Source organism: Pseudophryne corroboree, chromosome 2 (genome assembly GCF_028390025.1).
Source record: "Pseudophryne corroboree isolate aPseCor3 chromosome 2, aPseCor3.hap2, whole genome shotgun sequence".
NCBI classification, from domain to species: Eukaryota; Metazoa; Chordata; class Amphibia; order Anura; family Myobatrachidae; genus Pseudophryne; species Pseudophryne corroboree.
Genome location: NC_086445.1, coordinates 714,643,987 through 714,788,165, shown reverse-complemented (window position 1 = coordinate 714,788,165; position 144,179 = coordinate 714,643,987). Strand labels below are relative to the sequence as shown.

Here is a 144,179-nt window from a genome sequence, read left to right as displayed (position 1 = left end):
TATCAAAGTTCTCACTTCAAAATGTTACATATGTTGTATCTACTATTTGTCATGTCTGTTACTGATGCTCTGTGCTTCAATAAAAAAAATTATAAAAAAATAAAATAAAAAATGGATGAGGCTACCTCTCCGGAATGTAGGCACAGCATACACTTGAGCAGGACACATCTCTATTCTCTGTGTGGAACCACAAGTGTCTCATCAGTGAATCTTGACTATCTGGATACAAATGTAGCTTGACTCTGGATCTCACACTCAGCTTGTCTCCATGTTTATGCTTGTATTTCTCTTTTTGATTTGCCGTTTTTATCTCTACAGGTGCTGACAAATGTTTTCTTTCCGGAAACCCCCTCTCTCCCACAAGCCAAACATTAGCTACAGTATGTGCAGTATTGGCTGGAGCCTGCAGCTACATTGTCACTCTGCACTGTACCATCCATTTACTCTGCATATTTCCTTTTATCATCATGCCCATTACACCATCCCCTGAGCAGCTCCAGCAGCGGGCACTCTCTCTCTGTTCGCGTGTTTCGAAAGTCTCCTTATGTGCATGCTAGGGATGACCATCGACCCTCAATGATTCCAAATCATCGATGGTCTATGTCTGATGTTGAATACTTTAGCCATCGATGATGGAAAACAAGATGCTTTCCTTCCATCGATGGTAAAGACCAACCAGATATTTTATTTTACCCCCTCTACATTGTGTCAGGACACTGAGCATAGCTCTGCCCCTGTCGCCTGCAAAGCCTCACCCCTAGTCACTGATTGGCCGGCAGCCCACTCCATAGTAAAGAATGGATGACCATCAGTGGGTGAAACCATCGATGGTTCCCTAGCAGATGGTTTTATACCATCAATGTTACCATTTATAGTGACCATCGACCGATAACCCACCGATCGCCATCCCTAGTGCATGCGCTCAGCTCACTCCTCTATCCCTGAAGGTCATGTAGTTAGTAGTTTCAGATGGGTCTCTTTTTCAATGTCCTAGACTGCACAGGGAAGTGACACCTCGTAAACAAGTACTCTACTGTAAGTACCTTAAGCAATCAAAATCACCTTCAAACTGGTCTCTCTTCATTACATGGCCAACATAGATAGGTGCCAGAAGGAGTCATCACCTTCAAAGTAAGAAATGGAGATAAAAGTTTGTGAAAAAGCATCAATGGGAAGGCCTAGCCATCCAGAATGATACATGGGAGCCATGGCTTATGTACAGAGGCTCTGCTGTATGTGTGTACAGATTGATGCTTCTGGTCATACCCACAAAGATTTCATTACAGTTTAAGCAACAAATCCTTTTAAAGCTAGTCTTCCACCTCTCACAGGTGGCTTTACAGACACTTTTTAAGGTAGATTTTTTTCTTTATCCTGGATATACAGTTTAAAAAGTAAGTACAATATCCGGTTATTTTTCTTTTTTTTATTATGTTGAGCTATATCGTAAAACAGATTAGTCAATTTTCACCCCTTTTTTCTTTTGTATTTTACTTTTTTGCTTAATAAAATGTAAAAAATAAAAAAAGCAAGACACAAAAGTGCCTCATGTAATGAAGAGCGTCCCAATACCATCAGACAGTTTCATCAATAATAAAACGTACCTCCCTACATTTACAAATTAGGAATGAGGACAGTTGCGTGCCCATGGGTCACTGGAAGAAGGGGGTGTCTGCATTATAGTGGGCAATACCTCCCCTGCAAATAGGGACAAATGTCCTGATAGTGGTTCCCCTCTAATAAGAGCTGCTCTGTCAAAATCAAGATGGGAAGGAGACCTAAATAAAGCTGGACATACACAAGACCAACTTTCATCCAACAATCCAACTAGTTGGTTACTTGGAATTACAATCTGGTAATGTATGGGAGCAAATGACAATCAGCAATTTGTTCCCAAAAATGGGAAACAGACAAAAAATGTTGTTCAGAAGTTGGTTACATTTGTTAAATACTTTAAAATTTTTTACTTTTGTTAAAAAGGTCGGCACTAAAGGGGTAAGAGGCTGGATTTTGATATGACATTTATACTTTGCACAGTGCATCTCCTAAACACATTCTTACCTATTTGTGCATCAAAGGCTGCTTTGGAGATCTACCTCTTAGAATGTGCATGTCACAAGCAATATGTTGGTAGAACAACCCGACCATTGAAGACACGCATTAGTGAGCACATAAGGAACACTAAAAGAAGCTACAAGGATCATAACCTATCCAAACATTACAAAGAGAAACACAATAGTGACCCAAGATCGCTGCAATTTTTAGGTATACAGGAGGTACAGGCAAACTGGAAGGTTGGAGACTTCACACGTCAAATAAACACAACAGAACTTAGATGGATATATGAACTCAAAACCCTGGCCCTATACTGGCTGAATCTAGACAACGGAGTAAAAGCAATCACCTGTAGAAAGTGAAATCCAGTGACTGCCAACATTGCACACATCCACCCAAGATATTGATCAAAATCATGCTATATAGAGCACTGATCAATAGGAACATAAACAAACCAGTTACCTAGAAAAATTAACCACAAGTAGCAGACAGTCAGACCAGATACACATGGCATGGACTCATTACTCATACAGTACTCATCATTAGGAACATAAACAAATTAGTTACCTATATTAAAAAAAAATTATATATATATATATATATATATATATATATATATATATATATATATATATATAGCATACATACGGCGGCACTCCAATAAATCACGCTGACACTGGCAAGTGTTTCAACGTTTCGAGGGTTTATTCCCTCGTCATCGGGATAAAAGACAGTGTACAAACTTACTTTTTAAATCCCCTCACCACACCGCGTGCAAGGCGCCCGGATCCGGAAGCTGGTAGGCGTCGCCCTCATGTGACGTCATCCTCCACTTCCCGTCTCCATGGCAACCGCAATACAATAACAAACATACTGTGAAATAAAAGCATCATAAGGTCACAGAATAGAAGACTACTTGCATCATATGTATACATAATAATCATATGAGATTTAAAGAAGCATTCAATCCACATTTTCTGCAGGTATTAAACTGTTTAGAAACCCCATACAAGACATCATAATCATCCCGTAGGTATCACAAAAAGCAATGTAAGCCCAAGTTTTCATTGAGGCCTCTTGGTGATAGAGTGCCCAGCCTATGAATCCACCTTGATTCACAGCGAAGGAGGGCTAAAGATTTGTCTCCTCCCCTAAGCCTAGGGGGAATGTGATCTATAATCCTGTATCTAAGGGCAGATAAATTATGCCCTGCACTCATAAAATGCCTAGAGACTGGCTGATCACTATAGCCCTTTTCAATAGCATTTCTAATTGATAATCTATGTGTGGCCATACGTTCCCGCAACGTTCTATCAGTTTTGCCCACATAGCTTAATCCACAAGGGCATGTGATCATGTATACTATGTAATTAGTCGTACATGTCACCCGATGTCTAATTAAATACTTTTTGCCACTATGTGGATGCATAAAGGAGTCGCCAGCAACCATCGAGCGACAGGTGGTGCAGTTCAAACATTTATAGCATCCATTCTTTCTAGCTAAAAAACGGTGTTGGTCACTATCATTCTTAACCGTCGTAATGTCTGTTTTCACCACCCAATCGCGTATGTTTTTGCCGCGGGTATAACAGGGCAACAGAGTCCGATCTTCCAAGTTTAAACTCTTATCACTACTTACAATGGGCCATAAATTTTTAGCAATTTTGTTGATATCACTGCTCCTAGCATTATAATGGTTGACCCAGGGGATACGTGTTGATTCCACCCTTCTATTTTTTGGTGTAAGGAGTTGATCACGTGGTATAGCCAATGCCCTATTTTTTGATTCTGTCAATTTGTGTAAGTCATACCCCCGCTGCACAAATTTTTCAATCATGTGATCAATATTTGAGAGAGCTGTATCATGATCGCTACATATGCGTCTTGCACGCAAGAATTGGGAATATGGCAGACCATATTTTAATGGTTTTGGATGAAAGCTGGCAGCATGGAGCAAGGTATTGCGGTCAGTGGGTTTACTATACAATTTTGTGCAAATATGACCTCCCTCCAATTCTACTAACACATCCAAAAAATGTACTGACCTGCTATCTATAGAAAATGTAAATTTAAGGGGGCTATCCGAGCTGTTATGTGTACAAATAAAACTATTGAATTCCTCCTCTGAACCTGTCCATATTAAGAACAGGTCATCAATGTACCTGGCATAAAATTTAATTTTTTCACATATCTCAGGTCTATTGAAGAAAATATCTTCTTCCGCCTGGAACATGTACGCATTGGCGTACGATGGGGCCACATTGGACCCCATCGCACAGCCAGATGTTTGGAGATAGAACTGGCCATCATGCAAAAAATAGTTTTTTGTTAAGATCATTTCTAAAAGCTCAGTGATCAAATCACTACTTGGTCCTGTATAGTATGGATTGGACTGTATTAAATCACTAACAGCCCGTAAACCTTCATTATTGGGGATCACAGTATACAAATTGTATACATCTATGCTGCATAAGAAACTATTGGTTGGTATATTTTCTACAGCATACAATTTTTTCAAAAAAGAGGTAGTATCCTGTGTGTACATTGGATGGTTCATAATACATGGTTGTAAAAGGCAATCAAGATATGTTGAAATCGGTTGGAACAGTGACCCCCTGGCCGAGATGATAGGTCTGCCAGGTGGGTCACTGTACCCCTTGTCTATCTTAGGGAGTGTATACAGTAAAGGGACCACTGGTTTTTTACATAATAATGTTGTACCTAATTCCAATGAAATCTCCCCATTCACTACTGCCCTATCCAAACATTTCTCCAACCCACTACTAAAGCTCTCAGTGGGATCCTGCGATAATAACCTGTAAACCTCCTCATTAGCCAGTTGACGTTCAATCTCACGTTTGTATGCATCAATCCCTTGTATAACTATAGCCCCGCCTTTATCAGCGGGGCGTATAGTTATATCTGAATATGAAGCCAAATCCTTTAAAGCCTTAAATTCACCTTTAGACATAATTGCTATATGCATTATTATTTGACTTAAAGGCAATCATACCCTCCACATCCTGACTCAACATCCTAGAAAATGTTTTAATAGAATTACTGTTAGTCTGAGGATCAAATGTGGATCTTTTTTGGAAACGGCGTACTGCCTGTGGTATATCAACAACATTTCTCACAGGTGTTTGTGGCTTATTGCCCTGAAAATGTTCATGAAGTCTCAATTGTCTATTCAGACGATATTTCTCTACTTCCCAATTGAAGCTATCAAAGCCCCTGTTTGGTACAAATGATAAACCACGGTTCAGTACCTTCAATTCAAGTTCAGATAGTACACGGGTAGATAGATTAATTACAGTTTCCTGCGGTACGATTTTGGTGGTCGCCCCGGTCTTCGTCCTCCTGTTTTGGCTCCCTCTCCTCGTAAACTTCCTCAGCCGACTGGTCGTGTGTCCCCACTCCTAAAGGGATCAGGGGACGTCTCGGGGCAAAGTCCGAGTCACTTGTATTTCCCCGCCCCTGAGAGGAATCAGTCGGCATGAAAGTCCCGGGTCGGTTTCTGCGGTCGTCGATTATTTTCTCTAGAACCACTGCCGACCCAATGATATACTTGGTTATGTTCATAATCCGCAATCACTTTTGATAACTTCATTTTTTTAAATTGGATCAAGTTTTGTTTGTAGGTAATCAGTTGTTTATCCAATTTGTCTAACCAATTGGTGTTGGTGTCAGAAATCAATGTAGAGCGATTGGCGGTCTCAAACTCTTTAATGGAATCCCTAGTCACAGTGAGCTCACGTCCCGCCTCCTCTATAACGAGGAGCATTAAATCATAACTACATTTATTTAGGACTGCTATCCATAGTTTACAAAAGGGCACACTGTGTCGCCCGATGGTCGGGCAGTTCTTAACGCGGAAACCGCGTGGGATCCTTTTATCCTTATAATAGTCACTTAAGGTTACAGCGTGGTAATAATAGTCTAATTCACGCTGTTTGAGTCTGTACCATTCACAATATAAATGCTCGTTTGTCTTAAATTCAGGTTCTAGGTGCATACTGTCTTTACATAGCATTTGTTCAGCCTCAGATTCCGAAAACGATAGGGCTGTCCCCTGCGTGATTTTGGCTAAATTCAAAGCTTCATATGCTATTTCGTCAGACATGCTGTGACCCTCAGCCATCTTTAAAACAATAGGAGTCTGGCACTCCAAAATGCAGCCTGATGCACGTGGCAAATAAGGGTTAATTCAGTCCGGGTGCTCTATGTCTAAGGCAGGTCAGTGTCCGGTCACCATACCTCTGTGACCTTATGATGCTTTTATTTCACAGTATGTTTGTTATTGTATTGCGGTTGCCATGGAGACGGGAAGTGGAGGATGACGTCACATGAGGGCGACGCCTACCAGCTTCCGGATCCGGGCGCCTTGCACGCGGTGTGGTGAGGGGATTTAAAAAGTAAGTTTGTACACTGTCTTTTATCCCGATGACGAGGGCATAAACCCTCGAAACGTTGAAACACTTGCCGGTGTCAGCGTGATTTATTGGAGTGCCGCCGTATGTATGCTATTGTTGGAGTTCCCTGCACAGGACCCTAACGAAAGGCACCATTTGTATGTATTTGCTGGGAGTGCTGTCTATTTGGATATTTATGCTGGGAGGTATGGTGACCGGACACTGACCTGCCTTAGACATAGAGCACCCGGACTGAGAGCTTTAGTAGTGGGTTGGAGAAATGTTTGGATAGGGCAGTAGTGAATGGGGAGATTTCATTGGAATTAGGTACAACATTATTATGTAAAAAACCAGTGGTCCCTTTACTGTATACACTCCCTAAGATACACAAGGGGTACAGTGACCCACCTGGCAGACCTATCATCTCGGCCAGGGGGTCACTGTTCCAACCGATTTCAACATATCTTGATTGCCTTTTACAACCATGTATTATGAACCATCCAATGTACACACAGGATACTACCTCTTTTTTGAAAAAATTGTATGCTGTAGAAAATATACCAACCAATAGTTTCTTATGCAGCATAGATGTATACAATTTGTATACTGTGATCCCCAATAATGAAGGTTTACGGGCTGTTAGTGATTTAATACAGTCCAATCCATACTATACAGGACCAAGTAGTGATTTGATCACCGAGCTTTTAGAAATCTTAACAAAAAACTATTTTTTGCATGATGGCCAGTTCTATCTCCAAACGTCTGGCTGTGCGATGGGGTCCAATGTGGCCCCATCGTACGCCAATGCGTACATGTTCCGGGCGGAACAAGATATTTTCTTCAATAGACCTGAGATATGTGAAAAAATTAAATTTTATGCCAGGTACATTGATGACCTGTTCTTAATATGGACAGGTTCAGAGGAGGAATTCAATAGTTTTATTTGTACACATAACAGCTCGGATAGCCCCCTTAAATTTACATTTTCTATAGATAGCAGGTCAGTACATTTTTTGGATGTGTTAGTAGAATTGGAGGGAGGTCATATTTGCACAAAATTGTATAGTAAACCCACTGACCGCAATACCTTGCTCCATGCTGCCAGCTTTCATCCAAAACCATTAAAATATGGTCTGCCATATTCCCAATTCTTGCGTGCAAGACGCATATGTAGCGATCATGATACAGCTCTCTCAAATATTGATCACATGATTGAAAAATTTGTGCAGCGGGGGTATGACTTACACAAATTGACAGAATCAAAAAACAGGGCATTGGCTATACCACGTGATCAACTCCTTACACCAAAAAATAGAAGGGTGGAATCAACACGTATCCCCTGGGTCAACCATTATAATGCTAGGAGCAGTGATATCAACAAAATTGCTAAAAATTTATGGCCCATTGTAAGTAGTGATAAGAGTTTAAACTTGAAAGATCGGACTCTGATGCCCTGTTATACCCGCGGCAAAAACATACGCGATTGGGTGGTGGAAACAGACATTACGACGGTTAAGAATGATAGTGACCAACACCGTTTTTTAGCTAGAAAGAATGGATGCTATAAATGTTTGAACTGCACCACCTGTCGCTCGATGGTTGCTGGCGACTCCTTTATGCATCCACATAGTGGCAAAAAGTATTTAATTAGACATCGGGTGACATGTATGACTAATTACATAGTATACATGATCACATGCCCTTGTGGATTAAGCTATGTGGGCAAAACTGATAGAACGTTGCGGGAACGTATGGCCACACATAGATTATCAATTAGAAATGCTATTGAAAAGGGCTATAGTGATCAGCCAGTCTCTAGGCATTTTATGAGTGCTGGGCATAATTTATCTGCCCTTAGATACAGGATTATAGATCACATTCCCCCTAGGTTTAGGGGAGGAGACAGATCTTTAGCCCTCCTTCGCTGTGAATCAAGGTGGATTCATAGGCTGGGCACTCTATCACCAAGAGGCCTCAATGAAAACTTGGGCTTACATTGCTTTTTGTAATACCTACGGGATGATTATGATGTCTTGTATGGGGCTTCTAAACAGTTTAATACCTGCAGAAAATGTGGATTGAATGCTTCTTTAAATCTCATATGATTATTATGTATACATATGATGTAAGTAGTCTTCTATTCTGTGACCTTATGATGCTTTTATTTCACAGTATGTTTGTTATTGTATTGCGGTTGCCATGGAGACGGGAAGTGGAGGATGACGTCACATGAGGGCGACGCCTACCAGCTTCCGGATCCGGGCGCTCCTGTACCCCCTGCAGTGCCCCTGTTTGTGCCGCGGAATCGGGGAACGGTACCTGCTGTTCCCGCGGATTGCGGCCTTCAGGGCTTCCACAAGCCGGGGCCTCAATTTACTTCGCGGCCCGGCGGCGCTTCCAGAGACCTCCGGATCCGGCCGCGACTATCACCCAGACCAACAACACTCCCGCTGCCACTAGCTGCGGCTAGAAGATGCGCCCCGCTGCCCTCTGATAGCCTCTGCTGCCTGGAGACGCTGGAGCCTGTTGCATCTGGACGGGGCCGCGGGACACCCGGCGGCCATCTTTGAGGCGCACTTCTGGCTCCCTTCTGCCTCTGACCTGCTGGGCCCCAGAGTGAGTACAACTATTGGATCTGTGGTACACGGGGCTCCAGGGGGGGCAGGTGCTGAGCTGTTCTGGAGGTGGTGTTCCCAGAGCTGCCTGTATGTTGTTATATGACCGGCTGCAATGTTCACCTGACTCTGCCAGGTCTCTACTCTTGCCGGAGCTGCGATAACACTATCACCCACCACTGCTATTCAAAGCCAATTTGACCCCTCTGGTCGGGGGGAGACTCAGAACTCCAGGGGCTGTGTAACAACCGCACTTTTACTGGCGCACAGTGCCTCATAATTACATCCCGACTGGACCGTGCCCTGCAGCCGTGCTGCTAAGGTCGACAGCGCAGTCCCCAAGCTATGTGTCTGCCTGCCTGATGTCACCCTAAGGCCACGGAGGGGGCTACTGCACGGCGACGGCCCACGTGTTTGTATATTGCCGAGGTCATATGAAAGTGTAACACCGCTCCGCCTTACTTACAGACCGATCTCATGGTGAGAAGCACCAAGAAAAAGAAGGCCAAGACCAAGCCAGACGCAACTCCGTCTCCTGCGGCCCGCCATTCGTCCGATCTCCGTCAGTTCTTAACTCCGCCTACCGTTGACCCAGCTGCTACCTTTGCCGTTCCGGCCTCTCCGATTTTACATTCTCTGATGGACGGCATGTCGTCCCCCAGGGACACGCAGCCCCCAATGGCCTCCTCTTCGTCTGCAGAGATTAGCGAGATTCTGTCTCATGTCAGATCACTTCCCACGAAACAAGATTTTTCGGCTTTGGAGACTCGCTTACTTTCCACCATCAAGCAGGAAGTGACAGCGATTCGACAAGATATGTCTCAAATCGCGTCCCGTGTAGACGTGTTGGAGCAACACGAGTCATCTAGCGTCGATACCCTTACCAAATTTCGGGAGGTGCTTTCGCTTCAGAGGAGTGATATCTCCTTTTTCAAATCACGTATTGAGGATATGGATAATCGCGGCCGGCGAAATAATATCTGGGTCAGAGGTCTCCCCGAGTGCATCCAACAGGCTGATCTGACGAATGCTTTAACCGCGATATTTGGAGAACTTATTGACCTAGACTCAAACAAGGACATTGTATTTGACAGGGCGCACCGTGCTCTCTGTCCCCGTGGCATACCATCTGACAGGCCGCGAGATGTGATTTGCAGGCTTCACTATTATGTTCAAAAAGAAGAGATAATGAGAAAGGCCCACCAACTGGATGGTATTGACATTCAAGGCAACAGGATTCAGTTATTTCCGGATCTTGCATGGTGGACCCTACAACAGCGTCGGGCCTTAAAACCCCTCACCGATTCCCTGTGGAAACTTGAACTGAAATACAGATGGGGCTTCCCTTTTTCTCTTCAGGTTTCCCATAATGGCAAGGTTGCTACTCTCTCCAGACCCTCGGATCTACAGGCCTTCTCCTCAACTCTAGGTTTGCCTCCAGTGCTATTACCTGACTGGGAAGCTTTTCACTACCAGCCTGATTTGCCTGTCGTGATCCCTCCAGATGATATGTGGCAACAAGTACGATCCCCTCGGTCACGGGGGAATCATCCTGCCAGCTCACGATCTTTTGAGCCTCCATGATTAAGTGGCTTTGTCTTGTTTTGATGTGAATTCTCCTGTTAATGCTGTTGCATACTTGGTTTTTCTCCTTAATGTTGCAATATGTTGCTCACATGTGAGATCGGTTTTGTAATGGTTTCATAGTTTAGTAATAGGTTATCGTTGGAATGTATTTTTGATTATGTTCAAGCTGCATCTATATTTCCGTGATAATATCCCTTTATATAATTTTAAAGTTTTCAAGAAGATTTGCAGAAAGGTTTAAAGAAAATATTTTTTCTATATGTTTCATATTGTGCACATCTGCACTCCTTGGTTATTCTTTATATTTAATTGACTTCCATACTGTGGGTGGCCGCAGTCATTGGCCCCCCGTAGGACCCCCATTATGCTGCATCCCCTGTTTCTTTGGGTTGGGAGTCGGCAGGACTCCGCTCCTGCCCCTTTTGCAGCTGTTCTTTTTCTAATATTGCTATTAGCATTGTTAGTTATTGATGTACTTTGCAGTACTCTCCACTCTGCACTTTCCTGCTGTTCTTTGCTTTCCTTCTCGCTCTATCTCTCTCCTTTGCTGATCTTTCCTTCCCCCCCTTCTTTAGCTGTTGTAGAGGTGACTGTTGCAATTCTCTTTAGACTGCTATGAAAATGGGGCTGAATGATTTACACGTCACTACCCTTAATGTAAAGGGTTTAAATGTTCCTGAGAAGAGGTGTAAACTCCTCAAATGGCTTAGAGATGAGAAAGTTGATGTTGCTTTTAATCAGGAAACCCATTTTAAGATGGGACATGTGCCGTCTCTGAAATGTCAGTATTATCCTCACGTTTTCATGTCTAATAATCCCTCCGGCAAGATATTATGTGTGGCTGTCTTATTGGCTCGCCACCTGCCTATCCTTAATGTTACTTCCCATAGACTAGCTGAAGGTAGGGGGTTGCTGGTTAAATGCGATATATACGGCCAACGCTTTTCCTTTTTGAATGTTTACGCTCCCAATGCTAGGCAAGCCTTCCTTTCTGACCTCGGTTTTGGAAACTGCTGAGCCTCTCCTTGAAGGAGTAGTAGTGATGGGAGGTGACTTAAACTGAACCCTTGATCCCCTCCACGACACCTCTAAAAAGATTTCCTATAGACCGGAGAAGGAGTATAGGAGGGTGAGGCGTACCTTGCTCGACCACCAGCTGGTTGATACATGGAGATTGACACACCCTGCTGTAGATTATTCCTTTTTTTCGCACCCACATCAGACATACTCCAGAATTGATTACCTATTTTTGAGCTACCGACACCTACATCTTCTTACCGAGGCCTCTATAGGACAAATTGTATGGTCAGACCATGTTCCTGTTAACCTTACAATACGCCTGCCGTCATGTACACTTCGCCAATGGTCTTGGCGTTTTAACAACACTTTTTTACAAGACACGGAATGCCGATCTCGAATTGACTCCGCCTTAGACTCTTATATCTGTACTAATGACTTAGATGATATTTCTACGGTTTCGGTCTGGGAAGCACATAAATGCTTCATAAGGGGGTCTGTGTCCAGATAGGCTCTTTTCGTAAAAAACAGAGGGAAAAACTTAGAGACGATTTATTATCTAAGATAAAAACCCTCAAACTTTACATAAGAAATCCCAAACCCCACAACATTACTCTGATCTTGAGGGTGCTAGGGCTGATTTGAATAAACTACTCTCTGATAGAGTTACATTTTCATATCGGAAGTGCCATAGCAGATATTATCAATGGGGCAACAAACCCGGGAAACTGTTGGCCAAAGCTCTCAGAGAACAACGTGCACTCACTTTTATCCATTCAATTAAGGATGGTCACGGTCAGCCCCAACACGAGACACTTCAAATTGCTAAGGCCTTTCGGGCATTTTATTCCACATTATACAACCTTTCTGGTCCATCTGGAAGGGCAGATAAGCTATCCCACCGTGCGGCTATATCTGACTACTTAAAGTCCCTAGACTTCCCTAGATCGTCCACAACAGAGGCGGAAGGTCTGGACGCCCCCTTCTCTACTGAGGAGGTTATGAAAGTTATTGATTCCTCTCCCAATGGCAAAAGTCCGGGCCCTGATGGATATACAATTGCCTATTATAAAGCTTTCAAGGAGAAAGTAACCCCTCTTCTTACGAGAGCCTTTAACACTATATCAGAAAACTCACACTTCTCCCCACAATCCCAATGTTATGATTCCAGCACTCTGGTCAGAGGAGATCTTATGGCAAGGACCGGAGCACTGGAACGGAATGCTGGGAAAGGCAGCAGGACAGGAAATTAGCCCCTGGCGCCCTAACTCTGTTGTCTCACCCGTGTTGTCAGAAATCCCCTGCGAGACTATGGTTTCTTGAGCCCTTGGCAGCCGCGTTTGAATTATGTCTGCCCAACTCCGATGCCCCCCGGTCTTAATGAGAGACAAAGGGAAATCCGAGACAGGGTGATAACAAGAGGCCCTCTAACTAAACAACCAGGCCAGGGGCTAAGCTAACTCAAAACTATAATATGTGCGGAGAAACCGCCAGTGAAAAGGACAACCAAAATATCCACTTGTCCAATTCTCCTACCCAGCACCGCCGAGTACCAGAGAGGACTTGTGGAAGCGGAACCCTCCGCAAATGCTCCAAACACAAAATATAAAAGGCAAAGCGGCTGAGCCGCAACACACGGCAGAGCCGCAACTCACGAACACCACTGGATATAAAACGGTGATCAGTCAGGACTCCTGGGAACCAAACGACCTCCTGGGATTAGATGACAACTCCCGAATACCGGACTTCTGAGGACTGGAATGACCGGATACAGCAGGACTGGAAACAGACTCTCAGCAAACAAAGGCAGCATGCAGGAAGCTATTACCGGCGTCTGTGAGAAGCCCTGGGAGTGTATTTAACAAGGAGTCCTCCAATCAGCTGCTTAAAGGCTGATTAGAATAAATGCAGTGCAGCTGCCTTGCTGCACGGCCAGAGAGCAGGTGAATATCTTAATTTCCTAAAGCCTAGCAACGGGGAACGCGGTCCGCCAGTGGCGTCCCCGTTGCAAGGGTCCGTGCGGCTCAGCGCGCCCGGCGTCTAGCGTTGCTAGGGAGCCGGCGGCTGTACGCGCACGGCGTCTCTAGTTGCTAGGCGCCGGGCCGCGCAGACAAGCGGACCCCGGCGCCTAACACCCTTGAAGCCCATATTACAGTTATACCTAAGGAGGGCAATGACCCCAGTCTCTGCTCTAGCTACCGGCCAATCTCGCTATTAAACATAGATATAAATTTTTTGCCAAACTGATTGCAAATCGCCTTAAACTATTATTGCCCGGTTTGATTCATGGAGACCAGGCCAGATTTGTTTTAGGCCGAGAAGCCAGGGATAACACCTCTAAAGCGCTTAATATGATTCACTATGCTGGCCAGGTTAAGTCCCCCTCAATCATGTTGTTGACCGATGCTGAAAAAGCGTTCGACAGAGTGGACTGGGACTTCTTGTCTGGCATCCTGAAACATCTAGGGCTTGGCAATGCCTGTCTCCATAGAATCTTATCTCTTTATACTTCCCCGTCCGCCAAAATTAGAATTAATGGCTCCCTTTCTGATTCCTTTTCAATATCCAACGGCACAAGACAGGGATGCCCACTATCCCCATTACTCTTTGTTTTATGCATGGAAGCTTTGGCCTGAGGCATCAGGGCTAATCCAAATATTTCTGGTTTGGTGTTGAAGGGGACCGAATACAAACTGGCTTTATATGCCGACGACTTACTCGCTCTAATCTCAAACCCGGTCACCTCGCTACCAAATCTGATGGTAGAATTCGATAGGTTCGGAACCCTCTCTAATTTTAAGATAAATTACTCTAAATCTATCGCAATGAACCTGACTACTTCTCCTGCTGTGGTAGAAGGTTTGAAATGCTCCTTCCCCTTTGCTTGGCACTACCACAAATTAAAATATTTGGGGATACTACTCTCCAACGATTTATCCAAACTATTCTCCTTGAACTTTAGCCCCTTATTGACGAGACTCCGCCTGGACTTCCAGAGGTGGAAGAAACTGTGATTATCATGGTTTGGCAGAACCAATGTAGTCAAAATTAATGCCCTCCCTAGGATATTATTCTTTCTCCAAACCCTCCCTATACACCAGTGGCGTGCGGTGAGGTCAGTGGCTGGTGAGGCACTGCAGCCATAATGTCGGGGCGCATCAGGGACACACAGGGGGCAGTCGGGGCGCATCAGGGACACACAGGGGGCAGTCGGGGCGCATCAGGCACACACAGGGGGCAGTCGGGGCGTATCAGGGACACAGATGGAGCAGTCGGGGTGTATCAGGCACACATAGGGGGCAGTCAGGGTGCATCAGGGACACATAGGGGGCAATCGGGGCGCATCAGGCACACATAGGGGGCAATCGAGTGCATCAGGGACACATAGGGGGCAGTTGGGGCACATCAGGGACACACAGGGGGCAGTTGGGGCGTATCAGGGACACACGGGGGCAGTCAGGGCGCATCAGGGACAAACAGGGAGCAGTCGGGGCATATCAGGGACACACAGGGAGCAGTCGGGGCGTATCAGGGACACACAGGGAGCAGTCGGGGCGTATCAGGGACACATAGGGAGCAGTCGGGGTGTATCAGGGCAATAGGGAGCCGTCAGATGTGTAGCATAATGTAGGGCATGGGGCTGTACTAGAGAAGCTGCTCTGGGTGTACTGTACATCAGGCAAGTAGAGACAGTGACAATGACTTACCTGAAGTAGTAGCAGCAGCAGTGCCAGTCTCGGTGCCCCCGGCCTCCTGTGTCCTTTGATGGGGCTCCTGGAATGTTCACTCCCCGTGGCTGATCCTGTGAAGGGCGGAATCACTGACTTCCGCATCAACCGGATGATAGGTGTCTGAGCCGGAGGAGCTTTTGTAGAGAGGCGGCGACTTGTCCCTGGGAAGGGGTCAGCGAGCCACCTGCAAGTACATGGTAAGCTTAGCTGGCCCCAGCGATGTGCTCTGGTGCCGGCTTATAGGAAGTCAATGGCACCCTGAGCCGTCATCCTCAAAGTAAAGTTCTGCCTCTGGCTCCTGCTGGCGGGTCCCAGGCTGCATGATAAGTAATATACTAAACGCCACCGGCACCCGGCCTCCTCCTCGGGCTCCAGCAGCTCCGTCACCGTGTCCTGCTTACACGGTTTGTGGTCCCAGAGGGGGGCGGGGGAGTGAGCGAGCAACGTTGGAGGTGCTGGTGGGAACAACCCCGGATATGTGGCTCTAACGGCAGATCTGACACCGGGTGAGCAGGGAATGGGTCCCCCTCTCGGCGAGCGCACTGCACAGTCAACAGTCACTTCCTTCATTTTTTTGTTCCACTCAGCGCCGCCCTTCAAGTGCTGGTGCCCATAGGCAGCTGCCTAAAGCTGACTAATGGTAGCACCCAGTGGCGGAAGTCCAGGAGGCAGTGGAGTCGGCTGCCGCCGGGCTCCAGCACTGAAGGGCGTACCTTCTCCATTGCCTCTGGTGACAGTGCGGCTGTCCAGCATGACACCCCTGTTACCCAGCTCCCGCAAAACACCCTGTGTGCCCGGCTCCCACATGACACACCTGGCTGCCCAACTCCCGCCAGCCACCCCCGGCTGCCTGGCACCCGCATGATACGCCCGGGCTCCTGCATATCACCATCGGCTGCCCAGCTCCCGCATAACAACCCCGGCTGCCTGGCACCCGCATGATACGCCCGGCACCTGTATATCACCCTCGGCTGCCCAGCTCCCGCATAACACCCCCGGCTGCCTGGCACCCGCATGATACGCCCGGGCTCCTGTATATCACCCTCGGCTGCCCAGCTCCCGCATGACACGGCCGGCTCCCGCATAACACCCCCGGCTGCCTGGCTCCCTCCCCCTACAGAGCAGTAGCCCAGTTCCCGCTTCTGGACCATGGCTGGCCGGCTCCCACCAAACAGAGCAGCTGCCCAGCTCCAGCTCCCACATGCTGACACCACGGCTGCCCGGCAACAGGAGAGAAGAGGGAACTGATGGCGGAGAGTGTCAGGGTGGGGGCAGTGTGTGTGTGTGTGTGTGTGTGTGTGTGTGTAAATATTGCTGTGTTTGTGTAATGTGGCTGTGTGTGTGTATCTGTGGCTGTGAGTATGTAGATATGCAGCTTGGTGTGTATCGGTGGTATCGTGTGTGTGTGTGTGTGTGTGTGTGTGTTTGTGTATATATGGCTGTGGGTATATGTGGCTGGGTGTGTATTTGTATATATGTAAGTGTGTGTGTTTGCGTGTGTATATGTGGCTGGCTGTGCATGTATAACTGAACTGGGCCAATGGGGGGGGGGAGCAATATAATGTTTTACCACCTCCGGGCGTCTGCTATTAAGTTACGCCTCTGGTAGCACCGGCGCTGTGTGCGTAGATGAAAATAAAAAGTAAATCCCACAAAACATCACTACCCTCCCCCCCACACACACAAAATTATATATATATATATATATATATATATATAAACACCCTTCCCCCACAGATCCTTACCTTTGACTGTGGTAGCAGGTTGCAGTCTCTGTATATTCCCTTCCTGGTTCATCCCACGGAACTGGCTGGGGAGAAATCATATCTCCCCAAATAGATCGATAAAGGGGCGTGGCCTACGACGTGAGGGGGCGGAGCCTCAGGAGGGGAGGATGAATGTGAGTATTGCTGCAGTACAGATTGGTGGCTGGTGCAGGGGGAGGGAGTGGCCATGCAAAGAGGGTAGGGGGGGAGCTGTCATCGGGTACTGCTGCTGCTGCAGACATGTCAGACTGTGACATGTCTGCATTCTCGGCCAGGCAGCAGCTGAAAGGGGTGGGGGCGTGCTTTCATATGAGCTGAAAGCACGCCCCACTCTAAAGCGGCACTTCTGTAAGGTGCCGCTTCTGCTGTGTTTTTTTAACGGGCTTTTACTGCCCAGTGCATGGCCCCGCCCCCCTCTCCCTGCTCTCTCACAGTGACAGCCGGAGGCACCGATAGCGGTGCCTCTGAAACACATTTAACACAGGGTTTTTACAAGGAAAAAATTATTAAAATAACATCAGCGCTAAAGCAGATTCTTATGACACAGAATATGTGTCATAAGTATCTCTTTGTATTATTGTATTCATTGATGACAGGGGAGGCACTGCCTCCCCTGACTGCACGTCCCTGCTATACACATCCCTCTACTTTGGTTCCGAGATGTCCAGAATCTTATCCGTGCATTTGTCTGGGGTTGCAACACACCTAGATTTAAACATGACATCCTATTTAGGAGAAAGCACCAAGGTGGACAACAGATCCCACATATTACTAGCTATTACCATGCGGTTCATTTGAATAGGATTTTGGAATCGTCACGGGCCAAAGATTGCAAACAGTGGGTTTTGCTTGAGGAGGGATGTCTCCCACATTATATCGAAATTGTGCCATGGCTACCTATTCTTCCAAGGTTACTCGCCCCATGGTCTCCCCCATGCTTAAATTGTGGTCCAAGCTGAGGTCTAGGAGCTATATATCCTCCAAATGGTCCTCCTTAACTTCCTTTCTTCATAATCCCGAATTTGTTCCAGGTCTCCATGAGACGGCCTTTGCTCCGTGGGCGGAAGCTGGGTTTTTCAGGGTCGGTCAGCTACTGAGTTCAGGCAAGGTGCGATCATTTTCAGATATTCAATCTCTTTGGAATATATCCAGTTCTGATTTTTGGAAGTTCCTTCAGGTTCATCATTTCATAACATCTTCTAGGAACCTCTCTGATATAACTAGAGCTCTCACCACTTTCGAAAAATTGTGTGTCTCTCCTAGATCTCCTACACATACTATCTCTCAAATTTATGCGCTTATTATTGAAGACCTGTTTCCGCAACCCCCTGCCTTTGTCTTCCTGGGAGAGAGAATTGCCAGGGCTAGTTACGCAGGCCAATTGGGAATCCATATTTCGTAACACCCAGGCAAGCTCCTTATGTCTATCGACAATGGAGACTCTTTACAAGCTCATTTATAGGTGGTATAGGACTCCCCTTGTCCTTAATGTTTCCCTCTCTCTCTTGAACCTTTGCTGGAGATGTAAAAGCGCCCCAGGGAGCTTTGTGCACATATGGTGGGAATGCCCTCTCATAACTCCATTTTGGATAGAAGTATTTAAATGCTCTGAGTTGATAGTGGGGGACGTAGTCCCTAAAGGCCCAGAATTTTGGCTTCTCAACTACACCCCTGCGGGTGTACATTCCTACAAATGCTCCCTATTGAGACATCTTAGCAACGCTGCTAAGGCGGATATCCCGACTCTTTGGTAATCCGCATGACTGCCCTCGATTAAGCTGTGGTTTAAAAAGATTGATTACTTTTTGGAAATGGAAGACCTTATCTCCTTCTCAACAGGAAAAACCATTAATTTTACGGCCATCTGGTTCCCCTGGTTCGAGTTCAAGGAGTCACCTGTATACCGGTCTTTTGTAACTACTTAGTTTTTCTCCCGTTATCTATTCTGGTATCTCATTAACATGTTTTAGATCTCTAATTGAAAAAACTCCCTCTTCTCTCCAACAAGACTTATCCTCTCTATGCAGATACTCTCACCTTCCCCTACGTCTTACAGCTTCTCCTTCTCTTTTCTTTTCTTCCTTTCCTTTCCTCTCTTTCTCTTCTTTCCTATATTTTCCTCAGCTGTTTTGTTATGAGGTTTTCTTTTTATATGTTTTGATGTTGAAAAAATTGGCAGACTACTTTTTTCCATGCTCTAGGTGCTTAAAATGTATTGTATTGTCCTACATGTTATGCGATGATTTTGTCTCCTATTCTTGGAAATGTACTGTTCTAATGATTTGTCTGCTGCCTTAATAAAAACAGTTTAAATAAAAAAAAGAAGGAACTACTCAGGATTGATTGATGGATATAGGAACAAATCACACCTAGGATCGTCTACATAAGGAGGAGATGAGCTATATTGACCAATAAAATTACAGAGTATGAGACCAATCACAAGTGAGCTCTCCCTACAAAAAACGTAGAACAGGTTGAGACATTTACACACAATTCGCAGAAGAAGGCCCCAAGAGGGTTGAAACGCATTGGAAGCACTTAATATCATCACAGAATATCACCTGCAGTCAGCAAGCACAAAGCAATAACAGCTCGGACCTGGCAGCGGTCACGTGACATGCTGCACCCAGAAGCAAGCAGCCACGACTAAGACGGGCGAGGGAGGAGAAGGTAAGCCGGTGTGACACCGAGCATGCAGCAAGGGAGGAAGGTGAGTCTCTGTCCACGGCGAGGGACACACGGTGTACGGTTCAGGCAAGCCCAAACCAGCGAGTCTCCACCATAGACCGGATCCACCCCAAGCAGTGATCAGCTCTCGGTGCTGTTACTGTAAACTGACAGGCACTTGAGGGCTGACAACAACAAGGGAAGGATCAGTCCGGAGCTCCCACTTCACCTAACCCACCCAGTACTCATTAGTGTCCAGACCCTGGGGCAACACCACGATCACCCACCAAGCTAATTCCTAGAGCACTAATAACACCATACAGAGGAGCGGGACACCGCACACTGTACCGTAAAGACTTTATACCTACAAGCTGACTCGCTGTGAAAACATCTAGACCACTGATTTACAGCACAAAGGAATTTATCCCAAGCTGGTTTACAGCTGACGGTATTGAACTTAATACACTCCCCCATAGGGAGCACCTTGCCGAATACTAACTTTGGTCCGTATATTTGTTTTTTTACTTTGTTTTTGTTCTGTACTGTCATTTTTTGCATTTTCAATAAACTTTTATGCATAATTCACTGTCTGTTTGGAAATCCAGTATTGGTGTTTCAAATCGGTGATTACAGCTTTCATCAGTTTGCAGTGCAGTTGCAGATGTCTTATTTATATGTTATGATTATACAGTGCACTGTTTGATGTTCTCTTGCTATTGTAACTTTGAATCGATTTATCATGTGGGCTTAGTAAAAACCATATTGATACTATTCATGTTGTCCAGCACATCTTTCCAAATATACGATTGATAATTGATAACCAAATGAGTGAGCACACAACACTTTATAGGTTGAGCGCTGCATCATCCCATTCTAATTTGTACTAAAAAAAGCTGGTCACCTTAGCTGCAGCAGCTTGCCAAACCACTAAACACTTAGGGGCTAATTCAGACCTGATCGCTGCTATCAGGTCTGATCTGCGCGTGCGCTGGCGCATGCCAGACAGCCAACAGCAGTGATCAGGTCTGAACTGCGTGTGTGCCGGCGCATGTCAAACAGCCGACAAATGTCTTCGCCCGCAATCGCCTCTGCCTGATTGACAGGCAGACGCTAGGCGGGAGAGGGCGGGGTGGCGGCGTTTGGCCGCCGTTTAGTGGGCGTGGTCCAGGCAACGCAGGCGTGTCCAGTCTGTTGGGGGGGCAGGCCGTGGCAGCTGCGTGATGTCACACACAGCCGCTACGACCCGGGCAACACCAAGTAGATTCCTGCCAGCGCGCAGGATCTGCTCTGGCTGGGTACTACTCTACGCATCGCAGCTTTTATACTTTTGCAGGGGGGGGGGCTGGGCCTAACATGCGGGGCGGACTAGCCCCGTGCTGGGCGTCCCCCCGCATGTCTAAAGACTGATCGTAGATGTGCTAAATTTAACAGGTCTGAATTAGGCCCTTAGTGCGCAGATACAACATACTTCTACCTATATGTACCTCCATGTGCGCTGGGCAGATATTTTGCAATGCACCTCGGTTTTGTTATTTAAATGACTTAGTGGGGCAATTATCATAGATCACATATTGCATGCGATCTGAACTGGATCTTACCGCCCAGGATCGCATTGCATTATGCGATCCTATTGGCGGGATTTATCATCCAGCAGATGGCTGCCAGGGGGTCTGCACATGGGTGGGCAGTCAGACAGCACAAGCACAGAGGCCACTTCCAGAGGAACCCTCTACCGGCTACTAATGTGATCTGTAGCCCATAGGCTACAATGGGATACCGCCATCTTCAGATTTACCAATATCCACAATACATTGCATTCCTGATATTGGTCCCCGCAGTTACCACCATCTGAATATGGCGGTAGCTGTGGGGACCAATATCGGGAATGCATCACATTCTGGACGTTGGTAAATCGAGCAGCATCGCATCCCCCATAGAAACCTATGGGGGATGCGGCTGTGGGCAGCAATGTTCAAGAGATACCTAATTGTTGCAGCTAACCCCTGAAAAAGGGTGTTTTCGGGGATATAGCAGCAAATAATAAGAATTTACTTACCGATAATTCTATTTCTCGGAGTCCGTAGTGGATGCTGGGGTTCCTGAAAGGACCATGGGGAATAGCGGCTCCGCAGGAGACAGGGCACAAAAAAGTAAAGCTTTACTAGGTCAGGTGGTGTGCACTGGCTCCTCCCCCTATGACCCTCCTCCAGACTCCAGTTAGGTACTGTGCCCGGACGAGCATACACAATAAGGGAGGCATTTTGAATCCCGGGTAAGACTCATACCAGCCACACCAATCACACCGTACAACTTGTGATCTAAACCCAGTTAACAGTATGACAACAGAAAGGGCCTCTTAAAGATGGCTCCTTAACAATAACCCGAATTAGTTAACAATAACTATGTACAAGTATTGCAGATAATCCGCACTTGGGATGGGCGCCCAGCATCCACTACGGACTCCGAGAAATAGAATTATCGGTAAGTAAATTCTTATTTTCTCTATCGTCCTAAGTGGATGCTGGGGTTCCTGAAAGGACCATGGGGATTATACCAAAGCTCCCAAACGGGCGGGAGAGTGCGGATGACTCTGCAGCACCGAATGAGAGAACTCCAGGTCCTCCTTTGCCAGGGTATCAAATTTGTAAAAATTTACAAACGTGTTCTCCCCCGACCACGTAGCTGCTCGGCAGAGTTGTAATGCCGAGACCCCTCGGGCAGCCGCCCAAGATGAGCCCACCTTCCTTGTGTAGTGGGCTTTTACAGTTTTAGGCTGTGGCAGGCCTGCCACAGAATGTGCAAGTTGAATTGTGTTACAAATCCAACGAGCAATCGACTGCTTAGAAGCAGGTGCGCCCAACTTGTTGGGTGCATACAATATAAACAGCGAGTCAGATTTTCTGACTCCAGCCGTCCTTGCAATGTATATTTTTAAGGCTCTGACAACGTCCAACAACTTGGAGTCCTCCAAGTCGCTAGTGGCCGCAGGCACCACAATAGGTTGGTTCAGATGAAATGCTGATACCACTTTAGGGAGAAAATGCGGACGAGTCCGCAGTTCTGCCCTATCCGAATGGAAGATTAGATAAGGACTTTTATAAGATAAAGCCGCCAATTCAGATACTCTCCTGGCAGAGGCCAGGGCTAGTAACATAGTCACTTTCAATGTGAGATATTTCAAATCCACCTTTTTCAATGGTTCAAACCAATGGGATTTGAGGAAATCTAAAACTACATTTAGATCCCACGGTGCCACCGGAGGCACCACAGGAGGCTGTATATGCAGTACTCCCTTGACAAAAGTCTGGACCTCAGGGACAGAGGCCAATTCTTTTTGGAAGAATATTGACAGGGCCGAAATTTGAACCTTAATGGATCCCAATTTGAGACCCATAGATAATCCTGATTGCAGGAAATGTAGGAAACGACCCAGTTGGAATTCCTCCGTCGGAACCCTCCGATCCTCGCACCACGCTACATATTTTCGCCAAATGCGGTGATAATGTTTCACGGTGACTTCCTTCCGTGCCTTAATCAAGGTAGGAATGACTTCTTCTGGAATGCCTTTCCCTTTTAGGATCTGGCGTTCAACCGCCATGCCGTCAAACGCAGCCGCGGTAAGTCTTGAAAAAGACAGGGACCCTGCTGTAGCAGGTCCCTTCTCAGAGGTAGAGGCCACGGTTCGTCCGTGAGCATCTCTTGAAGTTCCGGATACCAAGTCCTTCTCGGCCAATCCGGAACCACTAGTATTGTTCTTACTCTTCTTTGCCGTATGATCTTCAATACCTTTGGTATGAGCGGCAGAGGAGGAAACACATACACTGACTGGTACACCCAAGGAGTTACCAGTGCGTCCACAGCTATTGCCTGTGGATCTCTTGACCTGGCGCAATATTTGTCCAGTTTCTTGTTGAGGCGAGACGCCATCATGTCTACAATTGGTCTTTCCCAACGGTCTATTAACATGTTGAAGACTTCTGGATGTAGACCCCACTCTCCCGGATGAAGATCGTGTCTGCTGAGGAAGTCTGCTTCCCAGTTGTCCACGCCCGGGATGAACACTGCTGACAGTGCTATCACGTGATTCTCCGCCCAGCGAAGAATCTTGGCAGCTTCTGCCATTGCACTCCTGCTTCTTGTGCCGCCCTGCCTGTTTACATGGGCGACCGCCGTGATGTTGTCCGACTGAATCAACACCGGCTTTCCTTGCAGGAGAAGTTCCGCCTGGCTTAGAGCATTGTAGATTGCTCTTAGTTCCAGAATGTTTATGTGAAGAGACTTTTCCAGACTCGTCCATACTCCCTGGAAGTTTCTTCCTTGTGTGACTGCTCCCCAGCCTCTCAGGCTGGCGTCCGTGGTCACCAGGATCCAATCCTGAATGCCGAATCTGCGGCCTTCTAATAGGTGAGCCTTCTGCAACCACCACAGAAGTGACACCCTTGTCTTTGGTGACAGGGTTATTCGCAGGTGCATCTGCAGATGCGACCCTGACCATTTGTCCAACAGATCCCTTTGGAATATTCTTGCATGGAATCTGCCGAATGGAATTGCTTCGTAAGAAGCCACCATTTTTCCCAGGACTCTTGTGCATTGATGTACTGACACTTTTCCTGGTTTTAGGAGGTTCCTGACCAGATCGGATAACTCCTTGGCTTTTTCCTCTGGAAGGAAAACCTTTTTCTGAACCGTGTCCAGAATCATTCCTAGGAACAGCAGACGAGTTGTCGGGATTAAATGGGATTTTGGAATATTCAGAATCCACCCGTGTTGTCTTAGCACCTCTTGAGATAGTGCTAAAGCTGTCTCCAGCTGTTCTCTGGACCTTGCCCTTATTAGGAGATCGTCCAAGTATGGGATAACTAATACGCCTTTTCTTCGAAGAAGAATCATCATCTCGGCCATTACCTTGGTAAAGACCCGAGGCGCCGTGGACAATCCGAACGGCAGCGTCTGAAACTGATAGTGACAGTTTTGAACAATGAACCTGAGGTACCCCTGGTGTGCGGGGTAAATCGGAACGTGTAGATACGCATCCTTGATGTCCAAGGATACCATAAAGTCCCCTTCTTCCAGGTTCGCTATCACTGCTCTGAGTGACTCCATCTTGAACTTGAACTTTTTTATGTAGAGGTTCAAGGACTTCAGATTTAGAATAGGCCTTACCGAGCCATCCGGCTTCGGTACCACAAATAGAGTGGAATAATACCCCTTTCCTTGTTGTAATAGGGGTACTTTGACTATCACCTGCTGAGCGTACAGCTTGTGAATGGCTTCCAACACCCTCTCCCTTTCGGAAGAGACGGTTGGTAAGGCAGACTTCAGGAAACGATGAGGAGGATCCGTCTCTAATTCCAACCTGTACCCCTGAGATATTATCTGCAGGATCCAGGGGTCTACCTGCGAGTGAGCCCACTGCGCGCTGTAATTTTTGAGACGGCCCCCCACTGTCCCCGAGTCCGCTTGAGAGGCCCCAGCGTCATGCTGAGGTTTTTGCAGGAGCCGGGGAGGGCTTCTGTTCCTGGGAAGGAGCTGCCTGTTGGTGTCTCTTCCCTCTTCCTCTGCCTCGTGGCAGGTACGACAAGCCCTTTGCTCTCTTATTTTTGTAGGAGCGAAAAGGCTGTGGTTGAAAGGTCGGTGCCTTTCTCTGTTGGGGAGTGACTTGAGGTAAAAAAGTGGATTTCCCGGCAGTAGCCGTGGCCACCAAGTCTGATAGACCAACTCCAAATAACTCCTCCCCTTTATACGGCAAAACCTCCATGTGACGTTTTGAATCCGCATCGCCTGTCCACTGTCGTGTCCATAAGGCTCTTCTGGCTGAAATGGACATAGCACTCACCCGAGATGCCAGTGTGCAAATATCCCTCTGTGCATCACGCATATAGATAAATGCATCCTTTATTTGTTCTAACGACAGTAAAACATTGTCCCTATCTAGGGTATCAATATTTTCAATCAGGGATTCTGACCAAACTACTCCAGCACTGCACATCCAGGCAGTTGCTATAGCTGGTCGTAGTATAACACCTGCATGTGTGTATATATTCTTTTGAATAACTTCCATCTTTCTATCTGATGGATCCTTAAGTGCGGCCGTCTCAGGAGAGGGTAACGCCACTTGTTTGGATAAGCGTGTGAGCGCCTTGTCCACCTTAGGGGGTGTTTCCCAGCGCGCCCTAACCTCTGGCGGGAAAGGGTATAATGCCAATAACTTTTTTGAAATTATCAACTTTTTATCAGGAGCAACCCACGCTTCATCACACACGTCATTTAATTCTTCTGATTCAGGAAAAACTGTTTGTAGTTTTTTCACACCATACATAATACCCTGTTTTACGGTATCTGTAGTATCAGCTAAATGTAACGTCTCCTTCATTGCCAAAATCATATAACGTGTGGCCCTACTGGAAAATACGTTTGAATTTCTACCGTCGTCACTGGAATCAGTGCCCGTGTCTGGGTCTGTGTCGACCGACTGAGGCAAAGGGCGTTTTACAGCCCCTGACGGTGTTTGAGGCGCCTGGACAGGCATTAATTGATTGTCCGGCCGCCTCATGTCCTCAACTGACTGTTTAAGGGAAGATAAACCATCACGTAATTCCACAAATAAAGGCATCCATTCTGGTGTCGACCCCCTGGGGGGTGACATCTGCATATTTGGCAATTGCTCCGCCTCCACACCAATATCGTCCTCATACATGTCGACACCACGTACCGACACACACCGCAAACTCACAGGGAATGCTCTAATGAAGACAGGACCCACTAGCCCTTTTGGGGAGACAGAGGGAGAGTCTGCCAGCACACACCACAAAGCGCTATATATACAAGGGATATCCTTATATTAAGTGCTCCCTTATAGCTGCTTTAATATATATATATATAGCCATTAATGTGCCCCCCCTCTCTGTTTTACCCTGTTTCTGTAGTGCAGTGCAGGGGAGAGACCTGGGAGCCGTTCTGACCAGCGGAGCTGTGACAGAAAATGGCGCCGTGTGCTGAGGAGATAGGCCCCGCCCCTTTTTCGGCGGGTTCTTCTCCCGCTATTTTTCCAGTCAGGCAGGGGTTAAATATCTCCATATAGCCCCTATGGGCTATATGTGAGGTATTTTTAGCCTTGTATAAGGTTTATATTTGCCTCTCAGAGCGCCCCCCCCCAGCGCTCTGCACCCTCAGTGACTGCCCAGTGAAGTGTGCTGAGAGGAAAATGGCGCACAGCTGCAGTGCTGTGCGCTACCTTATGAAGACTGAGGAGTCTTCAGCCGCCGGTTTCCGGACCTCTTCACGCTTCAGCATCTGCAAGGGGGTCGGCGGCGCGGCTCCGGGACCGGACTCCACGGCTGGGCCTGTGTTCGATCCCTCTGGAGCTAATGGTGTCCAGTAGCCAAGCAGCAAATCCACTCTGCATGCAGGTGAGTTTACTACTTTCCCCCTAAGTCCCACGTTGCAGTGATCCTGTTGCCAGCAGGACTCACTGTAAAGAAAAAAACCTAAACTAAACTTTCTCTAAGCAGCTCTTTAGGAGAGCCACCTAGATTGCACCCTTCTCGTTCGGGCACAAAATCTAACTGGAGTCTGGAGGAGGGTCATAGGGGGAGGAGCCAGTGCACACCACCTGACCTAGTAAAGCTTTACTTTTTTGTGCCCTGTCTCCTGCGGAGCCGCTATTCCCCATGGTCCTTTCAGGAACCCCAGCATCCACTTAGGACGATAGAGAAATAGAATTAGAAATGGGTCCCTTAGTCTCTGTTAACCAGATGAATAGGACAGTATTAGCATATTATAACCATTCATTTTGCTCTTAATTTGCCAGTATATTTAGGCTTAATAGGAATAACAAAATGCTTTTATCCAGATGAACATTTTTCATAACTGATTTTTTTTAATCACAAGTGTCTCTAATTTAATGTAACATAGTAACATAGGGGTATATTTATGATCCTTCTTTATGGGCTAATGCGCTATCTGCACACGTGATGTGATGCAAATAGCGCATCCCCTGATGTATGAACCTGGAGAAGCGCTATTGAAGGCTGGGGTGGCATGCTGCCGCTGCCTTTTCGGCACCTCTATCTGTTAGATCAGCTCCCTAACTTATGAATGTTCACTGTGCCCGAATGTTAGTCACTCCTACCCTGTTCCTCTTCGCCTTACAGAACCAGTGCTGCGGGTCTCCAAGCAGTTCCTCTTTTTTTTTTTGTCTTTAAATAAACTTTATTGTTATAAAGTATAACATACAAGGGCTCCAGCGTCCAGCAAAACAAACCGCGCATGTGCCAGCATTACTCCCGCAAGGTACACAGGGAGTGAATGTACAATGCAGGCGTGGAAATGACAACTGCGGCCGAGGGAGATGGATGTTATGGGAGGACGCGTATCGCCAGAAGGGTGAGAGAACGCACTTCCATAACGAAGACAGTAGGCTTAGCAAATGCATTGGAAAAGAGGACCCACTTCACCACGATAATGTGGTAAAGCGGGTCCATGTATATAACGACTGAAAATGGCATTTTAATAAATCTACCGCATAGTTTCTGAGGTTAAAAAATGACAATTTGTCCATCGAGTTCAACCTATTTGTAGTCTCCTACGCTATATTATTTTTAGGACTAATTTTGTCTGTTGCTAATGTCGGCCGTTGTGTTTATTCCTCATTATTTTTTTCTCTGACGTCCTAGTGGATGCTGGGGACTCCGTCAGGACCATGGGGATATAGCGGCTCCGCAGGAGACAGGGCACAATAATAAAAGCTTTAGGATCAGGTGGTGTGCACTGGCTCCTCCCCCTATGACCCTCCTCCAAGCCTCAGTTAGATTTTTGTGCCCGACGAGAAGGGTGCAATCTAGGTGGCTCTCCTGAGCTGCTTAGAATAAAAGTTTAAGTTAGGTTTTTTATTTTCAGTGAGTCCTGCTGGCAACAGGCTCACTGCTACGAGGGACTTAGGGGAGAGAAGTAAACTCACCTGCGTGCAGGATGGATTTGCTTCTTAGGCTACTGGACACCATTAGCTCCAGAGGGATCGAACACAGGCCCAGCCATGGAGTCCGGTCCCGGAGCCGTGCCGCCGACCCCCCTTGCAGATGCCGAAGTTGAAGAGGTCCAGAGGTCCAGAAACAGGCGGCAGAAGACTTTCAGTCTTCATAAGGTAGCGCACAGCACTGCAGCTGTGCGCCATTGTTGTCAGCACACTTCACCAACAGTCACCAACTGTCACTGAGGGTGCAGGGCGCTGGGGGGGGCGCCCTGGGCAGCAATGTATAATACCTTTTTTATGGCTAAAATACATCACATATAGCCCTTGAGGCTATATGGATGTATTTAACCCCTGCCAGATCTCACAAACTCCGGGAGAAGAGCCCGCCGAAAAGGGGGCGGGGCCTATTCTCCTCAGCACACGGCGCCATTTTCCTGCTCAGCTCTGCTGTGAGGAAGGCTCCCAGGCTCTCCCCTGCACTGCACTACAGAAACAGGGTTAAAACAGAGAGGGGGGGCACTTATTTGGCGATATGATTACATATATAAAAATGCTATAAGGGAAAACACTTGTATAAGGGGTTGTCCCTGTATAATTATAGCGTTTTTGGTGTGTGCTGGCAAACTCTCCCTCTGTCTCCCCAAAGGGCTAGTGGGGTCCTGTCCTCTGTCAGAGCATTCCCTGTGTGTGTGCTGTGTGTCGGTACGTGTGTGTCGACATGTAGGAGGACGATGTTGGTGAGGAGGCGGAGAAAATTGCCTGTATTGGTGATGTCACTCTCTAGGGAGTCGACACTGGAATGGATGGCTTATTTAGGAATTACGTGATAATGTCAACACGCTGCAAGGTCGGTTGACGACATGAGACGGCCGGCAAACAAATTAGTACCTGTCCAGGCGTCTCAGACACCGTCAGGGGCTTGTAAAAACGCCCATTTACCTCAGTCGGTCGACACAGACACGGACACTGACTCCAGTGTCGACGGTGAAGAAACAAACGTATTTTCCTTTAGGGCCACACGTTTCATGTTAAGGGCAATGAAGGAGGTGTTACATATTTCTGATACTACAAGTACCACAAATAAGGGTATTATGTAGGGTGTGAATAAACTACTTGTAGTTTTTCCTGAATCAGATAAATTAAATGAAGTGTGTGATGATACGTGGGTTTCCTCCGATAGAAAATTATTGGCGGTATACCCTTTCCCGCCAGAAGTTAGGGCGAGTTGGGAAACACACCTTAGGGTGAATAAGGCGCTCACACGCTTATAAAAACAAGTGGCGTTACCGTCTCCAGATACGGCAGCCCTCAAGGAGCCAGCTGATAGGAAGCTGAAAAATATCCTAAAAGTATATACACATATACTGGTGTTATACTACGACCAGCAATCGCCTCAGCCTGGATGTGCAGCGCTGAGGGGGCTTGGTCGGATTTCCTGACTGAAAATATTGATACCCTTGACAGGGACAAGATTTTATTGACTATAGAGCATTTTAAGGATGCATTTCTATATATGCGAGATGCGCAGAGGGATATTTGCATTCTGGCATCAAGAGTAAATGTGATGTCCATATCTGCCAGACGACAGTGGTCAGGTGATGCAGATTCCAGACGGCACATGGAAGTATTGCCGTATAAAGGGGCGGTCCATCGGACCTGGTGGCCATGGCAACAGCTGAAAAATCCACCTTTTGTTACCCCAAGTCACATCTCAGCAGAAAAGGACACAGTCTTTTCAGTCTCAGTCCTTTCGTCCCCATAAGGGCAGGCGGGCAAAAGGGCCAGTCATATCTGCCCAGGGGTAGAGGAAAGGGAAGAAGACTGCAGCAGGCAGCCCATTCCCAGGAACAGAAGCCCTCCACAGCTTCTGCCAAGTCCGCAGCATGACGCTGGGGCCGTACAAGCGGACTCAGGTGCGGTAGGGGGTCATCTCAAGAGTTTCAGCACGCAGTGGGCTCACTCACAAGTGGACTCCTGGATCCTACACGTAGTATCCCAGGTGTACATTGGAAATTCGAGACGTCTCCCCCTCACAAGTTCCTGAAGTCTGCTTTACCAACGTCTCCCTCCGACAGGGAGGCAGTATTGGGAACAATTCACAGGCTGTATTCCCAGCAGGTGATAATCAAAGTACCCCTTCTACAACAAGGGAAGGGGTATTATTCCACACTATATTGTGGTACTGAAGCCAGACGGCTAGGTGAGATCTGAAATATTTGAACACTTACATACAAGCGTTCAAATCAAGATGGAGTCACTCAGAGCAGTGATAGCGAACCAGGAAGAAGGGGACGATATGGTGTCACTGGATATCAGGGACGCTTACCTACATGTCCAAATTTGCCCTTCTCACCAAGGGTACCTCAGGTTCGTGGTACAGAACTGTCACTATCAGTTCAGACGCTGCCGTTTGGATTGTCCACGGCACCCCGGGTCTTTACCAAGGTAATGGCCGAAATGATGATTCTTCTTAAAAGAAATATGGACGCTTTCCTGATAAGGGCAAGGTCCAGAGAACAGTTGGAGGTCGGAGTAGCACTATCTTAAGTAGTTCTACGACAGCACGAGTGGATTCTAAATATTCCAAAATCGCAGTTTTTTCCGACGACACGTCTACTGTTCCTAGGGATGATTCTGGACACAGTCCAGAAAAGGATGTTTTCTCCCGGAGAAGAAAGCCAGGGAGTTATCCGAGCTAGTCAGGAACCTCCTAAAACCAGGAAAAGTATCAGTGCATCATTGCACAAGGATCCTGTGAAAAATGGTGGTTTCTTACAAAGCGATCCCATTCGGTAGATTTCACGCAAGAACCTTTACGTGGGATCTGCTGGAAAAATGGTCCGGATCGCATCTTCAGATGCATCAGCGGATAACCCTGTCTCCAAGGACAAGGGTGTTTCTTCTGCGGTGGCTGCAGAGTGCTCATCTATGAAAGGGCCGCAGATTCGGCATTCAGGACTGGGTCCTGGTGACCACGGATGCCAGCCTGAGTGGCTGGGGAGCAGTCACACAAGGAAAAAATTTCCAGAGAATGTGATCGAGTCTGGAGACTTCTCTCCACATAAATATACTGGAGCTAAGGGCAATTTACAATGCTCTAAGCTTAGCAAGACCTCTGCTTCAAGGTCAGCCGGTATTGATCCAGTGGGACAACATCACGGCAGTCGCCCACGTAAACAGACAGGGAGGCACAGGAAGCAGGAGGGAAATGGCAGAAACTGCAAGGATTCTTCGCTGGGCGAAAAATCATGTGATAACACTCTCAGCAGTGTTCATTCCGGGAGTGGAAAACTGGGAAGCAGACTTCCTCAGCAGGCATGACCTCCACCCGGGAGAGTGGGGACTTCATCGGGAAGTCTTCCACATGATTGTAAACCGTTGTGAAAAACCAAAGGTGGACATGATGGCGTCCCGCCTGAACAAAAAACTAGATATTGCGCCAGGTCAAGGGACCCTCAGGCAATAGCGGTGGACGCTCTGGTAACACTGTGGATGTACCAGTCAGAGTATGTGTTCCCTCCTATGCCTCTCATACAAAAAGTACTGAAAATCATAAGAGGGAGATGAGTAAGAATGATACTCGTGGTTCCGGATTGGCCAAGAAGGACTTGGTACCCGAAACTTCAAGAGATGTTCACGGAAGACCCGTGGCCTCTACCTTTAAGAAAGGACCTGCTCCAGCAGGGGCCTTGTCTGTTCCAAGACTTACCGCGGCCGCGTTTGACGGCATGGCGGTTGAACGCCGGATCCTGAAAGGGCATTCCAGATGAAGTCATCCCTACCCTGGTCGAAGACAGGAAGGATGTAACCGCAAAACATTTTCACCGCATTTGGCGAAGATATGTTGCGTGGTGTGAGGCCAAGAAGGCCCCTACAGAGGAATTCCAACTGGGTCGTTTCCTACATTTCCTGAAAACAGGACTGTCTATGGGCCTAAAATTAGGGTCCATTAAGGTTCAAATTAAGGCCCTGTCGAATTTCTTCCAGAAAGAACTGGCTTTAGTGCCTGACGTTCAGATGTTTGTAAAAGGGGTACTGCATATACAGCCTCCTTTTGTGCCCCAGTGGCACCTTGGGATCTCAATGTTGTTTTGAGTTTCCTAAAGTCACATTGGTTTGAACCACTCACCACTGTGGACTTAAAATATCTCACATGGAAGGTGACGATGCTATTAGCCCTGGCTTCAGCCAGGCGTGTGTCAGAATTGGCGGCTTTATCATATATAAAGCCCTTACTTAATTTTTCATTCTGACAGGGCAGAATTGAGGACTCGTCCTCAATTTCTCCTTAAGGTGTTTTCTGTTTTTCACATGAACCAACCTATTGTGGTACCTGCGGGTACTAGGGACTTGGAGGACTCCAAGTTACTTGACGTTGTCAGGGCCCTGAAAAATATGTTTCCAGGAAGGCTGGAGTCAGAAAATCTGACTCGCTGTTTAGCCTGTATGCACCCAACAAGATGGGTGCTCCTGCTTCTAAGCAGACGATTGCTCGCTGGATTTGTAATACAATTCAGTTTACACATTCTGTGGCAGGCCTGCCACAGCCAAAATCGGTAAAAGCCCATTCCAAAAGGAAGGGGGCTCATCTTGGGCGACTGCCCGAGGGGTCTCGGCTTTACAACTTTGCCGAGCAGTTACTTGGTCAGGGGCAAACACGTTTGCTAAATTCTACAAATTTGATACCCTGGCTGAGGAGGACATGGAGTTCTCTCATTCGGTGCTGCAGGGTCATCCGCACTCTCCCGCCCGTTTGGGAGCTTTGGTATAATCCCCATGGTCCTGACGGAGTCCCCAGCATCCACTAGGACGTCAGAGAAAATAAGATTTTACTTACCGATAAATCTATTTCTCGTAGTCCGTAGTGGATGCTGGGCGCCCATCCCAAGTGCGGATTGTCTGCAATACTTGTACATAGTTATTGTTACAAAAATCGGGTTATTCTTGTTGTGAGCCATCTTTTCAGAGGCTCCTTCGTTGTTATCATACTGTTAACTGGGTTCAGATCACAGGTTGTACGGTGTGATTGGTGTGGCTGGTATGAGTCTTACCCGGGATTCAATATCCTTCCTTATTATGCACGCTCGTCCGGGCACAGTATCCTAACTGAGGCTTGGAGGAGGGTCATAGGGGGAGGAGCCAGTGCACACCACCTGATCCTAAAGCTTTTATTATTGTGCCCTGTCTCCTGCGGAGCCGCTATATCCCCATGGTCCTGACGGAGTCCCCAGCATCCACTACGGACTACGAGAAATAGATTTATCGGTAAGTAAAATCTTATTATAACTATAGTGCATGACTACGTACCATAACCCTGTATATTCTTATCCATTAGGTATTTATCTAGCCCTTTCTTAAAAGTGTTGACCAAGTCCGCCGTTACTACTCTCTCAGGAAGGTAATTCCAAACACGTATTGACCTTACTGTGAAAAAACCTTTTCGTCTCTGTGAGTGAAATATCCTCTCCTCTAACCTAAGCTGATGTCCACGTGTCCTCTGTGTTGATCTTAAAAACAGATCCCCCGAAAGCTCTGTGTATTAGCCCCTTAATATATTTGTAAATGTTGATCATGTCCCATCTTAGTCTCCTCTTTTCCAGTGTAAACATGCATAGCCTTGCAAGCCTTTCCTCGTATTCTAGTGTCTCCATCACCTTAATTAGTTTGGTCGCCTGCCTCTGAACCTTTTCTAGTTCCAAGATATCTTTTTTGTAGTATGGTGCCCAAAATTGTGCACAGTATTCAAGATGTGGCCTCACTAGTGATTTATATAATGGGAGTATAACCCTTGCATCAATTCCCTGCTTTATGCATGCTAATACCTTGTTAGCCTTCTTTGCTGCAATCCTACTTTGGGTACTGCTGCTTAGTTTGCTACCTATGTGAACACCTAAGTCTTTTTCCAGTACAGAATCCCCTAATTTTACCTCATTTAGTATGTAGGTGTTATTTTTGTTCTTGCTACCAAAGTGCATTATCTTACACTTGCCTGTATTGAAGCTCATTCTCCATTTTGCTGCCCATGCTTCCAGTTTAACTAAGTCGTTCTGAAGAGACTCAGCATCCCCCTCCGTATTTATAACCTTACACAATTTGGTATCGTCTGCAAAAATTGACACTATGGGGGTAATTCCAAGTTGATCGCAGCAGGAATTTTGTTAGCAGTTGGGCAAAACCATGTGTACTGCAGGGGAGGCAGATATAACATGTGCAGAAAGAGTTATATTTGGGTGGGTTCTTTTATTTCTGTGCAGGGTAAATACTGGCTGCTTTATTTTTATACTGCAAATTAGATTGCAGATTGAACACACCCCACCCAAATCTAACTCTCTCTGCACATGTTAAATCTGCCTCCCCTGCAGTGCATATGGTTTTGCCCAAGGGTGGATCCAGAAGAAAATGATAGGGAGGGCACCATGGAAGGGGAAGTACATTTGCGTGCGGCTTCGGTGCATGTGAGGTGGCGCTTCTTATACAATGCCCACAGTTGTAGCGCTCATTATGCAATGTCCACTGTACTGGTAGTGCCCCTTATATAGACCCCATAGTAGTGGTGCCCCTTATGCAATGCCCGTATTGCCCCCAGTAGTAATGTTGCCTGTAGTAATGCCCGCAGTCATTTAGTGAGTGTGGCCAATTAAAATGAGACGTGATACACAGACATATGCCCCCAATAGTGCAGTGCCAAATCCACAATTGCACCCACAGCGCAAGATCCACAATTGCCCCCACAGTGCCAGATCCACAATTGCCCCCACAGTGCCAGATCCACAATTGCCCCCACAGTGCCAGATCCACAAATGCCCCCACAGTGCCAGATCCAAAAATGCCCCTACAGTGCCAGATCCAAAAATGCCCCTACAGTGCCAGATCCAAAAATGCCCCCACAGTGTCAGGTGTACAAATGCCCCCACAGTGCCAGGTAAACAATTGCCCTCACAGTGCCAGGTAAACAATTGCCCCCACAGTGCCAGGTATACAATTGCCCTCACAGTGCCAGGCATACAATTGCCCTCACAGTGCCAGGTATACAAATGCCCCCACAGCAGGTATACTATACTAATGCCCCCACAGCAGTTCTGCAGCTGCTTACCGCTGCTGCTGCTGCTGTTGCTTCTCTGCCGGCTCTGAGGGTGTCAGGAGGAGAGCGCGGCTATGTCTGGCGGCGTGTAGGACTTCAAACTAGCCGCCAATTCGTGAGCCAATCAGAGCTCGTGGACCGGCGGCTCCTGATTGGTTGCCGGTCCGCGAGCTCTGATTGGCTCACGAACCGGCGGTTGGTTTGAAGTCTGCAACACGCCGCCAGATAGCCGCGCTCTCCTCCTGACAGCTGAGACACTCTGCCGCTGGACTGAGCGGCAGCGTGTCTCAGTGACACAAGCGGAGGGGGGGGACGGATGGGGCCACAAATGACAGGGGGGCACGGGCCCGAGTGCCCCCCCCCCCCTGAATCCGCCACTGGTTTTGCCCAACTGCTAACAAAATTCCTGCTGCGATCAACTTGGAATTACCCCCTATGCTCTCTAGATCTACTGCTATATTGTTAAAATGTTGAACAATCGTGGTCCAATACAGACCCTTGTGGCACACCACTTAGTACTTCAGTACAATTTAATAAAGTTCCATTTACCACAATGCGCTGTTAAAAGTAACCACCAGGCAATGTACAAATAATAAACTACACTGGTCTTCAGACCAGTATTACATCACTTCTGCATGTCCCTCAAAGGCCCCAAAAGTCCAGCAATATTATCCTCTCTGTTTTTTTTCCAAGCAGACAGCTATGTTGTTAAAATCCCTCGGATCTTCTCACTCACATAAATGGGGGAAATTCTTTGAGGACAGGTAAAGTAACATTGTTTATCATTAATTGTATTGAGGTACAAATTGAGCAAGACAACAATCTGGTGAGTCTGAATCATACATGACTACCCCCTCGCAGAAATGTTGGGGAGACTCCCTTAGCCTATAGAGTTGTAGACTTCATAAAAAGTAGACCTCACTGCCAGATCATGCCCACATCACAGTGGGGGTTCCATTATATAGTTTGCAGTATGGGCTGAATACAGTGATACAGACTAAGGGGTGTATTCAATTGGTGTCGGATATCCCGACTTCAAGTCAAGTGACGTTTTTCCGACAAGTCAGGAATTCCGACTTGTCGGAAAACACATGGATCGGCGGATTAGCCGCGGATCCACATATTTTGACAGATTTGGGGGCATTTTTGACAGGTTTTTGGCCCATTTTCCGACAATGTCGATCCATCTTTCAAAAAAGTCGGATCAGCATTGTCGAAAACGGGCTAAACCTGTCAAAAATGCCCTGAAATTGAATAGTGCAGTGACACCAATTGAATACACCCTTAAAAGGTGCATATACACGGTGCAATTCTGGCTAAATGCTGATTTTGACTCTGCGCTTTCCCTTGAACTCCCTGGAGCCCAGAACCACCGATATTGACTATACACACAGTGCAATTTTGGCTATGTACAATTTTGACTAAATACGATTTTGACTATACTACACATAGTCAAATTGCCGTGCCTGCACAGTTTCTTTTTTCTTGCGATACCGGCCCAGCGGGAGCGTGAATTGGTATTGCAAGCTGTATACACACAGTGTGATATGTGCTAACTTTACTTACGATTTTGACTATATAGGCAAAATCATAAGCACACATCGCACCGTGTGTATGCACCTTTAAAACTAAATTTACTAATAAACAGGGAAGAACAAAAACACCACCCTTTATTTGCAGGTATATAACACTAAAAGTATTGATTAGGCTGTGGTGGATAATGTGGAACATTTCTGAAATTAGAACTATTAGCTGTAATACAAATATTGACTAGCAAGATAGATTTTAGGTGCTCAAATTCAGATCTTCTCAGGACTCCTTCCATGAATACATGAAATGCTGCTTAAGCTATATATCTGAATAATTTGTGCATAGGCTAGTCCCAGCCAATTTGTGACAATGTCCATAGATTATATATTGTATATCCCTTTCTGACTTTGTCCTTTTCGATTGTTCCGTTTTGTCTTGGAAGATCAAAGGTCACTCCTTCTTATTGAGAGCATCCACATTGTAATTCTTTAGGACAAGGTATTCTAATAATTCGGGGGCCCAGTCTCTCAGTAGCATGGGGATCTTGGTGGCTTGGTACTGGTAGTATACCTCCCTCTGTCGTAAAGCTCCTCCCTTAATGATTTCAAGTGCACATTCTTCCTTTGGAGCAGCAGGCTGCTGGATCACATGCGACACCGTATTTAAAGCAGAGTCTGTAATATTAGAGTTGTAAATGTTAATAACAGACTTCACATTTTCAGCAACTTACACTATTCTTACCAATGTTTCTTGTAATATATTCAGCTAATTCATGCATTTTGTTTTCCATTACAAAATTCATGAAGAATCTGCTGCAACCTCCTATTTGCATTAGAGCTGTGCACCGGAAATTTTTTGTGTTTTAGTTTTGGATTCAGTTCCGCGGCCGTGTTTTGGAATCGGACGCGTTTTGGCAAAACCTCCCTGAAAATTTTTTGTCGGATTTGGGTGTTTAAAAAAAAACAAAAAACCTCAAAAACAGCTTAAATCATAGAATTTGGGGGTCATTTTGATCCCATAGTATTATTAACCTCAATAACCATAATTTACACTAATTTCCAGTCTATTCTGAACACCTCACACCTCACAATATTATTTTTAGTCCTAAAATTTGCACCGAGGTTGCTGGATGACTAAGCTAAGCGACCCAAGTGGGCGGCACAAACACCTGGCCCATCTAGGAGTGGCACTGCAGTGTCAGGCAGGATGGCACTTAAAAAAATTAGCCCCAAACATCACATGATGCGGAGATAAATAAAAAAATTTAAAAAAGGAGGTGCAAGATGGAATTGTCCTTGGGCCCTCCCACCCACCCTTATGTTGTATAAACAGGACATGCACACTTTAACAAACCCATAATTTCAGCCACAGGGTCTGCCACACGACTGTGGCTGAAATGACTGGTTGGTTTGGGCCCCCACCAAAAAAGAAGCAATCAATCTCTCCTTGCACAAACTGGCTCTACAGAGGCAAGATGTCGACCTCCTCCTCATCTTCCGATTCATCACCCCTTTCACTGTGTACATCCCCCTCCTCACAGAGTATTAATTCGTCCCCACTGGAATCCACCGTCTCAGGTCCCTGTGTACTTTCTGGAGGCAATTGCTGGTGAATGTCTCCACGGAGGAATTGATTATAATTCATTTTGATGAACATCATCTTCTCCACATTTTGTGGAAGTAACCTCGTACGCCGATTCCTGACAAGGTGACCGGCTGCACTAAACACTCTTTCAGAGTACACATTGGAGGGGGGGCAACTTTGGTAAAATAAAGCAAGTTTGTGCAAGGGCCTCCAAATTGCCGCTTTTTCCTGCCAGTATACGTATGGACTGTCTGACGTGCCTACTTGGATGCGGTCACTCATATAATCCTCCACCATTCTTTCAATGGGGACAGAATCATATGCAGTGACATTAGACGACATGTCAGTAATCGTTGGCAGGTCCTTCAGTCCGGACCAGATGTCAACACTCGCTCCAGACTGCCCTGCATCACCGCCAGCGGGTGGGCTCGGAATTCTTAGCCTTTTCCTCGACGCCCCAGTTGCGGGAGAATGTGAAGGAGGAGCTGTTGACGGGTCACGTTCCGCTTGACTTGACAAGTGTCTCACCAGCAGGTCTTTGAACATGTGCAGACTTGTGTCTGCCGGAAAGAGAGATACAACGTAGGCTTTAAACCTAAGATCGAGCACGGTGGCCAAAATGTAGTGCTCTGATTTCAACAGATTGACCACCCGTGAATCCTGGTTAAGCGAATTAAGGGCTCCATCCACAAGTCCCACATGCCTAGCGGAATCGCTCCATTTTAGCTCCTCCTTCAATCTCTCCAGCTGCTTCTGCAAAAGCCTGATGAGGGGAATAACCTGACTCAGGCTGGCAGTGTCTGAACTGACTTCACGTGTGGCAAGTTCAAAGGGTTGTAGAACCTTGCACAACGTTGAAATCATTCTCCACTGCGCTTGAGTCAGGTGCATTCCCCCTCCTTTGCCTATATCATAGGAAGATGTATAGGCATGAATGGCCTTTTGCTGCTCCTCCATCCTCTGAAGCATATAGAGGGTTGAATTCCACCTCGTTACCACCTCTTGCTTCAGGTGATGGCGGGGCAGGTTCAGGAGTGTTTGCTGGTGCTCCCGGTCTTCGGCACGCGGTGGGTGAATGCCGAAAGTGGCCCACAATTCTTCGGGCCACCGACAGCATCTTTTGCACGCCCCTGTCGTTTTTTAAAAAGTTCTGCACCGCCAAATTCAATGTATGTGCAAAACATGTTACATGCTGGAATTTGCCCACATGTAATGCATGCACAATATTGGTGGCGTTGTCCGATGTCACAAATCCCCAGGAGAGTCCAATTGGGGTAAGCCATTCTGTGATGATGTTCCTCAGTTTCTGTAAGAGGTTGTCAGCTGTGTGCCTCTTATGGAAAGCGGTGATACAAAGCGTAGCCTGCCTAGGAACGAGTTGGCGTTTGCGAGATGCTGCTACTGGTGCGGCTGCTGCTGTTCTTGCTGCGGGAGGCAATACATCTACCCAGTGGGCTGTCACAGTCATATAGTCCTGAGTCTGCCCTGCTCCACTTGTCCACATGTCCGTGGTTAAGTGGACATTGGGTACAACTGCATTTTTTAGGACACTGGTGACTCTTTTTCTGACGTCTGTGTACATTCTCAGTATCGCCTGCCTAGAGAAGTGGAACCTAGATGGTATTTGGTACCGGGGACACAGTACCTCAAGCAATTCTCTAATTCCCTGTGAATTAACGGTGGATACCGGACACACGTTTAACACCAACACAGATGCCAAGACCTGAGTAATCCGCTTTGCAGCAGGATGACTGCTGTGATATTTTATCTTCCTCGCAAAGGACTGTTGGACAGTCAATTGCTTACTGGAAGTAATACAAGTGGTCTTCCGACTTCCCCTCTGGGATGACGATCGACTCCCAGCTGCAACAACAGCAGCGCCAGCAGCACTAGGCGTTACACTCAAGGATCCATCGGAGGAATCCCAGGCAGGAGAGGACTCGTCAGACTTGCCAGTGACATGGCCTGCAGGACTATTGGCTTTCCTGTCTAAGGAGGAAATTGACACTGAGGGAGTTGGTGGTGTGGTTTGCAGGAGCTTGGTTACAATAGGAAGGGATTTAATTGTCACTGGACTGCTTCCGCTGTCACCCAAAGTTTTTGAACTTGTCAATAACTTCTGATGAATGCGCTCCAGGTGACTTATTAGGGAGGATGTTCCTAGGTGGTTAACGTCCTTACCCCTACTTATTACAGCTTGACAAAGGCAACACACGGCTTGACACCTGTTGTCCGCATTTCTGTTAAAATAATTCCACACCGAAGAGGTGATTTTTTTTGGTAATTTGACCAGGCATGTCAATGGCCATATTCGTCCCACGGACAACAGGTGTCTCCTCGAGTGCCTGACTTAAACAAACCACCTCACCATCAGAATCCTCCTTGTCAATTTCCTCCACAGCACCAGCAACACCCATATCCTCATCCTGGTGTACTACAACAGTGACATCTTCAATTTGACTATCAGGAACTGGACTGCGGGTGCTCCTTCCAGCACTTGCAGGGGGCGTGCAAATGGTGGAAGGCGCCACCTCTTCCCGTCCAGTGTTGGGAAGGTCAGGCATCGCAACCGACACAATTGGACTCTCCTTGGGGATTTGTGATTTAGAAGAACGCACAGTTCTTTGCTGTGGTTTTGCCAGCTTAAGTCTTTTCATTTTTCTAGCGAGAGGATGTGCTTCCATCCTCATGTGAATCTGAACCACTAGCCATGAACATAGGCCAGGGCCTCAGCCGTTCCTTGCCACTCCGTGTCGTAAATGGCATATTGGCAAGTTTACGCTTCTCATCAGACGCTTTTAATTTTGATTTTTGTGTCATTTTACTGAACTTTTGTTTTTTGGATTTTACATGCTCTCTACTATGACATTGGGCATCGGCCTTGGCAGTCGACGTTGATGGCATTTCATCGTCTCGGCCATGACTAGTGGCAGCAGCTTCAGCACGAGGTGGAAGTGGATCTTGATCTTTCCCTATTTTACCCTCCACATTTTTGTTTTCCATTTTTTAATGTGTGGAATTATATGCCAGTAATATATCAATAGCAATGGCCTACTGTACCGTACTGCTATATATTATATACTGGTGGTCAGCAAAATTATGCACTGTCCTCCTACTATATATACTGCGCACAACTAAAATGCACCACAGGTATGGATGGATAGTATACTTGATGACACAGAGGTAGGTAGAGCAGTGGACTACTGTACCGTACTGCTATATATTATATACTGGTGGTCAGCACAATTATGCACTGCCCTCCTACTATATATACTGCGCACAACTAAAATGCACCACAGGCATGGATGCATAGTATACTTGACGACACAGAGGTAGAGCAGTGGACTACTGTACCGTACTGCTATATATATACTGGTGGTCACAGCAAAATTCTGCACTGTCCTCCTACTATATACTACAATGCAGCACAGATATCGAGCGTTTTTCAGGCATAAAACGTATAATACTGGTGGTCACTGGTCAGAAAAACTCTGCACTGTCCTCCTACTATATAATACTGGTGGTCCCCAGTCCCCACAATAAAGCACACTGAGCACAGATATTTGCAGCACACCGAGCACAGATATGGAGCGTTTTTCAGGCGAGAACGTAGATATTTTCAGCACACTGAACACAGGTATTTGCAAGCACACTGAACACAGATATTTGCAGCACACTGAGCACATATATTTGCAGCACACTGAACACAACTGAGAGAACGCTGCACGTCCTCTCTCTATCATCTCCAATGCACGAGTGAAAATGGCGGCGACGTGCAGCTCCTTATATAGAATACGAATCTCGCGAGAATCTGACAGCAGGATGATGACGTTTGGGCGCGCTCGGGTTAACCGAGCAAGGCGGGAGGATCCGAGTCTGCCTCGGAACCGTGTAAAATGGGTGAAGTTCGGATTCAGAGGAACCGAACCCGCTCATCACTATTAGTAACTAATCCATATAGGACACTCTAGCAAGGTGCAGTAGCTTATACACATGGGGCTTGAGCCAGAGTTGTATGCAATGTTGATGTACGTTGTAGAATGATTTTTTACCACTGCGCTTGTGTCAAAGTTGCACTGCGTGTGTGCCGCAATGGTCTCACGATGGTAGCCATAGACAGGACTTACTCCATACGCAGTTACAATGGCTACAGCATTTTGCGGCCATGCCGTGTGACTATACAGCTACTCAGAAATTCTATAATCGACTTATGCTGCCATTTTGTACACAGATGCTGTGATTTGCAAAACCACCAGTGGGTGGGTATCTCAATACAAATCCAAGCTTATGTAACATTTGCATATTTTTGCACAGCTGCTGTGTACACATTCCCAGAGACGGCCCTAACCAATATGATGCCCTAGGCAAGATTTTGGCTGGTGCCCCCTAGCACCACCGCTAGTTCTGCAGGAGATGCCTGGCATGAGTCAGCTGGCAGCTCTGCTAACGTCGGGCGCCTTTTGTTTATGAAAATGCATCTTATTTGCATTACTATGTGGCTAGGATGCACAAGCAGCTTCTGCTGATTAAAATGATATGCAGCATGCCTATATTCTGTGTGCGACTGTGGCTGTATCTGCATACGAAATGCTACATTACAGTAATTTCCAGGAATACACGCAACATAGCATTTCGTATGCAGATACAGCCGCAGTCACACACAGAATATAGGCATGCCACATATCATTTTAATCAGCAGAAGCTGCTGGTGCCCCTAAGCATACCAAATGCCCTAGGCATTTGCCTAGTTTGCCTATGCCTAAGGCCGGCTCTGCACATTCCCACCTGCCACGGCATTAGTGTACAACTCTGAATAAGGCCCATACTGTGGCCACACAATTCAATGATTCTCCATGCATCATATGTTGGTGAGGTGCAAACGTTAATTTCTTTTGATCATAATACTATCTACATTTTCTAATTTCATGGATGAATGCACTACTTATTAAAACCCATAAACATTGTTGCTTTAAATAAGAACATCTGCAAAAAAACCTGATTAAAGACACATGATCTTAGTCAGATGTTTTTTATAACCCTTTTCCACCAAAAACCCAGGTCCGACCTGGGTAATTGAACACAGGTGGTCATTCCGAGTTGATCGCTCGTTATTTTTTTTTTCGCAACGGAGCGATTAGTCGCTAATGCGCATGCGCAATGTCCGCAGTGCGACTGCGGCAAGTAAATTTGCTATTAAGTTAGGTATTTTACTCACGGCATTACGAGGTTTTTTCTTCGTTCTGGTGATCGTAATGTGATTGACAGGAAGTGGGTGTTTCTGGGCGGAAACTGGCCGTTTTATGGGTGTGTGCGAAAAAACGCTGCCGTTTCTGGGAAAAACGCGGGAGTGGCTGGAGAAACGGGGGAGTGTCTGGGTGAACGCTGGGTGTGTTTGTGACGTCAAACCAGGAACGAAACTGACTGATCGCAGTGGCAGAGTAAGTCTCGAGCTACTCAGAAACTGCTAAGAACTGTCTATTCGCAAATCTGCTAATCTTTCGTTCGCAAATCTACTATGCTAAGATTCACTCCCAGTAGGCGGCGGCTTAGCGTGTGCAAAGCTGCTAAAAGCAGCTTGCGAGCGAACAACTCGGAATGAGGGCCACAGTTTCAAGCTATGTTACAGCACCTTGAAACCCTGTTCACACCGCAAGCTGGATCCATATTATTGTTGGGTCTTCTCTCTGCAGACGCTTGGTGAGGATATAATTTCTAAGCACCAGTGATTCAGCTCTATGTATGCTCTTAGCATGACCTGGTTCTGAAGGCCCGGGTCACACCGTTCATACAGCAGACTACCCGGGTCAGTGCCGGGTTTGACCCTGGTAACTACCAATCGACGCATTCTTGGGTAACGTAACCTGGGTCATTTTGATCTAACCCTTTCCCACAAAACCTCGACACGGGTTCCCCAACAATAACCCAGGTTACAAATTTGGTGGAGAAGGGGTATTAGTGATGCCGTTTTCTAAAGTGACTCATTTTTATTTACCTATTGCATTTCATCTCTCACCTGTATCAATATAGCTGATAACACACAATGTAATAGAGACATTCACTTTCTGGGCATAGAACTCCATTCGCAGAGAGCTGAAGAAGCCATCCAGGGCAAACTTGGTGGTGGAATATGGAACAGTCAAAGGTAACCCAATTTTACCTGGATGCAGAAATAAAAACAGTTAATGGCTGGAAAACCTCACTTCTTTTGTGTTTCTCAGCAGATTTGTACCAGATGTGACAATTAAATACTAAAAAATCTATTTACGCAAAAAAAGGGGAATAATTCAGTATAAATGTTGCATAAACAGGACTGGGGCACCCGCCAAAAAAATTGTGAACTTGGGCAAGGTTTATATTCTTGTTCATTAAATAGCAGATTATGCTTATTATTTATGTATAGATGAATCCCCAAATGTAACAACCACATGTTAGACTAGGTCAATGTATGCTTCATCTGAATTCATATTATCAATATAGTTTGTTGTGTACTCTTCGCAAATAATATCCAATGAATATCACTGATTCATATAGTTTCCAATTTTGGTGAACTCAACTGTGGTGCTTCCCTTTACTATAGAATCAATACTGTATGTGTCAGTGCCGTAACTAGGTGTGTGCCGATGGTGCCATGTGTAAAAAGGGGACGCTGCCTGCTGTAAAGTGTAAAAAGGGGACTGTCTGCCGTAATGTGTAAAAAGGGGACGCTGCCTGCTGTAATGTGTAAAAAGGGGGACTGTCTGCCGTAATGTGTAAAAAGGGGGACGCTGTCTGCCGTAATGTGTAAAAAGGGGGACGCTGTCTGCCGTAATGTGTAAAAAGGGGGACGCTGTCTGCCGTAATGTGTAAAAAGGGGGACGCTGTCTGTCGTAATGTGTAAAAAGGGGGACACTGTCTGCCGTAATGTGTAAAAAGGGGGACGCTCTCTGCCGTAATGTGTAAAAAAGGGGACGCCGTCTGCCGTAATGTGTAAAAAAAAGGGGTTGCTGTCTGCCGTAATGTGTAATAAGGGGGACACTGTCTGCTGTAATGTGTAAAAAGAGGGACGCTGTCTGCTGTAATGTGTAAAAAGGGGGACTGGCTGCCGTAAAGTGTAAAACGGGCTCTACTGGTGTAGTGGCGCTACTGTGCAGCGTAATTTGAATAATGGAGTGCACCGTAGTATGAATTGGTATTATTTTGTGGCCACGCCCCTTCCCCCATGAAGCCACACCCCTATATATTTTTTGCGCGGGCGCGCAGTGCCCCTGTCTTGCATAGGGGAGAGCCAATCACGTTTCTTGCACACAGCACTAACATGCCTAGTTACGGCAGTGGTATGTGTCTGGAAATAAGCATCAGTTCAACCTCAATTTGCTGTTAGTCATTGTAGCTTTCATACCCTGCTAATGTGCGTTTTATGTACTCAATACACGTTCCAGTGAGTCAGGTCTTCAAATCATTACTGATTTAATAATATGATCCAAAGAATTCATTATCCACAGTAGGAAATTAATTAAGTTTTGCCGTACAAATTAAGAAGTCTATTCAAAAGGGGATGTAGTTATGTGACCTTAAAAGACCGACAGTCGACACCCATAGAGTGGTAAATACAACCTGTGGCGAGCCACCGAGCCCGCGCAGCGAGCCCGCAAGGGGCCTTGTTGCGCTCGCCCCCACCCCAGCAATCTAAAGCTTGGGATTCTGGCATCGGTATGGTGACCAGTGGGATCCCAAATGCTAGTCACACGAACCCAACCCTTCAAAAGTGTTATAGAATAACTATATGCCCCATGTGGCACTGTACCAATGTACTGTAAATCGTTTGATGTTGGTTAGGTAGAGATGTATCAAGCCTTCTTAAGAGCAGAGGAGTAGATAAGTGAATAAATTGCCCATAGAAAACAGCTTCTATCATGTTATAGAATGTATTTGATGTTACCTTGTAGCTGATTGATTGCTATTGCCTACTTCTCCACTGGTTGTCCACTATTTTACAAAGCTTGATACAGATCTCCCTTAATAAGGTACTTAAAGCTACTTCTTAATAATATCACCTGGGACCATGGTGTCTGATTGACTTATGAGTTCCCAACTTCTTAAGAATGTTACCCAATATCATGGTATGACAGCCTCTCCAACAATGAGAATGTCCCACTGTACATGGCCTCCAAGTCAGCCCCACGTCATCCGCAAAGCAGATTTTCTTGTCAATTACAGATGATGTTTTACAGTGCATGGAATGTGTTTGGCAAAACATGTTCCCAAGTACAAGAATAATTAAAACCATATAGACCTGCAAATGAAGAGACCACCACTACATTGCCACCGCTTGCTTTTAGCATCGGAAGAGCCTCTACTGTCATGGTTGCATAACTCAGAAAATTTATTTCCAGGAGCTTCCTTATGTGATCCACATCCCCATCAAAGAAATTAAAGTATGTGTAACCAATATGGTTCAGGATGAGCATGTCCAGGCCGCCTGTTAGAAAAGAAAAATGAACACACAATATTTTCAAAAGTCGTTCACGGAGATAGGGTAAGGTAGGTTTTTATCTGGTGTTCTCTTCATTTATTTAATCTCTAATTACTACATACTGTGGCAATATGAATCATTTGAAATTAAGGCAATTTACCAAAGGTGTCTTACACAGTCTCTAAAGTGATCAAAAAAGCAGCTAAATAATGTAGCCGATAGGCTATGGTGGGCTGATGCCCCTTAAAGATGGCATTCACTAATGGGGCCAAGCTCTGGAAAGCTACTTTTTCCTGAACTTGGTAAATGGGCATTTTTCGCAGTACCCATAGAAACCGTTTTCTTAGGATTTACTACATATGCACGATAATATCTTTATTATCCATATCGTCCACTTAGATCGTCTAGTGTGTATGCCCCTTTAGACTATTTTCTACTCCATACTCCCTACAATGGCACCTAGCCCTCGGTTTCTACCACCCTGATAATTATTTCAGTGTCCTGTCCCCTGATGCAATAATGTTTCTCTTACGTCCTAGATGATGCTGGGGTTCCACTTAGTACCCTAGGGTATAGACGGGTCCACTAGGAGCCATGGGTACTTTAAGAGTTTAATAGTGTGGGCGGGCTCCTCCCTCTATGCCCCTCCTACCAGACTCAGTTTAGAAAATATGCCCGGAGGAGCCGGTCACAGCTAGGGGAGCTCCTAGGAGTTTTCTTAGTTTTATTGTTTTCTAGAGTTTGTTATTTTACAGGGAGGCTGCTGGCAACAGTCTCCCTGCTTTGTGGGACTTGGGGGGGGGGGGGGGGGGAGTAGGAACCAACTTAATAGAGAGTTAATGGTTCTCTACTCCACTGACAGGACACTGAGCCCCTGAGGGTACTGATCGCAAGCCCATGAGGTGACCGCTCACTCCCACAGCATGGCCACCCCCCCCCCCCCCTAACAGAGACAGAATGTAGAAGAGTGGTGAGTACAGCGCAGGCATCCCGGTTAGCGGTTCGCGGCTGGTATGGCGGCACAAAGGTTGGAGCGCAGTTCTGACAGGCTGCGCTCCTGGAAAGCTCAGCAACATGCACATGTAGGTACTTGAGGGGCGTCCTGAGCCAGCGCATTAACCCTACACTGGTCACATAGTTAACAGGGGCTAATCCCACTGTTAACACACAAAATCCTCAGGCCAATATAAAGAATAAGTGCGGGAAGCCGCGCGCCATTACAGGGGGCGGGGCTTCCTCTCAGAGCGGATCCAGCACTCACTGCAGATCATAGAACAAGGACGCTGACGGAGCGCTGCCCTCCACTTAACTCCAATGCTACCTCTGCGGTACCAGGGTGTTATAGTTAGGGGGGGGGGGGGTGTTAAATGTACTAGCTACCCTATTAAGGTTAACTAGTTAGCGCCGGGCTTTTATCATAATAACAGCCTACAGAGGCGCAGTGTGGCTGGCTCCTTATACTCTGTGACTCTCTGAAGGTACTCTGGGGGAAACTGTGTCCTACATTTTACGGTGTTTGTGTGTGTGTGTGTGTGTGTGTGTGTGTGTGTGTGTGTGTGTGTGTGTGTGTGTGTAAAAGTGTGCAAATCCCACATTACCATGTCTAAGGAATCTGTGTCCTGTGCTGCAGAGTGTTTATCTTCTCCTGAGGAGTCTATTCCATGTACTCAGGACTGCAGTATACTTTCTCAGCCTTCTGAATCCGAACCCGCATGGGTGGATTCTTTAAGGGGAATGATATCCCAGATTTCAACAAGGATGCCACATACTGAGAAAGAGACGCAGTTTTTGAAAAATCTATGGAGGATATGATGTATTCAGCCCTCACCACTTCGTCTAAAAACCCACCTACATACCCACAAAAACGTACACTTGCCCAGATAATGCAAGCTGACACTGATACCGACTCTGATACAGGGAACGGTGATGGGGATATGCAGGGGGGGATGCATCCCTTGCTAAATGGGTGCAACTAATGATTGTAGCCATTAGGGATGTTTTGCATATTTCAGAGAAAGTGCCTGAGCAGGAAGCGGAAACTTATTTTACCGTAAATAAGAAATCCTTGCTTACCTTCCCTGCTTCTAAGGAGTTAAACTCTTTGATTGAAAAATCCCGGGAAACCCCAGAGAAAAAATTCCAGATCACTAAAAGAATTCTCATTGCTTCCCCTTTCCCTGAAGAGGACAGGAAGAAGTGGGAAAACCCACCTATAGTAGATGATTCTGTATCTAGGTTTTACCTGTCCCTGGTTCAACCACCTTAAAGAAGCCGGCTGACCGCAAGATTGAGACTACGCTCAAATCACTATACACTGCTACAGGCGTGGCTTTAAGGCCCACTATTGCTTGTGCGTTGATTTCTAAAGCCATAGTAAAGTGGCCAGGCACATTATTGGAGGAATTAGATACTATGGATAGGAGTGACATTGACTTGTTTTTACGTCACATACAGGATTCTGCAGGTTTCATGGTGGAGGCCATGAAGGACTGTGGAGAACCTACCCTTCACAGGTCAGGCCCTGTTTGGGGACGCATTGGATGCGTGGGTTTCCATTGCGACTGCGAGTAAGTCGACCTTTCTTCCCTCCGCAGCAGCAGCGGCTAGGAAATCTTATCCTATGCCTACACTGCAGTCCTTTCAGACTGCAAAATTTAAAAAATCCAAACCCCCTCCCACCTTCTTCAGTGGAGGTCGGAGAAAGTCCAGAAAACCTGCACCAACAGGTTCCCAGGAACAGAAACCAGGTTCTGCTTCCTCTAAATCTTCAGCATGATGGTGGACCTCCCAGCCTGGAGATCGGACAAGTAGGGGCGACACTAAAAAATTTCAGTCACGTCTGGGAATCTTCATGCCTAGACCCTTGGGTAAAAGATAATGTTGCCCAGGGCTACAGACTGGAATTTCAAGAACTCCCACCTCACGGGATTCTTCAAATCGGGCTTACCAGCTTCACTGACAGAAAGTGCTATCCTACAGGAAGCCATTCAAAAATTGGTACAAACAAATGTCATTGTTCCAGTTCCACCTCACCTAAAACACAGGGGTTATTACTCAAACCTGTTTGTGGTACCGAAACCGGACGGTTCAGTAAGACAAATAGTAAACCTAAAGTCGTTGAGCCCCTACTTGAGGGTATTCAAATTGAAGATGGAGTCTCCGAGAGCGGTGATCTCAGGTCTGAAGGAGGGGGAATTCCTAGTATCCCTGGATATCAAGGATGCGTACCTTCACATTCTGATCTGGCCGCCTCACCAGGCTTATCTAAAATTTGCGCTGCAGGACTGTCACTATCAGTTCCAGACAATGCCATTTGGCCTCTCCACAGCACCAAGGGTGTTTACCAAGGTCATGTCAGAGATGATGCTCCTCCTCCGCATGCAGGGAGTAAACATAATTCCATATCTGGATGATCTCCTGATAAAAGCATCTTCCAGGGAGAGGCTGTTGCAGAGTATTGCTCTCTCAACTCAACTACTACAGGATCATGGGTGGATCCTGAACCTTCCAAAGTAACATTTGGAGCCGACAAGGAGACTGCCCTTCCTGGGGATGATACTCGACACGGAAGTGCAGAGGGTGTTTCTACCGGTGGAGAAAGCATTGGTGATCCAATCCATGGTCCGGGATGTCCTGAAGCCAGCCCAGGTATCGGTTCATCAGTGCATTCACCTTCTGGGAAACATGGTAGCCTCCTATGAAGCTCTGTAGTTTGGAAGATTCCATGCAAGGTTCTTCCAGCTGGATCTCCTGGACAAGTGGTCCGGATCACATCTTCACATGCACCAGCGGATATGCCTGTCGCCGAAAGTCAGAATTTCACTCCTTTGATGGTTGCAGACTTCTCACCTACTCGAGGGCCGCAGGTTCGGGATTCAGAATTGGATCATTCTAACCACGGATGCAAGTCTCAGAGGTTGGGGAGCAGTCACCCAAAGGGAAAACTTCCAAGGAAGGTGGTCAAGTCTGGAATCTATCCTACCAATAAACGTTCTGGAACCAAGGGGCATATACAACGGCCTTCTACAAGCGGCACATCTTCTGCGAGATCAAGACATTCAGGTTCAGTCGGACAATGTGACAGCAGTGCCCTACATAAACAGGCAGGCCGGAACGAAAAGCAGAGCTGCAGTGTCAGAGGTAACAAGAATCCTCCTCTGGGCAGAAAGACACGCGGTGGCGCTGTCGGCGATCTTCATTCAGGGAGTAGACAACTGCGAAGCGGACTACATCAGCAGACACTATCTCCATCCAGGAGAATGGGGCCTCCACCCGGAGGTATTTGCAGACTTAACAAGCCGATGGGGTGTACCTCAGATAGACATGATGGCTTCTCGCCTCAACAAGAAGCTTCGGAGGTACTGTTCCAGGTCAAGGGATCCACAAGCAGTGGCGGTGGACGCCCTGGTAACTCCGTGGGTGTCCCAGTTAGTGTATGTCTTCCCTCCACTTCCACTCATCCCAAGGATTCTCCGGACTGGCCAAGAAGGGCTTGGCATGCGGATCTTCTGGAATTACTGCTGGAGGATCCGAGGCCTCTTACTTTCTCTGAAAATGTTATATCTGCCCCCCCTGCAGTGCACATGGTTTTGCCCAACTGCTAAGAAATTTCCTGCTGCGTTCAACTTGGAATTACCCCCCATGGGGGTAATTCTGAGTTGATCGCAGCAGCAAGTTTGTTAGCAATTGGGCAAAACCATGTGCACTGCAGATGTGACAGATATAACATTTGCAGAGAGAGTTACATTTGGGTGGGTTATTTTGTTTCTGTGCAGGTTAAATACTGGCTGCTTTATTTTTACACTGCAATTTAGATTGTAGATTGAACACACCACACCCAAATCTAACTCTCTCTGCACATGTTATATCTGCCTCCCCTGCAGGGCACATGGTTTTGCCCATCTGCTAAAAAAAAATTCCTGCTGCGATCAACTTGGAATTACCCCCCATGTGTATGCATTGTTTTCTTGTTTTGATCATTTGGTTATGTACTTTGGGACTAATTCAGACCTGATCGCAGCTCAAAATTGTTCTCTAAGGGGCAAAACCATGTGCACTGCAGTAGGGTGGGCAGATGTAACGTGCAGAGAGATTTAGATTTAGGTGGGTTATATTGTTTCTGTGCAGGGTAAATACTGGCTGTTTTATTTTTACACTGCAATTTATATTTCAGCATGAACACACCACACCCAAATCTAACTCTGTTTGCACATGTTATATCTGCCCCACCTGCACTGCACATGGTTTTGCCCATTAGAGAACAATTTTGCTGCTGCGATCAGGTCTGAATTAGGCCCTTTGTTAGGTGCTGTGGAACCCTTGTGGCACCATATAAATAAATAAATAAATAAATAACAACAACAACCACCACCACAACAACTGGTGAAATGCTTTGTGCCAGTGGAAAGATTTTTCAGTTCTTACCAAATAAACGTTCAGCTTCATGCACTACATTTTTGGCGAATGTCATATCGTCCATGCTTCCGGGGATGTAATAAGCAGAAGCTGCACCAAGCTTTGTACATTTTTCAACCACCTAAAAAATAATAAACATATGTTGCAACCATTACTGGATATGTGTTCCATGTCTGTATATTGCTATTTATAGACTCATTTTACTTTTAGATAGTTCTTAGATTCCATTATGTTAAATATACTTAAAACTGAAAGATCATTGATGTTATTTGATACCTTCCCAGGCGTGCATGATCTACCCCAACACTTAAGCATCTTGGCCCTCATTCCGAGTTGTTCGCTTGCTAGCTGCTTTTAGCAGCCATACAAACGCTAAGCTGCCGCCCTCTGGGAGTGTATCTTAGCAGAAGTGCGAAACGAAAGGATCGCAGCGCTGCTACAGAAAAAGATTGTGCAGTTTCTGAGCAGCTCGAGACCTACTCCTAGCTTGCGATCACTTCAGACTGTTTAGTTCCTGTTTTGATGTCACGAACACGCCCAGCGTACGGCCAGCCACGCCTGCGTTTCCCCAGGCACACCCGCATTTGTATCTGACACGCCTGCGTTTTTACACACACTCCCCTCAAACGGTCAGCTACCACCCAGAAACACCCACTTCCTGTCAATCACTCTGCGGCCAGCAGTGCGATTGAAAAGCGTTGCTAGACCTTGTGTGAAACTGCATCGGTTGTTGTGAAAGTACGCATGCGCAGAAGTGCCGCTTTTTTACCTAATCGCAGCGCTGCGACCGAAAACCTAGCGAACAACTCGGAATGACCCCCCTTGTACAAGGGGCGGTAGAAGTGAAAGTACTTTTATTCACATTTGGGGAGCTGCACTATTGGGAGGTACTAATGAGATATACATGAACGAATATGAAGCATCAGTGAACTAACTTTACCAGATAGCCTTTTGTTTTGTCTGTGCCCTATGTAGCCTGATTGGACTCTCAGCCCCTGATTCAGGAGCAGTTGATTTGGTTAAATGTTAGTATACATGCCAGCCACCAAAAGATCACTCTTCCAAGTAATATGTTGCTACATAGATACAATAAAGCCACAGATCAAGTCTGCTCTTCATCCATCAAAGTATAGCTTCAAAATTGTCCTTTCTTCTGCCACAGCCCCATTATCTGGTCACCAATATTATGCCACCCACATTCCATGTTCTGATGCAATGCTACGTGATGTTCATGTAGCTGAACAATTTCTGTGCAATTCTGCATTTACAAAAGTGTCTCGGGCATGTAATGCAAGCGGCTGCATTCCAAAAGGCACAGCTGTAGGCAAAGGAGGTCATGGTCAGACTGAGAAACTGCACATGCCATAGACAAAGACAAAATAACCACCTGCGCGCCTTGCTAGTAAACAGGCTGCTGGAACAGAAAGTGACTGCACCAATCACAAGAATCCAATACAAGCAAAAGAAAAGTTCCTGCGCACTTGAGAGATTATATGACACTATGGGGGTAATTCCAAGTTGATCGCAGCAGGAATTTTGATAGCAGTTGGGCAAAACCATGTGCACTGCAGAGGAGGCAGATTTAACATGTGCAGAGAGAGTTAGATTTGGGTGTGGTGTGTTCAATCTGAAATCTAATTTGCAGTGTAAAAATAAAGCAGCCAGTATTTACCCTGCACAGAAATAAAATAACCCACCCAAATCTAACTCTTTCTGCACGTTATATCTGCCTCCCCTGCAGTGCACATGGTTTGCCCAACTGGTAACAAAATTCCTGCTGTGATCAACTTGGAATTACCCCCTATGTTAGGTGTCTGTGGATGTATAGCCAATCCTTCTAATACCTCTTATATGAATAGATGAGGATAGTAGTCAATTTCAAATAAGTTCATAAAAACACTTTTTTCAAAACTGAGATCTCTCAATCATAGAAAAATAAATATTAATAATGTTCCAATAAAGTCAAAGTAGTCAAAAAAAGGGTCAAGAGCTTAATAAATCCCTTATCTGGTCTCCTCCTGAATCCTCCAACCACTGGAAATGGTAGATGATAATAAAACTTGTAGTCAGTCGTCCCCACCGTTTTCAATTCTCTGTCAATGTCCTCAATTAAGGTACCTGTATATCTTTAAGAACAAAAAAACAAACAAACAAACAAACAAACAGAAAAAGGATTCCAGTGGTTACAGCTGTCTGCACATGTGTCCAGGTTGGTGGCTGTGCTTCATCTGCTAAATAATCATTGTGTCATCTGTGCTGCTGCTGTGCAATGAACAGTTGCCCCAGTCTGAGGTCAAGAGTGCTCTGTAGCAGGTTTTCATCCAGGATGTCTCTGTATATTGCTGCATTCATCTTTCCCTCTATCCTGACTAGTTTCCCAGTTCCTGCCGCTGAAAAACATTCCCACAGCATGATGCTGCCACCACCATGTTTCACTGTAGGGATGGCATTGGCACGGTGATGAGCGGTGCCCGGTTTCCTCCAAACAGGATGCCTGGCATTCAATCTTTATCTCATCAGACCAGAGAATTTTGTTTCTCATGGTTTGAGAGTCCTTCAAGTGCATTTTGGCAAACTCCAGGCGGGCTGCCATGTGCTTTTTACTAAGGAGTGGCTTCCGTCTGGCCACTCTACCATACAGGCCTGATTGATGGATTGCTGCAGAGATGGTTGTCCTTCTGGAAGGTTCTCCTCTCTCCACAGAGGAATGCTGTAGCTCTGACAGAGTGACCATCGGGTTCTTCGTCACTCTGTCAGGTCACCTCCCTAACTAGGGCCCTTCTCCCCCAATCGCTCAGTTTAGACGGCCAGCCAGCTCTAGGAAGAGTCCTGGCGGTTCCGAACTTCTTCCATTTACGGATGATGGAGGCCACTGTGCTCATTGGGACCTTCAAAGCAGCAGATATTTTTCTGTACCCTTCCCCATATTTGTGCCTCCAAACAATCCTGTCTCGAAGGTCTACAGACAATTCCTTTTACTTTGTTTGTGCTCAGACATGCACTGTCAAGTGTGGGACCTTATATAGACAGGTATGTGCCTTTCCAAATCATGTCCTATCAACTGAATTTACCACAGGTGGACTCCAATTAAGCTGTAGGAACATCTCAAGGATGATCAGTGGAAACAGGGTTCACCTGAGCTCAATTTTGAGCTTCATGGCAAAGGCTGTGAATACTTATGTACATGTGATTTCTTACTTTTTCATTTTTAATAAATTTGCAAAAATCTCAAAAAAATTTTTTTCACATTGTCATTATGGGGTATTGTGTGTAGAATTTTGTGGGAAATAATGAATTTATTACATTTTGGAATAAGGCTGTAACATAACAAAACGTGGAAAAAGTGAAGCGCTGTGAATACTTTCTGGGTGCACTGTATTATCTGGTTGAAAGTCTGTTGCAGGATCATGAAATATTATTCCTACACAACAGGTTACTTCTGTACTACATGATCTCTTATATGTATACTGAATACAGTATACGTACAGATAAGAAATGATTCTCAAGCACACGGGATACATAAGGGTTGCAGTATATATGGGATCAGTGTGATTTACCGGCGACCGGGATGCCGTCCGTCAGTATGCCGGCAAAACGGCATCCTGGCCGACAGTATGTTGGCAGCGAGGTGAGCGTAAAGAGCCCCCTTGCAGGCTCATGGCTTTGTGCACTCATCACATATTCTATTCCCACTCTATTGAGGACATCCACGAGTGGGAATAGCCCCTGTACGCTGGGATTCCGGCTGTACACATTGTTGGCTGTTGGGATTGCGGTGTCGGTATCCTGACCCAGCCGGCAAATTAACTGCATCCTATTATATAAATAAAAGGAGGGATCACGCAAGTGACAAAAACTTGTTTGAAGGGACCTCAACAAAAGAAAAAAAAAGCTCAGAGGGGAAATTCCTTTATCTCTTGCATTGATGATGCCAATACAATTGGTTTTCATTATTGCTCAGCTTTCAGATAAAGCAAAGGTCCTAATTCAGACCTGATCGCAGCAGCAAATTTGTTAGCTAATGGGCAATACCATGTGTACTGCAGGTGGGACAGATATAACATGTAAAGTGAGAGTTAGATTTGGGTGGGTTATTTTGTTTCTGTGCAGGGTAAATACTGGCTGCTTTATTTTTACACTGCCATTTAGATTTCAGTTTGAACACACCCCACCCAAATCGTACTCTCTCTGCACATGTTATATCTGCCTCCTGCAGTGCACATGGTTTTGCCCATTAGCTAACAAATTTGCTGCTGCGATCAGATCTGAATTAGGCCCAAAGGGCAGGTTATTTGTAGAAGTTCCCACTACAAAATGATGCAGTTTTTAGGAAAAATCAGTTCAGTCGTCTTTGTGCCAACGTGGAACAAACCAACAGACACAACGTTCTCATAATAGAATAGATAGTATATTTGTACTGTTATTGTATTACTGTTGGGTAGGTTTGTACTTTCACCTCCATCAACAAAGCAATAAGATAAAATCATAATTTTACCCATAGTTTTGTCATCTACAGTCATTTGTAACTACCTAAACAAGATACACGAACTGCCTTTCAGCTACAAAATATCTGCTATGAGATCTTCTTAAAATGACAATAAAATATGAGCTTTTATTTATTGTACCCATAATAGGAATTAGATTTTTCCAGTAAATTTTGAGATTTGGGTAAAGATGACACAGCATAATGATATTACCTTTTTGAGTCTTTCTTCGGTACGTGCAGTTATCAACACATGAGACCCCATCTTTGCCAGGTGATATGCCATCTGCTCGCCAATACCCGAGCTGGCTCCAGTGACAATCACTCTTTTTCCCTTTAGCATGGCTATAGAAAGACATACACACATACATACACATTAGTGTCTATTCCACAGGCGTTTTAATAATACTTTCATATAACCTATTCAAGGAACAGAGTGATGGTTAATTAAAGGGAAAAGTAGAAATGGATAAAGCATTATTAAGTCTGCTAAATTTTATAACCAAATCAGGGCTTCACAATTCCATCATGTGCATTTTTTTTCTTATTGATATGTAGCAAATTGGTTTTCGGATTGTACTACAGAACAGTGACCGCACGTTCACCGTACGTCCCTGCTACAAAACATTGCCTTACTAGAATATAGTATGTCAGCTATGTGTCATATAATGCAGAGCTTTTCATACTGTACCATTGTTCATTTTAGGCAGGTTATGTCTAATGCTGGCATATTGTACATTGTTCAGTTATTGGCCCGATCAGCCAATAATCAGCTGTTTGGACAGATAACTGAATAGTATAGTGCCACGACCCAGCAGTAATTATCAGTCTGTTGGACTAAAATTGTCCAGCATGTCTGAAAGATCTAATAATTGTTTGGCCAAATCTAGCAGTGTATGGCCACATTATCTGCCTCCCTCCACTGTAAAGGAACAATAGACATGTCAGACGGTCATACACTACCAGATTTGGCTCCTAAATCATTTTCCAAACACAGCCTGTAATATATAGCAGCTGTTTGGCGGGTTCTTTCTCTCTCTCCACTTATCAATCTCCAACGCTTCGCACATCTCCCCAACTATGCTCACAGTGTATATCTCACAGTGTATGCCCACTATGGGCCTAATTCAGACCTGATTGCAACAGCAATTTTTTCTCTAATGGGCAAAACCATGTGCACTGCAGGGGGGAGGGGGGGGGGCAGATATAACATGTGCAGAGAGAATTAGATTTTGGTGGGGTGTGTTCAAACTGAAATCCAAATTGCAGTGTAACAATAAAGGAGCCAGTATTTACCCTGCACAGAAACAATATAGCCCACCCAAATCTGACTCTCTCTGCACGTTATATCTGCCCCACCTGCAGTGCACATGGTTGTGCCCATTAGATAGAAAGTTTGCTGTTGCGATCAGGTCTGAATAAGGCCCTATGGGACTATTTGCCTAATTCAGGTTGGATCGCAAATCACGTTGAAGCAGAAATTGAGAGGTGATCGTAATTTCTGCTTCATCAAGGGGGTGAGGCGCTGGTCAGCATGCTAGCAAAAGGATTTGCAATCCTTACTGAATTAGGCCCTATATCTGTTAGGTTAAGCATGTCAGATAAAATGTTTGACAGATATTTTATCTCTACCCATGTTGTTATTACTGATCTTTATTTAATTTGCTCATATACGCATGAATTATTACTGTGATGATCGATTTGAGGATTCTGTTGCACTTACCTGTGTTACAGCATGAGAATATTCTGCTACTAGATTGATCTAATTACTGAACTGTATCTATCTGCTTGAAATATAATGTAAACACACCTACAGTATATGTGTTGTTAGATTAGTGAGCTTTATATTAGCTCAGATATTCAAGCAATATTACTGTGGTGATCGATTTGAGGATTTATCGCATTTACCGATGTTACAACATGTGAATATTCTGCTACTGGTATTGATTTCATTACTGAATTGTAGCTATCGGCTTTAAAATAAACATACTGGGTGCAGAGCAAAAATTACCCATTTGATCCCTCCTCCCCTTTTACTTGGGTGTGGAGTTTGTATGTGCTTTGGGTGTGGGCCATCAGTGCAAGATCGTTCATATGATTGCTTATCTTCCACTGTTGCAGGAGCCAAGATTTAGCAAACATGTTACCTACCAGAAAGCTTGTTTTTTATTGTATTCAGCATATAACAGACAGGACATCTTTTTCAATTGTATTACTTTAAGGTTACATTTGCTAACTTACACCACTTTTCTCTAACGTCCTAGTGGATGCTGGGGACTCCGTAAGGACCATGGGGAATAGACGGGCTCCGCAGGAGACATGGGCACTTTAAGAAAGAATTTAGATTCTGGTGTGCTCTGGCTCCTCCCTCTATGTCCCTCCTCCAGACCTCAGTTTGAATCTGTGCCCGGCCAGAGCTGGGTGCTGTTCAGTGAGCTCTCCTGAGCTTGCTGTAAGAAAGTATTTTGTTAGGTTTTTTATTTTCAGGGAGCTCTGCTGGCAACAGACTCCCTGCATCGTGGGACAGAGGGGAGAGAAGCAGCCCTACTCTTTGAAGCTAGGTCCTGCTTCTTAGGCTACTGGACACCATTAGCTCCAGAGGGATCGTACACAGGATCTCACCCTCGTCGTCCGATCCCAGAGCCGCGCCGCCGTCCCCCTCGCAGAGCCGGAAGACAGAAGCCGGGTGAGTATGAGAAGCAAGAAGACTTCGAAATCGGCGGCAGAAGACTCCGTTCTTCACATGAGGTAACGCACAGCACTGCAGCTGTGCGCCATTGCTCCCACACACCTCACATACTCCGGTCACTGTAAGGGTGCAGGGCGCAGGGGGGGGGCGCCCTGGGCAGCATATGGACCTCTTTTAGCAAAAGTACACATATATACAGTTGGGCACTGTATATATGTATGAGCCCCCGCCAAGAAAATGTATATTTAAGCGGGACAGAAGCCCGCCGTCGAGTGGGCGGGGCTTCTTCCTCAGCACTCACCAGCGCCATGTTTTTTCTCCACAGCACCGCTGAGAGGAAGCTCCCCAGCCTCTCCCCTGCAGATACACGGTAGAAGTGGGTAAAAAGAGAGGGGGAGCACATAATTAGGCGCAAAAATCAATATAAACAGCAGCTACTGGGTTAACATTAAGTTACTGTGTTATTCCTGGGTTAATAGCGCTGGGGTGTGTGCTGGCATACTCTCTCTCTGTCTCTCCAAAGGGCCTTGTGGGGGAATTGTCTTCAGATGAGCATTCCCTGAGTGTGTGGTGTGTCGACATGTCTGAGGTAAAAGGCTCCCCTAAGGAGGAGATGGAGCAAATGTGTGTGTGAGGGGTGTCTCCGTCGACAACGCCGACACCTGTTTGGATATGTGTAATTAAGTGCTAAGGTGAATTTATTGCACAAAAGATAAGAGAACAGACAGGGAATCTACCCATGTCTGTCCCTATGTCGCAGAGACCTTCAGAGTCTCTCAATGCTCACTATCCAAAATAATAGACACTGATATCGACACGGAGTCTGACTCCAGTGTCGACTACGATAATGCAAAGTTACAAACAAAATGGCAGGAAAGTATTCAATAAATGATTATTGTAATAAAATATGATTTGCATATCACTGATGACTCATCTGTCCCTGACACAAGGGTACACATGTTTAAAGGGGAAGAAAGCTGAGGTAAATTTCCCTCCTCTCATGATGAAAAAGAGCGGGAATCTCCAGACAAGAGACTGCAGTTTCCCACAAAGAATTATCAGGGAGTATCCTTTCCCTACTAGGGCCAGGATACGATGGGAATCTTCCCCTAGGGTGTCACGTTTGCCCAAAAGGTAGCCCTGACTTAACAGCTATCCTCAGGGATCCTGCAGATAGCATGCACATTCTGGTACACTACTCAGACCGGCGATTGTGTCGGCATGGGTTTATAGCGCTGTAGCAGCGTGGACAGGTACCTTATCAGCGGAGATTGAGACCCTAGTATGTATATATATATATATATATATATATATGTATGTATATATATAGATATATATATATATTAAAGATGCTGTCTTAAGATATATATATATAAAACATGCCCAAAGAGACATTAGTCTACTGGGTTCTAGAGTCAACACTATGTCGATTTCTGCTTGACGTGTCCTGTAGAATATGCAATGGACAGGTGATGCCGACTTAAGAGGCATATGGAAGGCTGAGGATTGTGTGGAGAAGGGATCTCGGACCTGGTCTCCACAGCTATAGCTGGTAATTCTGATCTTTTGCCTTATATTCCTGCACAGCCTAGGAAAGCACGACATTATCAAATGCAGCCTTTCGATCACAAAGAAAAAAGAAAGTCCGAGGTGCGTCCTTTCTTGCCAGAGGCAGGGGCAGAGGAAAGAAGCTGCACAACACAGCTAGTTCCCAGGAACAGAAGTCCTCCCCGGCCTCTACAAAAAAATCCACCGCATGTCGCTGGGGCTCCACAGGCGGAGCTAGGCCCGGTGGGGGCACGTCTTCGTAATTTCAGCCACAAGTGGGTTCACTCCCTGTTGGATCCCTGGGCAATAGATATTGTGTCTTAGGGATACAAGCTGGACTTTGAGGAGATGCCCCCTCACCGACGGCCCTGCCGGCTTCCCACCACGAGAGGGAAATAGTGTCCCTCATTCCGAGTTGATCGCTCGCAAGGCGATTTTAGCAGAGTTACACACGCTAAGCCGCCGCCTACTGGGAGTGAATCTTAGCTTCTTAAAATTGCGACCGATGTATTCGCAATATTGCGATTACAAACTACTTAGCAGTTTCAGAGTAGCTTCAGACTTACTCGGCATCTGCGATCAGTTCAGTACTTGTCGTTCCTGGTTTGACGTCATAAACACACCCAGCGTTCGCCCAGACACTCCTCCGTTTCTCCGGCCACTCCTGCGTTTTTTCCGGAAACGGTAGCGTTTTTAACCACACGCCCCTGAAACGCCGTGTTTCCGCCCAGTAACACCCATTTCCTGTCAATCACATTACGATCGCCGGAGCGAAGAAAAAGCCGTGAGTAAAAATACTATCTTCATTGTTAAATTACTTGGCGCAGTCGCAGTGCGAATATTGCGCATGCGTACTAAGCGGAATTTCACTGCGATGCGATGAAATATACCGAGCGAACGACTCGGAATGAGGGCCAGTGTTAACTGCAATTCACAAATTGTATCTTCAACAGGTGGTGGTCAAGGTTCCCCTCCTTCAAAAAGGAGGGGGTTATTATTCGACCATGTTGTAGTCCCGAAACCGGACGGTTCGGTCAGACCCATATTGAAGTTAAAATCCCTGAACATATACCTAAAAAGGTTCAAGTTCAAGATGGAATCGCTAAGAGCGGTCATCGCAAGCCTGAAAGGGGGAGATTTTATGGTGTCTCTGGACATAAAGGATGCATACATTCATGTCCCCATTTATCCACCTCATCAGGCGTACCTCAGATTTGCGGTACAGGATTGTCATTACCATTTTCAGACGTTGCCGTTTGGTCTCTCCACGGCCCCGAGAATCTTCACCAAGGTAATGGCGGAAATGATGGTGCTCCTGCGGAAGCAAGGTGTCACAATTATCCCATACTTGGACGATCTCCTTATAAAAGCGAGATCAAGAGAGCAGTTGCTGAACAGCGTATCACTTTCTCTGGATGTGTAACGGCAACACGGCTGGATTCTAAATATTCCAAAGTCGCAGTTGGTTCCTACGGCTCATCTGCCTTTCCTAGGCATGATTCTAGACACAGACCAGAAAAGGGTTTATCTCCCGATAGAGAGAGCTCAGGAGCTCATGACACTGGTCAGGAACCTATTAAAACCAAAACAGGTGTCAGTGCATCACTGCACTCGAGTCCTGGGAAGGATGGTGGCATCATACGAGGCCATTCCCTTCGGCAGGTTCCATGCGAGGACCTTTCAATGGGACTTACTGGACAAGTGGTCCGGATCACATCTTCAGATGCATCGGTTAATCACCCTATCCCCCAGGGCCAGGGTGTCTCTCCTGTGGTGGCTGCAGAGTGCTCACCTTCTCGAGGGCCGCAGATTCGGCATTCAGGACTGGGTCCTGGTGACCACGGATGCAAGCCTCCGAGGGTGGGGAGCAGTCACACAGGGAAGAAATTTCCAAGGTCTGTGGTCAAGTCAGGAGACTTGCCTTCACATCAACATCCTGGAACTAAGGGCCGTATACAACGCCCTAAGTCAAGCGGAGACCCTGCTTCGCGACCAACCGGTTCTGATTCAGTCAGAAGCCACCAGAATTCTTCGCTGGGCGGAGAATCACGTAAGCGCACTGTCAGCAGTGTTCATCCCGGGAGTGGACAACTGGGAAGCAGACTTCCTCAGCAGGCACGACCTCCACCCGGGAGAGTGGGGACTTCATCAAGAAGTCTTCACGCAGATTGCAAGTCGTGGGAACTGCCACAGGTGGACATGATGGCATCCCGCCTCAACAAAAAGCTACAGAAGTATTGCGCTAGGTCATGAGACCCTCAGGCGATAGCTGTGGACGCACTGGTGACACCGTGGGTGTTCCAGTCGGTCTATGTTCTCCTCTTCCTCTCATACCCATAAGAAAAAGAGGAGTGAGAACAATACTCATTGTTCCGGATTGGCCAAGAAGGACTTGGTATCCAGATCTGCAAGAAATGCTCACAGAGGACCCGTGGCCTCTTCCTCTAAGACAGGACTTGTTGCAACAAGGGCCCTGTCTGTTCCAATACTTACCGCGGCTGTGTTTGACGGCATGGCTGTTGAACGCCGAATCCTAGCGGAAAAAGGCATTCCAGATGAGGTCATTCCTATGCTGATAAAGGATAGGAAGGACGTGACAGCTCAACATTATCACCGTATATGGCGAAAATATGTTGCTTGGTGTGAGGCCAGGAATGCCCCTACGGAGTGATAATGTCAATTATTATCTTTAAACATAAAGCTATACACTATTACCGTGGAGCCGCTATGGCCGCTAGACCACGTACACGTGCTACGCACTTTGTACGCTATTTGCGTACAGAGTCCCGCACGTGGTACGCACTTGGCGTACACACGCTGCGCTGAGTGTACGGAATACACACAGCGGGCGCACACACAGTTGATAACCTTTAAACCTTGTTAATAAAACACAGTAAGAATATACTTATACTCTAAACCTTAGTAGTCAAATACTGTAATGATGTAACGCTTAAACCTTAACAATGTGTATGCTGTTTGAGCGATTAAGACGCTAAGAGAGCCCTTTGCAGGAAAGTGAAAACACAACACCGGGTTTGGTTAAAACCACAGCAGCTCTAACACTGCCGTGGATTATTCAGAGAAAAAGGGGAAAACAGTACAAGTTATACACTACAAGCTAACACAGAAATCTAACATAATAACAGAGAATAAGATGAACAATGGCTACAGAGAATATACATACGTGGGGAATCTTTTGCATGCGCGACCTGGAATCCAGTCCTCAGCTGTTCAGGTAGAAAGCCTTCAGAGACATGAGGCTGGCCAGGCAACAGTGGTCTTTATATACACAACATACATTCACAATACAATGGTACCTATAATCTCATTGTTCATTGGACACAGGGATGTGTCTCTACATTACAGCAAAGGTCATAGGTGGATTTGAACAGGTGGGCTGTGTCTTTCCCCAACTGCTCTGGTTGGAGGTATCCTCAGGATTCCCGCCGCATGTGTAATTTACAGCAAATACAGTTAATGTTCATAATCTACTTCTGTACATAACTATACGCAGGAGCGAGCGATCCTTTCCTAACTAACACCGGAATGTTACTCTAAAAATACCCTACAGCTGGATACTAGACACCACCTTTCAACCTTTAGCTGACCCTTCCTATCATGCAAAGAGGAATCTCTCTGTCCAGGAACAGTTTAAACTAATCATACTCGCTGACATGGTCTAGGGGAATATTAACTACAAAATGCACTATTTGGGTTAAATATGCTACGATCGAGTCGCACGCTACACGCTCACAAACTCCGCCGTAATTACACATCTCATGCGCACGATCGCCGGAGCGATCTTACGCAACTTGCGGGTATGTGCACGCACGGGGGAACAGGTGCACGAGCAGCGTGCATGTGCATGAGGGGTTAGTACAAGGGGTATGCATCATGATATTTTTCGACTTTGACAGTCCACCCTTTGGCAGTCAACAATAACTGCCACTATCCAAACACTTAAGCAGAAAAATATATAATACAATGAAATACTTATAGATGATTGGGTGGAGGGAGGAGAGGAGAAGGTGGGAAATGTATGACCTGTGGGATAGTAAAAGCATGTGTGTATGAAATTCATGTCTGAGGGGTCATGTATCATCGTGCGGTACATGTTCTAGATAAGCTTCGAGGTATTGCGAAGTATACATTAAATCCTTCTTATCCCGTATTAAAGGTCTGTAAGTGGGCTAACAAACACTACCGAGCTCTTTTCGGCTTTTAGTTCCAACAAATGGGGTACACATTAGTTGATGATACATGGAGGGGGAAAATATGTGAGTGCTAATATATGTACCTATATCACCTGTCGACTATGTGTGTCACTACCTGAAGATCGTAGAGATGAAGATGAGAAACATATGTTACGAATACATTCATATGATAATGTGTGTAATTGTCCTGGGTTGTCTGTCGAAGTCTTGTCCAGATAGGTGTATCTTTGCTGTGGGTGATAAGCAAAGTTTTTCAAGTGTCCATACGAAGTCTTTTAAAGTCTCTAAAGTGTCTCGCAAAGTCTGTGACAAAGTTCATCAAAGGTCTGTAGAAATGTTCATCAAAATCTTCTTCCGAGTGGATGTATTTTTACCTTGGAGAAAAACAAAGGAGAAACGGGTGAAAGAAACGGACCGTGGAATCACGTCTTATCACAACATTGTCTCGATTGATGGGTCATAAATCAAACCAGTTGTTGTAACAATGCCCTCGCTCCTCAAACTCATCACTCTGGTACTGCGCTTGCAATGCATTAAAATCCGAACACATCTAAATATCAAACCAATCATTATGACAACTCCCAGGATACAAAGGAGAAATTTCCCTAAATTCACGATAACATTTTGAGCCCATTCTCCTAAACCTGAGAACCAATTGCGTGGGTTCAACCATGAAATCCAGCCGGTCAGTTCATTACTCACAGCAGTAAGGGTAAGGTTGTATCTCCTTCGGAACTCCCACTTTAATTGCAAGATATCGTCCATCTTTTGATCTATGACCTCGGTTGGGTCATCAGTGCTGTTTGTGATATACGTACAGCACTTAACACCATACTGAGTTGCTAGGGTGACACAATACCCGCCTGTCACCGCTGTGAGGTAATTGAGAACCATCCTGTGCTGGATCAGTTCCGTTTTGTAAGCTTGCAATTCCCTCCCAGTATACCTGAAGGTGTCATCATACATCTCGGTGATATTGTCTATCAGGTTCGCTAGCACATTAATATACCTAAAATTTATAATTCCTCTGGCGGTATGGGTGATATCTAACGCGAGTAGGAATTGAATCCCCGTGGATTCGTGGATCAAATCAGAGGCTGCGTGCTCTGTCCTATCTATAAGGTGTCTCTTAACAATGTGTTCGTAGTGAGTGTGAGTGTAAGGCGCTTGAGCATTGCGGTGAACGTCTTTCATCTTATCATGGGTAATGGTCATTACTTCTGGCAACACTCTTCCAATGTAACACAATCCCTCTGAGTTTGGGGCAAGCCACTTATACGCCTTCCTCCCACATATGAAATATGCATCATCGGGGAGGACATATGGGACAGAATATGACATCACCATATTGCAAACCTTCCAGGTGAAAAATCCTATCCCTAACTTTCTCATCTGTTCAGTACACGTATCAGGCTGTATGATATGCGCACAGTACCCTGGAGATACTTCTCCAACCCGCATGGTCCTACTTCCTAAAGTGTACCTATACTGAAAATATCTCCCACAGTTGGCTATTTGGCGTATAAGTTCTGAGTCTACGGGCATTCTATCGGCTCTGTGTGAAAATGCCATGGTTTGGTTGTTCCATGTCACTTCCCAATTTCCCGGCTTTCGGGGGTTGGAAATGTTAAAACATACTAAGGACCTATCCACATGATATTGGTGGAGCTTCAAACTAGGAGGGCTAGAAATATTAAATTTCTTGTCCACCGGTCTCCCACTCCTTAATTCAAGTACCTCATCTAGTGTTAAAGGGTACGGTACTAATCCTGACTTGCTCTGACCTCTGCGTCTAATTTACAATCAGTAATAAATTTTGCAGGGTCAATATTGGAGGGTAGACATACTCGTAGCACTGTTTGCCAATCTTTGTTTGTGGGTTCGGTGGCATTACCTAATTCTTTAATAAACTTCTGGCATGCAACTAGATCTTTCCTGGGATCGGGAAATTCTGACATAATTGTTCTCAATTCTGCCCGGGACCAGGGACAATGCATAGCAATATCCTTGACGGGAGTGACTCCCTGAGCGTCAGTCCTCCCATTGGGGACTGCGATCACCCTGACAGGATTCAGTTCAATTACACCATCTTGTGTTGACTCTACAATGTGAGGTGCAATTGTCTGTGCATAATGTACAATACCGTACTTACCTGTGGACACGACCTCACCTGACCCTCCGTTAGGTGGCTTTACTACTGCCCTTACCGATTGGACTGTGCCCACCTGGGTGTCCTGTATGGTGGCTGCTAGAGAAAGTGCCGACATCGTGCTGGGCTCACTTTCTCGATTGAAATCCTGAGGGAAGTTTAAAATGGGGTGCAACTTGCATGGGTTAGAATTTATACATTTATCAGTTTTACTCTTATCGTCATTAATACATTTATTACGTTTACTCTTATTGTCATTAATACATTTATTAAGTGCACTCTTATCATATATCAGTATGTCATTCTCTGTAGCCATTTTCTCTCCTGTAATGTACGGTGGTTGTGCAGTTGCTATCAGTTTCCTGCTAGGGTTAGAACCAGCTGTGTAAGCTAGTTCCCTCTGTATATCACTCTCTCGTTGCCATAAATGTAAATAATCATAATGTCTAATCCTTTGCTTTCCGGATTTTATCAGACATATCCTTCTCCTTATATTTTGCAACACCTCAGAATTAAAACTGCCTACCCTAGGGAACGGTTCCCTATCGTCCACAGTCATACGTTCCCACTCATTGCATAAGACCTATGTGTGTGATCCATATTTCTCACACATTATGTACCTCGCCGACCCTTTGGGCCGACAAATATCAACGTGAACCCTTGTTGATCGTCCCTTACTTGAGCAACTGGCCCCCATTCTTTGCAGGTACTGCCTTCTCAGCTAATCCTTACAAAAACCAAATTACTCAGTGATAAGGTGACGGTGAAAGTTCTCAGAGCGCTCTCACCCACTCACGCCCCTGTTGGCCAATACACCGAACACTGTGCCCAATGCTGGTCGTACCCAACCTCGGGCCCTGCGTAACCGTTATTTACTGAGAGCGTGTGGGAGTATGCTACCCCTCCCAGTAAATATCAGTCGTTGGAGATTTCCTGAGTGAACAGCGAAACTCCCTTAAAATAAAAAAAACCTGTTACACAAATCACGTTACGTGTACAATTAGCGTCTATGACCCCGCAAATTGAGTGGGTATCAAGGTGAACTAACTAGTGCACACAGTAACGTGCGGTACAGTCGCACTGCGTATAAGTAACTATTACTTATCCGCTGCACGACCAACGGAATAGGTTGTTTAGGCTGCGAAACCTCAGCTGGAGCGTATTCTCAAAACGGGCCTATATGGGTACTACGCAAACCCCCGGGGCTGCGCTCTCTACCTCTGACCTTTCTCAGGCCAGGGTTTTCAGAACTTCGCTTGACCTGGTCAGCGGATTTCTGACTTCGCCGACCTTTTGGTCTGCTGTAATACTAATTGCTCCTTTATACCTTATACAATGTTAACGTGAGAAAGCCACTCCCACGCCACCAAGTGTCCACTCACCTGATGTGGTCTCCTACGGGATCCCGAATTCTGGGTTCACAAAACCTTTATTTTCACACTCACTCTTGTTCACTCATATACACTTTGATTTTTCTGTACAGAAAATTACTTTCATTCAGGTGAAACAGGCTAATCCCAGAGGTGTCACAATAAGAGAAGGTTCTTTTAAACTAAAATATTGGAAACTGAACAAATTTGTGCTATTATCGCGTGGCTACCGTATGGCCTAAACTAAAACAATGCTATCGTGTGATTTGTATTAAGTGGGCGTACCTGTACGCACGTTGCGTAAAATACGCCACGTGTGTAGGCCTTTGCGTTGCATACGCAGTCTCGCACGCTGTCCGAGACACGTGTACAAAGGCCGGATACTTCCGCCGCCATACAAATAACACGCTTCTATAAATGTAAACGATATTCAACTATAATCGCTTACCAAACACCACACAGTATCTCCTGTATAAACCTTTATAACTGGGCCAGGCTACGTGTGTGTTTTACACTTACTCCCTTAAATATTACTTTTTACTTTTAACTAAATAGCAACAAATTTCTCAGCACGTAATCAATGCTAATGGCAAACAAGCGGGTAGATATGCAAAATACACAAAATACAGGTCTAAATGAATCTAGTAATCAATGCTTCCAATAGTTTGATTCATATTGGATAGCTATCTTGCAGAACATACATTGATATAAACACACACACATAGTTATAATATTATATCTATGTACCATTCACTGGTCTCCTGAGACTCATTTACTCATTAAGTGCTTCTAATTTGCATATGAATGTGCTTTTGACTGTCTGTGAAGGTGGTTTTTCACTGCCAGGAAAAAGCAGCCACACAGGTTAATTTGCATTTCAATGGCTATCTTACAACAAGCAGAGTTTAACTAAATCCTAGAGGTAAAGAAAAAAACTTTGTTTATATCTGTATGTGGTTCTTACATGACGTATTCATCTTACTATTAACTTTTATTAAGCCCCATCTGAATCTATTTGTAATTGACTATGGCATGGGTTAAATAAATGCATTGGTAACTCATAAATGGTGATTTCTTTTTGACCAAGGACGGCTGATTATTCGGGCAGTGAAAATCAGCCATTTAGAAAAAAATGACCTTCCCAAAATGGCCGCTGCTCCTCCCCCTTCCACATCCATAAGGGTTACACAAAATGGTGGACAGGCCATGTGGTTAGTCCAAAATGGAGGACAAACCATGCGGCTTCCTTTGTCACTAAGAAATCACACATCATGCGAGTCCCTGAAGTTATTTTACCTTGTTTTGCAACAATATGATCAGATATGCAGAGTACAGGTGTATGCTTGGATTGTGTGCGCATTTGGCGCAAAACAGAAATTTACAGATTTAAAATAGCTTTGCGTTCTTATCTTCCGGATCCCACCAGCATCCCAACAAACCTTGCAGAGCAGACACCATCTTATCAGCAATGAAATAGGGTTTACCAGTGTATTCTACAGCCAAAAAACTTATGTAGGATACCTGTCCGCCCTTTTGCTGATAGATAGAGTCTGCTTTAACCTGCTAGGCTGTGGGTATGAGGAAAACCAGGACGTGGCCCCCAATTGATAATGTCAATTATTATCTTTAAACATAAAGCTATACACTATTACCGTGGAGCCGCCATGGCCGCTAGACCACGTGCACGTGCTACGCACTTTGTACGCTATTTGCGTACAGAGTCCCGCACGTGGTACGCACTTGGCGTACACGCCACTGCGCTGAGTGTACGGACTACACACAGCGGGCGCACACACAGTTGATAACCTTTAAACCTTGTTAATAAAACACAGTAAGAATATACTGTGACAAGAACACTGGGATAGTGTTTGAGGGCAGGTATATTTGTCCCAGGTTCTTGTCTTACATGTTTTAGAAAATGTTAACTTCTAGGAAAAATGCTTTTTGTTTTGTCTGAACCTTTTCAGTTTGCTGTAAAAGCTGGGAAAAGGCTCTGAGAGAGAGATAAGGCGAGTTCTAGACATTGGGCCCAGTTCGGGTCTTTGGCCTCACAGAGGGCTAATCAGGGTTTCAGCTGTGTAAGAGTGATATAGTGCTTCTAACCTGATTAGTATGGGCAGACTGCCTGGGAAGGCTGCAGGATCTGTGTGTGAGAGACACGCTTTCTGATGCAAGTAAGCTATACAGTATGTACTGAAGAACTCTGTGTTTTGTTTAGTGACAGTTAGGAACATCTTATGTTTAGTTAGTGCCGGACAGGCAAGGTATTTTTATTTTGGGGTTTGTTTTATTTTCTGTTTCAATAAAACTGGCCGGGGTCGGTTGTACCAGAAACTGGACTTGTGTTGTTCCTCAGCTGCTGCGGGCTGCCATATTCCCCAGGAAAAGGCACCTTGCACCCCTACAGTGTTACAACTTGGTGGAGAATGCGAGCAGGCCGTTCTGCGCATAAGTGAAAGCAGCAGCTTTGTGAGGCCTGCAGAAAACGGTGGTTTATGCAGATACAGCCCAGTGTGAAGTTACTGAGACTCACCCCTGAGGGTTTGATATATGTCCTGGGTGAAAGCAGCTGCAAAGCCGCCTGAAAAATCTGTTGACATGGAGGATCTGCTTAAAGCCTTGCTGCAAGCTACAGCGGCTCAGCAGGAGGCCAACCGACAGCAGCAGGTGGCAATGGAGGAAAATTGGAGACTACAGCAGGTGGCAATGGAGGAAAATAAGAGACAACAGCAGGCAGTTGTTGATGAACTTTACAGGCAACAGCGTCAGGATAGAGAGGCCTTAACAGAAGTGGTGCAGAGACTTGCAGCTCGGGTTGGAGATGTGGCCGTCAGTGCTCCAACCAGCTCTAGTTCTATACGAGCCAGTCACTTCCTGCAGAAAATGACAGAGGCTGATGATGTGGAGGCCTATCTGACCACGTTTGAAAGGACTGCCGAGCGTGAGAACTGGCCGAAAGCACAGTGGGCCAGTCTGCTGGCACCTTTCCTGTCAGGTGAGCCCCAAAAAGCTTACTTTGATTTAAGCCCTGCTGAGGCTCGGGACTATGATAAACTAAAGACTGAGATCCTGACCCGCCTGGGAGTCACGCTGTCAGTACGAGCGCAACGGGTGCACCGTTGGCTGTACGCCATGGAGAAGCCTCCGCGCTCCCAGATGCACGACCTTATTCAGCTAACAAAAAAATGGCTGCAGCCAGAGGCATTAACTGGTCCCCAGATGGTGGAAAGAGTCGTCATGGACCGCTACTTGAGATCTTTGCCCATGGTCCTGCGCAAGTGGGTGAGCCATGGAAACCCGGGTACTGCTGACCAGTTAGTGGACATGGTAGAGAGGTATTTGGCAGCAGAGGAACTACTGATGACCACCCAGCAACCCATAGGTCCTCGACAGCGCCCTTCAGTAAAGACTGGTAAGACTGTTCCGTGGGAAAACGTTGCTGGGCGGTTAAGAGAACGCAAGGCTGGAGAGACTGTAAACACTGGCCCTGGAAACAGGCCAATGGGGCTAGAACGGTCTATGCTGCCCAAATGGGTTGATAATCGTGTGGTTAAATGTTTTAGGTGTGGTATGCCAGGTCATGTTATTGCCAATTGCCCAGTCACGCAAGAACCCATGCAATGTGATGCTGCCTTTGAATGTCGCAGAATGTATTTCTTTGCTAGGTTAGCTTGTACTGTGGTACCTTCACCTGAGCTGGAAAAACAAATGTGTGATGTGTTCTTAGAAGGTAACCGGGTAGAGGCCTTGCTAGATTCAGGAAGTTTAGTTACCCTCGTGAAAGCTGGGTTAGTGAACCCCTTAAAGGTCCAGCAAATACCTATTGGGGTAACTTGCATACATGGGGATACCCAACATTATGCCACTGCTGAGGTGAATATAGAAACTTGTTGTGGGTCAGCAATGGTTAAAGTGGGACTGGTCCCTACCTTGGTGCATGAGGCCATAATAGGGAGGGATTTTCCTCATTTTTGGAAACTGTGGGAATCACGGTTATCAACAGATGCGAGAAGTAAAAAGCCAGTTGATAATACCGGTGATTTTATGGATGTACGTGGGTCTTCGGAACTTTCTGGCCCTTTGCCTTTTGCTAGTTTGGCTGGGGAAGTGACAGATGGGGAGTCCAGTGAGGACCCTCTTGCCGGGAACAGAGACATAGTAGTTAGAACTGAAAGCGTGCCTGACCTGGAGGTAAAGAAGGATCTGTTTGCGTCTGAACAGTTAAAGGATCCTACCTTAATAAAGGCTAGAGAGAATGTTAAGATTGTTAATGGGGAACCTGTGGTACCAGGTGACAGGGTTACGTATCCCCACATGGCCATCTGTAATGAGCTCTTGTACCACATTGTCAAAAGGGGTGAGGATGTGGTGGAACAGCTGGTAGTTCCCCAGCCTTATCGGAGAACGGTACTAGATTTAGCTCATAGTCACGTTACCGCAGGACATTTAGGGGCAGAAAAAACCACTGAAAGAGTTTTACAAAGGTTCTTTTGGCCAGGGGTTTATAAAGAAGTGTCTGAATATTGTTCTTCCTGTCCTGAATGCCAGTATCATGCCCCTAGACCCCATTTCAGGAGCCCACTAGTTCCCATGCCTATTATAGAGGTCCCGTTTGACAGAATAGCCATGGATCTCGTGGGGCCCTTGTTAAAGTCTGCTCGGGGCCATCAGTATATCCTGGTAATTATGGACTATGCCACTCGATATCCTGAGGCTGTCCCTTTACGCACTATCACAACCAAGGCGATAGCTAGGGAGCTGGTGCAGGTATTTAGTAGAGTGGGAATACCAAAAGAAATTTTGACTGACCAAGGTACTCCATTTATGTCAAGGATCATGAAAGAATTGTGCAAGTTATTTAAGGTCACTCACCTCAGGACGTCCATCTACCATCCCCAAACTGACGGGTTGGTGGAAAGGTTTAATAAAACATTAAAAAGTATGTTAAAAAAGGTTGTTGAGAGAGATGGGAAAAACTGGGATTGTTTGTTGCCCTACTTGTTAATGGCCATCAGAGAAGTCCCTCAGTCCTCTACGGGGTTTTCTCCATTTGATTTGTTGTATGGTAGACACCCCAGAGGGCTGTTGGATATTGCCAAAGAGACGTGGGAAGGACAGCCCACTCCTTATAGAAGCGTTATTGAGCATGTAACACAAATGCAGGATAGGATTGCAGCCGTGGTACCTGTTGTCAGAGAGCACATGGAACAGGCCCAAAGTGCTCAACAGAGGGTCTATAACCGGAGTGCCAAGATACGGGAATTTGCTCCTGGAGATAGAGTTCTTGTTTTGGTACCCACTGTGGAAAGCAAATTCCTAGCTAAATGGCAGGGTCCATTTGAGATTAGGGAAAAAGTGAATGAGGTTAATTACAAAGTATACCAGCCGGGAAAGAGAAAACCCGAACAGATCTACCATGTTAACTTAATCAAACCCTGGAAAGATAGGTTGTCTCTGTCAGCGGAGCCTTGCCCTTCGGTGTCTTCACCCCGGTTGCTTCCCGCAGTGAAGGTGTCAGAGACATTATCAGCTGATCAGAACAATCAGGTTAAAGAATTTCTCATCCAAAATAGGGAGGTATTTTCAGAGCTGCCTGGCCGAACGACCATAATAAAACATGACATTGTCACAGAACCAGGGGTCTGGGTTCATTTAAAGCCATATAGGATTCCTGAAGCTCAGCGAGAAGCTATTTCTAAGGAAGTTAAAACCATGTTAGAACTTGGAGTCATAGAGGAGTCTAACAGTGAGTGGTCCAGTCCCATAGTGCTCATCCCGAAGCCCGACGGTAGCATACGCTTCTGTAATGACTTTCGTAAGTTAAATGAGGTGTCCAAGTTTGACGCATACCCCATGCCCCGTGTGGATGAGCTTGTAGAAAGGCTGGGAACAGCCAGGTTTCTCACCACATTGGACCTGACCAAAGGTTACTGGCAAATACCTTTATCTGATAGCGCCAAAGAAAAAACAGCCTTTTCGGTTCCGGAGGGGCTGTACCAGTATAAGATGTTACCCTTTGGGTTGCATGGGGCTCCAGCAACCTTTCAACGGGCGATGGATAAAATTTTGAGGCCCCATAGAAAATATGCAGCTGCCTATTTGGATGATGTGGTAATTCACAGTACAGACTGGGGGTCCCATTTGGTTAAAGTACAAGCAGTACTGGACTCAATCAGAGAGGCAGGGTTAACTGCTAACCCAAAGAAGTGCTGCCTCGCAATGGAGGAGGTCAAATACTTGGGCTTCACCATAGGCAGAGGTCTGATTAGGCCCCAATTGAATAAAGTTGATGCTATTCAAAACTGGCCTCGTCCAGTGAATAAAAAACAGGTAAGGGCTTTTTTGGGAATTACTGGGTACTATAGACGGTTTATTCCTAATTTTGCGACCACAGCGGTGCCGTTGTCAGACCTTACCAAAGGGAAGCAGTCAAATGTGGTGAAATGGAACCCTGATGCAGAAAAGGCGTTCCAAGCATTAAAAGTGGCTTTGTGTTCACAACCGGTGTTGATAACACCAGATTTTTCAAAAGAATTTGTGGTACAGACAGATGCCTCAGAGGTAGGGATAGGTGCTGTGCTGTCCCAAACCAGAGATGGGGACGAACACCCTATCATTTATTTGAGTAGGAAACTCAATGAGCATGAAAAAAGGTATGCCATTGTGGAAAAGGAGGCTTTGGCCATTAAGTGGGCACTAGATACCTTGAGATATTACCTCTTGGGTAGACAATTCAGACTAGTGACAGACCATGCCCCTTTAAAATGGATGTATGTAAATAGAGGCAAGAATGCTCGTGTAACTAGATGGTTTCTAGCGTTGCAGGACTTTAAGTTTACTGTCGAACATAGACCGGGAACACAATTGGCCAACGCAGATGCATTGTCTCGCATCTTCTGTTTGGGGGCTACAAGTGTTCCGGCCCCTAGGTCGAAACAGGGGAGGGGGATATGTGACAAGAACACTGGGATAGTGTTTGAGGGCAGGTATATTTGTCCCAGGTTCTTGTCTTACATGTTTTAGAAAATGTTAACTTCTAGGAAAAATGCTTTTTGTTTTGTCTGAACCTTTTCAGTTTGCTGTAAAAGCTGGGAAAAGGCTCTGAGAGAGAGATAAGGCGAGTTCTAGACATTGGGCCCAGTTCGGGTCTTTGGCCTCACAGAGGGCTAATCAGGGTTTCAGCTGTGTAAGAGTGATATAGTGCTTCTAACCTGATTAGTATGGGCAGACTGCCTGGGAAGGCTGCAGGATCTGTGTGTGAGAGACACGCTTTCTGATGCAAGTAAGCTATACAGTATGTACTGAAGAACTCTGTGTTTTGTTTAGTGACAGTTAGGAACATCTTATGTTTAGTTAGTGCCGGACAGGCAAGGTATTTTTATTTTGGGGTTTGTTTTATTTTCTGTTTCAATAAAACTGGCCGGGGTCGGTTGTACCAGAAACTGGACTTGTGTTGTTCCTCAGCTGCTGCGGGCTGCCATATTCCCCAGGAAAAGGCACCTTGCACCCCTACAGTGTTACAATACTTATACTCTAAACCTTAGTAGTCAAATACTGTAATGATGTAACGCTTAAACCTTAACAATGTGTATGCTGTTTGAGCGATTAAGACGCTAAGAGAGCCCTTTGCAGGAAAGTGAAAACACAACACCGGGTTTGGTTAAAACCACAGCAGCTCTAACACTGCCGTGGATTATTCAGAGAAAAAGGGGAAAACAGTACAAGTTATACACTACAAGCTAACACAGAAATCTAACATAATAACAGAGAATAAGATGAACAATGGCTACAGAGAATATACATACGTGGGGAATCTTTTGCATGCGCGACCTGGAATCCAATCCTCAGATGTTCAGGTAGAAAGCCTTCAGAGACATGAGGCTGGCCAGGCAACAGTGGTCTTTATATACACAACATACATTCACAATACAATGGTACCTGTAATCTCATTGTTCATTGGACACAGGGATGTGTCTCTACATTACAGCAAAGGTCATAGGTGGATTTGAACAGGTGGGCTGTGTCTTTCCCCAACTGCTCTGGTGGGAGGTATCCTCAGGATTCCCGCCGCATGTGTAATTTACAACAAATACAGTTAATGTTCATAATCTACTTCTGTACATAACTATACGCAGGAGCAAGCGATCCTTTCCTAACTAACACCGGAATGTTACTCTAAAAATACCCTACAGCTGGATACTAGACACCACCTTTCAACCTTTATCTGACCCTTCCTATCATGCAAAGAGGAATCTCTCTGTCCAGGAACAGTTTAAACTAATCATACTCGCTGACATGGTCTAGGGGAATATTAACTACAAAATGCACTATTTGGGTTAAATATGCTACGATCGAGTCGCACGCTACACGCTCACAAACTCCGCCGTAATTACACATCTCATGCGCACAATCGCCGGAGCGATCTTACGCAACTTGCGGGTATGTGCACGCACGGGGGAACAGGTGCACGAGCAGCGTGCATGTGCATGAGGGGTTAGTACAAGGGGTATGCATCATGATATTTTTCGACTTTGACAGGAGGAATTCCAGCTGGGCCGTTTCCTTCACTTCCTACAGTCAGGAGTGACTTTGGGCCTAAAATTGGGTTCCATTAAGGTCCAGATTCCGGCCCTATCCATTTTCTTTCAAAAAGAGCTGGCTTCTGTACCTGAAGTTCAGACGTTTGTGAAGGGAGTGCTGCGTATTCAGCCCCCTTTGTGTCCCCAGTGGCACCTTGGGATCTTAACGTGGTGTTGAGTTTCCTGAAATCCCACTGGTTTGAACCACTCAAAACGGTGGAATTGAAATATCTCACGTGGAAGGTGGTCAAGCTACTAGCATTGGCTTCGGCTAGGCGTGTGTCAGAATTAGCGGCTTTGTCACATAAAAGCCCCTATCTGGTTTTCCATGCGGATAGAGCAGAATTGCGGACCCGTCCACAATTTCTGCCAAAAGTGGTTTCATCCTTTCATATAAACCAACCTATTGTGGTGCCTGTGGCTACTACTGACTTGGAGGATTCTGAGTTACTTGATGTGGTCAGGGCTTTGAAGGTTTATGTAGCCAGAACGGCTAGGGTCAGGAAAACAGAATCTTTGTTTATCCTGTATGCTTCCAACAAGCTTGGTGATCCTGCTTCAAAGCAAACTATTGCTCGCTGGATCTGTAATACGATTCAGCAGGCTCATTCTGCGGCTGGATTGCCGCTGCCAAAATCAGTTAAGGCCCATTCAACTAGGAAGGTGGGCTCTTCTTGGGCGGCTGCCCGAGGGGTCTCAGCATTACAGCTGTGCCGAGCGGCTACTTGGTCAGGTTCTAACACTTTTGCAAAGTTCTACAAGTTTGATACCCTGGCTGAGGAGGACCTTGTGTTTGCTCATTCGGTGCTGCAGAGTCATCCGCACTCTCCCGCCCGTTTGGGAGCTTTGGTATAATCCCCATGGTCCTTACGGAGTCCCCAGCATCCACTAGGACGTTAGAGAAAATAAGATTTTACTTACCGGTAAATCTATTTCTCGTAGTCCGTAGTGGATGCTGGGCGCCCGTCCCAAGTGCGGACTTCTTCTGCAATACTTGTATATAGTTATTGCTGCAATAAGGGCTATGTTATTGTTGCATCAGGGTTGAACTGATGCTCTGTTGTTGTTCATACTGTTGACTGGGTAAGTTTATCACAAGTTATATGGTGTGATTGGTGTGGCTGGTATGAGTCTTGCCCTGGATTTCCAAAATCCTTTCCTTGTACTGTCAGCTCTTCCGGGCACAGTTTCTCTAACTGAGGTCTGGAGGAGGGGCATAGAGGGAGGAGCCAGAGCACACCAGAATCTAAATTCTTTCTTAAAGTGCCCATGTCTCCTGCGGAGCCCGTCTATTCCCCATGGTCCTTACGGAGTCCCCAGCATCTACTACGGACTACGAGAAATAGATTTACCGGTAAGTAAAATCTTATTTTACACCGCTGCTAAAAACCCCGGATCCAGTTACCCGGGATTCCAAACCGGCTAGTTTGCAGGGTTGGTCCTGGGAAGGACCGGGTCGCGGTGCAGTGTAAACGGGTAAGCCGGGGCGATGATACCCGGTACCCATTCACTGTATACAGAAGAGGCGGTGCTTGTAGATCCTCTGATCTCCAAGCGCTGCATCCGCATGCGTCGGCATTGATGTCACCAACACGGCATATTGACAGATCGGGCTGCCTGTCCGGAAGAGGTCTCACCAAGTAGCTCACGGCAAGGGGCCGTGCACAAATCCCAGGTGCAACTTGGAACTTAGGTATAAAAGCAGTATAATCTTCACAGTAGATTATAATTTATTGCAGACTAATACCCGTCACTTGGTTGCCAACAAGGAGAGATGAGTGGAAGTGTTTTAGATACCCCTTTCACATCGCACTAAAAACCCGGTATCGACACGGCATATTGCCGTGTCGAAACGGGTCAGTGTGCGATGTGAAAGGTCCTTTTCAGAATTAGCGGGTCGCCTGACCCGGTAATTCAACCCGGTAAAAAAGAAGGGTTGATTACCGGGTCAGGCGCAGTGTGAATGGGAGCCGTTCCGAAGCGACATGGCTCCCATTCACAGCATAGGGAGAGGCGGCGCAGGAGATGAGCTCATCTCCCAGCGCCGCCTCCACCCCCGCCCTGCTGCTGCGCCCTCCGCTGCTATGGAAACCGACCCGGTATATTGCCGGGTCGGAAAGCCAGCAACGGAGCGCAAATGCCGGATCCCACCCGGTAAGTACACGTTTCTCTTACCGGGTAGGATCCGGCATTTGCGATCTAAATGCAACAAGACACTGAACGTGCCTAAATAACAGTTATTAGACCTAGGCATCAGGTACTATTACTCCTTATACCATATAGAATTGTTTTTTATACCTTTATGTGTATTTGTTTGTGTTTTGTGAGCCCAGACATCAAGTTTATTACATGATAATTGAGTTTTATTTTTCCCTTCCGTTTTCCAGATATTTTATCTCACGGTGGACCTTATTCAGCTTCAATCGCAATGCTGCGAAAACACAGATCGGATGATTATCGTCTGTGTGTGCATGAGCAGCATTGTGAACGCGTGCGGGGTAAAAAAATGCAATTGCATCCCAGGAGGATGCGATTGCATTTTCATTGACAGCGGCGGGCGTTTGGGAGGCGGCATTGCGGGAGCGTGGTGTCAAAGACGCAAGCAGGCAGTTTTTGTGGTGGCCACTGGCACGGGAAGGCCGGTGCCGGTGCGCCTGCGTACGCAGCCTGGCTGAGTATGCAGGGGAGCTACCAATAAAGCCTGATGGTCGCGCAGCCTGCTTTTTGTTTTCATTTATAAATGCAGGGCGGCCCTTCACAAACTGGACGGCCATGCCCTGTGATGGACGGCCCCCAGCATGCTAGTGCTCGCAGTTGCAGTTTTGCTTTTTTAGCAAAATTGCAACTGAAGCTGAAAAAGGTCCAGTGTCTGCCCAGCATAAGAGGAACAATTATATACACATTTATTTTTGTTTAACTACTGCCAGATTTATGTGCATCCACTTCCTGTTCCTGGCATTTTTAAAACGCAGCCTGTAACATGGCTGATAGGCTGGTACTTTATCTCTCTCAACTATATCGCACTCCAAGACATAGTACATCACCCCCTGTGGGTGTAGTACGGCTGACCGGCGGTCAGGAGACCGCCGGTCAGCTTACCGACGCCGGGATCCCAGCAGCATACTGACGCCGGGATCCCGGCGGGCAGGGGCGAGTGCAGCAAGCCCCTTGCTGGCTCGCTGCGCTTATTCCCACTTCATGGGTGTCGTGGACACCCACGAGTGGAAATAGTCCCTGTTGGTCAGCATGCCGACCATCGGGATAGCGAGCCGTCGGGATGGTGGAGGAGGTCATGTGACTGTCGGTCAGCTGACCGGCGGTCACATGAATACCACCCCCCCTTCCCTGTATAGGCCTTCATGTAAATACTGTACTTTAAAGTGGAAGTTTAAGAGCTCCAGTTACACAGGATATGGTATGTGTGTGCACAAGCTACTATAAAACGGTTATCTGTAGGACTGAGACACATCAATGGTCTGATAAAGAGATGGATTTACTCATTTGTCCTTGCTCTACGAGTTCTATAGTTTGTACAACATGAACTTTGACAGTGAACATAAGTGAACCTGGCATTTTTAAGAATTTGATTACATTAAAAAGAAATATTGCAAGTCTAAGTTTAGCATCGTCTAATATACATTATACAGTATGACTGTCATTACATATCAGCAACAGTACAAACTATTCTAAAACTTGTGCGTCAGTGTCAAATTGTTAGAAGTCAAAATGTCTTATAATGTGAGATTTGCTACCTGCACCCCGTAAGGGTTTATGGGTCCTATTTTTAATTACTACATTTTAACCCTGCTAATTTTAACTACTTAATACGGAATACTACAGCAATAAGAAATTATTTATGAAGACTATTTATAAAAAATTTTCACTGGCTACGACAGGAACCCATCTATGCACAGTGCTAAGGTAAAGATCACTTTACATCCCGGGTTCAGCTCTGCCATAACCACTTTAGAGAGGGATCCAATAGAAATGTAGCCCATAGGTTACAATTAGGGCGGCCAATACCGGGATCGGCGGGATCCCAAGATTTAGGCCAAAAATCGTCCGGGATTCAATCCCTGGATTAAAAGTTCCAATCCTGGGGAGTTTGGGATCAGGCGATCCTTTGTTTTTTTAATGCCAGACAGCGTTGAGCCTTCTCAAGAGGCTCAGAGGCTGCCCAGCTCCCCCTGCGCAGCATGACATGAAGTCAGAGGTCTTGCTGCGCAGCAAGCCAACCGCCGCACAGACCTCACCGAACCTAAGGAAGTCACTCATCTGCTCTCCCATGTACCATGGTGGTGAGTTGTGTGTGTGCGTTGGCACAGGAAAACAACCAATCCCGGGATTGAAAAAATGGCCCGAGATTGGCCACCCTAGATACAATGGGCCATCTAAAGGCTGTGCAAAGGCAATAAACCAGCAAGTGCTTGGTGTTATTATGCGACCAATCATAGATGCACCACTGTAGGTCTGCATCTGTCTGTGTTTACATGAACATTATCATTGACTGTCCCTTCATTGCCCCATCCAGCTTCTCCAATTACATGTAGGTGCAAATGTCCAAATGTATACATACTCACAAATACTGTATGGCTTATTTTCTGGGCAGAACATATTTGCTTAGTTTACGCTTACAGACTGACATAAGCCCCAGTATGAATAAAGTATTTTTGTTATCAGTGTCTTTCTTTGACCTCAGTATGTATCACATAGTAATGTCCACCTGGAATTATCATCATGTCAGTAGAAGTAAGCAGTTACAGAAGCTATGGCATAGAAGTGATGCAAGTCAGTACTGCTGTATTTTTTTTAATGTATAAAATTGAGTATAATGTATGTCCCTGATTTCCAGTAAAGAAAATACAAAGCATCAATGCTGTGCAATAGTCCATGATGTCCAGCAGTCTGGAAAAGTTGGCTTTTCCCGACTGCAGAACACCAGCGGGCCAATAGAAGCCATGCACATGGCATCTGTTCACAGCCTGAGTATAGCCCAGCATCTCCAGGAGTGTTGGGCATGCCTCCCAGTGATGGAGTGCAAGGCCACGTCCCCTATTTTAAACTTCTAAATCATGGGTCTTCAACCTGCAGCCCTCCAGCTGCTGTGGAACTACACATCCGAGCATGCTCTGCCACAGTTTTGCTATTAAGGCATGCTGGGATGTGTAGTTCCACAGCACCTGGAGGGCCGCAGGTTGAAGATCCATGCTCTAAATGTTGGGAGGTATGCAGTATATTTAACTTTATTACTGTTCAGTATAGTACACTGTACCTCATCATGTCTGGTATACAAAAGAGTATTTTGTGTTAATCAGCAACCAGCAGTAAAATGTTTTACAATATAGCAGAATCATACGTCAAGGTGAACATGACCAGGTCAAAAGTCTTTTTGTCTGTAACAGTAGGTTTTAGTGCTCTTTGCCACTTGTATGGGTGTTTCGATGTGAACAATGGTATTTTGCCCTGGAAATGGAGATGAAGCCAGAAGATTAAAATTGACCCCTTCGGGCTGTTCCAAACAGTTAAATTAACATGATCTTAGAAATAATGCTATATGTAGTAAACTGCAGTGTGAAAACTTAATTGCATTATGGCATGCAAAAGCACCATCAAAATTTGACATTAACATTTTATTACAGCAAAACTGAAAAGGCATGATGTATTTGATAGGGAAATTCAAAAACAGGTTCTGAGTAAAATCACTTGAACTCAGCAGCAATTGTAAAAGACTACTATCCTACCAACAACAGGTAAAAATTTTTTTACTAAAATCTTAGTTCAAAAAACAAAATTGTGCATGCAGCTGCCACCATTGTGCATAAAGTGTCTACTACACCTGACGCACCACAACAGCCAGCAATCCTACAATTACTCCTGGCAGCAACTGGAGATCCTTATAACCTAAACCTGCTGTTGACCTGTTCCTATTTCTACCTGGATAATAATAACCAGTAGATGAGGAGGAGGTTGCAATGGCAATGCTGCAAAACCTTACGCCAGAATAAGATTACCTAGTAGTGGCTTTGGAGTCTTGGGCTACGAAGCTATCAACAGAAATTGTACGGGCCAAGCTACTGCACTTTTAAGAGTGCATTTTCTATACAGACTAATGCTCAGAATTCCATTCTACTGTCAAATAGCACAAAACCTCAGAGTGCAGAATGGGTGAACCAAGTAATATCATATCACATAAGTGTGATATAAGGAAGGAGTCATCGTTGAAGGTAGCAGACCGTCTCCACAAGGACTGTTGGTACATTGGTCAGGAGCCTGTGAACATCAGTGGAATAGGAGACAAAGGGGGTAATTCATATCTGATTGCAGCAGCAAATTTGTTAGCAGTTGGGAAAAACCATGTGCACTGCAGGTGTGGCAGATATAACATTTGCAGAGAGAGTTAGATTTGGGTGGGTTATTTTGTGTCTGTGCACAGTAAATACTGGTTGCGTTATTTTTACACTGCAACTTAGATTTCAGATTGAATACACCCCACTCAAATCTAACTCTCTCTGTACATGTTATATTTGCCCCCCCTGCAGTGCACATGGTTTTGCCCAACTGCTAACAAATTTGCTGCTGCGATCAGATCTGAATTAGGCCCTAAATCCCAAATTCCAAGAAAATCTGGACAATTACTGTGTGCGTAGGAATTAGAAGCAAAACAGTTATCCCAGACATAGAAGATGTGCTATTTGTGCCAAATATAGGAACTAATCTGATTGTCATCAGTATACTGTAGAAGAAAGGAGTCCAATTCACAGAGGGTCACTTTTTTGTGTACAACAAAAGAGGGTCTGTAATTGCAGAAGCAACCCTTTGCCAACAACTGTATATCTTGGACACTGAAGAGCGTTATGCAATGGCAGTTTATTAATTCATGGCTTCTGGCTTATGGAGCCATGGCATAGAAGACTAGGTCACCAAGGGTATGATAATGATGACAGGGATGTCAGCAAACAATTCTGAAAGACCAGAGTATGAAAGTTATGTGAAAAGATTGCAAACCTTTGCACCTTTCCTAAGTCAGCATCTGAAGTACTTTTGTAAACAGTGCATACAGATGTATGTGGACCAATGGAAATGGAATCAAAGAGTGGGTATCCATGTTTCATGACACTCATATTGACTCATGTATAAATCCGAGATTCAAGAGAGAAGCAACGAGGTAGATTGTAGAGTACAAGAGCCTAGTAGAGAATCAGACGGGCCTGAAGACTAATGTACCGAGATCCAATAATTGTGAGGAATATGAAAATAGAGATCAAACTGTCTACGTCAAAAAGAATGGCATTCTGCACCAACTATTGCCTACACACCAGAAAAGAATGGCGTGAGCAAAGAGCAAATAGAACAATTTTTGAAAGAGCACAGACTATGCTAAATGGTGCAAGTTTGGACGAGAGATTCTGGACAGAAGTAGTCCTAAGTACAGTAGCTGTTTACCTCAAGAATGGAGCACTTAAAGTGGTAGTCAAAGACAAAAAACTATTGGTATTAATCCTTTACATGTCTTTAGTTGCAAAGCATACAAGGGCGCCAAGAGGGAGGGGGAGAGGGTACTAATTACCAGGGCCAGGTCTGACGGGGGGGCCCAGGTGTTCCGTCCCCCCACCTTGCCTGGCAGCAACAGCTGCAGCTTTTCTCCTCAGCCTGGGCTGCAGTGTGGTCAGAGATGCGCTTAAAAACACATTTTACTGTATTTTTCTCTAAGAGTGCATGGCCACGCCTCCTGTGATTAGACCACACACTCTGAAAAGTACCTGGGCCCAGTCAGGCTCACTACTGCCCTGAAAGCATATGCCCACATTCCTAAAGAAAGCAGACGCAATCTGGTTCCCAAGTCCATCTTGTGTATCATGCTAGGATACTATCAGTTGAGCTAAGACTATAGATTATGGGACATCAGCAGCAAAAGTTTCTAAAGTCAAGAGTCATAGTGTTTCACAAGGCCACTTCAGCTAAAGACAAGCGTAACATCACACAAACTTGTGCTAATTATGTCTGCAGCTGGAAGCATGTTAGAGTTTGAAACTGTAGACTCAAGTGATCAACCACACAGCAGAAGTTCTATGAGGAGTAACAAAGGAAAACCTCCTATAAAGGTACAGTGAGGAATTTGCAAATTTGCCTGCTGTGTTCCTCAAACCCTCCAAAGATGCAGAGTCAAGCAGCGACTGCCAAGAGTGGAAATTATCGATAGATCCAGAACCAGTGGAAGGTGCAGTGTTTGTAGTAATAAGATGTAGGAGGTAAATTTATGGGTGAGGGGTGTATTGTGGCAAGAGTAGGTAGGTGAGTGGATGTAAGAGTGGCAGAAGATATAATAAAAAATGGTGTACCAGAGAGGATTAAGCATGTGAGTGAAATGGAGAAGAATGAGTTGGTTAGGAGGGAAAACAGAAAAATGAAGCAGAATGCATGGTTATCAGGGCTATGCGTTAACATACACTATATTTACAAAAGTACTGTATTTGGCCACACCTGTTGATTATTGAATTCAGGTGTTTCAATCAGACCTGTTGCCACATGTGTATAAAATCAAACACCTAGCCATGCAGTTTCCATTTGCAAACATTTGTCATACAAATTGGGTCACAGTGACTTCTAACATGGTGCTGTGATAGGATACCACCTTTGCAATAAGAAGGTTCATGAAATTTCAACCCTGCTGGATATTCCATGGTCAACTATAAGTGTTATTATCAGAAAGTGGAAGCTTTTAGGAACAACAGCAACTCGGCAATAAAGTGGAAGACTGCTCTGCTGATTCCATAGCTGAAGAGTTCCAAACTTCCACTGGCATTTATGTAAGCACAAAAACTGTGTGGCAGGAGCTTAATGGAATGGGTTTCCATGGCCAAGCAGCTGCATGCAAGCCTCACATCACCAAGTCCAAGTGTCGGATGGAGTGGTGTAAAGCACACCGACACTGGACTATGGAGTGGTGGAAACGTGTTATGTGGAGTCTGGGTCTGGCAGATGCCGTGAGAACGTTACCTGCCTGACTGCATTATGCCAACTGTGAAGTTTGGTGGAGGAGGGATAATAGTATGGGGCTGTTTTTAGGGTTTGGGATAGGCCCCTTATTTCATTTTGAGCAATGCTATGCTTCCAAATTTGTGGCAACAGTTTGGGGAAAGCATTTTACTATTCCAACATGACTGTGCCTCGGTGCACAAAGCAATGACTATAAAGACATGGTTTGAGGAGTTCCGCGTAGAAGAACTTGACTGGCCTGCACAGAGCCCTAACCTCAACCCCACTGAGCACCTTTGGGATGAAGTGGAACAGAGATTGCGAGCCAGGCCTATTCATCCAATAGTGCCTGACCTCATAAATGCTTTACAGAATGAGTGTGCACAAATTCCCACAGAAACAAGGAGGCAATCACGTTGCAGGCTGTCGCGATATCGGCGGTCAGGATACCGAAGCTGGAATCCTGATATCCAGTGAAATGCTGGTGGTTGTAATCCTGACCGCCTCCCGGATCTCCCGCTTGGGTGGTGGTCCACGCCACCAACTGAGGGGGAATCGGTCACCAACGGGCCCGAAGCGTGGCGAGTGCAGCGAGCCCACAAGGGGACATGCTGCCCTCGCCGATGGTATTCCGGCTATTGGAATTCCAGTGTCGGTCTGCTGAACGCCGGGATCCCGATAGCTGGGATATCATACAGATTCCCAGAAATACTCCAAAATCTTGTGGAAAGCCTTCTAAGAAGAGTGGAGGATAGCTGCAAAAGAGGGGCTAACTCCATATTAAAGTATATGTATTTGAATACAATGTCATTACAGTCTCTGTTGGTATAATGGTCAGTCGTCCAAATACGTTTGTCTATATAGTGTACCTGTGCTACCATTATACAGTGCTTCAAGGGAGTACCTACATCCTGCTCTGTTAGTGGGAAAGCTCACAAGGCTTACAGGATCAATGCCAGACCCAGCTCAGCAATTTTTTTTTTAACTGCATATCCCATAGATTGCAAGCTTGCGAGGAGGTCTGTTTGTTATTACCCAGTTTTGTCTTATCATTGTGTTCAGTTGTAAAGCGCAACGGAAGTTGCTGCGCTACATAAGAAACTGTCAATAAATAAATATACCTTCTGATTGTGAGATGCACGGATGCAAAAACAGGATTTTGATACCTATCGGTAAATCCTTTTCTCCTAGTCCGTAGAGGATGCTGGGGTCCACTTCATGACCATGGGGTATAGACGGTTCCGCAGGAGCCATGGGCACTCTTTTAAGACTTTTCAATGGGTGTGAACTGGCTCCTCCCTCTATGCCCCTCCTCCAGAACTTCAGTTATAGGAACTGTGCCCAGGGAGACGGACATTTCGAGGACAGGATTTACTAAGTTTAAACTAGTGGTGAGATACATACCAGCTCACACCTCAACCATGCCGCACAACATGGCATTCAACAGAACACACGCCAACAGGCATGAACCAATTACAGCAACATGCTGAAACTAATATAACACAACTTGTGTAACTAATAACAAAACTGCAGGTAAAGTACGCACTGGGACGGGCGCCCAGCATCCTCTACGGACTAGGAGAAAAGGATTTACCGGTAGTTATCAAAATCCTGTTTTCTCATACATCCTAGAGGATGCTGGGGTCCACTTCATGACCATGGGGTTTATACCAAAGCTCCAGTACGGGCGGGAGAGTGCGGATGATCCTGCAGCACCTATTGACCGAACGTGAGGTCTTTATCGGCCAAGGTGTCAAACTTGTAGAATTTAGCAAATGTGTTTGACCCCGACCAAGTAGCTGCTCGGCAAAGTTGCAATGGCGAGACCCCCCGGGCAGTCGCCCAGGATGAGCCCACCTTCCTAGTGGAATGGGCCTTCACCAACATCGGTAACGGCAATCCAGCCGTAGTAAGAGCGTGCTGAATCGTACTTCTGATCCAACGCGCAATAGTCTGCTTGGAAGCAGGACACCCAATCTTGTTGGGAGCATACAGGACAAACAAAGACTCTGTTTTCCGTATTCGAGCTGTTCTAGCGACATAAAACTTCAAAGCCCTATCAACATCTAGAGACTTTGACTCAGTGAACGTGTCGGTAACTACTGGCACCACAATAGCTTGGTATATGTGGAAAGATGAAACCACCTTCGGAAGAAAATGTTGACGAGTCCTCAACTCTGCCCTATCTTCATGGAAGATCAGGTAAGGGCTCTTGTGAGACAAGGCCCCCAATTCAGACACCCGCCGCGCGGATGCCAATGCCAAAAGCATCACCACTTTCCAAGTGAGAAACTTCAACTCTATCTCTTGTAGAGACTCAAACCAATCTGATTGAAGGAACTGCAACACCACGTTGAGGTCCCATGGTGCCACTGTAGGCACAAAAATGGAGAAAACGTCCCAACTCAAACTCTTCCGTAGGAGCCTTCTTGGATTCACACCAAGACACATTTTCTCCAAATACGGTGGTAATGTTTCGACGTTACTCCTTTCCTGGACTGAATAAGGGTGGGGATGACTTCCTTGGGAACACCCATTCGGGCTAGGATCCGGCGCTCAACAGCCATGCCGTCAAACGTAGCCGTGGTAAGTCTTGATACACGCACGGCCCCTGCTGCAGTAGGTCCTCGTGAAGAGCAAGAGCCCGAGGATCTTCTATGAACAACTCCTGAAGATCTGGGTACCAAGCCCTCCTTGGCCAGTCTGGGGCAATGAGGATTGCTCGAACTCTTGTTCTTCTTATGATCCTGAGCACTTTTGGGATGAGCGGAAGTGGAGGGAAGACATACACCGACCGGAACACCCACTGGGCCACCAGCGCATCCACTGCTATTGCTTGAGGGTCTCTCGACCTGGAACAATATTTCTGAAGCTTCTTGTTGAGACGAGATGCCATCATGTCTACTTGAGGGACACCCCAAAGACTTGTCACCTCTGTGAAGACTTCTTGGTGTAGGCCCCACTCTCCTGGATGGAGATTGTGTCTGCTGAGGAAGTCTGCTTCCCAGTTGTCTACTCCCGGAATGAAAATTGCCGACAGAGCCTTTACATGTCTTTCTGCCCAGAGGAGGATCTTAGTCACCTCTTCCATTGCCGCTCTGCTTTTCGTTCCGCCCTGCCTGTTTATGTATGCGACTGCTGTTACATTGTCCGACTGGATCTGCACCTTTGGGATGAGTGGAAGTGGAGGGAACACATAGACCGACTGAAACACCCACGGTGTCACCAGTGCGTCCACTGCTATTGCTTGAAGGTCCCTCGACCTGGAACAATATGTCTGAAGTTTCTTGTTGAGGCGAGACACCATCATGTCTACTTGAGGAACACCCCAAAGACTTGTCACCTCTGTGAAGACTTCTTGGTGTAGGCCCCACTCTCCTGGATGGAGATCGTGTCTGCTGAGGAAGTCTGCTTCCCAGTTGTCTACTCCCGGAATGAAAATTGCCGACAGAGCCTTTACATGTCTTTCTGCCCAGAGGAGGATCTTCGTCACCTCTGCCATTGCCGCTCTGCTTTTCGTTCCGCCCTGCTTGTTTATGTATGCGACTGCTGTTACATTGTCCGACTGGATCTGCACGGGATGATCTTGAAGAAGATGTACCGCTTGTTGAAGGCCGTTGTAAATGGTTCTCAATTCCAGCACGTTTATGTGAAGGCAGGCTTCCTGACTTGGCCATTTTCCCTGGAAGCTTTCTCCCTGAGTGACAGCTCCCCAAACCTCGGAGACTTGCATTCGTGGTTACCAGGAGCCAGTCCTGAATCCCGAACCTGCGGCTCTCTAGTAGGTGAGAACTGTGTAGCCACCACAGGAGCGAAATCCTGGCTTTTGACGACAGGATTATCTTCCGGTGCATGTGTAGGTGGGATCCCGACCACTTGTCCAACAGGTCCCACTGGAATACCTTGGCATGGAACCTGCCAAACTGTATGGCCTCGTGGGCCGCCACCATCTTCCCCAACAACCGAATGCACTGATGGATCGACACACTCGATGGTTTCAATATCTGTTTTACAATTTTCTGGATTTCCAGAGCCTTTTCCACCGGAAGAAATACTCTCTGAACTTCTGTGTCCAGAATCATCCCGAGAAAAGACAATCTTGTCGTCGGTTGCAACTGTGACTTTGGATAATTTATGATCCAACTGTGTTGTTAGAGTATTGACAGGGAGAGTATTATGTTTTGTAACAACTGCTCCCTGGATCTCGCCTTTATCAGGAGATCGTCTAGATAAGGAATTATATTGACTCCTTTTTGAAGCAGGAGAACCATCATCTCCGCCATTACCTTGGTGAATACCCTCGGCGCCGTGGAGAGACCGAAAGGTAACGTCTGGAATTGGTAATGGCAATCCTGAACCGCGAATCTCAGAAAAGCCTGGTGAGGAGGATAAATGGGAACATGCGGGTCAGCATCTTTCATGTCTACAGACACCATGTAGTCCCCCTCCTCCAGACTGGAAATCACTGCCCTCAGTGATTCCATTTTGAACTTGAATCGTTTCAAGTAGAGATTCAGATTTTTCAGGTTTAGGATAGGTCTGACCGAGACGTCCGGCTTCGGAACTACAAACAGGCTTGAATAAAACCCCTCCCCTTTTTGTGACAAAGGTACCAGGACTATGACCTTATCCTGACATAATTTTTGGATTGCCGCTGTTACTGCTTCTCTTTCTGGAAGAGAAGCTGGCAAGGTCGATTTGAAAAATCGGCATGGGGGAACGTCTTGAAACTCCAGCTTGTATCCCTGGGACACTATTTGCAACACCCAGGGATCCAGGCCAGACAGAATCCAACCTTGGCTGAACAGTTTGAGACGTGCCCCTCCCCCCCCCCCCCGCCCCGTTTTGCACCCTGATACTTGTAGTCAGAAGTGAAGGAGGACCAGCGATGTCTCTGCAGCCTGAGGAGAGAGAAAATGGCACTGAGCAGTGTGCTGGCTGCCTGAGGAAGAAGCTCCACCCTTTTTACCTCAGAAACTTTTCATAATATTTATACTGGTGGGGGTAGGCCTGTGCCTGGGCATCTTATGCCCCCTTTTTGCCAGTTTATAGAGGTGTTTTTGCTGCCCAGGGTGCCCCCTCCGCACCCTGCAGTGCCTGTGTGTGTGGGTAGCAATGGCGCGCTGCGCTCCCGCCAGCCACGCTGTACCTCAGCCGTCACATTTCTTAATAGAAGATCTGTCTTCTTCTACTTACCTGTCTTCTGACTTCTGGCTCTGTGAGGGGGGTGACGGCGTGCTGTGGGAGTGAGAATCTAGACACGGCTAGCTTTCAGTACCCTTCAGGAGCTAATGGTGTCCTGTCAGCCAGAAGCAGAGCCATGAAACTCTTCAGGAAGTTGGTTCCTACTTCTGCCCCCTCAGTCCCACGAAGCAGGGAGTCTTTTGCCAGCAGTTCTCCCTGAAAATAAAAAACCTAACATAAGTCTTTTCAGAGAAACTCAGTAGAGCTCCTCAGAGTGCATCCAGTCTGCCTGGGCACATTTCTAAAACTGAGGTCTGGAGGAGGGCATAGAGGGAGGAGCCAGTTCACACCCATTGAAAAGTCTTAAGAGTGCCCATGGCTCCTGCGGAACCGTCTATACCCCATGGTCATGAAGTGGACCCCAGCATCCTCTAGGATGTATGAGAAAGTATATTGAAAATGTATTGGGCATTTCTTGTAGCTGATTGTATTCAGATCCAAGGAAATGGTCCATGTTATGCACGTGTTAAGGAACTGTGTGGGCGTGTCATTGAAGTGTTTGTGTACAAAGGACAGGATTTACTAAGCATCGCATTTGCGATGTGATACATATCGGGTAAATACTGGCATTAATAATACAAGTATGTACCTAGAAATGTGATTAAAACTTAAAAAGACAGCTCTCCAGCCACGGGGGTGTTGGGAGGGATCTGATTGGACATCACCGTCAGATGGAGAATGCCCGCAATCACGGCCAGTCAGGTAGGGCAGTGTGTTACCATTGTCTATCAAGAGCATCCAGCCCAGGGAAAACAGTCAGGTGCCACGAGGGGTCCCAGGTGCCTAGCGGATGGGAAGAACAAAATGGCCCACCATCGGGGACCATGGTTATGCATGACGCGTCACGCTAACACATCACCTGACACAGTCAGCCCTGCACTCGATTGCTGGAACAACCCTTGTCTTCCACCCACACATCGCAGCTGCCTCTCCGCTGAATCCAGGACAACTGGGCACCCAGAAAACTATTTTTGAAAAGGCAGGATAAACCACCACAAACCGGTACGTTCCCAGGATTTCTGGGATGTATAGCATCCCTGGGTTAGGCTTTGCCCCTGGATTAGACTCTGCACGCATTACTGAGTTGCTCAAGAGCAGCATGTGGTAGGAGTCTAGTGACAAGAGGCGAGTGTTGGGAGGCAATACCTGGTTAAAGGGGAGGCCTATTGAGAGAGGGGTAATGGGGCACTTTCACAGTATTAAGCTGACTCTGTTTTATGATACAGCAGGGTGCCCTGGACTTCACAGCACTGCTCTCTGCATTAAGCTCTGTCCCTATCTGGAAAATGGCAGAACAACAGGTGGTAGGGCTTACAAGAGATATCCCTGATTCCCCATCTGGCCGGTCCAACCCTGGCCCCAGATAGGTGTAATATAGTTCACATTATACAACACAGAAACCGCCAGTTCACCTTATACCACAGTGGCCTCTATTCTGGATCTGTAGCTTTGTATGGGGGCTCCCTCAATAGCCCTATAGCTAATCTGACACTGAATGCAGGGTTCCATATATTTGAGCAAGCGCAGGATCGGGCAGCTTCTAGGGTCTGCATCAGCTCCAGCTTGTTGGATTGGGCTGCAGGTAGGGGCATTTTAAGAGAGGTAGAGACCCGTGTGCTGCCTCTGTTGTGGGCCCCCTCCTCTCCAGCAGCTAGTAGACTCTCAGGGCCGGCTCCAGGCACGTTCGACATGTCCGGCTGTGCGGGGCACCGCGCCGCTATTTAACGTGGCCATATTGGAGCCGGACCCTGCCTAATAATAGCTGTCTGCCCGCCGTGATGATGGAGTGTTGTGGACGGGCCAGGAATGATGATGGAGTGTTGTGCACGCTGTGCGGCGCTGCTGCTTCTGCCATCAAAAGCTGAAACCGTCCCTGCCCGTGCATAGTGTGATACACCACTCACACTGGTGAGGTGGTGTGGTCCCGAGGCCCCTGCGGTGTGCGGCTGGGAGAGAAGTGTTCGTGGATGCCGGCGGTTGGCGGTGACTACTAGGGAGCTGTCCATCACCGATTGTGTGCATATTAGTTTTGATTAAGGCTCTGACATCCCATTCGCCCCCGCCTATGGCTTGTGTATATATGTATATTATATATATATATATATATATATATATGTCAGTGTGATACAGTATGTGTGTATATATATATATATATATATATATATGTCAGTGTAATATGTATAGGTGTCAGTGTGATACAGTATGTATGTATAAGTGTCAGTGTGACATAGTATGTATATATAGGTGTCCGTGTGATACGTATAGGTGTCAGTGTGATACAGTATGTATAGACTAGGTAGGTGTCCATGTGATATGCATAGGTGTCAGTGTGATACAGTATGTATAGGTAGGTGTTCATGTGATATGTATAGGTGTCAGTGTGATACAGTACATATGTACATATAGGCGTTAGTGTGATACATTATGTATATGTGTTAGTGTGATATGCATAGGTGTCAGTGTGATACAGTATGTATAGGCAGGGCCTGTTCCAGGCACTTCGACACGTGCAGCCGCCATCCTTATTGTGCGCACCAATTTTTCACTCCATTTACATGGCACCGTGCAATTTTAAATGTGGAGCCGGCCGTTAGCCAATCAGAGCTCGCGGACCAGCAGCGGTGGCTCCTGATTGGCTGCCTGACCACGAGCTTTGATTGTAGAGGCGCACACTCCACTTTGATGTGGGCACAGAGCCTAGCCCAGCAGTGTACCTTGCACTACTGGGGGCATTATGTGTACCTCGCACTACTGGGGGCATTAAGTGTACCTGGCACTATACTGGGGCCATTATGTGTACCTGGCACTATACTGGGACCATTATGCATACCTGGCACTATACTGGGGCCATTATGTGTACCTGGCACTATACTGGGGCCATTATGTGTACCTGGCACTAGACTGGGGCCATTATGTGTACCTGGCACTAGACTGGGGCCATTATGCGTACCTGGCACTAGACTGGGGCCATTATGCGTACCTGGCACTATACTGGGGCCATTATGTGTACCTGGCACTATACTGGGGCCATTATGTGTACCTGGCACTAGACTGGGGCCATTATGTGTACCTGGCACTAGACTGGGGCCATTATGTGTACCTGGCACTAGACTGGGGCCATTATGCGTACCTGGCACTATACTGGGGCCATTATGTGTACCTGGCACTATACTGTGGGCCAGGGGCATTTTCAGAGTGGAGGGGACCTGCGTGCAGCCGCCACCACGGGACTTTGGAGGGGTAAGTATACTATATGAGTGCAGTATGTGCATTGTGGGCCCCTTCTGGACCTTATTTGTGTCCACAGTGCAGGGCCACCGCCGCGGGATTCTGTAGGGGTAAGTATAATATATGGGTGCAGGGTGAGTGGGGCCCCCCTGGACCTAGGGACCCATGTGCACCACACACACTGCACCCATTATAGAACCGCCTAAGGCTGCAGGGGAGTGGCTTTCCATGGGAAACACTCTCTGCTATCACAGTCTACACTATCAGTCCCTATCAGTCCCAAGGGGAGAAAAAACCTCCTCCTGGGACAGCCTGTCCAGCATGTGATTATCAGGACCATGGAAGGCACAGCTAGATAGTCACCCTACAGCCTGTATGTAAAGTATGCCATTGGTTGGGATAACGGCTATACTGCATCACAATATTACAATCGCATTACTACTACTAGTCAGCAATGTGAAGTATATTCTATATAGAATATATCAGTTTAGTAAGCGCACTATAATGTATTTTGGACATTACAGAAAATTAACAGAAATAAACAAAAATGTTTGCAATTTCCATTTAGGGACTTTTTGTAAACCTAATTCTAGTAGGCCCTACACACTGGGTGATAATACTCAAAGATATGAACAATCTCGTTCATTATTGAATGAGATATCGTTCATATCTTTGAGAGTGGAGGCACCAGCGATGAACGATGCGCGGCCCCGCGCTCGTTCATCGCTGGTGCCCCATCGGCTGTGCATGCAGGCCAATATGGACGATCTTCGCTCCCCCCGTCACTGCCCCCCCCGTCGCTGGGTCGCCCGTCGGCCGTGTCCGCCGTTGGGCAGCTCGGCGGCGGATCGCTCAATGTGTAGGGCCCTTAAGTCTCTGGGTAATGACCAACAACAATAAAAACACTCAGTAACATAAAAGAATCAGGATATATCTGGCAGAATTGAAAGTACTTACCTGGTTCAAACACCTTTTTGTCTGAGTAGAGGTAAACAGCCACCAGAATCCCAATCAGTGCAACCAGTGCTTTTTTTAATAGAGCCATGTAAGGAGATGGATGTCAGCTGTGAACTGAGAAACCACACACTTGAAATCGCATGTGCTGCAGGGAATGAATGGAGCTGCTGAGGAGGCTGAGCTTGTATAGTTACACAAACATGGGTTTGGCCTGTTTATCAGGAAAGTCCAAAGGCAGTCTCTTGCTATCTTCACCAGGCCTCTCACAACATATACTGCATCTGCCAACCCCAGTTCTGATTTCTTACTCTGAATCTGCTTTTCATTATTATTTAACTTGTGACACAGATATTTCATGTTTAATTGTAATTAACAGCAGTTAATTTAGAACAGATTTATTTTCATATAGCTACTGTTATAAATAAACAGACATCCGTGATGATAGGAGTTTTAGGTAGGCTGACCATATTATCCCTTTAACCTGGGACACTCATGAATTACACAGGTTCTGTGGCTGCTTAAAACCAGGTGAAATGCAGGCTTGTAGTCAGCCAGCCACAGAACCTGTGTAATTCATGAGTGTCCCAGGTTAAAGGGATAATATGGTCAGCCTATTTTAGGGGGTAATTCAGACCTGATCGCTGCTGTGCATTTTTGCACAGCGGGCGATCAGGTCTGTACTGCGAATGCGCCGGCACGTCGGACGACTGCATCGGGCATCGGTGCATAGCGATGGGATGGTGGGAAAAAAGCAATAGCAATGTGACTGACGGGAAGAGGCCATTTGTGGGTGACAACTGACTGTTTTCTAGGAGTATTTGGAAAAACGCAGGAGGGACCAGGAGTTTAAAAGGAGGGAGGGTTTCTGCCCCGATCATCGCAGCAGAAGAGTCCTGGATTGAGCAGAGACTGCACAAACTCATGTTTGTGCAGCTCTGCTACAAATGTGATTGCACAACTGCACACAGCAAATACCCTCCCCTGTAGGCGGAGACTACCTGATCGCAGGGATGCAAATAACGCACCCTAGCGATCAGGTCTGAATTACCCCCTTAATTCATTCATTGCTGAGACCTGATGCAGAATGAATTGACACTGTTTAGATCAGTGAATTACAGTGTACAGTAGATGATGCTAGATCAGTCCCTCCATTGTCATCCACAGATTCAGCCCCCATAGGTTTCCGTGGGGGCTGCTGTGCTGCCGCATTTACCAAGCTCTGGAATGTGCAGCAATCTGGAGCTTGGCCGTGATAGGATGCTTATAGTAACCTATTGGTTAGGTAACTAATTCACAATTTTTTTTCAGAGAAGGAGCCATGCATGCGCAGTATGCGCTGTGGACCCGACTTTATGCTGTCACACTGCTTCCAGCTTTTCACCAGGATGGACTCTTATCAGAGCACCTCTCCTGGCAAGAGAACATTGGTAAGTGCGTGAAAAAATATTAATTTTCACATTGCAATTTGGGCAAAACATCTATCCACATTTAAAATGCAGATTGTGACAAATATGGAACATAGGGGGTAATTCAGAGTTGATCGCAGCAGCAAATTTGTTAGCAGTTGGGCAAAACCATGTGCACTGCAGGGGGGGGGGGGCAGATGTAACATGTGCAGAGAGAGTTAGATTTGGGTGGGTTATATTGTTTCCGTGCAGGGTAAATACTGGCTGTTTTATTTTTACACTACAATTTAATTTCAGTTTGAACACACTCCACCCAAATCTAACTCTCTCTGCACATGTTACATCTGCCCCCGCTGCAGTGCACATAGGGGGTAATTCAAAGTTGATCGCAGCAGGAAATTTTTTAGCAGTTGGGCAAAACCATGTGCACTGCAGGGGGGGCAGATATAACATTTGCAGAGAGAGTTAGATTTGGGTGGGTTATATTGTTTTTGTGCAGAGTAAATACTGGCTGCTTTATTTTTACACTGCAATTTAGATTGCAGATTGAACACACCACACCCAAAACTAACTCTCTCTGCACATGTTATATCTGCTTCCCCTGCAGTGCACATGGTTTTGCCCAACTGCTAACAAAGGGGGTCATTCCGAGTTGTTCGCACGCAAGCTGCTTTTAGCAGCTTTACACACGCTAAGCCGCCGCCTACTGGGAGTGAATCTTAGCTTCTTAAAATTGCGAACGAAAGATTCTCAAAATTGCGACCACACACCTCTTAGCAGTTTCTGAGTAGCTCCAGACTTACTCGGCATCTGCGATCAGTTCAGTGCTTGTCGTTCCTGGTTTGACGTCACAAACACACCCAGCGTTCGCCCAGACACTCCTCCGTTTCTCCAGCCACTCCCGCGTTTTTCCCAGAAACGGTAGCGTTTTTTCGCACACACCCATAAAACGGCCTGTTTCCGCCCAGAAACACCCACTTCCTGTCAATCACATTACGATCACCAGAACGATGAAAAAACCTCGTAATGCCGTGAGTAAAATTCCTAACTGCATAGCAAATTTACTTGGCGCAGTCGCACTGCGGACATTGCGCATGCGCATTAGCGACTAATCGCTCCGTTGCGAGAAAAAAATACAGAGCGAACAACTCGGAATGACCCCCAAAGATCCTGCTGCGATCAACTCAGAATTACCCCCATGGTTTTGCCCAATTGCTAACAAATTTGCTGTTGCGATCAACTCTGAATTAGGCCCATAATGGGGGTAATTCCAAGTTGATCGCAGTAGGAATTTTTTTAGCAGTTGAGCAAAATCATGTGCACTGCAGGGGGGGCAGATATAACATGTGCAGAGAGAGTTAGATTTGGGTTGGTTATGTTGTTTCTGTGCAGGGTAAATACTGACTGCTTTATTTTTACACTTCAATTTAGATTGCAGATTGAACTCACCACACCCAAATTTAACTCTCTCTGCACATGTTATATCTGCCCCCCCTGCAGTGCACATGGTTTTGCCCAACTGTTAAAAAATTTCCTGCTGCGATCAACTTGGAATTACCCCCAATGTCTTAAGAGTTGTTATATACCTGCAGAGAGATGACAATCCAGAGACTGCTACAGTAGTGCCATTCTCTTTTATGACTTGTACACTGAAACTATTTCCTTGATTATTTTATAACTGTTCAAAACCTTTACACTAGTCTGTTACGTTATCAAAACCAATCTGTTTTTACCACCTAACAGAAAGATAAAGGGCCTAATGCAGACCCGAACGCTGCAAGGGCAGCGATCGCAGTCTGTAGCCCTTTCTGGAGTGCGCACACGCAGTAGCCACACTGTGCGTGCGCACCCAGTGAGATGCGAAAGCATCTCACTGATGTGATCGCCCCTGCCTGATTGACAGGCAGAGGCGGTTACGGGGCAGGAAGGGGCGTGCCAATGGCGTTATAATGCAGTTGGTGGGGCGTGGTCCGGACAACGCAGGCTTGTCCAGACTGCTGCGGGGGCGGACCACGGCAACTGTGTGATGTCACACGCAGCCGCTGCGACCCAGAACGCGGTGGGTAGCCACTTGGCGGGTGCAAAAGCATCGATGGGGGGTAGTGCCTGACATGCGGAGTGGACTAACCCTGTGCTTGGTAACCCATAGAATAGACGGGCTCTGCAGGAGACAGGGCACTTTAAGAAAGAAATTAGGATACTGGTGTGCACTGGCTCCTCCCTCTATGTCCCTCCTCCAGACCTCAGTTTGAATCTGTGCCCGGACGAGCTGGGTGCACCTTTGTGAGCTCTCCTGGGCTTGCTAAAAAAAGAAAGTATTTTGTTAGGATTTTTTATTTTCAGAGAGATCTGCTGGCAACAGACTCTCTGCTACGTGGGACTGAGGGGAGAGAAGCAGCCCTACTCACTAGAAGATAGGTCCTGCTTCTTAGGCTACTGGACACCATTAGCTCCAGAGGGATCGTACACAGGCACCCTTGGTCGTCCGATCCCGGAGCCGCGTCGCCGTCCCCCTCGCAGAGCCAGAAGACAGAAGCCGGCGTGAGAAGCAAGAAGACTTCGAAATCGGCGGCAGAAGACTCCAGTCTTCATATGAGGTAGCGCACAGCACTGCAGCTGTGCGCCATTGCTCCCACACTAAACCCACACACTCCGGTCACTGTAGGGTGCAGGGCGCAGGGGGGGGGGGGGCGCCCTGGGCAGCAATTGGGTACCTCTTGGCAAAAGCAGCATATATACAGTTGGGCACTGTATTTATGCATGAGCCCCCACCATTATTTTTACACAAAACGCGGGACAGAAGCCCGCCGCTGAGGGGGCGGGGCTTCTTCCTCAGCACTCACCAGCGCCATTTTCTCTCCACAGCTCCGCTGAGAGGAAGCTCCCCAGGCTCTCCCCTGCAGAATCACGGTAGAAAGAGGGTAAAAAGAGAGGGGGGGCACATAAATTTGGCGCAAAAACAGTATATACAACAGCTACTGGGTTAAGACTAAGTTACTGTATGACTCCTGGGTAATATAGCGCTGGGGTGTGTGCTGGCATACTCTCTCTCTCTGTCTCTCCAAAAGGCCTTGTGGGGGAACTGTCTTCAAATAGAGCATCCCCTGTGTGTGTGGTGTGTCGGTACGCTTGTGTCGGCATGTTGACGAGGAAGGCTATGTGGAAACAGAGCGGGTACAAATGAATGTGGGGTCGCCGCCGACGGCGCCGACACCCGATTGGATGGATATGTGGAAGGTTTTAAATGATAATGTAATTCCTTGCATAAAAGGTTGGATAAAGCTGAAGCCTTGGGACAGTCAGGGTCTCAACCCATGCCTGATCCTATGTCGCAGAGGCCGTCAGGGTCTCAGAAGCACCCACTATCCCAAATTGTTGACACAGATATCGACACGGATTCTGACTCCAGTGTCGATGGCGATGATGCAAAGTTGCCGCCTAAAATGGCTAAAGCCATCCGTTACATGATTATAGCAATGAAAGATGTGTTACACATCACAGAGGAAACCCCAGTCCATGACAAGAGGGTTTATATGTATGGGGAAAAAAGGCAAGAGGTGACCTTTCCCCCTTCACATGAGTTATGTGAAAAGGCTTGGGAATCTCCAGATAGGAAACTGCAGATTTCCAAACGGATGCTTATGGCGTATCCTTTCCCGCCAACGGACAGGTTACGCTGGGAATCCTCCCCTAGGGTAGACAAAGCTTTAACACGCTTATCCAAGAGGGTAGCCCTGCCGTCACAGGATACGGCCACCCTAAAAGATGCTGCGGATAGAAAGCAGGAGGGTATCCTGAAGTCTATTTATACACATTCAGGTACCCTGCTAAGGCCAGCAATTGCATCGGCCTGGATGTGTAGTGCTGTAGCAGCATGTACAGATACCTTATCTGAGGAACTTGATACCTTGGACAAGGATACTATAATACTGACCCTGGGGCATATAAAAGACGCTGTCCTATATATGAGAGAAGCCCAAAGAGACATTAGCCTACTGGGCTCTAGAATAAATGCTATGTCGATTTCTGCCAGAAGGGTCCTGTGGACTCGGCAATGGACAGGCGATGCCGACTCAAAAAGGCACATGGAGGTTTTACCTTATAAGGGTGAGGAATTGTTTGGGGACGGTCTCTCGGACCTGGTCTCCACAGCTACGGCTGGAAAGTCAAATTTTTTGCCATATATTCCCTCACAACCTAAGAAAGCACCGTATTACCAAATGCAGTCTTTTCGATCACAAAAAGGCAAGAAAGTTTGAGGTGCGTCCTTTCTTGCCAGAGGCAGGGGTAGAGGAAAGAAGCTGCACAATACAGCTAGTTCCCAGGAACAGAAGTCCTCCCCGACTTCCACTAAATCCACCGCATGACGCTGGGGCTCCACAGGCGGAGCCAGGCCCGGTGGGGGCGCGTCTCCGAAATTTCAGCCACAAGTGGGTTCACTCACAGGTGGATCCCTGGGCTATAGAGATTGTGTCTCAGGGATACAAGCTGGAATTCGAAGTGATGCCCCCTCACCGTTACCTCAAATCGGCCCTGCCAGCTTCCCCCATAGAGAGGGAAATAGTGTTAGCTGCAATTCACAAATTGTATCTCCAGCAGGTGGTGGTAAAGGTTCCCCTCCTTCAACAAAATCCCTGAACATATACCTGAAAAGGTTCAAGTTCAAGATGGAATCGCTCAGAGCGGTCATCGCAAGCCTGGAGGAGGGGGATTTTATGGTGTCTCTGGACATAAAGGATGCTTACCTTCATGTCCCCATTTATCCACCTCATCAGGAGTACCTCAGATTTGTGGTACAGGATTGTCATTACCAATTCCAGACGTTGCCTTTTGGTCTGTCCACGGCACCGAGAATATTTACCAAGGTAATGACTGAAATGATGGTGCTCCTGCGAAAGCAAGGAGTCACAATTATCCCATACTTGGACGATCTCCTCATAAAGGCGAGGTCCAGAGAGCAGTTGCTGATCAGTGTAGCACGCTCCCGGGAAGTGTTACAACAGCACGGCTGGATTCTGAATATTCCGAAGTCGCAGCTGATTCCTACGACGCGTCTGCCCTTCCTGGGCATGATTCTGGACACAGACCAGAAGAAGGTTTTTCTCCCGACGGAGAAGGCGCAGGAACTCATGACACTGGTCAGAGACCTCTTAAAACCAAAACAGGTGTCGGTGCATCACTGCACGAGAGTCCTGGGAAAGATGGTGGCGTCATACGAGGCCATTCCCTTCGGCAGGTTCCATGCGAGGACTTTTCAGTGGGATCTGTTGGACAAGTGGTCCGGATCGCATCTACAGATGCATCGGCTGATCACCCTATCCCCCAGGGCCAGGGTGTCTCTTCTGTGGTGGCTGCAGAGTGCTCACCTTCTCGAGGGCCGCAGATTCGGCATTCAGGACTGGGTTCTGGTGACCACGGATGCAAGCCTCGGAGGGTGGGGGGCAGTCACACAGGGAAGAAATTTCCAGGGTCTGTGGTCAAGTCAGGAGACTTGTCTTCACATCAATATCCTGGAACTAAGGGCCATATACAACGCCCTAAGTCAAGCGGAGACCCTGCTTCGCGACCAATCGGTGCTGATTCAATCAGACAACATCACCGCAGTGGCTCATGTAAACCGCCAAGGCGGTGCAAAGAGCAGGGTGGCGATGGCGGAAGCCACCAGAATTCTTCGATGGGCGGAGAATCACGTACGAGCACTGTCAGCAGTGTTCATTCCGGGAGTGGACAACTGGGAAGCAGACTTCCTCAGCAGGCACGACCTCCACCTGGGAGAGTGGGGACTTCATCAAGAAGTCTTCACGCAGATTGCAAGGCGATGGGAACTGCCACAGGTGGACATGATGGCGTCCCGCCTCAACAAAAAGCTACAGAGGTATTGCGCCAGGTCAAGAGACCCTCAGGCGATAGCTGTAGATGCACTAGTGACACCGTGGGTGTTCCAGTCGGTTTATGTGTTTCCTCCTCTTCCTCTCATACCCAAGGTGCTGAGAATCATAAGAAAAAGAGGAGTGAGAACAATACTCATTGTTCCGGATTGGCCAAGAAGGACTTGGTATCCAGAGCTACAAGAAATGCTCACAGAGGAGAGGACCCATGGCCTCTACCTCTAAGACAGGATCTGTTACAACAGGGGCCCTGTCTGTTCCAAGACTTACCGCGGCTGCGTTTGACGGCATGGCGGTTGAACGCCGGATCCTAGCAGAAAAGGCATTCCGGATGAGGTTATTCCTACGCTGATAAAGGCTAGGAAGGACGTGACGGCTCAACATTATCACCGTATATGGCGAAAATATGTTGCTTGGTGTGAGGCCAGGAATGCCCATACGGAGGGATTCCAGCTGGGCTGTTTCCTTCACTTCCTACAGTCGGGAGTGACTTTGGGCCTAAAATTGGGGTCAATTAAGGTCCAGATTTCGGCCCTATCCATTTTCTTTCAAAAAGAACTGGCTTCTCTGCCTGAAGTTCAGACGTTTGTGATAGGAGTGCTGCATATTCAGCCCCCGTTTGTGCCTCCAGTGGCACCTTGGGATCTTAACATGGTGTTGAGTTTCCTGAAATCACACTGGTTTGAGCCACTTAAAACCGTGGAGTTAAAATATCTCACGTGGAAGGTGGTCATGCTATTAGCCTTGGCTTCGGCTAGGCGTGTGTCAGAATTGGCGGCTTTGTCACATAAAAGCACCTATCTGGTTTTCCATATGGACAGGGCAGAATTGCGGACTCGTCCGCAATTTCTGCCAAAAGTGGTGTCATCTTTTCATATGAACCAACCTATTGTGGTGCCTGTGGCTACTCGTGACTTGGAGGATTCCGAGTTACTGGATGTAGTCAGGGCTTTGAAGATTTATGTAGCCAGAACGGCTAGAGTCAGGAAAACTGAGTCGCTGTTTATCCTGTATGCATCCAACAAGCTGGGTGCTCCTGCTTCAAAGCAAACTATTGCTCGCTGGATCTGTAACACGATTCAGCAGGCTCATTCTGCTGCTGGATTGCCGCTTCCAAAATCAGTAAAAGCCCACTCCACAAGGAAGGTGGGCTCTTCTTGGGCAGCTGCCCGAGGGGTCTCGGCATTACAGCTTTGCCGAGCGGCTACTTGGTCAGGTTCAAACACTTTTGCAAAGTTCTACAAGTTTGATACCCTGGCTGAGGAGGACCTTGTGTTTGCTCATTCGGTGCTGCAGAGTCATCCGCACTCTCCCGCCCGTTTGGGAGCTTTGGTATAATCCCCATGGTCCTTACGGAGTCCCCAGCATCCACTAGGACGTTAGAGAAAATAAGATTTTACTTACCGGTAAATCTATTTCTCGTAGTCCGTAGTGGTTGCTGGGCGCCCGTCCCAAGTGCAGACTTCTTCTGCAATATTTGTATATAGTTATTGCTTAAATAAGGGTTATGTTATGGTTGCATCAGGGTTATCTGATGCTTTGTTGGTGTTCATACTGTTAACTGGGTATGTTTATCACGAGTTATACGGTGTGATTAGTGTGGCTGGTATGAGTCTTACCCTGGATTCCAAAATCCTTTCCTTGTACTGTCAGCTCTTCCGGGCACAGTTTCCTTAACTGAGGTCTGGAGGAGGGACATAGAGGGAGGAGCCAGTGCACACCAGTATCCTAATTTCTTTCTTAAAGTGCCCTGTCTCCTGCGGAGCCCGTCTATTCCCCATGGTCCTTACGGAGTCCCCAGCATCCACTACGGACTACGAGAAATAGATTTACCGGTAAGTAAAATCTTATTTTTTGCTAATGACTGTAAGACTGTAGTGCTAAAGTTGCATATATAGCACATCCTGCATTTTTAATGTAGTTGAGATGTGTAAATATTAGAGATGAGCGGGTTCGGTTCGTTGAGATCCGAACCCCCCCGAACTTCACCTATTTTATACGGGTCCGAGGCAGCCTCGGATCTTCCCGCCTTGCTCGGTTAAACCGAACGAGGCCGAACGTCATCATCCCGCTGTCGTATTCTCGCGAGATTCGTATTCCATATAAAGAGCCGCGCGTCGCCGCCGTTTTCCCTCGTGCATTGGAGATTGAACGGAGAGGACGTGGCTACGTTCTCTCCCTGAAAAGCTCCATATCTGTGCTCATTGTGCTGAAAATATCTGTGCTCAGTGTGCTGCAAATATCTGTGTTCAGTGTGCTGCAAATATCTACGTTCTCTGTCTGAAAACGCTCCATATCTGTGCTCAGTGTGCTGCAAATAGCTGATCAGTGTGCTGCATTGTGAGGACCACCAGTATATAATTATAGTACAGTACAGTACAGTAGGCCATTGCTGTATCTTGCAGCTCCGTGTCAGACTCAGTTCTAGACAGTATCCTGATCATCAGTGCTCAATATCTGCTGCATTGTTGTGTGACCAGTATATATATATTATATATAGTAGTATAGTGCAGCATTTTGGTGACCACCAGTGTAGTAGTACAGTACAGTAGTCCATTGCTGTATCTTGCAGCTCCGTCTCACTTCAAGTATCCATATCTGTGCTGCATTGTTGTGAGCAGTATATATAGTAGTACAGTGCAGCATTTTGGTGACCAACAGTATATAGTTGTACAGTACAGTAGTCCATTGCTGTATCTTGCAGCTCTGTGTCACTGCAAGTATCCATATCTGTGCTGCATTGTTGTGAGCAGTATATATAGTAGTACAGTGCAGCATTTTGGTGACCAACAGTATATAGTTGTACAGTACAGTAGTCCATTGCTGATCTTGCAGCTCCGTGTCACTGCAAGTATCCATCCATATCTGTGCTGCATTGTTGTGAGCAGTATATATAGTAGTACAGTGCAGCATTTTGGTGACCAACAGTGTATAGTTGTACAGTACAGTAGGCTATTGCTATTGATATAATAATATTACTGGCATATAATTCCACACATTAAAAAATGGAGAACAAAAATGTGGAGGGTGAAATAGGGAAAGATCAAGATCCACTTCCACCTAGTGCTGAAGCTGCTGCCACTAGTCATGGCAGAGACGATTCAATGCCATCAACGTAGTCTGCCAAGGCCGATGCCCAATGTCATAGTAGAGAGCATGTAAAATCCAAAAAACTAAAGTTCAGTAAAATGACCCAAAAATCTAAATTAAAAGCATCTGAGGAGAAGCGTAAACTTGCCAATATGCCATTTACGACACGGAGTGGCAAGGAACGTCTGAGGCCCTGGCCTATGTTCATGGCTAGTGGTTCAGCTTCACATGAGGATGGAAGCACTCATCCTCTCGCTAGAAAACTGAAAAGAGTTAAGATGGCAAAAGCACAGCAAAGAACTGTGCGTTCTTCTAAATCACAAATCCCCAAGGAGTGTCTAATTGTGTCGGCGGTTGCGATGCCTGACCTTCCCAACACTGGAAGGGAAGAGGTGGCTCCTTCCACCATTTGCACGCCCCCTGCAAGTGCTGGAAGGAGCACCCACAGTCCAGTTCCTGATAGTCAAATTGAAGATGTCACTGTTGAAGTACACCAGGATGAGGATATGGGTGTTGCTGGCGCTGAGGAGGAAATTGACAAGGAGGATTTCTGATGGTGAGGTGGTTTGTTTAAGTCAGGCACCCGGGGAGACACCAGTTGTCCGTGGGAGGAATATGGCCATTGACATGCCTGGTCAAATTACAAAAAAAAATCACCTCTTCGGTGTGGAATTATTTTAACAGAAATGCGGACAACAGGTGTCAAGCCGTGTGTTGCCTTTGTCAAGCTGTAATAAGCAGGGGTAAGGACGTTAACCACCTAGGAACATCCTCCCTTATACGTCACCTGGAGCGCATTCATCAGAAGTCATTGACAAGTTAAAAAACTTTGGGTGACAGTGGAAACAGTCCACTGACAACTAAATCCCTTCCTCTTGTACCCAAGCTCCTGCAAACCACACCACCAACTCCCTCAGTGCCAATTTCCTCCTTAGACAGGAACGCCAATAGTAATGCAGGCCATGTCACTGGCAAGTCTGATGAGTCCTCTCCTAACTGGGATTCCTCCGATGGATCCTTGAGTGTAACGCCTACTGCTGCTGGCGCTGCTGTTGTTGCTGCTGGGACTCGATCGTCATCCCAGAGAGGAAGTCGGAAGACCACTTGTACTACTTCCAGTAAGCAATTGAACAAATACAATAATAGCCACCCACTGACACACAACACAGAACAACAAGGTTCCTATCTCTGTCCGTGGGATACAGGCGCAGATGCTACTTCTAATTAATATAACTGGTCAACAAGAATAAACAACTTATATGCAGCTCCCACTTGGCAGTCTGAACAAATACCAATGAGTTAATTACAATAAATATATAGATAGAGAGCGCATGCAGTTTTAATTAATTTAATTATATTTTTTAAAAAGACAAAAAATGTCTAATCAACATATGCATATTAATACTTTAAAAATACCATGAGAACAATACCATCTATTGTGATGTAACAATATTATTAATTTTCCACACCTAGAAAGTCCACATTACTGTATCAGCTTGTAATTACAATTTGGTAATAGTTTGGATTCCAAAATCACTTTTGTGGCAGCTTAAATAGCTATAATAGCTGTCTGTCCCGCATCATCCAGAGCCACTCACTTAGATGGTTAATTTTTATATATTTATTCAAAGGAACGTAATGAGTCCTGCAGCAGTAGGATTAATTCCGAGTCTCATACCATTCAATCATGCAAACAGGTATCAGTATATGCTCAGATTCGTTGTCACATATATTTGCATATAATAAATTTGTAACTGTTGTAGATTCAAGAACCGTGTCTCACCTCCTCTGTTTCCAGAATACTTTGTAGCCCACCGTACTAAACTCCTGCTGGGACCATTGTTAACCCTTTCTCATGGTAAAGATGACACAGACCAAAAAGCCGGCTCCCAGCTGCAGCGCCGTGCTGTTACGCTATCCCCGTCACAGCCGTCCTTCTCCTCTTGGCCGTAGCACAGGCCACCTATGTATGATCTCTGGAGCGGAACTCAGCTCCCGGCTGCAGCGGCGTGCCGCTAGATAGTACCTTGCTGGGGCTGTGTGTCTTGCTTCCACGGAGGTTGTTAGGCGGACATAATGGGTGGATGTCACTGGACTTGATGCGGCAGGCTTAAGGCGGTGTGTGTAGTCCCACGATCCGAGGGTTTGTATCAGAGTACTAAAGCAGAGTACACTTAACGCGTTTCTCCGTTGTACAAATCTAACGGTTTCATCAGAAGACGATCTGGATGATGCAGGACAGACAGCTATTATAGCTATTTAAGCTGCCACAAAAGTGATTTTGGAATCCAAACTATTACCAAATTGTAACTACAAGCTAATACAGTAATGTGGACTTTCTAGGTGTGGAAAATTTATAATATTGTTACATCACAATAGAGGGTATTGTTCTCATGGTATTTTTAAAGTATTAATATGCATATGTTGATTAGACATTTTTTGTCTTTTTTTAAAATATAATTAAATTCAGTAAGCAATTGACTGTCCAACAGTCCTTTGCGAGGAAGATGAAATATCACAGCAGTCATCCTGTTGCAAAGCAGATAACTCAGGCCTTGGCAGCTGTGTTGGTGTTAGACGTGTGTCCAGTATCCACCGTTAATTCACAGGGACTTAGAGAATTTCTTGAGGTAGTGTGTCCCCGGTACCAAATACCTTCTAGGTTCCACTTCTCTAGGCAGGCGACACCGAGAATGTACACAGACGTCAGAAAAAGAGTCACCAGTGTCCTAAAAAATGCAGTTGTACCCAATGTCCACTTAACCACGGACATGTGGACAAGTGGAGCAGGGCAGACTCAGGACTATATGACTGTGACAGCCCACTGGGTAGATGTATTGCCTCCCGCAGCAACAACAGCAGCAGCGGCACCAGTAGCAGCATCTCGCAAATGCCAACTCGTTCCTAGGCAGGCTACGCTTTGTATCACCGCTTTCCATAAGAGGCACACAGCTGACAACCTCTTACGGAAACTGAGGAACATCATCGCAGATTGGCTTACCCGAATTGGACTCTCCTGGGAATTTGTGACATCAGACAACTCCACCAATATTGTGCGTGTGTTACATGTGGGCAAATTCCAGCACATTCCATGTTTTGCACATACATTGAATTTGGTTGTGCAGAATTTTTAAAAAAATGACAGATGCTGTCGGTGGCCCGAAGAATTGCAGGCCACTTTCGGCATTCAGCCACCGCGTGCCGAAGATTGGAGCACCAGCAAACACTCCTGAACCTGCCCCTCCATCAGCTGAAGCAAGAGGTGGTAACGAGGTGGAATTCTACCCTCTATATGCTTCAGAGGATGGAGGAGCAGCAAAAGGCCATTCAAGCCTATACATCTGCCTACGATATAGGCAAAGGAGGGGGAATGCACCTGACTCAAGCGCAGTGGAGAATGATTTCAACGTTGTGCAGGGTTCTACAACCCTTTGAACTTGCCACACGTGAAGTCAGTTCAGACACTGCCAGCCTAAGTCAGGTCATTCCCCTCATCAGGCTTTTGCAGAAGAAGTTGGAGAGATTGAAGGAGGAGCTAAGACGGAGCGATTCCGCTAGGCATGTGGGACTTGTGGATGGAGCCCTTAATTCGCCTAACCAGGATTCATGTGTGGTCAATCTGTTGAAATCAGAGCACTACATTTTGGCCACCGTGCTCGATCCTAGGTTTAAAGCCTACGTTGTATCTCTCTTTCCGGCAGACGCAAGTCTGCAGAGTTTCAAAGACCTGCTGGTGAGAAAATTGTCAAGTCAAGCGGAACGTGACCCGTCAACAGCTCCTCCTTCACATTCTCCCGCAACTGGGGCTGCGAGGAAAAGGATAAGAATTCCGAGCCCACCCGCTAGCAGTGATGCAGGGTAGTCAGGAGCGAGTGCTGACATATGGTCCGGCCTGAAGGACCTGCCAACGATTACTGACATGTCGTCTACTGTCACTGCATATGATTCTGTCACCATTGAAAGAATGGTGGAGGATTATATGAGTGACCGCATCCAAGTAGGCACGTCAGACAGTCCGTACGTATACTGGCAGGAAAAAGAGGCAATTTGGAGGCCTTGCACAAACTGCCTTTATTTTACCTAAGTTGCCCCCCCTCCAGTGTGTACTCCGAAAGAGTGTTTAGTGCAGCCGGTCACCTTGTCAGCGATCGGCGTACGAGGTTACTTCCACAAAATGTGGAGAAGATGATGTACATCAAAATGAATTATAATCAATTCCTCCGTGGAGACATTTACCAGCAATTGCCTCCAGAAAGTACACAGGGACCTGTGATAGTGGATTCCAGTGGGAACGAATAATACTCTGTGAGGAGGGGGATGTACACAGTGAAAGGGGTGAGGAATCGGAGGATGATGATGCCTCTGTAGAGCCAGTTTGAGCAAGGAGAGATTGATTGCTTCTTTTTTTGGTGGGGGCTCAAACCAACCAGTTATTTCAGCCACAGTCGTGTGGCAGACCATGTGGCTGAAATGATGGGTTTGTTAAAGTGTGCATGTCCTGTTTATACAACATAAGGGTGGGTGGGATGGCCCAAGGACAATTCCATCTTGCACCTCTTTTTTTATTTATCTTTGCATCATGTGATGTTTGTGGCCAATTTTTATAAGTGCCATCCTTTCTGTCATTGCAGTGCCACTCCTAGATGGGCCAGATGTTTGTGCCACCCTCTTGGGTCGCTTAGCTTAGTCATCCAGCGACCTTTGTGCAAATTTTCGGACTAAAAATAATATTGTGAGGTGTGAGGTGTTCAGAATAGACTGGAAATGAGTGGAAATTATGGTTATTGAGGTTATTAATACTATACGGTCAAAATTACCCCCAAATTCTATGATTTAAGCTGTTTTTGAGGGTTTTTGAAAAAAACACCCGAATCCGACAAAAAAAATTCATGGAGGTTTTGCAAAACGCGTCCGAATCCAAAACACGGCCACGGAACCGAATCCAAAACCAAAACACAAAACCCGAAAAATTTCCGGTGCACATCTCTAGTAAATATCACCCATAATTGCAGTGCAATAAGGTAAATTACCATTTGCAGTTATGCTTCAGGTGCCGGGACAGAGCTTGCGACCAAGCTTTGTCCCAGGGAAGGATTAGAAGCATTGTGATAGCTAGTGCTGTCTCTATGTTTCTGTGTGCGGAACCTGCGGACTGAGGGGGTCATTCCGAGTTGTTCGCTCTGTAAATTTCTTCGCATCGCAGCGATTTTCCGCTTAGTGCGCATGCGCAATGTCCGCACTGCGACTGCGCCAAGTAAATTTGCTATGCAGTTAGGAATTTTACTCACGTTTTTTTCTTCGTTCTGGTGATCGTAATGTGATTGACAGGAAGTGGGTGTTTCTGGGCGGAAACAGGCCGTTTTATGGGTGTGTGGGTAAAAACGCTACCGTTTCTGGGAAAAACGCGGGAGTGGCTGGAGAAACGGAGGAGTGTCTGGGCGAACGCTGGGTGTGTTTGTGACGTCAAACCAGGAACGACAAGCACTGAACTGATCGCAGATGCCGAGTAAGTCTGGAGCTACTCAGAAACTGCACAGAGATGTATTTTCGCAATAATGCGAATCTTTCGTTCGCAATTTTAAGAAGCTAAGATTCACTCCCAGTAGGCGGCGGCTTAGCGTGTGCAATGCTGCTAAAAGCAGCTTGTGAGCGAACAACTCGGAATGACCCCCTGAATGCGCAAGTGTAGCTATTATGCTTTGCCTGCATCAGCGAGTGCTAATGAGGTGAGAGCCAGAGGGTGAAGTAACCCATAGACTACGCTGGGGCCAAGCTGTATTATGGAGCTTGATAAATAGGATATCTAAGTAGCCCCTACAGAAAGATATGAGGGGTTCTTTTGCTGTATGAAATGGAATGACATCTGCAGATATCAGAGATATCTGCTGAAATCTGTCATTACATCCTGGGGATGCTTTATATTTGCAGATATAAATATGTATAAACTATATAATTGGATGTACCAAAAACCTGGGCGCTGATTTAGAATGGCAGCATAAACACAATATATACAAAGTCACCACAACCTTGTAGAAACAAATGGTAAAACAATAAAAAGGTCCTTGTGTGGAGATGTGCCCTGTACTCCAGGCCACATCCCAGCAGCAGCATGCAGGGGATCTGTGTCCCCTGCGGGAAAACATGTACAGTATGACAGCGCTGTCGGTGTATAGCAGCGGCGGGTGTCCGGTGCAGGGACAGTGTATCGGTTCCCTGCACCGGATGAGAAGCAGCGCCGGGCAGCGGCGTGGCGGCGTTTCAAACTTGGCGCCAATTTGGCCGCCAATGAGAAGGGCCGCCCGTGTCTTTTCAAATACGGCGCCATCCGCGAGCCAATCACGGCTCGCGGGGTGCTGGCCAATCACAGGAGGGCGCGGCGAGCCAATCGGCGCTCGCCGCGTCATAGACCCCACCCCCGGTTTGTGACATCAGACGCCGGGCGGGAGTCTAAGCAAGAAGAAGCCGCGCTGAAGAGCTGTGAAGAGCCGGGCGGCGCGAGGAATAAGAGGACAGCGCGGTGGGAGGTCCTGAGGCCGCGGAAGAGGCGAGAAGACGCCGGGCTCCTGGAAGAAGATGTCCAGCGGTGGCTGGACTCGGAGGAGCGATGGCGGTGCCGCTAGCCAGGACGGGCCAGCGGCAGAAGAGCCCATCCAGGCCTGAGAAGTGCTGCAGCTGCACTAGGCCCAGGTCACCCAACGGGCCCCAAGTTAGGCGGGCGCTAGGCCCGTGGGTGATGTCAGGCCTCTGGCCTGTGCCCAATTATGGGCGCTAGGCCCAGTAAATAAGTTGTCCCCCAGGTAAATAAAGGTGGTACCGGGCACTAGGCCCAGGCCACCCCGAGGTGTATAGGTAAGCAGGCCCGCTTGGCCTGAGCCCCATCTAAGAAAGTGTACAGGAGGTGGGTAGGCTGTACGGCGCCCACCCCCCCAGCGGCAGGTAGGGATTTAAAGGGACAGCACCGTTTAATCTTGTACTCTAATATTGTTATGCGTGTTGTTACCATGCAGGGCAAAGTGTTTGTTTTAATGTTTGTACATAGTTTATGTTGCACCACCCACACGAGCTAGTTTGAGGGCTCTGTTCATGTAGCTAGTGTAGCGGACGCACACTAGGGTAGTTCTTGGCCCTGCACGGCTGTTTTCTCTGTACCTCCTTACAGGGACCTGTAAGTGGAGAAGATCGGAGTGCAAGACTTGTGATGGTGAGTAACACCTCTGGGGGTCATTCCGAGTTGTTCGCTCGTTGCCGATTTTCGCAACGGAGACATTAAGGCAAAAATGCGCATGCGCATGAATCGCAGTGCGCATGCGGTTAGTATTTTAGCACAAAACTTAGTAGATTTACTCACGTCCAAATTAAGATTTTTCATCGTTGAAGTGATTGGAGTGTGATTAACAGGAAGTGGGTGTTTCTGAGTGGAAACTGGCCGTTTTCTGGGAGTGTGCGGAAAAACGCAGGCGTGCCAGGATAAAACGCGGGAGTGTCTGGAGAAACGGGGGAGTGGCTGGCCAAACGCAGGGCGTGTTTGTGACGTCAAACCAGGAACGAAACGGCCTGAGCTGATCGCAATCTGTGAGTAGGTCTGGAGCTACTCAGAAACTGCTAAGAATTTTCCATTCGCAATTCTGCGAATCTTTCGTTCGATATTCTGCTAAGCTAAGATACACTCCCAGAGGGCGGCGGCCTAGCATGTGCAATGCTGCTAAAATCTGCTAGCGAGCGAACAACTCGGAATGACCCCCTCTGTCCGTGTGTCCTTTGATGTGTGTTTGTCCCTATCTGTCTCCCTTCCTTCAGGGCGAACGGTGAACCTTGCACGCAGGTGCAAGGTTGAATTTACACCTGGTGCGAGAGTACCGATAGATGAAATTCGGGCTCTGAGGCCGTGCGCCCAGGATGACCTTCACCTAGCCCGAAAGCTCCATTTTCCTCGGATTCGGAGGGCATTTCGGTCCACAGTTAGGAGGAACGGTACTCAGCAATCTCCTTTTCCCTAGGTCATCGTGTCCGGGTCCGACTGAAGATTTCCAGGTCCGGTGAAGGTTCTGGTACCTGAAGGTGAGAGAGTGCGGCACCTGGTGAGTAGTGAATCTACACCTGCACGGCAGCAGGCACTACACCGCACTGCCACCCTCTTACACTTACACCAAACTTGTTCCAGATATATTGTCCTTCAACCAACAGTCATTCAGTATGTCTCACAGATGTGGAGGTATGAAAAATGAAGAAAAGAGGGGTATAAATAACAACTCTATATAATGTGAAGATCAGGGAAGGTTGGTATTATCAAACCCTAATCCTCTCCCCAAAAGAGTGGGGTGCAGAAATCCTCTACAGTATGGGGCACCACCGTGATAACAAACAGAATAGTGGTGGTCATTCCGAGTTGTTCGCTCGGTAAATTTCTTCGCATCGCCGTGATTTTCCGCTTAGTGCGCATGCGCAATGTCCGCACTGCGACTGCGCCAAGTAAATTTGCTATGCAGTTAGGTATTTTACTCACGGCATTACGAGGTTTTTTCTTCGTTCTGGAGATCGGAGTGTGATTGACAGGAAGTGGGTGTTTCTGTGCGGAAACTGGCCGTTTTATGGGAGTGTGTGAATAAACGCTACCGTTTCTGGGAAAAACGCGGGAGTGGCTGAATAAACGGAGGAGTGTCTGGGCGAACGCTGGGTGTGTTTGTGACGTCAAACCAGGAACGACAAGCACTGAACTGATCGCAGATGCCAAGTAAGGTTGAAGCTACTCAGAAACTGCTAAGAGGTGTGTAATCGCAATTTTGAGAATCTTTCGTTCGCAATTTTACTATGCTAAGATTCACTCCCAGTAGGCGGCGGCTTAGCGTGTGTAAAGCTGCTAAAAGCAGCTTGCGAGCGAACAACTCGGAATGAGGGCCTTTGTTCTTACTTTCAATAGATATGCAGAATACTCATAAAGGTATCTTTAACTCTTATGAACACAAAACCATAGGTGAATTCATAACAGATGCTCACACTGCTTACGTGTTGACCTTGTTATTCAAGGCTCATAAAGGTTTCTTTCATTCCATTGCACATGAAAAAACAGTATAAAAACTTCTCGTGGCGTAGTATACTTAAAAAATAAGAATTTACTCACCGGTAATTCTATTTCTCGTAGTCCGTAGTGGATGCTGGGACTCCGTAAGGACCAAGGGGGATAGCGGCTCCGCAGGAGACTGGGCACAACTATAAAGAAAGCTTTAGACTACTGGTGTGCACTGGCTCCTCCCACTATGACCCTCCTCTAGACTTCAGTTAGGATACTGTGCCCGGAAGAGCTGACACAATAAGGAAGGATTTTGAATCCCGGGTAAGACTCATACCAGCCACACCAATCACACCGTATAACTCGTGATACAATACCCAGTTAACAGTATGATAACAACTGAGCCTCTCAACAGATGGCTCAACAATAACCCTTTAGTTAAACAATAACTATATACAAGTACTGCAGACAATCCGCACTTGGGATGGGCGCCCAGCATCCACTACGGACTACGAGAAATAGAATTACCGGTGAGTAAATTCTTATTTTCTCTGACGTCCTAAGTGGATGCTGGGACTCCGCAAGGACCATGGGGATTATACCAAAGCTCCCAAACGGGCGGGAGAGTGCGGATGACTCTGCAGCACCGAATGGGCAAACTCTAGGTCCTCCTCAGCCAGGGTGTCAAACTTGTAGAATTTTGCAAATGTGTTTGACCCCGACCAAGTAGCTGCTCGGCAAAGTTGTAGAGCCGAGACCCCTCGGGCAGCCGCCCAAGAAGAGCCCACCTTCCTCGTGGAATGGGCTTTCACTGATTTAGGATGCGGCAGTCCAGCCGCAGAATGTGCAAGCTGAATCGTACTACAGATCCAGCGAGCAATAGTCTGCTTTGAAGCAGGTGCACCCAACTTGTTGGGCGCATACAGGATAAATAGCGAGTCAGTCTTTCTGACTCCAGCTGTCCTGGAAACATAGACTTTCAGGGCCCTGACTACGTCCAACAACTTGGAAGCCTCCAAGTCTTTAGTAGCCGCAGGCACCACGATAGGTTGGTTCAGATGAAAAGCTGATACCACTTTAGGGAGAAACTGGGGACGAGTCCTCAATTCTGCCCTATCCATATGGAAAATCAGATAAGGGCTTTTACATGACAAAGCCGCCAATTTTGATACACGTCTGGCCGAAGCCAAGGCCAACAACATGACCACTTTCCATGTGAGATATTTCAAATCCACGGTTTTTAGTGGCTCAAACCAATGTGACTTTAGGAAATCCAACACCACGTTGAGATCCCAAGGTGCCACTGGAGGCACAAAAGGGGGCTGAATATGCAGCACTCCCTTAACAAAAGTCTGAACTTCAGGTAGTGAAGCCAGTTCTCTCTGGAAGAAAATCAATAGAGCCGAAATCTGGACCTTAATGGAACCCAATTTTAGGCCCATAGTCACCCCTGACTGCAGGAAGTGCAGAAATCGACCTAGCTGAAAATCCTCCGTTGGGGCCTTCCTGGCCTCACACCACGCAACATATTTTCGCCAAATGCGGTGATAATGGTTTGCGGTAACTTCTTTCCTAGCTTTAATCAGCGTAGGAATGACTTCCTCCGGAATGCCCTTTTCCTTCAGGATCCGGTGTTCAACCGCCATGCCGTCAAACGCAGCCGATCATTTCTTGAAGTTCCGGGTACCAAGCTCTTCTTGGCCAATCCGGAACAATGAGTATAGTTCTTACTCCTCTTCCCCTTATTATCCTCAGTACCTTTGGTATGAGAGGAAGAGGAGGGAACACATAAACCGACCGGTACACCCACGGTGTCACTAGAGCGTCCACAGCTATCGCCTGAGGGTCTCTCGACCTGGCGCAATATCTTTCTAGCTTTTTGTTTAGGCGGGACGCCATCATGTCCACCTGTGGCCTTTCCCAACGGTTTACAATCATTTGGAAGACTTCTGGATGAAGTCCCCACTCTCCCGGGTGGAGGTCGTGCCTGCTGAGGAAGTCTGCTTTCCAGTTGTCCACTCCCGGAATGAACACTGCTGACAGTGCTAACACGTGATTTTCCGCCCATCGGAGAATCCTTGTGGCTTCTTCCATCGCCGTTCTGCTTCTCGTGCCGCCCTGTCGGTTTACATGGGCGACCGCCGTGATGTTGTCTGACTGGATCAGTACCGGCTGGTTTTGAAGCAGGGGTTTTGCCTGACTTAGGGCATTGTAAATGGCCCTCAGTTCCAGAATATTTATGTGCAGGGAAGTCTCCTGACTTGACCATAGTCCTTGGAAGTTTCTTCCCTGTGTGACTGCCCCCCAGCCTCGAAGGCTGGCATCCGTGGTCACCAGGACCCAGTCCTGTATGCCGAATCTGCGGCCCTCTTGAAGATGAGCACTCTGCAGCCACCACAGCAGAGACACCCTGGTCCTTGGAGACAGGGTTATCAGCCGATGCATCTGAAGATGCGATCCGGACCACTTGTCCAATAGGTCCCACTGAAAGGTTCTTGCATGGAACCTGCCGAATGGAATTGCTTCGTAGGAATCTACCATCTTTCCCAGGATCCGCGTGCAGTGATGCACCGACACCTGTTTTGGTTTTAGGAGGCCTCTGACTAGAGATGACAGCTCCTTGGCCTTCTCCTCTGGGAGAAACACTTTTTTCTGTTCTGTGTCCAGAACCATCCCCAGGAACAGTAGACGTGTCGTAGGGATCAGCTGTGACTTTGGAATATTTAGAACCCAGCCGTGCTGTTGTAGCACCTCCCGAGATAGTGCTACCCCGACCAACAACTGCTCCCTGGACCTCGCCTTTATCATGAGATCGTCCAAGTACGGGATAATTAAAACTCCCTTCTTTCGAAGGAGTATCATCATTTCGGCCATTACCTTGGTAAAGACCCTCGGAGCCGTGGATAGACCGAACGGCAACGTCTGGAATTGGTAATGACAATCCTGTACCACAAATCTGAGGTACTCCTGGTGAGGATGGTAAATGGGGACATGCAGGTAAGCATCCTTGATGTCCAGTGATACCATGTAATCCCCCTCGTCCAGGCTTGCAATAATCGCCCTGAGCGATTCCATCTTGAACTTGAATTTTTTTATATATGTGTTCAAGGATTTCAAATTTATAATGGGTCTCACCGAACCGTCCGGTTTCGGTACCACAAACATTGTGGAATAGTAACCCCGTCCTTGTTGAAGTAGGGGCACCTTTACTATCACCTGTTGTGAATACAGCTTGTGAATTGCCTGTAACACTGCCTCCCTGCCTGAGGGAGTGGTTGGTAAGGCAGATTTGAGGAAACGGTGGGGGGGAGACGTCTCGAATTCCAGCTTGTACCCCTGAGATACTATTTGAAAGATCCAGGGATCCACCCGTGAGCGAGCCCACTGATTGCTGAAATATTTGAGACGGGCTTCCACCGTACCTGGCTCCGCCTGTGGAGCCCCAGCGTCATGCTGTGGACTTAGAGGAAGCGGGGGAGGACTTTTGCTCCTGGGAACTGGCTGTATGCTGCAGCTTTTCCCCCCTACCTCTGCCTCTGGGCAGAAAGGACGCGCCCTTAACCCGCTTGCCCCTATTGGGCCGAAAGGACTGTACCTGATAATACGGTGCTTTCTTTGGCTGTGAGGGAACATGGGGTAAAAATGTAGACTTCCCAGCTGTTGCTGTGGAAACGAGGTCCGAGAGACCATCCACGAACAACTCCTCACCCTTATAAGGCAGAACTTCCATGTGCCTTTTGGAATCTGCATCTCCTGTCCACTGCCGAGTCCATAACCCTCTCCTGGCAGAAATGGACATTGCACTAATTTTGGATGCCAGCCGGCAAATATCCCTCTGTGCATCCCTCATGTATAAAAGTGCGTCTTTAATATGCTCTACGGTTAGCAATATAGTGTCCCTGTGTAGGGTATCAATATTTTCCGACAGGGAATCTGACCACGCAGCTGCAGCACTGCACATCCATGCTGACGCAATAGCTGGCCTCAGTATAACACCTGTGTGTGTATATATAGACTTCAGGATAGCCTCCTGCTTTCTATCAGCAGATTCCTTCAGGGCGGCCGTATCCGGAGACGGTAGTGCCACCTTCTTTGACAAGCGTGTGAGCGCTTTATCCACCCTAGGGGATGTTTCCCAGCGTGACCTATCCTCTGGCGGGAAAGGGTACGCCATTAGTAACCTCTTAGAAATTACCAGTTTCTTATCAGGAGAAGCCCACGCTTCTTCACACACGTCATTTAACTCCTCAGATGGAGGAAAAGCCACTGGTAGTTTTTTCTCTCCAAACATAATACCCTTTTTTGTGGTACCGGGGGTAACATCAGAAATGTGCAACACATTTTTCATTGCCTCAATCATGTAACGTGTGGCCCTATTGGAAGTTACATTAGTCTCATCGTCGTCGACATTGGAGTCAGTATCCGTGTCGACATCTGTGTCTGCCATCTGAGGTAGCGGGCGTTTTAGAGCCCCTGATGGCTTTTGAGACGCCTGGGCAGGCACAGGCTGAGAAGCCGGCTGTCCCATAGTAGGTATGTCGTCAAACCTTTTATGCAAGGAGTCGACACTGTCGCGTAATTCCTTCCACAGAACCATCCACTCAGGTGTCGACCCCGCAGGGGGTGACATCACATTTACAGGCATTTGCTCCGCCTCCACATAAGCCTCCTCATCAAACATGTCGACACAGCCGTACCGACACACCGCATACACACAGGGAATGCTCTGACAGAGGACAGGACCCCACAAAGCCCTTTGGGGAGACAGAGAGAGAGTATGCCAGTCCACACCAGAGCGCTATATAATACAGGGACTAACTGAATTATATCCCCTTATAGCTGCTATATATATATATACTGCGCCTAAATTTAGTGCCCCCCCCCCTCTCTTTTTTACCCTTCTGTAGCTTGTAGACTGCAGGGGAGAGCCAGGGAGCTTCCTTCCAGCGGAGCTGTGAGGGAAAAATGGCGCCAGTGTGCTGAGGGAGTTAGCCCCGCCCCTTTTTCGGCTGACTTCTCCCGCGTTTTTGAAACTCTGGCAGGGGTATTAATTTACACCTATATAGCCTCTGGGACTATATATGGTGTATATTTGCCAGCCAAGGTGTGTAATATTGCCCTCAGGGTGCCCCCCCCCAGCGCCCTGCACCCATCAGTGACCGGAGTGTGAGGTGTACATGAGGAGCAATGGCGCACAGCTGCAGTGCTGTGCGCTACCTTGGTGAAGACCGAAGTCTTCTGCCGCCGATTTTCCGGACCTCTTCATGCTTCTGGCTCTGTAAGGGGGACGGCGGCGCGGCTCCGGGAACGAACATCAAGGTCGGGTCCTGCGGTCGATCCCTCTGGAGCTAATGGTGTCCAGTAGCCTAAGAAGCCCAAACTACCACCTGTTAGGTAGGTTCACTTCTTCTCCCCTTAGTCCCTCGCTGCAGTGAGTCTGTTGCCAGCAGATCTCACTGTAACATAAAAAACCTAAAATATACTTTCTTTCTAGGAGCTCAGGAGAGCCCCTAGTGTGCATCCAGCTCAGCCGGGCACAAGATTCTAACTGAAGTCTGGAGGAGGGTCATAGTGGGAGGAGCCAGTGCACACCAGTAGTCTAAAGTGTCACGATCCGGGTATCTGGACGCCATTACCTGCCGTTTAGGTGTCTTCTAAGACTGGCCCAGCGTTCCAAATCCGGATCTCATCTGTGTCAACACTCTGCACATCCCTCCTGTCATTCTGAGACACTACCACAGCGGCGCCATGTTTGAATCCAACATGGCGTCTCCCGTCCTCTGCGGCCTCCGCTGCCGTTACTGTGTTATTGCTGCAGGTTCTCAGAATCATGTATCATGCCTGCCGCGGCCTCTGCTGCCCTCCAGGTGTCTCAGCATGTAGCTGTCGTCTGGCGTCTCCTGTCCTCCGCGGCCGGCGCCGCCATTATCACTATGTTTGCACATTTCATTACAAACCAGTTTTCCCTCCAGGTTCCAGCATGGGCGCAGCCATGTTGGATTTGATCACATGCTCCAATTCCTCCAATCCACCATCTCTGGAATCTGCATAATTGCCTAGCCAATGCCTGCATAGCAGCAGGTATAAGTATCCTGTGTCTAGGCCAGATAGATGTCAGTGCTTTGAATGTCATACCTTGTTCCAGTCTCTCTCTCTCCTGTGGTTTGTTTCTCCAGGTTCCAGCTCCTGTCTCCAGCATCCACAAAGAGACCCGCACCTGCTTTCCATCCTGCGGTGCAGCCTGACTTTGCAATCCTCTGTGGCTGATCTCGTTTGCTTCCAGCTTCCAAGCTTGCAGCTATTAACCCATCTGTTTCCAGCAACCTGCTTCCAACAGAATTCAGCTTCCTTAAAGAGCCGGTGTTCTCCCAGCGGATTTCTACTTACCAGCAGTATCCACTACCACCGGTAACCACTCTTCATTTCATCTGTTTCCACGCACCCTAGCATCTTTCAGTTTTAACTCCGTGTCTCCACCATCTGGCTGGTTCCGTCCAGTGACTCCTACAGTGCATTCCAGTTACCAGCATCATCTCATACACCTACTGGCATGTTCCTCGGTTTTCTCCACTACTACAGCCTGGCCTGGTAAGGTTATTCTACCCAAGGACTATAACATCTGTTCTGCAACCTACCAGTGCCCTGTTATACCTTCTATGGTTTAGTGATCCAGGAACTGTATTATCTGCCACTGCTAATACTGACTGTGAACACTGTGTGATTATACGGAGTCTGTTTAATAAACTTTCATTTGACTTTTAACTTGCTTGTCATGGTCACACCTTCGGGTTTCCTTCCACACTTACATGTCCAGGGGTCTGATTAAACCATCTAAGTTTAACTTCATTCCAGCCCCTACAACTGAGGCTTCCTCCCGTCAGCCTAAACCCTCAGTTGTGACATAAAGCTTTCTTTATAGTTGTGCCCAGTCTCCTGCGTAGCCGCTATCCCCCTTGGTCCTTACGGAGTCCCAGCATCCACTTAGGACGTCAGAGAAACAGTATTTAATCACAATACGTGATATACATATAAAAAGGGGATTCTCCCAGTCTCCGTACCAGAAATATATCAAGCATAGACACGTCAAACAAAACCATGTGATGGAACCCGGGTATTAGTTCTGTATACCGTACTGATACTCAAAACATCGGCGTGGATGGGAAGCCCCTGGCCAATCACGCCTTCGACATGTTTCGACACCAAGAGGTGTCTTTTTCAAGGTGGAGTGTCTGTAAGCCAGTATGGCGTTTATATACCTGAAAACAGGAAGTGACCTCACCGGAAATTAATTTCCTGTATTTTGTGAACACAATAAATGTGTATTATTTATCTCCAAAGTACCATATTATGACCAGCATCTATGATTATTCCTCTGCTGCCGCTCACACGGGTCCGTGTGTAGCCGCAAGCGAGGATAAATCAGTGTGCAGCATTATCAATGTCCATGTGATCAATAAAGTTATTTTGGTGTTTGTACCCATTGTCTGCTCAATGATATCTCAATAAAGTTGTATAGTGGTCACTTCAATAAAACTTTAATCAAAAATTGACATTAGGACCTGCTGCAATCATGTGACTAAAAGCAAATCTGTAAATAAATAGTCTGTTTGTTATACGAAACAAACACTGTATTTAGCATTTATATCTTTACCCTGCCTACAGCTCATACTGTGTGTAGCTGCAAACAGGGAACACCTGTGTGTGGCTGTGACAATATGACCAATAAAGTTATGCTGGTCACATGGTTATGTTTATACATATCATGCTTTTTTCAAAGCTGTATAGATAAAGTTAGTTTGATCATGTGCTGGTATCAATAAAACTTTATAAAAAATAACATTATCATTTGCGGTCACGTGACTATAGAAATATGTCACATTCAAACAAAATATTGTCATGGTAACATATCTAATAATATAAATAACTATAAAAAAGTGGTGTCCCATTACATATAACTGCAGTCCCTTCTAATGGAAAAAGGGTATTCATAAATAACCGGATTCCATTTACAATAAGATAACATACACGTCTAATAATACAAGTGACACAAATACATAAATTACATACAAAATGACTGAACTTCATGACACTTACATGCATATTATACACTGCTCAAAAAAATAAAGGGAACACTAAAATAACACATCCTAGATCTGAATGAATGAAATATTCTTATTAAATACTTTGTTCTTTACATAGTTGAATGTGCTGACAACAAAATCACACAAAAATTATCAATGGAAATCAGATTTATTAACCCATGGAGGTCTGGATTTGGAGTCACCCTCAAAATTAAAGTGGAAAAACACACTACAGGCTGATCCAACTTTGATGTAATGTCCTTAAAACAAGTCAAAATGAGGCTCAGTAGTGTGTGTGGCCTCCACGTGCCTGTATAACCTCCCTACAATGCCTGGGCATGCTCCTGATGAGGTGGCAGATGGTCTCCTGAGGGATTTCCTCCCAGACCTGGACTAAAGCATCCGCCAACTCCTGGACAGTCTGTGGTGCAACGTGGCATTGGTGGATGGAGCGAGACATGATGTCCCAGATGTGCTCAATTGGATTCAGGTCTGGGGAACGGGCGGGCCAGTCCATAGTATCAATGCTTTTGTCTTGCAGGAACTGCTGACACACTCCAGCCACATGAGGTCTAGCATTGTCTTGCATTAGGAGGAACCCAGGGCCAACCGCACCAGGATATGGTCTCACAAGGGGTCTGAGGATCTCATCTCGGTACATAATGGCAGTCAGGCTACCTCTGGCGAGCACATGGAGGGCTGTGCGGCCCCCCAAAGAAATGCCACCCCACACCATTACTGACCCACTGCCAAACCGGTCATGCTGGAGGATGTTGCAGGCAGCAGAACGTTCTCCTTGGCATCTCCAGACTCTGTCATGTCTGTCACATGTGCTCAGTGAGAACCTTTCATCTGTGAAGAGCACAGGGCGCCAGTGGCGAATTTGTCAATCTTGGTGTTCTCTGGCAAATGTCAAACGTCCTGCACGGTGTTGGGCTGTAAGCACAACCCCCACCTGTGGACGTCGGGCCCTCATACCACCCTCATGGAGTCTGTTTCTGATCGTTTGAGTAGACACATGCACATTTGTGGCTTGCTGGAGGTCATTTTGCAGGGCTCTGGCAGTGCTCCTCCTGTTCCTCCTTGCACAAAGGCGGAGGTAGAGGTCCTGCTGCTGGGTTGTTGCCCTCCTACGGCCTCCTCCACGTCTCCTGATGTACTGGCCTGTCTCCTGGTAGCGCCTCCATGTTCTGGACACTACGCTGACAGACACAGCAAACCTTCTTGCCACAGCTCAAAAAGGGTGACCATCGAAACTTCTCTTAATGTTCCTTACATGCTTTGCCCATCTAACTTTTAGTTGTCTTTTTGTTTTACCTATGTATACCATGTTGCACTTGCTACAACATAGGCTGTATCGCATGTGATGAAATATGTGATTTCATATTTATTCCCCTTAGTTTCAAATACAGTGATTTTACTTGAGGGGCCCCCACCTGCCTTACATGTTTTACAGTCACAACATCTATAAAAACCCTTATTTCTGGGTAATAACCTTGTTCTGTCCATAGGTAATGCGCTGGTCACTAGTGTGTTTTTAATTGATGGTGCCTTTTTATAAATACATTTAAGTCTTGCAGGAAGAATTTTTTCCAATGTATCATCCTTGAGTAAAATTTTCCAACAATTCCTAATTGTTTTCTACCCTTCTGTGTTGTCTATTAAAAGTCGTGCAAGAGGCCATATTACATTTATTTGCGTGTTGTTTATTTTCTTTTTCTTTTAATAAGGTTGATCTATCCATTTGTTCTATAGCCATGATAGTTTTGTTCAGAACTTCTTCCTGTGGTGCTGTCGGATTCTCGCGAGATTCGGATTCTATATAAGCAACCGCGCGTCGCCGCCATTTTCACTCGTGCATTGGAAATGTTAGGGAGAGGACATGGCTGGCGTCCTCTCCGTGTATTGTTGATGCAAATATTTGTGCTTGCTTTACTTATTGCTTAATTGTGGGGACTGGGGAGCAGCTGTATATTAATATAGGAGGAGTACAGTGCAGAGTTTTGCTGATCAGTGACCACCAGTTTTATCCGCATGAAAAAAATGCTCCTTATCTGTGCTCAGTGTGCTGCATATATCTGTGCTCACACTGCTTAATTGTGGGGACTGGGGAGCAGCTGTATTATATAGCAGGAGTACAGTGCAGAGTTTTGCTGACAGTGACCACCAGTATACGTTGTCTGCCTGAAAAACACTCCATATCTGTGCTCAGTGTGCTGCTTTATTGTGGGGACTGGGGACCACCAGTATAATATTATATAGGAGGAGAACAGTGCAGAGTTTTGCTGACCAGTGACCACCAGTATACGTTGTCTGCCTGAAAAACACTCCATATCTGTGCTGCATTGTAGACAGTATATAGTAGGAGTACAGTGCATAATTTTGCTGACCACCAGTATATAATATATAGGAGTACGGTACAGAAGGCCACTGCTGTACCTACCTCTGTGTCGTCAAGTATACTATCCATCCATACCTGTGGTGCATTTCAGTTTTGCACAATTTGCTGACCACCAGTATATAATATATAGCATTACGGTACAGTAGGCCACTGCTGTACCTACCTCTGTGTCGTCAAGTATACTATCCATCCATACCTGTGGTGCATTTCAGATTTGCACAGTTTGCTGACCACCAGTATATAATATATAGCATTACGGTACAGTAGGCCACTGCTGTACCTACCTCTGTGTCGTCAAGTATACTATCCATCTACATTCTATACCTGTGGTGCATTTTAGTTTTGCAGTTTGCTGACACAGTGACCACCAGTATATATAGCAGTACGGTACGGAAGGCCACTGCTGTACCTACCTCTGTGTCGTCAAGTATACTATCCATCTAGATTCTATACCTGTGGTGCATTTCAGTTGTGCAGTTTGCTGACACAGTGACCACCAGTATATATAGCAGTACGGTACGGAAGGCCACTGCTGTACCTACTTCTGTGTCGTCAAGTATACTATCCATCTACATTCTATACCTGTGGTGCATTTCAGTTGTGCAGTTTGCTGACACAGTGACCACCAGTATATATAGCAGTACAGTACGGAAGGCCACTGCTGTACCTACTTCTGTGTCGTCAAGTATACTATCCATCTACATTCTATACCTGTGGTGCATTTCAGTTGTGCAGTTTGCTGACACAGTGACCACCAGTATATATAGCAGTACGGTACGGAAGGCCACTGCTGTACCTACCTCTGTGTCGTCAAGTATACTATCCATCTACATTCTATACCTGTGGTGCGACCTTGGTGTGCCTCTTTTTTACTTTGCATCATGTGCTGTTTGGGGACAATTTTTTTGAAGTGCCATCCTGCCTGACACTGCAGTGCCACTCCTAGATGGGCCAGGTGTTTGTGTCGGCCACTTGGGTCGCTTAGCTTAGTCACACAGCTACCTCATTGCGCCTCTTTTTCTCTTTGCATCATGTGCTGTTTGGGGACAATTTTTTTGAAGTGCCATCCTGCCTGACACTGCAGTGCCACTCCTAGATGGGCCAGGTGTTTGTGTCGGCCACTTGTGTCGCTTAGCTTAGCCATCCAGCGACCTTGGTGCACCTCTTTTTTTCTTTGCATCATGTGCTGTTTGGGGACTATTTTTTTGAAGTGCCATCCTGCCTGACACTGCAGTGCCACTCCTAGATGGGCCAGGTGTTTGTGTCGGCCACTTGTGTCGCTTAGCTTAGCCATCCAGCGACCTTGGTGCACCTTTTTTTTTTCTTTGCATCATGTGCTGTTTGGGGACTATTTTTTTGAAGTGCCATCCTGCCTGACACTGCAGTGCCACTCCTAGATAGGCCAGGTGTTTGTGTCGGCCACTTGGGTCGCTTAGCTTAGTCACACAGCTACCTCATTGCGCCTCTTTTTTTCTTAGCATCATGTGCTGTTTGGGGACTATTTTTTTGAAGTGCCATCCTGTCTGACACTGCAGTGCCACTCCTAGATGGGCCAGGTGTTTGTGTCGGCCACTTGGGTCGCTTAGCTTAGTCATCCAGCGACCTTGGTGCAAATTTCAGGACTAAAAATAATATTGTGAGGTGTGAGGTGTTCAGAATAGACTGAAAATGAGTGGAAATTATGGTTATTGAGGTTAATAATACTATGGGATCAAAATGACCCCCAAATTCTATGATTTAAGCTGTTTTTGAGGGGGTTTTGTAAAAAAACACCCGAATCCAAAACACACCCGAATCCGACAAAAAAAGGGAGGTTTTGCCAAAACGCGTCCGAATCCAAAACACGGCCGCGAAACCGAATCCAAAACCAAAACACAAAACCCGAAAAATGTCCGGTGCACATCACTAGTATTTACCCTGCACAGAAACAATATAACCCACCCAAATCTAACTCTCTCTGCAAATGTTATATCTGCCTCACCTGCAGTGCAAATGCTTTTGTCCATTAGTGAAAGATTTTGCTGCTGCGATCAGGACTGAATTAGACCCATAGTAATCTGCAGCAATGGGGATATCACGATATTGTTGCACATGTAAGTGGCACTGCTGATGGGGGATGTCAGCTTCATGCGTGTCTAGCTCCCCCAACAAGTGTATATAGTGCCGCTCAGGGGCAGGTCCAGCATCAATGTCTGGTGAAAAGGTTAGTACTGTGCACAGAACGATACCAAAGAGTGTTTGTATGGGTCACATGCCCCCAGAGGCTGTATAGTGAAGCAGAGCTGAAGGGAAGATTATTTTTGTACTGTTAAATTTATGGCAATGCCGACGACAACCAAGCAGTGCAGCAGGGAAATTACTGTTGCACTGTTTAATAAATAATAAAGATTCCCATGCAGAAGAGTGGATGTCCAATCATTTGTGATAATAAGGTGAATAAAAAGAAAAAGCCCTGTCTCTACAATGTATCTTATCAGAGCTTAATAAATAGGTCCTGAAATATTTAACTATGAAGCCAGCACCTTGGAAGTCACAGTTCAGTTCTGGATTAGCCTACATTATTGAGCTGTCTCCCAATATTCCAGGAGAGTAGGTATCTACTGTACCACACAAAAGACAGACAGAGGACTATGGTGGGCGTATTTTTGTAGAGTAACACATTCTGGTAAATAAAGGGAATATCCCATACACAGTATGACTAAACAGCTAGCATCATGTACTATTAAATTCAAGCTATAAACAATTATACCAGTTATCCAAAGGAACACTGGGGATGAGACATACTAATGACTACATAAACACTGTTATACTGTTACATACATGAATGCGTCCATCTTTGATTGCTAGACCATCTTCTGCAAGGCTGAGAATGAATAATCCCATGTTATACTCCTTTTCTCCACAGAGGCTAAACCCAAAGCCTCTAGGTCCTCGTTCCAACTCCACAGGGTAACAGACTAAACTCTGAAAAGTAAATAAATGAACAGGGATATTTACTGCATGGTACTTACCAAACAGAAAAGTCGATGCATAATAAACTAACATTGGTCCAGATTTATCAAGCCTTGGAGAGTCATAAATAGCACAGTGATAAATGACCAGTCAACCAGCTCCTAACTGTCATTTTTCAAACACAGCCTGTGTTTGACAGGACATTTCACCTAAAGGGCTCTTCATGGATTTTTGAAAGACGCAGAGATACTTATTCACGCTGAGGTGTATAGAACGTCATGGGTGCTTTTATGGATGTTTTCCAGATACTTTTATGGATGTTTTCCAGATGGCCACATATTACTAATGCCGTACATGCATACAAGACACGTACACAATGTTGGAAAAAAAAACCTGCCTTGAATATAGGCCCTCATTCCGAGTTGTTCGCTCGCAAAGCGATTTTAGCAGAGTTGCTCACGCTAAGCCGCCGCCTACTGGGAGTGAATCTTAGCATCTTAAAAATGCGAACGATGTATTCGCAATATTGCGATTACACACCTCGTAGCAGTTTCTGAGTAGCTTCAGACTTACTCGGCATCTGCGATCAGTTCAGTGCTTGTCGTTCCTGGTTTGACGTCACAAACACTCCCAGCGTTCGCCCAGACACTCCTCCGTTTCTCCGGCCACTCCTGCGTTTTTTCCGGAAACGGTAGCGTTTTTTGCCACACGCCCATAAAACGGCCTGTTTCCGCCCAGTAACACCCATTTCCTGTCAATCACATTACGATCGCCAGAACGATGAAAAAGCCGTGAGTAAAATTACTAAGTACATAGCAAATTTACTTGGCGCAGTCGCAGTGCGAACATTGCGCATGCGCATTAAGCGGAAAATCGCTGCGATGCGAAGATTTTTACCGAGCGAACAACTCGGAATGAGGGCCCTAAGCTGTAACAGTTATCAAATGCTGTACAGGTTGAGTCTCTTATATCCAAAATGCTTGGGAACAGAAGTATTTTGGATTCCGTATTTTTCCGTATTTCAGAATATTTGCATACCATGAGATATCCTGAAGATGGGACCCAAGTGTAAACACAAAATGCATTTATGTTTCATATACATCTTATACACTTAGCCTGAAGGTCATTTTATACAGTATTTGTAATAATTTTTTGGCTAAAACAGTTTGTATACACTGAATATTCAGAAAGCAAAGGTGTCAATATCTCAGTCACACTCAAAATGTTTTGTCATCTTGGATATGGGAGACTTAAACTGTACTACAAGATTACAGTTACACTATTGGAATGTTGAAAACTGGTCACTGGTCACATCATTCAATAGATCTTATTGTGGAAATACAGTGTATATATAAGGGTGGTCTTCAGTATGCCGGCGGTCGGGCTCCCGGCGACCAGCATACCGGCGCCGGGAGCCCGACAGCCGGCATACCGACACTTATTCTCCCTCGTGGGGGTCCACGACCCCCCTGGAGGGAGAATAAAATAGTGTGGCGCGCGTAGCGCGCCACCGTGCCCGTAGCGTGGCGAGCGCAGCGAGCCCGCAAGGGGCTCATTTGCGCTCGCCACACTGTCGGTAAGCCGGCGGCCGGCCTCCCGACGCCGGTATGCTGGTCGCCGGGAGGCCGGCCGCCGGCAGATCGTAGTGAACCCTATATATAAAGTAGGGTCGGACTGACCCACAGGGCAGGGTACAGGGGAAACCTCCAATGGGCCCCACATCCTCCACTAGTGATCAGGTTCCAGACTGTGCACTTGAGTTATACATTATATACCATACTTGCCTACTTTTTGAAACCAGTTTCAGGGAGATTCTATACATTATCAGAGTTCACTTCTATGTGGAACTTGATATCACTATGGGTGATTGTACCCCCATAAATGATTTACATAAATATTCTCACTACTACGACAAACTAGGCATCACCGATGGATGATGTACTCTTGTCTGATTATTAACCACCTTTAGAGTCAGGCTGACTCCTTCTCCTTTTCTTCTCAAATTATAACTTAACCTAACCAGATTTACCACTGTACTTGAATAAAGGCAATAAGAGGATGAGAATGTGTATGCATTAAAATCATCATAACAAGTCCTTTATTACTCTTTAGGCTGTCCACACATCCTTTACGTTATACCAGTGCGGTGTTTTTGAGATATTCATAGAATTTAGAGCCACATCTTAAATGGTTAATATGTATCACAGTAAGTCTCACAGCTTCAGTATGAAAAATACATGTTCCGGACCACTCATATAAGAGAGTCCCACACCAGTATACTAACCAGGAGACCTGCATATACATCAGTTTATTGATTTGAATACCGAAATATGAGTGTGGGCATAAAGAAGCTGATTAGGTGCGATAGACTACTGACACATGACATGAGGTGGGGACAATATAGAGCCCAAATTGGGATTAATTAGAATTGCGTCAGCAGCAAATAAGCAAAGCTGCCTTAACTTATACAGACATCAGGGCGCAGTGAGAACGAGATCCCCGTCTCATGGATACAACACAGACCGTGATGTGTGGGCTGTGATTGGAGAATGGAATCACGTGACCGCGGCCCATTGGCCGGCGGCTGCACGTGACCACTCACAACACGATGATTGGATGAGACAAATCTGATTTAATTACGCTCAGGGAAGGCGCTCGTGTTGCTTCCTGACGAAGCTGACGTTCAGTGCAGTGAAACACGCGTGTAGGGCTGAGCGTGCCCGCGTGTATTAGACATGTTATAAAACAAATGTGTATTAGATATATTCTGCTATAGTACGTAGAGATACGTAGAGATACTTATATCATGAGGGTGGTTATCCACTAGAGAAACTGTATTCGGCTGCTTGCATTAGAAGATAGGATAATCAGTAACACAAATTGCAACTAATGTTTCAAACACCACCTGCTGACAGCTGCTGATGCTCTCAATATTACATACTTGAGGATAAGATACTTACTATCAGAGTCTATAAATAAAGACTCTAAGCATTTAAATTGACATCAGCTGCTGATCTGAACACCATATGCTGACAAACGCTAGAGTTTGCAAGAAATACTTTAAGTGTTATATACTGATAGCAACTGATGTATTAGATACTATATGCTGATATTGGCTGACTCCTATTGAAAAGAACAACATGTATTGAATAAGAGAAAAGTGACTGTGTATGCAGGATAATACGCTAACCACTGCACACATCAGCTGCACCATATGTGTTATTAATTTTGTAGGAACATAGTCATAATATACTATAGAAAACATTAAGAACCAGATGGCGGCTATCTGATTTGATATAATACTGAATCAATATGAGTGTAACCTATTACATTGTAGCTAACAACTTGGTAAATATTCAGAATTGAAAAGTAGCTATTTGCATCGATTGAGCAATATAGTGAATATCATTGGGAGAGTGTAGAAATTGTGGAGGCTACAAATTCTATTAGCACCACTGTGTTTAGATATCAGTTACCATCTGCACAATCACATTATGAAACACTATAATGGTCATGATATATGGGGTTGATACATATTCCTAGAGGAGCGCAATCTCATTGAACGACACAGCTGTACATTTATTATTAAAATATTCCAATAGAGAAAGATTTTAAGGTGGTCTGGTATAATGGAATATGTAGAATATAATTAGGTTGGTAATACATGTGGATTATTGGATAAAAATTAGGGATTGCTACATCCTTTAAAGATCCACATGAGATTTGGGATTGCTATACCCCCTAATACAACCTTTCCCCTCACACATGCCCCAAAAATGTGTATTTGTGCATGAATAGAGATAATGAGTGCGAGTTAATACCTACCCTGTCTGAAAGAGATACCTACTCTCCAGCTGAGACAGTGAATGCGAACTAATACTTACCTTGTCTGAAAGAGATACTTACTCCCCAGCCGAGCCTGGTTCGTGAATGTAATATACCAAGACATATGGTGATAATTAGCGACATACAGTATCTAAACCTCTCTCTAGTGAAATTAATGTGTACATATACACCGAGTGATATTCACAGCCTTTATATTTGTGGCCAATTTCTATGAGATAAACCTGGTGGTTAAATAGGTATACATAGGACAAAACTGACCCTCTCGGATTCATTTGAATAGATATAATAATCTTATCAGTATCATACGTATAGAATACACGCGGACACGCCTTTTAAATTTCTTTATTCACAATTTCCTATCTTTAAGGTTTCACATATATGTTAGTCTGTCTGATTTTAACTCTTATGTTTCACTGTAGTTAGGGTAATAATTCATAATTTAATACATATCTAATAAAGGTTACGTTTTAAAATAAAGCATTCTTTTCCAGTGCGTCAACCATACAGTTTCTTCTCTTTTTTCTCCCTCAACCTTATTGTTTACATACTGTAATTGACAGCACCCCCTTGCCATATTAAGCATTGTCTCATATAGGGGAAAAGGGGTTCAGACCAGTGATGGTATGATGATGATTCACATACACTCACAATATCAGTAATATATAATTGAGTGTGCAGATACTCAACTTCTGTGTGTATCTCTATTGGTCTGAGTGACCAACCTGTCTCAGTATCTAGCACCTCTGAACACAATTAGTTTTAAGATATTCATTCAAACTTTCCCGAGCACCTTTCCTTTATAATTATGTCTACTTTCAGCCTGACAAAGGATTTAGAGAATAGACGAGACAAACTTAAAAATGACATTGATTCAATTTTCAATTTAAATCCTAACCAACAAGAAGTGAACGATCCAAATTGGACCGATGATTTATACAGCTTAAAAACAGCCCTTATGAAGCAAAGCAAAACGAGTTGGAATAAGAGCACTTTTGAAAATTACCTACGTAATAAATTGATTCCAAGGGGTCTGAGACCTAAGTTGTTCCCGGCTTATGAATTAGCGAATGAGACTCTCAGAATAGAATGGGAAGGAGTTTTAACTCAGTGTGCTAATGAACTAATAAAAATCCTCATGAAACATGACGAGATAATACTCACTCAGTTGAACCAAGAAATTACCTCATTGGGAGAAAAGTTAAAAAACTTTGAGTCATTAGAACAGTTCCAGTTACGATATGAGAAATATAGGAAGGATGTAGAAGAGTTTGAGAAAGAAATAATTGAGAAGAAACGTAGAAAATTTCAGAGGGATAAAATGGACTACGCGTCAAATAGGGTATTTAAATGGAATTCATCCATCCAACGCAATAGGACCAATAGGGCATCCAACTACTCTACATCTGAGATGGATTCCTCAGAAAGTGAGGGCCCAAGCAGCGGGATTACTAACATGACATTCAGGCGGGATTTTTTAGAGAAGGCCCCAAGATACTCCAGACCCAATACGGCCATGGAAGGCGAAAAATCAGGAGGGGCAGGAGGAGGCAGAATAAAAAGAGACACACTGGACTGGCGAGAGGAACCAAGGGAGAGGAGACCATACAGGAAGTGATTGATCAACCTGATGCTAACTTGGATGAAAAAATGGATGATCTAAAAATTATTAACCTCACAGAAAGAACGCTTACCCCCAACCAAACATCTGTATTAAGAAGGGGGTTATCCTTCTTCCCAGCACAAAAACTAGATCGCTTTGAGTGTGAGAAGGACCTTCAGTTGTTCACCAGAAAAATTCTCCTCAAAAAATTCTTCTCCAATTATGAACACAAACAAGCGAATCCCATAACAGACAATACTGATGCTGGAGATTCTTCTATATTACGGAATTTGGAAGAACTTCCCGCTGGACTAGATCCCACCGATCTCCCTGCTCTACAGATGCTGGATGAATTAACATCTGAATCTGATTCCATTCAAACTAACATGAATCAGGCAGCTGATAGATCAAGAATCACAAAGAAATCCAAATTCTTCCCAGATACTAAAATCTGTCCCCAAGTGGAAGTTTTACAGAGACTTGTATCCAAAGATCTGGATACACTATACTCAAGGAATAGGATCCACACTGACAATCTGGATAGAGAGGAAAGAACTGCATTAAATTAAATCACCAAATGGCAAGATACTATTATAAAGCCCTCAGATAAGGGCGGCAATATAGTACTATGGCCAAGAGCCATGTATCTGGAAGAGTTGGAGAGACAACTGAGTGACGTGAATTGTTATAAGAAGCTGTACTTTAACCCTACTAACACGTTTCTTCAGCAATATAACAATATTGTCCAGACAGCATATAATAATAATGTCATAATTAAAAAGGACTACGATTTCTTGAAAATGAGCAAACCAAAGACGCCAACATTGTACCTTCTACCTAAAGTACACAAAAACGAGAAGAAGCCCCCAGGCAGACCCATCCTATCTGGGGTGGGTAGCCTTACGGAGAATGCGAGCATCTATGTGGATCACCACCTCCGCAAACATGTGTTGACTTTACCTTCCTATATACGGGACACAATGGATGTCCTAAACAAATTAAACAATCTCAATGTCAATCCGGGAGTATGGCATGTGACATAGAGAGTCTTTATACAAGCATCGATCACAAACATGGTGTCGATGCTACTAAATATTTTCTAAATATGGAGGCCCAGAATGAGCGAAATGACTTTTTTTGTCGAACTTTTGGAATTTCTGCTATCTCACAATTATTTTACTTGTGATGAGCGCCACTACCTCCAGGTTAGAGGGACGGCGATGGGGACGGCTTGTGCCCCCACGTACGCCAACCTCTACCTGGGGTTGTGGGAGAGGGAGGTGGTCTTCCAAGAACCGCTGGAAAGATACACCAATAACATACTGGTGTATCTGAGATATATCGATGATATCTTAATATTATGGGAAGGCACAATAAAAGAGTTAAACGGATTCATTGACATCTTGAATACCAACCACCTTAACCTTAAATTGACCCTGGAAGCAAGTCAGAGCTCAATCAGCTTCCTGGATATTACCATCCATATTGATGAGGAGGGGAACATATCCACGGACCTTTACAGAAAACCAACAGCTACTAACAGTTTGTTGCATGCAACAAGTTCCCATCTCCCGGCAACCATCAGAGGAATCCCCAAAGGGGAATTACTAAGAACAAAGAGGAATTGTTCTGATGAAGACACTTTCCGTATAAGGCAGAACGAACTGAGTGAGCGTTTCAAAAAAAGAGGATACAGTAACAGACTGATAAAGAAATCCACCAAAGAAGTTGAAACATACCCAAAAGATTCTCTGTTAAGACCCAAAATTAAAAACAAACAGGAAGAACCCATTAGGTATGTGGGAACCTTTAATACACAATGGCAGGAGATCAATCATATTCTGGAGAAACACTGGTCAGTCCTTCAGACAGATGATGATTTATCCAGAATACTCCCCAACAAACCACTGACCAGTTGGAGAAGGTCCAGAAATTTACGTGACAGAATAGTACACAGTCATCTCTCTAAACCCAGGTCGAACGAACGAGAAAAGAAAGGATCTTTCCCTTGTGGTAATTGCAAGGCCTGCTAATGCATGATTCCCACTAAGTATTTTTTTGATAAATACAATAGAAAGTGGGAAATATACACCAGAATTACATGCACCTCAATAGGTGTTGTATATCATCTTGAATGCCCATGCCTTAAAAAGTATGTTGGTAAGACATCACGACCACTGAAGGTTAGACTTCTAGAGCACATCGGAAGCATTCGTAATGCTAAGAAGGATGCTACCAGGTTTAAAACACTGTCACCGGTAGCCAGACACTTTCTTAATTATCACAATGGAGATCCGACAGGTCTCAAGGCGTTTGGTATCAAACATGTACAACTTGGCATCAGAGGGGGAGATCTGGATCAAGAACTATTGAAATTCGAGACAAAAATGATCTTCCTGCTAAACAGTATCCACCCACATGGGATGAATGAATCCAATAGCTATACTTCTTTCCTGAAATAATCCGCATTATCCAGATTAACATACATCTCTAGTAGGGGCAGTCACAAAAGAATCAAGTATTTTGGAAAAGATAATATTTTTTTATCAACACATCATTTAAATGTCACGTCACTGTGTAATATTGGTATTATTACCCTTTCACTATACTTTCTGAGACATACACATAATGTTTCACTGGCACATCTGAGTGCCCAAACATCACAATTTTTTCCTTGTTGTTTTCCTTTGCACAATTTGATATTTTTGTTTGTTGTGGGGTGGTTATTCACGTTTTATTTTTAGCAATTTTACTCTCAGCACTTAATAATTAATAGCCCAACTGCGGCACACGTAATCTTGTGCACATATGTGAGGTGTTTAAACGCTTCACTATACATTTGTGGTTCACAATAAATCACAATCCATCCTTAGTGAGCACAGTGAGTTCTGTCACAACTATGTCACCTTTCATAAGATTTAGCAGATAGATGTGTTGTTCATCTTGCTCCTTTGACATAGGAAATTATTTTAATAACAGGGACTATAACTGGATATTCTCTGGAAAATTACCTAGACCATAGTCCTATCTAGACTACCATCTAACTAACAGTAGATAGTATATATTTCAACCAACATCTATTAGAGCTGATACTCTAAAATATAAATACATAAATATAGTTAGGAATAGACCTAGTGACCAAGTATAGTTCCATAGACCAATTTACACTGATGCCTCAAAAATACGGATACGAGTAACCTTATACCCACTCCTTGACAACATTTACTGTTGCAATAGAATAGATTCTATCACGTGACAAATAAATATTCTGGAGTATATAATTAGTCAGAAATTGATATCTTTTTACCTATTGAATCAATCTATACACTGGGTTTTCAGGAGGCACAGAGAATGTATATAGATTCTAGTCACGTATATCTCTCTATATGGAGAATTGATACCATCAGATGGGGGGTCACACTGTTATAAAAGAGAAAATAAATTTGTAAGTATCTGCCTACCTAATATATTAAGCTATGCATTGGGGTTTTCTAGGATGCACAAAGAATCCAAACAGACACCTAATTTTGAAATGTATTCACTTCTATGTGGAACTTGATATCATTATGGGTGATTGTACCCCCATAAATGATTTACATAAATATTCTCACTACTACGACAAACTAGGCATCACCGATGGATGATGTACTCTTGTCTGATTATTAACCACCTTTAGAGTCAGGCTGACTCCTTCTCCTTTTCTTCTCAAATTACAACTTAACCTAACCAGATTTACCACTGTACTTGAATAAAGGCAATAAGAGGATGAGAATGTGTATGCATTAAAATCATCATAACAAGTCCTTTATTACTCTTTAGGCTGTCCACACATCCTTTACGTTATACCAGTGCGGTGTTTTTGAGATATTCATAGAATTTAGAGCCACATCTTAAATGGTTAATATGTATCACAGTAAGTCTCACAGCTTCAGTATGAAAAATACATGTTCCGGACCACTCATATAAGAGAGTCCCACACCAGTATACTAACCAGGAGACCTGCATATACATCAGTTTATTGATTTGAATACCGAAATATGAGTGTGGGCATAAAGAAGCTGATTAGGTGCGATAGACTACTGACACATGACATGAGGTGGGGACAATATAGAGCCCAAATTGGGATTAATTAGAATTGCGTCAGCAGCAAATAAGCAAAGCTGCCTTAACTTATACAGACATCAGGGCGCAGTGAGAACGAGATCCCCGTCTCATGGATACAACACAGACCGTGATGTGTGGGCTGTGATTGGAGAATGGAATCACGTGACCGCGGCCCATTGGCCGGCGGCTGCACGTGACCACTCACAACACGATGATTGGATGAGACAAATCTGATTTAATTACGCTCAGGGAAGGCGCTCGTGTTGCTTCCTGACGAAGCTGACGTTCAGTGCAGTGAAACACGCGTGTAGGGCTGAGCGTGCCCGCGTGTATTAGACATGTTATAAAACAAATGTGTATTAGATATATTCTGCTATAGTACGTAGAGATACTTATATCATGAGGGTGGTTATCCACTAGAGAAACTGTATTCGGCTGCTTGCATTAGAAGATAGGATAATCAGTAACACAAATTGCAACTAATGTTTCAAACACCACCTGCTGACAGCTGCTGATGCTCTCAATATTACATACTTGAGGATAAGATACTTACTATCAGAGTCTATAAATAAAGACTCTAAGCATTTAAATTGACATCAGCTGCTGATCTGAACACCATATGCTGACAAACGCTAGAGTTTGCAAGAAATACTTTAAGTGTTATATACTGATAGCAACTGATGTATTAGATACTATATGCTGATATTGGCTGACTCCTATTGAAAAGAACAAAATGTATTGAATAAGAGAAAAGTGACTGTGTATGCAGGATAATACGCTAACCACGGCACACATCAGCTGCACCACATGTGTTATTAATTTTGTAGGAACATAGTCATAATATACTATAGAAAACATTAAGAACCAGATGGCGGCTATCTGATTTGATATAATACTGAATCAATATGAGTGTAACCTATTACATTGTAGCTAACAACTTGGTAAATATTCAGAATTGAAAAGTAGCTATTTGCATCGATTGAGCAATATAGTGAATATCATTGGGAGAGTGTAGAAATTGTGGAGGCTACAAATTCTATTAGCACCACTGTGTTTAGATATCAGTTACCATCTGCACAATCACATTATGAAACACTATAATGGTCATGATATATGGGGTTGATACATATTCCTAGAGGAGCGCAATCTCATTGAACGACACAGCTGTACATTTATTAATAAAATATTCCAATAGAGAAAGATTTTAAGCTGGTCTGGTATAATGGAATATGTAGAATATAATTAGGTTGGTAATACATGTGGATTATTGGATAAAAATTAGGGATTGCTACATCCTTTAAAGATCCACATGAGATTTGGGATTGCTATACCCCCTAATACAACCTTTCCCCTCACACATGCCCCAAAAATGTGTATTTGTGCATGAATAGAGATAATGAGTGCGAGTTAATACCTACCCTGTCTGAAAGAGATACCTACTCTCCAGCTGAGACAGTGAATGCGAACTAATACTTACCTTGTCTGAAAGAGATACTTACTCCCCAGCCGAGCCTGGTTCGTGAATGTAATATACCAAGACATATTGTGATAATTAGCGACATACAGTATCTAAACCTCTCTCTAGTGAAATTAATGTGTACATATACACCGAGTGATATTCACAGCCTTTATATTTGTGGCCAATTTCTATGAGATAAACCTGGTGGTTAAATAGGTATACATAGGACAAAACTGACCCTCTCGGATTCATTTGAATAGATATAATAATCTTATCAGTATCATACGTATAGAATACACGCGGACACGCCTTTTAAATTTCTTTATTCACAATTTCCTATCTTTAAGGTTTCACATATATGTTAGTCTGTCTGATTTTAACTCTTATGTTTCACTGTAGTTAGGGTAATAATTCATAATTTAATACATATCTAATAAAGGTTACGTTTTAAAATAAAGCATTCTTTTCCAGTGCGTCAACCATACAGTTTCTTCTCTTTTTTCTCCCTCAACCTTATTGTTTACATACTGTAATTGACAGCACCCCCTTGCCATATTAAGCATTGTCTCATATAGGGGAAAAGGGGTTCAGACCAGTGATGGTATGATGATGATTCACATACACTCACAATATCAGTAATATATAATTGAGTGTGCAGATACTCAACTTCTGTGTGCATCTTATACACTTAGCCTGAAGGTCATTTTATACAGTATTTGTAATAATTTTTTGGCTAAAACAGTTTGTATACACTGAATATTCAGAAAGCAAAGGTGTCAATATCTCAGTCACACTCAAAATGTTTTGTCATCTTGGATATGGGAGACTTAAACTGTACTACAAGATTACAGTTACACTATTGGAATGTTGAAAACTGGTCACTGGTCACATCATTCAATAGATCTTATTGTGGAAATACAGTGTATATATAAGGGTGGTCTTCAGTATGCCGGCGGTCGGGCTCCCGGCGACCAGCATACCGGCGCCGGGAGCCCGACAGCCGGCATACCGACACTTATTCTCCCTCGTGGGGGTCCACGACCCCCCTGGAGGGAGAATAAAATAGTGTGGCGCGCGTAGCGCGCCACCGTGCCCGTAGCGTGGCGAGCGCAGCGAGCCCGCAAGGGGCTCATTTGCGCTCGCCACACTGTCGGTAAGCCGGCGGCCGGCCTCCCGACGCCGGTATGCTGGTCGCCGGGAGGCCGGCCGCCGGCAGATCGTAGTGAACCCTATATATAAAGTAGGGTCGGACTGACCCACAGGGCAGGGTACAGGGGAAACCTCCGATGGGCCCCACATCCTCCACTAGTGATCAGGTTCCAGACTGTGCACTTGAGTTATACATTATATACCATACTTGCCTACTTTTTGAAACCAGTTTCAGGGAGATTCTATACATTATGAGAGTTCTCGCGGAACGCTGCTGAGTGGACATGTAATGCTCCCGCTAAAGGGCATATCTAGTTCCACCTATGAGCGTGCCTACAGTGGTACACAGTAGATACTGCCACCGTACACACACACAGGGGCAGTACCATCCTACAAACACACACATGGGCAGTGCCAGCCTACATACACACACACACACATGCACACACACACACACACACACACACACACACACACACACACACACACACACACACACACACACACACACACACACACACACACACACGTACCAATATTGAAACCCTATTGTACTTCACAGATTATCTACTAATGCATTTAGACCCATCTGCATACAACTGGGTGTGCTGAAAGAGTGTAAAATGAAATGGGTGTGGTCACAAAAATAATGCCAATTCATATTATGTCGCACAGTAGTCTCCATTATTCAAATTATGCCACACAGTATTCCTTACTATGTACATTATAGCAGGTAGAGGTCCTTTTACACATTATTACAGGTAGAGATCCCTATTACACTTTACGCCAGGCAGAGCTCCCATTTACACAGTACGCCAGGCTGTCACACATTATTCCAGGTAGAGCCCCCATTTACACATTATGCCATCTAGAGCCCCCTTTTACACATCACACCAGGTAGAGCTCCTTTTACACATTATGCCAGGTAAAGCCCCTTTTACACATTACGCCAGGCAGAGCCCATCACACATTATGCCAGGTAGAGCACCCTTTTACACATTATGCCAGGTAGAGCACCCTTTTACACATTACATCAGGTGGAGCCCCCTTTTACACATTATGCCAGGTAGAGCCCCTTTTACGCATGTGTGTGTTATACTTATGTTTTGATCCGGAGCAGCAGCTTCCACCAGCCAGCCCTTTTACATGTGTCTGGTGTTCTTCAGACGCTGCGGACAAGCCGGGAGGGCCGGAGCATAAGGAGGGACAGGAAGCTGCAGCGCTGCCTGGTGTTAGGGTCTCCTGCCCTGTGCTGCCACGTCGTCATGGCAACCGGGAGACAAGTGCTAGTGGAGTAACCTGAGCGCAGCTGATACTCCGGTTCGGGTCTTTTGCTGTGCAGTGGTTATAGGCTCTGTGCACGGCAGGGGATCCGGTGCTGGTTTTTGTGCTCACAGTCTGTGAGGTCTGAGTGGGGCGTGGACAGCACCTGCTTTATAAGGCCTCTTTTCAGGGAAAGCAGATGCTGCTGAATCTTTGTTGGTTAGTCAGTTCATGAAAGTTAGCCAGTACTGTGTAGCTTTGTATTTGTTTGTTGCTTACTGCAAATAGGCCTGGGGATTTGGTATTACACTCTGCCAATCCAGACCTAGCAGTAAGACTGGAGTCAGTCGTTTAGCTTGCTGGGGTTCTGTTACTACTCTGTGAACTTAGCAAGTTTGCGGCTGTATTCTAAGACTTGCCTGTCTAATCCTGTCTCACTGTGCTAGGTGTCAGGGGTCAGTTTAGTGGCAGTAAGCTAAAACCTGTGCACTGCAAGTGAGAATTAGGATTGTGGAGATTCTCCTTGTGTCTATCATTCCATCTCTGACCAAGGAGTTTACTGCCACACCCGTTGGTAACCCTTTAGGGTTTTGCTGTTGCCCTTAGCAACAGCATTTCGGGTTCTCTACGTATTAAAACACAACATCTTGCTTTTCCATCTGAGCAGTTCTAATACAAGGGAGATACCCAGTTCCTTAGCCTCTGGGCTTCTCTGTTCACTTTGTGTGTATTTTGTTACCCTATCACCTTCTGTGTACATTATGTCATATCCCCCAGTTTGTCTGTGAGTCCATCTGTTTTGCATAACAGTTCAAACACCAGTACATTCCTGCAGACACTGGAGTGCATAACAGTTCTGACACCAGTACTTTCCTGCAGGCACTGGTGTGCATAACATATTCAGCAGCCTAATACTCCTGTTGAAATTTTGTGGGAATATGGAGCATACCCCTCAAAATACGTTGCAACAGGTGGTCGATCAGGTGCAGGTCCTGACTCGACAATTTAATGATTTGTCCATTAAAATGCACACCTCCCAGGCTGCTGGCGGAGCTCCCGCAGCAGCAGCACCTGCAGGGGTTAAGGAGCCGAAAGTAAATCTCCCGGATCGTTTTTCTGGAGATCGCTCGCAGTTCTTTTGTTTCAAGGAGAGCTGCAAGCTATACTTCCGGCTTAGGCCTCAGTCTTCTGGGTCGGAGATTCAGCGGGTGGGCATAGTGATTTCCTTGCTACAAGGAGACCCACAGGTCTGGGCATATGGGTTGCAGCCTGACTGTCCGTCGCTTAAAAGTGTTGATGCTTTTTTTACGGCACTGGGCATGTTGTATGATGACCCTGACAAGACGGCCTCAGCCGAGGCTCAGATTTCGATCCTTAAGCAAGGGCGAAGGCCAGTTGAGGTTTACTGTACGGAGTTTCGGAGGTTGGCCCATGATACCCAGTGGAATGACCCAGCCCTGAGACACCAGTACCGAAGAGGTCTTTCTAACCAGATAAAGGACCAACTGGTACAATATCCCTTGCCTGATAGCTTGGATCAGCTCATGCAGTTATCCATCCGGGTGGATAGACGGCTGAGAGAGCGTAGGCTTGAAAGGGAGACTGAGATTTCC

At 45.9% G+C, this 144,179-nt stretch overlaps 1 protein-coding gene across 4 annotated transcripts; it reads right to left on the bottom strand.

The window, feature by feature from the left end:
- Nucleotides 1–37,555: 37,555 nt before the first annotated feature.
- On the bottom strand, nucleotides 37,556–131,681 carry HSD11B1 (hydroxysteroid 11-beta dehydrogenase 1). Of its 4 annotated transcripts, none has more exons than XM_063955341.1 (7): nucleotides 131,619–131,681; nucleotides 129,014–129,157; nucleotides 57,581–57,711; nucleotides 52,893–53,004; nucleotides 47,289–47,474; nucleotides 45,030–45,173; nucleotides 37,556–38,106 (listed from the first exon to the last, which is right to left on the bottom strand). In XM_063955341.1, the coding sequence occupies exons 3-7, from the start codon at nucleotides 57,707–57,709 to the stop codon at nucleotides 37,883–37,885; spliced, it is 795 nt and encodes a 264-aa protein (XP_063811411.1). In that variant the 5' UTR covers nucleotides 57,710–57,711; nucleotides 129,014–129,157; nucleotides 131,619–131,681; the 3' UTR covers nucleotides 37,556–37,882. The 4 variants fall into 4 exon arrangements, with proteins under 4 accessions (XP_063811411.1, XP_063811410.1, XP_063811412.1 ...); XM_063955340.1 differs by lacking the exon at nucleotides 131,619–131,681 and adding an exon at nucleotides 131,430–131,551; XM_063955342.1 differs by lacking the exons at nucleotides 129,014–129,157; nucleotides 131,619–131,681 and adding an exon at nucleotides 122,770–122,909.
- Between the last annotated feature and the right edge of the window lie 12,498 nt (nucleotides 131,682–144,179).

Coding starts and splice junctions, on each gene's coding strand:
- HSD11B1 (XM_063955339.1), bottom strand. CDS start 96,408: ATGGCTCTATTAAAAAAAGCACTGGTTGCACTGATTGGGATTCTGGTG. Junction 53,005..57,580: donor CCGAAGAAAGACTCAAAAAG/GTAATATCATTA, acceptor ATTATTTTTTAG/GTGGTTGAAAAATGTACAAA. Junction 38,107..45,029: donor TATCAGCTATATTGATACAG/GTGAGAGATGAA, acceptor CTAATATTACAG/ACTCTGCTTTAAATACGGTG.